Here is a 121,896-nt window from a genome sequence, read left to right on the forward strand (position 1 = left end):
AGTCATGTGATCTGGACATAGGGCAATCTTCAAGTCCCACATCCCAGTTATCCTGCCTGGAAACCTCTCCAGCGTGGAGACTGGGTGAGCAAGACAGAGGGAGACTTGCTCTGCCTGAGAGAGAGGAAAGGAAGGCTCTGGAACTGGTGCCCTCCTTTAAGTATGAGTGGGGGTTGGCGGGCCGAGAAGGGGGAGGAGTGCACCAGGCAGAGGAAACAGCATGGGGGCTGGAAAGAGCAGAGCATGTTGGGAGGAAATGACCGTCCCCTCGGGCTGAGAGCCGGTAGAGGGCTGGGCTGGGGAGGAGGTTGAGGTGGGCTGGCCAAGAGGCCCAGAAGCCTCCTCAGTGAGAGGCACTGAAAGGTCTCCCACAGCTTGCCTTCTTTAATCCTCACAATGACCCTGTGAGCGAGATGCTTCATTGTTCCCATCTGACGGATGAGTAAGTGGAGGCTCAGGGAGTTTAAGACACACAGCCAGGAATTAGAACCCCTGCTTCACCGCTCCCAACTCTCCCAGCTTCCTAGTTCAGCTCAGCCCGGGTACCTGAACTAGGCATGAAGTTGCTCAGGCCAGGGTGGAAAACCGCCAGGATCTCCAGGAAGAGGGAGAAGAGAGGAAACCGCTCGCCCAAGGGCAGGGCAGTGGCAGGGAGCCGGCTGCCAACCTCAAGCCTCTGCAGAGCCGTTTCCAGGGTGAGGAAGCCCAAGACGCATGGAGGCAGGGAAGGGGGGAATTATGGGGAAGCCGGTTCCACATGAATTGTGGGCTTCCTGGCCAGGAAGCGAGCATCCCATCCCAGGATGTACGTAGGCAGAGGATGGACAGGGAGGCAGGAAAAGGCAGTCCTGGATCAGATTCCTCCCAAATCTGCTCCTCTGAGCTCTCAGGGGCCCCCACGTCTCCTGGGAAAAGCCCTTCCTGGCTGCTGGCAACTGAGGGATGACATCAAATGAAGCTCCAGGAAGAGGCTATTCCCACCCGAGGGATCCATTTGCTTCCAGAGTGTTTCCCTCTTCAGACGTCTCCAGCGCCTTGAAAACATCCCTGAATAGAACCTGAAGGAAAGGTCCTTAGCGTGCGGAGAACTCTCTGTGGGGTCCTGTCTCCCTTGAGCAGGAGGCAACAGACGCAGTAGCGCAGAGAAGAGGAGTGACCGATGGGGCATCACACAGCATGGTCCAGGTGGGCCTCCTGGAGGAGGCATGTGGCCGGGCTCAACCCTCCGGGCGAGGCCCTCTCTTTGGGTTACAGGGTCCTTGACATCGCCCTTAATCAGGAATGAGAGTGTTTGTTTTTGGCTGAATATCTTGCCGACCGCAGACAAGACAGGGCAGAACTGCCCGTTTCAGATTTCTGGCAGCTTGGGAAACTACTGTGGGTCCTGCCCAGTCACCTCGCTTCCTCCTGGTGACCTAGTGCCCACCCCTGAGGCCTGGGGTCTGGCTGCCAGATTATATGAGAACCCTGCTTGTGGCAAAAGGTGTTGGCAATATTCACTGCCTTTCCTTTTTCCCCATCCTTCCAGACTCCGTGGTCCCTCCCCTCAGATCTCATCTCCATAGCTGTTAACCTGGGTGGTTGGTGTTTCATCAGACACAACAAGGACAAGCACCTTGGGCAAGGGAACAGCATGTGCTGTAGCCCAGAGGCATGACAACAGTGTGGCCTCCTCAGAGAAGGACACGTGTGCTCTGTGGCTGAAGCACGAGCCTCTTGCTGCATGGGTGAGGAGACAGATAGGCAGGTTTGGCCAGCTTTCCAAGGCCCATAGCACTAAGGACCTGTGTTTTATCTTAGAGTGATGGGGAGCCGCAGAAGTTGAGCAGGGGAGTTCATGGTCAGCAATGTGTCCCAGAAAGCTCCCAATGGATTGGACATGTGAGAGCATGGAAGCTGGGAGATTGGGGAGGGAACCAGACTGAGAGCCCAGCCCAAGCGTGGTACAGAGGAAGAGACCAGACAAGCACTCCCAAACAAGAAAGGCAGGGCCAGGTGATCAGCTGGTTGTGGGCCTGACATGTGGACATTAGGGCCCCCATTATACAGAAAAGGAAACTGAGGCTTAGAAGGAAGTGACTTGCCCATGGTCACTCCTCTAGGGAGTGATGGAGCCAGCACCATAGATCCAAGTACAGCGCTGTCTGTCTCTACTGCATCCCCCTTAGCAAAGTTCACCACCTTTGCCACCTGTGGCCGTGATTTGCGAGGTGATTCTCTCCCCCTAGCCAGGCCCTGGTGAACTCCTATTCATCCCTTGATGCCCACCTCCTTAAGGTTGCCCTCTCAGACTGCTGCAAACAGAATCAGTCTCTTTCTTGGGACAGACAAACTCTGGGAAGTTTGTCTGTCCCACTGCCTGGGAGGCCCTTGGGGGCAGAGGACCTATCTCATCTCTGTCTTCCCAGCACCCAGACCAAGGCCAGTATACAGTAGATACTCAATAACTGTCTATTAGAGAGAGATGAATGAACAAACAAGTGAGTGAATGAAAGAATAACACATACACTCAGGAGCACAGATGGTCAAAGACAGGTTGTTTTTTTTTTTTCTTTTAATTTTTATTGAAATATAGTTGATTTACAATGTTCTGTTAGTTTCAGGTGTACAGCAAAGTGATTCGGTTATACATATACATATATCCACTCTTTTAGATTCTTTTCCCATATAGGTCATTACAGAGTACTGAGACAAGTTCCCTGTGCTATACAGTAGGTCCTTATGTGGAATCTAAAAATATGGTACAAATGAACTTATTTACAAAACAGAAATAGAGTCACAGATGTAGAAAACAAACTTATGGTTACCGGGGGGAAAGCGGGGCGGGGGGGAGAAAATTGGGAGACTGGGATTGACACATACACACTACTGTGTATAAAATAGATAACTAATCAAAGACAGGTTTTGAAGTCAGACAGGCCTGGACAAATCGCAGCTCTGCATCTTGCAGGCCAGTGGCCCTGGGGCTTCAGCCCCCAAGCCTTGGCTTGCCACTCCATGGAGTGTTGGCAGTCGCCCTCGGCGTGCAGCCTGATGAGCAAGTTTGGGAGCACACTGATGACAGACAGCCCCGAGGAGCGCGTGAGCACGTGCTCCATGAAGCCAGCAGGCCTGGGCTCAAATCTTGCCTCTGCCACTTAACATGCGTGAGTTTGGACAACATGCTTGACTGCTCTGTGCCTCAGTTTCCCCATCTGCAAAATGGAGAATAACAATGCTCGCCTCGTAAGGTTATTCTGAGGATCAAATGAGGAAATGCATGTAACATGTTTACAACAGAATGTGGAGAGTAGTGAGTGCCAGACACAGGCTTGTTACATGTGGTTGTTCATGACACGCCTGACACGTGGTATGTGCCTGACAGGCGAGGGTCCTGCTCTCCCACCCCCTCTCCTCCATCCTGTGACCCAGGAGGGGTGCTGCAGGGACACAGCTGGGCCAGAGGGGGCTCTGATTAGCAGTCAAAGCCTCAGCCTGTCTCTGCGGAAACATCAGTGGGTCAAACACTGCAGGATCTCCTGCTCCTCCAGACAGAAACCCCACATAGACATCAAATTAACCGCCCACGTCAGCAATAATGGCATTCATTTCAGAAACTTCAAGGAGGAGGAAAATATGAAGCACGTCTTGCTGTGATGGGACTTCAACTTAATGGTTTCAGCCTCTGAGCTCTGCTCCAGAAGTGCCTTTTTAACATGCTCCTTTTAAATCCCAAACTGTTCCCTTCTACTCAGCAAGGTCGATGTTACTATGAGCATGATTATTTTACTTGCCTTTTAAAAAAAATATTTATTTACTTAGGCTGCGTCGGGGCTCAGTTGCGGCACACGGGATCTTCATTGCGGCGTGCAAACTCTTAGTTGTGGCAGGCATGCGGGATCTAGTTCCCAACCAGGAATTGAACCCGGGCCCCTTGCCTTGGGAGCGCAGAGCCTTACCCAGTGGACCACCAGAGAAGTCCCTAGCTGCTGTTTTTTTTTGAGCTCTAAGTACTAGGTGATGCGCCCAAATTATATGATTAATCCCTTCAGCCCCATAATGGAGTGTCATTCCTGATAGAAAGGGGAGACAAAGGCTCAGAGAGGTTGCCAAACAAGCCCAAGGTCACTCAGCACGGAAGCAGGGTCAGGAGTTGAGCCTACACGTATCTGACTCCAAAGGCAATGCTCTTAACACCAGTTCCTAGTGCTGGCCACACGTCAGAATCAAATGAGGAGGGACTTCCTTGGTGGCTCAGTGGTTAAGAATCCGCCTGCCAATGCAGGGGACACGGGTTCGAGCCTTGGTCTGGGAAGATCCCACATGCCGCAGAGCAAATAAGCCCGTGCGCCACAACTACTGAGCCTGTGCTCTAGAGCCCATGAGCCGCAACTACTGAAGCCCGCACGCCTAGAGCCCGAGCTCCACAACAAGAGAAGCCACCGCAATGAGAAGCCCGCGCACCACAATGAAGAGTAGCCCCCGCTCGCCGCAACTAGAGAAAGCCCGCACGCAGCAACAAAGACCCAACGCAGCCAAAAAAACCCAATTTATATGTAAAACAAAAAGTTCCCCAGGAGATCTGCCAGGCAGCCAGGTTGGCAGGACAGGTACAGGGGATGGGGGCTCATACCCAGGGGAGATGCATCTGACGGGAGAGACGCAACCCATGCAGCTCTAACCCTTGCCCCCGCAGCTCCCCTTAGCCCCACAGGAATAATGTAATCATTCGAGACCAGACCCCAGGCGGAGAACTTCCCAAAAGCTGCAACTCCACCAGGAGTCAGCAAGGAGGCAGCAGGTGCTGGGGCAGAACTTCTTCCAGGAGCCGCTCTTGGGCTGGAGGCTTGGCTGCATCCCCCTGATCTGGCCTGGGCCCCTCCCCAGCTCACAGTTCAGCACAGGCCTGGCTCTCCGACCTTTTATTCCTGTTTCAGCAGTGGGATCATTTCTTCAAACAAAATTTGGGGAATTTGGCTTGTCCAGACTTTGACTCAGGCCCATTCCTGTTGACATTACAATGAGATGTCTCTGAGCCTGCATCCTCCCACCAAAAGCTCTTCCCAAATCCACAAACGCAGGTCCTGGTTGCTCATCCACCTTCCCCGAGGCTGGCGGATTACACAGCCCCTGTAAAATGCTGGCTTCCAATCCTGGTTCTACCGTTTCCGAACTGAGAGGCCTTGGGATGGTCGCTTAACTTCTGTGAGTCTCAGTTTCCTCATCTGTAAAATGGGCACCTACCTCATATTCATAGAAAGGCCGCCAAGATTGCAAGAGAGAACAGTGTAACACCCTTTGCCAGTGCCTAACATGCAGGAGGCACTCAATAACGACACTTGTTGTCAGCCTGATTGTGATAGGGGAGGGACAGCAAGCAGCCTAGACTGCAGGCCTCTGGGATTCATACTCCACATGGTCCACTGCTCTGACCCTGAGTCATTGTCCTGCTGCCAGAGACTGACTCCAGGTGGCCATCCTATGGGTCAGAGGCCAGCACACCCACTGATGCACTCCCTTCCCCTCCCACCAGGCCACCACACCAGCTTTAGTAATTAACACAATGAGCCTGGCCCTGGCCAAGAGAGCCACTGGGTGCCACTGCCCCTCACACCCCCCTCTAAAGCTCTCTTGCTCCACGCCCACTGCCACCACCGTAGTCCAGGCCCCCAGTGGTGCTCATTTCCTCCCTCCCACCCTGTCGCCGGGCTCAGCCCCTTGAGTGGATTCTCTCCCAGCCAAAGCCAGGTAGATCGTTATAAAGCACTGTGATCATCTGTTACCATCCTCCATGTCTCCCCAGTCCCTCCATCTCAGCCAGCCTCCGGAGTCCTCTTGTGACCTGGCCACAGACTCTTCATCACCTCTGGTTTCTACCGTATGCTCCACCCACCCTGCACCTCTTGGTGCTGCCCAGGTGTGCCAAGCTCTCTCTTGCCTCTGAGTCTGATCCTTTGCACATGCTGTTCCCTTTTCCTGCTGGAATGCCCTTTCCCCATCCCCTCTGCTGGTCAACTCCAGTTCATCCTTCAGCACAAGTGGCTGGAGGCTTCGATCTTCCCTATGTGGGTCTCCACAGATGACTTGGGCTTCCTGACAGCATGGTGGCTGTCAGGAAGACGACCAGATGGATGGTGCCTTGCCTTTATGACCTAGCACTGGAAGCCATTCAGCATCACTCTGTCTTTGCCACAGGCCACCCAGACCCAAGGGAAGAGAACATGTGGACCTTACCCCCCAAAGAGAGGAGTGTCAGAGCCATATCATAAGAAGAGCCCACGCAATGGAAGATGCTGTGGCTATTCTTGGAAAACAGAAAACAAAAAGAGGGGGAAGGAAAATGTAAGAACTCAGCACACAGCTGGGGCCACCAATGCGGGGTCTGGTGTCCATGACCTCACTGACTTACAGCTAGTGCTTCGGTAGGTAGTATGGCTCTGACTCAGTCAGGAAAGTTTAGCAATGTTAGTCTCGTCTGCAAAGCGCATGAGGTGTCATGGGAAGATTTCTGTGTATATTGGAAACATTTACAATTTAAAGCTCTAAATGTTAGTGATCTTGAAAATTCCCCTGTGTGGCTGAAAAAGTAAGATGGGCCACAAGTGATTTCAAAGAGGTCTGGGGCAGGAGAGATGGGAAATTTTCCAAGTACATCTGGCCCGCTAAGGATCACGTCCTCTGAGGGTTGTTGGGAGAAAAGGATCTACCTGGCATCTATCTTTCCAACCACAGGAAAGGCCTGGAATATTCTGGGGGGATGTCCAATTGGTTCTGGCATGCACACACTCCATGCAGAGGTTACAGAAGGAAATTGTAAGATGGGGCTGAGGGTGCTGGTGTGAGCAGAACCAACCCAGATTTCCTCTCTTCTCTTTCACCCTGGGTTCTGCTTCCTCTTTCCTTTTGCCAGTTGGGCCCAGATAACTCAGATTTCCAGAATGTGAGGAATCTTCAGAGCCCATGGTTTAGCCAGTGACACCCTATTTTGGCTGTTACAGCTGTGGGACTCCCTCACCCTTAAGCGTTCGGCTGTGCCATGTGGGTCTCCCTGGACCTCCAGCATTGACACCTGCTCTGTCTCCTTGGCCAGGAAAGGTGAAGCTGTGTGACTTGAATCATGTTCCCTCACCTCTCTGAGCCACTCCCAATAGCACCCTGAGCTGCTGGTCTCACGGAGCAGTTAGGGAATCACCAGACAAAAGTGCTTCATGAAGAAACTCTGACAGGCTATACGGTTAGCGCTCATGGTTAATAATAATGGAGCTCCATCCCAAGATGAGAGCAAGGGTGCAGACAGACAAAGGAGGGATTTAGGAGCTCTTTTGATTCCAAGTGTGAGTGAAACTTTCACTGAGCATTTACTGAGCACCACCTGTATACCAGGGCCCAGGAAGCACCATGGACACAATGATGCACATGATGTATGTGGCCCCCGCCCTTGAGGGCTCACTATCTGGACTGTTCCAGAAACAGAACGTGAGGTCTAAGGGGAGACCCGAAAGATGGAGAACCATCCAGATGGGAGGCGGGAAGCGTTGCTTTCCTGATAGATGGAACAGCATATGTGAGGGCCCAGGGTCCAGGGAGAAGAAGGGCTTCTGGAAGGTAGAGTTTCAGCACAGAGGTGGAGCTAGAGGGGGATAAATAGTAAGAAAAATGGATAAATAAAATATATGGTATGTTAGGATTTGGTAAGCGCTACGGAGAAAAATAAATCAGGAAACAGACTGAGAGTGTGTAGGGGGTAGGGATGGGGGTGCCATTTTTAAAAGGGGGAAGCCTGGGCTGAACAGAGCCAAGGAAGTGAGAGTCATGTGAGTATTTGGGGAAAGGGCATTCCAGGCTGGGGGAAGCAAATGCAAAAGTCCTGAGGCAGGGGTGTCCCTGCACTTGGGAGGAATAACCAGGAGCCAGTGCAGCTGGAAGAGAGAGCCCAGGGGAGCATGGTGGAAGGTGAGGTCTTGGAGGTAACAGGGCTCAGACTGCACAGGCTTTGTGGGCCACTATGAGGACTTTGGCTGTTATCCCAGATGAGGTGGGAGCCATGCGGGGGGCGGCCGAACAGAGGAAGGATGAGGGCTGACTTTAACAATATCCCTTTGGGCTCTGTGAGAAGAGGCTAAAAGGGCGAGGAAGGAACAAGGGAGGAAGTGAGAGAGATTATGGTGGCTGGAGCAGGTGGCAGCAGTAGATGTGGCAAGAAGTGATGGGTTTCTGGATGTGTTTTGGAAGTGGAGCCAACAGAAACTGGGGAGAGAGAGAGAGAAGAGAGGCATGAAGAGGGGAGGGGAGGGGGAAAAGAGAATGGAAAATCCATGGCACACACACCTCTCTTCCCTCCTGGGTCCATGACAGACATCATTAACTGAGACCTTTTTCCCCTTGATCCCAGATCGGTCCTCAAACTCCTCCTAAACCCAAACCTACAAGCCATTATTCCCACTAATCAAGATTGAATACTGAATAAGGTTGGAAAGCAGTCTAGGTTCACACAGGGATGGAAACCATTATTTTGGGACATCTACCACATGCCTGGCACTAGCTAGTTGCTTTTCTCTTTATTTGTTATAATTTTCAAATTAGTTAAGTAATTAAGTTCCACCTTTATTGAGATCTAATTGACATATGCTGCTTGTTTTTCACATTCTCTCGTCGCAATACTCACAACACACACTGTGTGGTTGGCATCAGCATCCCCATTTCACAGATGAGGAAACTGAGGCTCTGAGAGGTATGGACACTGGTCCAGAATTTCCCAGTTAGGAAGTTTAGCACCAGGGTTCAAACACAGCGGTCACGTATTCCAGTGCCACCCCCAGCTCCCCACTGGACACCTCCCTCCCCACCCTGCCCAGGCCTCACCCACCACACCTGGGCCTCTTGGCCCTGCCAGGATCTACATTCCGACAGGCTGGTAGAGAAAGGTGTGGGCAGAGCACATCTGCAGGCTGAGAGCCCTGCCTGCCAACACCCAGGCCATCACCAGGCGGGGAGTTTGGAGGGGTGCATGCTACGACGTTGAGAGCCGGGCACTGGCTGGGGGCTGGCCCTGCCTGGCCAAGGTTGTCAGACTCTTCTCTCCTCTGACACATCTACAAGTTCAGGGCCAAGACTTATTAAGGAAAAGGTAAAACTGAGGACACGGCACCGTCAATACCTGGAGGTGATGCCAAGCTCCAGGAGGTGGGACTGGCCGTCATCACCTGAGCCACTCTCTTCTCCAATGGAGCATCTTCCACATAATTAGAGAGTAGATGCGTCTGTCTGTCCTGATGTACTGTGGGGTCTCTAAGAGGCTACTGTGGCTTAGGAGGACAAAGAGAGTCATGATTCCATGGGGGGCTCCAGAGCCAGACAGCCTGAGCTTAGATCCTGGCTCGGCCACTTACCTGCTGTGGGGCCTCGGGGCAGTTACTTTACCTCTCTGGGCCTCTTTCCAGGTGAAGAGGGAAGAGTGATAGTATCCACCTCAAAAAGTTTGTGAGTATGGTGGGTAGTATACATGTGAAACACTTAGCACGGTAGGTGCCCAGGAGGGCAATAGTAGTACTATTACTATTAGTATTATTAGTATTTCATCACGATCATCATCATTATTCATCCCTGAGTCCTCAAGATCCATGTGGACCTGAGCAGGTGCCCAGTAATTCTGTGGAGAAACACAGTGACAGCCAACCTCCTTGAGGTGGTAGTGGGGGCTGGGGCCTGAAGGGTATGAGCCCATGTCATTCACCATCTTGCTCTGTGACCTTGGGCAAGTCCAGTGCCCTCTCTGGACCTCCATCTCCCCTTTGTTCACATGCCGACATACACAAAGGTCCTCCAAGCTCTGCGGCTCTGTGACTAGACTTTTTATGGGCACCTGCTGTCGGACCAGCCCAGGGCCACGTGCTTGGTGAGGACTTGATATCAGATTTGGAGGGGGCTCGGGACCTCTGGGCTCCCAGTCCCTTGGGGGGATGCTTGTTTTCTGAGGAGGGGGGATTGGGTCTTGCTGGCTTTTTCGTTTCCCCACGCGCATCCTCCCACTCCCCCGCAGGCTGAGGTCCACGCTCTCTCCCTGGTGTGCAAAGCTCCAGCCTTTTGGTACCAAGCCCGCTCTCCCTCCTCCTTTCACACTTAAGTTGGCTCCGCCTCCTCCAAGAAGCCTTCCTTGACTCAGGCTGAGTTAGTTAACTCCCTGGGCCAACTCATGGCCTTCCCTCATGAGAAGATGGAGTTGGGGGTTCATCTCTCTGCCAGACAGCTCTTGGAGGGCAAGGGCTGTGTCTGACCTGTGCTATGTCCCTGGCACCATGGAGTGCCAGCCATGTAGGCACAGGGAGTCCTTGATGAATGAAGGAAGGGAGGGAGGGAGAAAGGAATGAAGGAAGGAAGGTAGGAATGAAGGAAGGAAGGTAGGAAGGAAGGAAAGGAGTGGAGGCCACCGAAGGCTCTAGTCTTGGAAGGAAGAGATCTTCGACACTGTCCGCCTGAAGGGATAGGATGATGCTGAGAAAAAGGCCAAGAATCAGGAGCCACACAGATCAGGATCTAAATCTGGCTCTGCTCTGTCCTAACTGGGCAAACTTCCCCTCCGCAAACCTCAGTTTCCTCATCTGTCACAAGCAGGCAGTCCTCATTGTCTCTCAGGCAGGCCCACATGGAAGCCTGGTTCCCCGAGATCCTGGAGATGGTGTGTGTGTGGTTCTGAAGGGTCCATGCTCAGTGGGTTTCTGTGTCCCCTCTTCTGGCCACGGGCTCCCCAGAGCCCTCCCTGCCTCGCTGGCTTCCCGACAGCAGGCCGGCCCTGCCTCACACACAGGGTTAGGGTTAGGGTTAGGGTTAGGGTTAGGGTTAGGGTTAGGGTTAGGCTGCACTGGCCTAGCCCCCTGCACTGAGCAAGGGACGGTCGCCCCACAGGCACCTGCGGAAAGGACAGGTCCTGACGAGGTGCCAGCCTGTGGGAGTCTGAGCAGAAATCCAGGCAGGTTGGGCAGCCCCTGCTCACCCCACCCTGGCCGGGCAACCTCAAGCAAGTGACCAACAACTCTGAGCCTCCATTTTGTCACCTGTTAAGTGGAGATGTTCAGGGCTGTCTCAAAGATTAAAAGAGCTATGGATTCAGAGCTGGGCATGGCCCTCGAGAAGAATCTCACTGTGTGAGAGCCCTTCCCTTTGCTAAGCTAATGCCTTCAGTCCTGACCAAGTTGAGGGCTCAGCGTGGGGCGGGGTGTCCTGGATGCCTGTCTGCCACTGGCCATTCTGTCCTTTAGCAAACCGAAAGCAGGTCTCTGGCTCTGAGCTCCCCCAGGTAACAGAGTCTAGAAAAAAATTATTACAAAGCCTTATTCTGTCTTGATTTTATTTGTGTTTCTGGTACCTTCTGTTCATAGCAGCCGTTTCTCAGATGTGACGTGGCTTTTCCTTTCTAAATATGCTGGCCTAAGCAATAGTGTCGGGCAGCAGAGGGGTTGAGCTCAGGGACCCTGGGGCCAGGTGGTTCTGGTTCGAATCCCAGCTCCGCTCCTCCGTTGCCCTGAGCTTTCAGGCAGCTCTCGCCTCAGTTGCCCCGCCTGTACAGCACGAGGATAACCCCAGGACCCCTGTCTGGCCTGAGGGCTGTTATGATGGTTGATGTGTATGCAGTGCCCGGGGCCGGGCCCAGGGCACGGTCAGGGTTACCTCTTGCTGTGAAGACAGTTTAAGAAGTAAGTTGACATAGAGCACGCTTGGAGCTAGTGACTGCAGCCATCATGCACGGCCTGGAATACGCCAGCCTGCCCCGCTCCGGCAGGCCTGCTGCTACCTGCCCGCCTCCCTGGTAAGCTCCCTGGCAGAATCAATTTTAATCTCCAGGCTGGTAAACAAGCGATCAGGTTTCCCAGGCTTTGTCCTGTTACTTGGAGAAGTTCTCAGGCCCTTCACTCTCCTCCCACCACCCTCCTACCAGCGCTGCCCCCACCCTGACTCCAAAACCCCGGGTTCCCTCTGACCCTCACCCATGCCTCAGTTCCTTCATCTGTGAGGCGGGCAGGATACCTAGCTCTCATCCCGGAAATGGGCACCACGCTGTGCTGAGAAATGGCTCAGACGCTTGACGGCAGGGCCCCAGAAGATTCCACTGCGCCCTGCGCGCTCCTCTGCTCACTCCCCCGACGCTCAGCCTTTTCCTCAGCCGGGACCCTCACCCGGAATACCCTCCCACTCTTTCCTGTCCACCCATCTTCCCCACCCCCCTGACATCCCACGGTATGGAACCAAGGGCATTACCTGCTACCTGGCAGGTCGACTGGGGCAAGGAAGGCTGGCAGAGGCAGGCCAGACCTGGGCTACCCACTCATTCGACTCGGCGTGCCTCGGTTTCTGCATCTACAAAGTGGGAACGGTAACCGTTGCTTCCTCACGGGGTTATCCTGGTGGTGCCCTGAGCCACAGGCCTGGTGCGCCCTCATGCCCCCATGACTGTATTACTGGCATCACGATCCGTTTGAGAATGAAACGGGAGACCATCCTGCCTTTTGCACGTCGTTTCTGGCACTGTATTCAGTCTTAGCACGTATGGAAAACTTCACCTCATCTCTCGCTCTCCACACACATCTACCTTGGCAGGGTGTCCCGGTGCCTCTCACCTGCCCACCGCCACAGTGGGCATCTCCACAGCCTGAGAACCGTGCCCCGCCATCCCACCTCCACCGAGGCCGGAGCCCTGGAGCGCGGCTTCCAGACCCCACCTCTGAGCGGCTCCTCCCCTGCCCTCGCCCCTCCCAACGCCCTCCCGCTGCGCCCCTGGTCCCCTGGTCCCCTGGCCAGGCCCTATGACATGTGGATCCCCAGATATGCCTCCTGCCTTCCTGGCTGGGCCTCCAGCCCGGAGGCCTCTTGCACTATAGCCCCAGCCCGTCACCCGCTGAGATCTTTCTCCTACTTCACAGCCTAGGGCTTTCTGGACAGACCGGACGGCGGCGGGCGGGGGGCGGCCAGGCCTGGTCTGGATCCTGGCTTCTACCCCTGATGTGCTGCCTGGTCTTGGCCAAGCTGCTGGTCCTCTCACAGCCTCGGTTTCCCTACCCGGAAAACAGGATCATGTTAGAGATCAAGGAAACATAATTTATGGTGTGGTTCCCACACTCCAGGCACCCAGCCAAGCATTTCACCCCCATGATCTCATTTTCCCTTCCCAGCTGCACTGTGACGTAGGTAGCAACTGTGTGCCAAGCACTGTTCCAAGCACGTTATGTGTATTCACTCATTTACTCCTCAGAACAATGCCATACGCAAGGGACTGGCATTATCCCCGCTTACTTATGGGGAGATCGAGGCAGGGGAAGGTGGAGTGACAGAGCCGGGCAGTCAGGCTTCAGAACTCATGCACTTGGCCACTGGGTGATATGATCTCTGAGGAGACCAGAGAGCAAGAGTGACTTGTCCAGGTCCACACAGCGGGGACAAAGCAGAACTGAGTCCAAGGATGGAACACTCCAAACCCTACACCCACAAGGCCACCACCAAATAGAGTCTCTGTAGAAGGGATTGAATGGGACTCCCACTGACTAAGGGGAGATCACTTCCTGGGGAGTCTGCAGGATTTTCTCAAGGCCCCCTTTCTGCTTGGGGTGGAGGTGAGCTGTGAGCAAGTGTAGCCCTCCTACCCACCTGGGAGCTCCTTGACTACAGGGACTTGACCTCATTCACCCATCCACCTACCTACCCACTCATCCTTCCACCCATCCACACACATACCCCATCCATCCACCCATCTATCCATCTGTCCATCCATCCACCCACCCATCCATCCATCCATCCACCCATCCATCCATCCATCCACCCATCCATCCATCCGTCCATCCATCCACAGACCTATCTACCTATCTATCCACCCATCACCCATCCTTCCTTCCATCTTTCCATCCATTCACACATCCATCCACCTTCCCACACTCCACCTTTTATCCACCCACCCACCTGTCTTTCCATCTATTCATCCATTTTTCCTTCCTTTCCTACTTTCCTTCCATGATGCATTCATCCATTCATCTTTCCATCCATCCAGCTAGCATCTCTTCTGTGCTAGACCCGGTGCTGGGCTGTGCTGAGAACCTGGGTGAATTGTCTCCAGTCCCTAATATCCAGGACTCACCCTCCAGTAAGGGAGACGGGGACTTACAATTCGGTGGGATATGGTGTGACAAATGCTATGTAACTGAGGCAGCAGGAAGGGCTACGATACACCAGCAAAGGGGAAGACTCTGCTTAGGGATCAAGGAAGAGTTCCTGGAGGAGGTGTCCTTTGAAGAGCATCTGTATTAGCCAGGGCTCTCTAGAGAAACAGAACCAATAGAAAGTATATATAGAGAGGAAGATTTATTTTAAGGAATTGGCTCATGTGATTATGGAAGCTGGCAAGTCCTAAATCTACAGAGTGGGCCAGCAGGCTGGAGTCCCAGGAAGAGCTAGTGTTACAGTTCAAGTCCGAAAACTATCTGCTGCAGAATTCCCTCTTGCTCAGGGGAGGTCAGTCTTTCTGTTCTATTCAGGCCTTCAACTGATTGGATGAGGCCCACCCACATTATGGAGGAAAATCTGCTTTACTCACGGTCCATCAATTTAAATGTGAATCTCATCCAAAACACTCTCACAGAAACATCTAGTATAATGTTTGACCATATACTTGGGCACTGTGGCCCAGCCAAATTGACACATAAAATGAACCATGACAGTATCTGACATAAGGAGGAACAGGGCTTCAAAGCATTCTAGGCGGTGAGAACCATCCTTACGTTGGTCCAGAGATGGGACGCAGCTTTTGGACAGTGGATTCCGCTAAGGGCAGAGAATGTGGGCAGCAAGGCCAGTGAGTAGGTGATCCTGTGCTGACACGCAGAACGGAGCAGTTGCTGAATTCTGACTCCCCAGGCAGATCTGGGGGAAATGGGGTGGTTCACAGCTGACACTGACCCTCTATTCCCTTTCTCCCACCCCAAGGCCTTGCCAGGCCCAAGCCGGATGTGGTGGGCAGGGAAGAGGGCCTGGCAGGCCGGGCTGCCTCCAGCTGCCCCTGGGTTAGGGGCCCTGTGTCTGCTCTCGGGGAGGGCATTCACCCATTCACCGGGCATTCACCCATTCACCGGCATTCACGGCCGGCAGGCCTGGCCGGGTTCACTTGTGCCCCCCTCTCCAAACTCTGATTTCTCTCACCCCCAACTCCACGCCTCTACCTGTGTGCCTCCTCTGTTCTACTTTTGTCCCCGGCTGTGTCTGCCCCCCTCTCTCTCTATCTCTGAGATAAATGAGGCATACATCAATGGCTCTTTCCCTCCCAGACATTCAAGCATCCCAAATACAGAGAATAGGCAGCTGGAAACATCTCAGAGACCACCTTGTCCAACAGCCGGGACAACTGAGGCCTCTGAGTCCAGCCCAAGATCACTCAGCAGGTGCGAGGGGGTAAGGAGTGCATCCCACTGCCACTGGCTCAGGGGTGGGCCACCCACGGGGCTTCTGGAGTCTGGGACCCCCTCTCCTTCTCTCCAGCTCCCAGAGCAGCTAAACCCAGAAAGAGCAGCAGAACCTTGAAACAGCAGTCAAACCCAAGGCTTGCAGGAGGGGCTGGTCACCGAGGGCCTAGGGCTCTGCTTGGTGAAGAACAGGCTCCTTGAAGTCTTAGGGCAAGAGAACACGCAGGCCTCCAGGGGAGGAGGTCAGGGGCGGTGCCACATGTGGGCCTCCATCCCTCCGCCTCCGTGACCCCGCCCATCCTTGGAGGCCAAGGCTGGGGCCTGGTTGGGACGTCCACGGCCCAGCCCCTCTCTGGCCTGCACCCTCAGAGGCACCACACATCCCGCTCTTCTGTCCGGCTCAAACCCAAGGTCTGAGTCCCAGTAGCATGGAGTTCTAGCTATGTGGCCCTGGGCGAGGCAAGCCCCCTCCTCGTAGGAATGGAGCTAATCCCCCTCCTGAGCAGGGGTCTGGGGACAACCAGGTGGCAAGTTCCTGGCATTAGTCTCCGTGTGCCTCACTTTTCTGATCTGTAAAATGGGGAGAGTGGCATCTGCTTCCTAGAGCTGCTGTGAAATCGAGTGAGTTCAAGGTAGAAGTGCCTAGAACAGCGCCGCACAGAGCAGGGGTCATGGCCCTCCTCCTCCCCCTGTTGGTGCTGTTATAATCCCTGTACCCACCCGACCAGTGGCAGGGCAAGACAGAGAAGATGCCGATTACATGTGTGTCTGCTCTGGAGAAATGGCCAATGCTGCGATCTTGCTACCAGGGCCACCCAGAGAGCAGGAGGCCTGGACACTCGCCCCAGCTCTGCCGGGTGACCACAGGCAATCCCTGACTCACCCTGTGCCTCAGTTTCCCCATCTGGGACATGATTTCACCCCAAGGCTTCTTCCAGCTCTGACATGAATCAAATCTGGGAAATTTTGGCAGAAAGCTCAGCCCACCTATTGAATGTGAATTGTTGGGCAGACCACTATGCTGGCCCGAGAGTAGCCGTGCCAAGATCAGACCCAGGCTGTCTGACCCAATTACCAAGCTCTTGCATCAGCCTGCCATATCTCCCTCGAGGGTGGGCCCCTTGAATCGCCTCACGATGGGTCACTCTGAAGCCGCTGGGGACATAGGAGGCAGAGAAAGATGGAGGTTGAAATAGATAAAGCAACAGGGTCGGGTGGAAGGGACCAACAGGGCCCTTGGCACTTGGTGACACCCCAGATAAGATTTCCAGAAGGGCCTGCTGTGGTCTGAGCCCTGAGCTGTCTCTGAGGGTGACCTGAATTGGCTCTTGTGCCCGGTTCGTGCTTGTGTCAGGCCGGTGTCTCTTGCCTGAGCGACGACGTGGGGGTGGGCAGGCTCCCCTGACAGCGGCCGCCCCTGGCAGGGTGGGCGGGGCCTGTGCCAGGCACCAAGTGCTGAAGGTTTTGGTGGGTGGGTGTGGGGTGCGGGCTGTGGAAACCCTGCGAGAAGCAGCTACCTCTCCTGGGGAGGCGGAGGGCGGAGGAGACGGGCAGGGGAGGGGTTTTCCTCAGCCCCATCCTTGGGGCGACGTGACCCCGTGTCTGGTGCGTGAGCTGACCGCCGGCTGTGTCCGCGCTGCACCCCAGGGCCCTCCCAGTGTGGGGACAGCGCCAGCAGCCAGCGGCCCTGGGCTCCAGGCTGCTCCCTGGTGCCCTTGCCGGCTGTGCTCTGCCCACACCGGGGAGGGGAGGTGCAGGTCAGGGCACCTCCCACATCTTCTCCCACAGGAGCCGAGAGAGCCGGGTGGCCCAGGGTCACACAGCCAGCGCACAGTCCGTGGCCAAAGCTCCGTCTGCTGTGGCTTGCGGCTGTGCCCTCCTTACCCGTCATTCTCATAGACACTGGGCCCTCAGGCCCGCACTGAGCACCTGGCCCAGGGCAGGGGCCTAGCACATGCTCGTTGAATGAATGAATGAATCAATCAATCAATCTGGACAAAACTGGAGTAGAAGCACCTCGGGATCATTAAATATCAGATGCTCTAAACAATGTTCAAGCCTCCCTCTGAGCAGGTACCATGAGTATCCCCAAATTACAGTTGAGGAAACTGAGGCTTCGAGTGGAGTCTGGCTCAGGACCGGCTTCTTCAGCAACCTGGGCAGGAGGTGTCGTATGGAGCCAGGCAGTCCCCCTGTGACTTGTGTGTTGTGTCCCTGGGCTACGTTCCCAGGGGGCATCATGTCAAGGCCCCCTCCTGGCTGCCCCCCCAAGGGCTGAGACAGCCTCAGTGCTAGCCCGGCTGCGTGGTCTCTTCCCCTTCTGTTTGCAGATCTTAATATAAAGGAGGCTGTGAGCCACATCATTTGGGACGCAGTAGGGGGGTTTCTGCCCCTCAGAAGCTGGCTAATCCCAGACAAACTCCTTGATCTCTCTGAGCCTGCTTTCTCATCTGTAATATGAGAACCAGAATCACACCTGCCTGAACCATTGGGAGTGAAACAGGAGCAGCAGTTTAAGTAAGAGCCTTTCCGTGGACCACTATACATCGGTGAAGAATCAGTGTCCTGCCGCTACACGTACCAACTTGCTGAACCTCAGAAATACACTGCGGAGGGAGAAAAGGCAAGTTCCAGAAGAGAGTGTTCGTGTGGTCCTCTTTATAGAAAGATTAAAGACACACACGACCTTTGGTACATGTTATTTGTAGGTACATACATAAGTATTAATAGTAAAAGAATAAAAATACATTTGAACGAGAAACACCAAGTTCAAGACTTGGTTACCTTTGCGAAGACTGAGAGGCACCCAGAGGTGTGTGTTCAGCTTGTACAATGTACCCAGATGTCTCAGCATCCTTTGTCCCACCTGTGCCTCATCCAGGCGAGTGATGCAAGAAGATGGGACCAGCATGGTGGCAAGGATGGAGAGAGCGGGTGTTTTGCAGGTATATTTTGACAGGCATTGCCTCTGGGTTGCCTGTGCCTTTGGGCAACTGACTTGACCTTACTGAGCTCCGTCCCCTTGTCTGTGAAATGCGGACACACCTGCATGGAGGGCCATGGGGGCTCAGTGCAGTAATGCCCGTATAGCATTCAGCATGAGGCCTGCCTCGCCAAGGTGCTCATTCAGCCGTGATGGCCTTAACCACTGTGGTCTGTGCGAGTGTGGGGGCGTGGAAGAGGGGAGAATCTGTGCGGGGCTCTGGAACTTGGGGCTCTGAAGCTGGGGCAGACCCCCAGGAGCCCCCCAGTAGCCCAGGGCCTCTGCAGCTCTCCCTGTGGAAGGAGGTCACGCCCAGGGACATTTTGCTCCACTGCAATCCCCCAAAATCCCTCCCCATGTGACTCTCGGGCCCCACTAATTGGTCATAAGGTTGACCTTGAGCACAGAGGCTGAGCCACACGACTCCACACACCCTCCTCCCATGTCGTGAAGCCCTGGGCCTGCAGGGATCTCCTGCTGGTGGTGACGGAGGGGCAGCACCTTCAGCCCAGTGCACCCCAGGAAGCCAGGCCAAGGGCTGCTGCACCCGCATCTGTCTGGGCCCCGGGCACGCACGTACAAGGCCTGGGAGTAGGCCTTGTTCCGTGTCCTTGGCCAGGCCTTCCAGCCCTGAGCCTAGGTTTCCTCATCTGTCAAATGGGGATATGATTGTGCCCACTGCAATCAGATGATGGGTGGACATGGCTTGACCGGAATAGAGCTACTTTTAGTACTAGTAATGATCTCAAGGGCATCTCCAGACCCTGTCCCTGACACAGGACCATACTTTGAAGCACTGTGAGGGCTGTTTCATCCACTGCTGGATCCCAGTGGCCAGCTCAGGCCATGGCACACAACACAGTGCGTGAACAACTGCTTTGTGTCAAGTAGGAGTTGGAGAGTGTGTCTCAGGAGGCATGGGCTTGAGCCCCCACATCTGCCCTGATCCCTGCGTGACACTGTCCCCCACCTGCCTAGTTCTCCTGGACGTCCACACCAGCTCAAACACCACCTCCTCCTGCGGCCTCCCCTGATTGCAGGGCCGGGAGCTTTCTCTCTCTCCTAGGTCCTTTTGCCCTTCGTCCCAGTACTCCTGACACATCAGCCGTGTATGTGAGGCCTTGGCTGGTGCGCGAGGCCCTGGCTAAGGAGGCTCTGTCCAGGTTGGGCAGCTTGTTCATCCTGCGTGGCCCACAGGGCTTGCCCACCTAATGAACTCTCTGAATGGATGGAGTTCTTTCTCTGCTTACCTCACCCCTGCACACCAAGGCCTAGCACAGGGCCTGGCACACCGGATGACTGGAGGGTGGGCAAATAGACAGAAGTTCTTCGCTGTTACTTGCCATCGACTGCCCGCGTGTCTCCAAGGTGAGTCCCAGAGATTCTCTCCTTCCGATAGTCACACCCTTGTGCAGCCCCTCCCACCAAGCAGGGCTGTGTAACCCATAGGATATTGCAGAAATGACGGTGTGTGACTTCCGTGGTTGAGTCACACAGCGTTGCAGCTTCCGTCCTACTTGGGGGGAGGCAGCTGCCATGAGGGCAGCAGCCGTTGCAGAGGGCCTGAGGCCTCCCACCAGCAGGCAGCACCGACAGCTGGCCCTGTGAGCCGGCCACTGGGAAAGCAGGGCCTCCAGGCCCAGTCAAGCCTTCTGATGACAGCGATCTCATGAGAGACACTCCCCTAGACCAGAGCACCCAGCTAAGCCACTTCCAAATTCCTGGCCCACAGAAAACACAAGCTGTAAGCAATGTTTGTTGTTGTTCGGGGTAACGTGTTACACAGTGATGGGTAACTGACACAGGCAACCTTGGGTCAGAAGGATTCATGCAGGAGCCACCCCCGGGGCACTGGGAGACGACTTGCCAGGTACAGATGACAGGCAGGGGCCTGACCCTCCCTCCCTGGACCACGGTGGGGAGGCATGAGCCTGAGGCCTGAGGAGGCCGGGAGAGCTCTCTGTCCCACGCCTCAGCTGGGAACTTTCTGTCGCCAGGAGGCAGATCTGACTGTTGTCAACACTGTTTGTCCCTCTGGGGCAATGTGAATGGAGCTCCTCAAAAGCAGAGAGGCCTCCCTGGTGTCCGGGGCGGAGGACTGAGAGTCTTATTAATCAGAACTGCTGCAAGGCCTGCTGGGTAACCAAGTCAGACTCTTGTTCTGTCTTTTGGGGTTTTTGGTTTTGGTTTTGGTTTTGGTTTTTTTGCAGCATCAAACCCCAAAAGTCGGGACTTCCCTGACAGTCCAGTGGTTAAGACTTTGCCTTCCAATGCAGGGGGTGTGGGTCGGATCCCTGGTCGGGGAGCTAAGATCCCACATACCTCACAGCCAAAAAACCAAAACATGAAACAGAAACAATATTAGACTTTAAAAATAGTCCACATTGGGCTTCCCTGGTGGCGCAGTGGTTGAGAATCTGCCTGCCAATGCAAGGGACACGGGTTCGGGCCCTGGTCTGGGAGGATCCCACATGCCGCGGAGCAACTAGGCCCGTGAGCCACAACTACTGAGAGTGCGCGTCCGGAGCCCGTGCTCCGCAACAAGAGAGGCCGCGATAGTGGGAGGCCCGCGCACTGCGATGAAGAGTGGCCCCCACTTGCTGCAACTAGAGAAAGCCCTCCCACAGAAACGAAGACCCAACAAGCCAATAAATAAATTAATTAATTAATTTTAAAAAATAGTCCACATCAAAAAAAATCTTAAGAACAAAAACAAAAGCCACAGTTTCCCCGAATTCAGTCACACCCAGGTATGACTAGGATGTCCTCTCTGCCAGGCCCCAAGCTGGGCAGTGGGTGCTGGTCATGCAGAGGTGCGTGAGTCTCTGCCCTCTGGAAGCTCAGCCCGGACCAGCCGATGTTGAAGGAGGGCCCAGCCCATGCAGGGGCTGCAGGCACAACCGTCCCCTCCACTACCACCGCTGTAGCACTGCTCACTCGCCTGGACTGTTGCAGTAGCCCCCTCACTGGTCTCCATGCTCTGTCCTTGCCCCCTGCAGTCTCTTCTCTTCCAAATGGAACTCAAAGTGGGCTTTAAAAACGTAAATCAGACCCCATCACTCTCCTGCTCAAAACCCTCCACTGACCCTGACAGAAAAATGAAAACTTACCTTAACGGAGGAAAGCTCTGGGGCCACTACCTGACCCACCTGAGATCACAGACGGAGGGACCACCTGCCATCCTGGGCATCTCTGGGTGGGATGTGATACGTGAGGCACAGCCCTACCTGCAAAATCTTGACTTGGTGAATTCGATGCGTTTTGCTTCATACGACATCAGGACACATTAGGTGACACCACGAGGAAACCAGTAGACACTACAGCTGTCCTGGACCCCATACTCAGTGTCCCCAGACACACCCCAAACGCCCCCCGACAGGACAACAGGAAAGTGTGTTCCGCCCGGAGCTGAGGCTCCTGCATCCTGGCGCTGCCTGTGGGTGTCAGGCTGAGCAGAAGCAGCCCTGCCCGAGAACGCTGTCTGGCCCCGTGTCCACAGAGCTCCAGGACACCCGAACCGGCCTGCGGCGATGGATGGATCCTTGGCTGCCTTGGGCAGGGTGGGGATCCCCTGGAAGAGTGAAGGGAACCTTCTGGGAGGGTGGGAATGTTCTCTATCTTGACCTGGGTGGTGATTGTATGGGTACAGATTCGCCAAGCTGCATCCTGAAAATCTGTTCACTGAATGTGCGACAAACCTCAATTTAATAAGGCAATCGAATGAATAAACTTTTTACAAAGTCATCGTCGGGGGAAACAGGTGGGAGACTGTTCTAGCTTAAAAGAATTTGACATAGTCGTCAAGTGCGACACGTAATCCTTCATTAGATCCTGGGTCCAGGAAAGAAAAGAAGGAAGGAGGGAAGACCCAGCCACATGAGACATTCAGGGTCAACTTGAGGATGGATTGAGAATTAGGGAATCATTTTAATTTTCTCTAGTAATAATGGTAATGTACTTATGCAGAGGAATGTCCTCGCTCTTAGGAGACATATGATCAAGTATTTAGGAGTCAGAAGACATAAAGTTCTCAAGTTTTCTTCAGATGCTAAGGGGAGGGCTTCCCTGGTGGCGCAGTGGTTGAGAGTCCCCCAGGGGACATGGGTTTGTGCCCCGGTCCGGGAAGATCCCACATGCTGCAGAGCGGCTGGGCCCGTGAGCCATGGCCGCTGAGCCTGCGCGTCCTGAGCCTGTGCTCCGCAACGGGAGAGGCCGCAACAGTGAGAGGCCCGCGTACCGCAAAAAAAAAAAAAAAATGCTAAGGGGAAAATGAAAGTGTGTGTGTGTGGCGGGCGGCAGGCGGGTGGCAGGGGAGCGAGTTCCCCGGTGGCCTAGTGGTTAGAATTCCCGGCATTCACTGCTGTGGCCCGGGTTCAGTCCCTGCTTGGACAACTAAGACCCTGCAAGCCAAAAAAAAAAAACGAAAGAAAGAAAGAAAAAAGCATACCTATGTGAAGATAAGGCAAATATGCCAAGACATTAACAGTGGTTGTGGGATTCCCCTGGTGGTCCAGTGGGTAAGGCTCTGTGCTCCCAGTGCGGGGAGCCCAGGTTTCTATCCCTGGTCGGGGAACTAGATCCCGCATGTAAGCCTCAACTAAGCGTTTGCATGCTGCGACTAAGACCCAGTGCAGCCAAAATAAATAAATATAAAAAAACCAAACAACCTAGTGGTTGAACCTAGGTGGAATATATGAGTGTTTATTCTATATTCTTTCAAATGTTTCAAATTTTAGGACATTTTTATAATAAAAGTTGGGGTACAATGAATAAAATCTAAAGGTCTGGCTGTGGCCTGTGTGGTCCTGTGTCATCCTGCCCCTGCCATCCCTGATGTCATCCCCTGTCACTCTCCCCCTCACTCTCCCTGCTCCAGCCACACACGCACGCACACACACGTGTGCACATGTACACACGCACACGCACACGTGTACGCACACAAGCACACGCACACAATGCACATATGTACACACATGCGCACACATGCACACACGCACACACACTGGTCCAGAATACACCAAGCTCCCTCCTGCCTGGGGCTTTGCACTGGCTGTTCCCTGTGCCTGCAACACCCTTCCCCTCAATTACCACATGGATGGCTCTTGTCACTCAGGTCTCAGCTCTGATCCCAGGGGGACTCAGTAGCTCAGTGCTGTCCCAGGGACCCCAGCACTTTCTGACTTCCCACCCTCGGCGATGACACCTTCCTCAGCATGTCAGAGACACCTTCCCTCATGGACACAGATGACGGCTCCAGCTCTGGTTACCAAGTGCCCTCAGCTGGGAGAGACGGGGCAACAACTTCCTCCCCTGAACAGTGAGGTGTCCTTCTCTTCTCCCCATGAGGAAAACCTTTCCCAAAAGCCCCTCAGCAGACTCTCTCTTACGTTTCATTGGCCAGAACCTGGTGGCACACGCACCCCAGACCTGTCACTGGCCATGGGAAATGGGGAGGCTTGTGCTCCCTCCTCCTAAAGCAGAGTCCTCTTGGCCACAGGGGGTGGCTACCGGGGAGACCACGCCGGGGTGGTTCTCCCACGTGTCTGGAACTTGGAGATGACAAAGCTCATTTTGCATCTGTGCCTTCTTTTCATTCTTCCAACAGGCCAAGGGAGCAGCTGGTAGTCTCAGGTCCCATTTTACAGATGGGCAAATGGAGGATCAGAGAGGCAGAATGACTTACTGAGTCTTGGCTGGTCCAACTCCAAATCCCCTGTAAGTACAGAAGCTGCAAGGGCAGGGTGGGAAAAATGTCACGGACGTCCAGGAGCTGGGGGTTCCTTGGGACTGGGAAATGCAGCAGGCTTCCTGGAGGGGGTGGCCCTCAATTGTGCCTGGAGAACGGAGGGGGTTCAGCAGGGACTGGACAAAGTGTCAGATGAAGAGAACAGAGTGACCAGGGCAAGGAGGGGCAGAGCAGAGGGCACATCTGGGCACCAAGGAGGGGGAGAGCTGGGAGGAGGGTGTGGCCAGATGTCAAGGCCTCCTGGAGCACCAAAGGAGGGGCTGCTCTCTGTTCTGCAGGTAGCGGGGAGCCACCGAAGGTTCTGGGGGCCGAGCCTTGCAGAGCGAGCTGAGAGAGGAGGACTGGAGGGGTGAGATGGAGGCTAGGAGACTGTGGAGGAGGCTGACACAGAGCTGCGCACGTGGAGAGGACAGTCGGGGGCCACTGCTTTGGGGAGAAAGTCTCGACTTCCGGAGGACTGGGCCTCATCTGTGAAGTGGCATCTGCAGCGCCCCCGCCTCGTGGGGCTCTCACGAGGACTGAGGTTCTAACAGCGCCTGCTCATGGGGCCTCCCCTGCCCTGGCCCTGTACTGAGAACTGCACTTGCTTCTCGTCGCACTGAATTCCTGCAGCCTCCTGTGAGGGTCGCGCTATTTGAAAAGCCTCGTCCACCACACACAACTAGGGAAGTGGCCTGGCTGCGGTGTCCTGGAAATCGGGGCCTTTGCCCCAGCTGTCATGTGACCGCCTGCCTGAAGCCCCACTGAGTCAGGCCGGCCCAGCTCAAGGGACCTGCAGTGGCCTCTGATGACCTCACCCACCTCCAGCCCACCTCTGGGCCGCCTCTCGGGTCCCCCATCCCTGCCTCTGTCCCAGCCTCATCTCCCAGCCCCAGCTCCCTTCTAAGAGTGCCTCTTCCCTCTGGCCAGGCAGAGGGATCTGAGCCTCCTGGAGGCCAAGAAGACAGGCTCGGTGCCAGGCGCCTCCTGCCAACTCCGGGGCACACCAATTTTGGTCTCAAGGAAACCTCCCACTTGGAAGAAGTACCTGGAATCGGCAGTGAGCTGAGGATTTCCTTCCACTGCTGACTGATGCAGTTCTATCAGTCATGGAAATTGGCACAGGGTACAGCTGTTCGCAGCAGAACCACCGTTGGCAACAACGGCCTCAGGTAAGCCTCTGGCTGGCGTCTTCTGAGATGCTTTGGGTGCAAGATGGGGGGGCTTGCCGGCTTCTCGGGTTCGCTTAGGTTTGGAGGCCCCTTAGGCCTAGATGCTAAGTCTCTGCTGCCTGACAGTCCCCTGTTAGGACACTGGGGCTCCACTGAGGCTTATCTCCTGTGGCTTCTTGGGCTGAGAGCCCACCGCTGTTTCATCCTCCCCGTGAGCCTGGGGAGGGGGTGCAGGGGGTACAAAGAGGGCCAGACTCTGCCCCCAGCCTCAAGGAGCACAGGAGTAATTGCACAAAATGCACAATGGTGAGACGAATTACCAAGCTCTGTCCCCTAATTCAGGAGAAGCCCTCTGCTTGGCCTGGGGAATAGCGGGGTGGACCCACAGAGGGGCTGCTGGAGCAAGGCATAACAGTGGGAAAAGCCTAAAGGAAGGAGAATCCTTTCATGTGGCCGGTCAGAAGAGTTTAGGGGAGGCAGCTGGCAGTCCCGGTGGAGAGGTAGGCTTATGAGAACTTGAGGGCTGGGCTGAGGGATTTGATCATTCGAAGGGCAATAGGGAGCCACTGAAGGTTCTTTAGCAAGAGAGTGACATGTGAGTTGGCTTTTCCCCGGGGGCTCAAGCGGAAGTGAGCCAGTGAGGAGGGTTCTGGCAGAGGCCGGGCAGGAGGCAGGGCCTGAGTCAGGGACAGGCCTTGGGCATTGCATCCCCATGGCCTGGGGACAGGGACTGATGGGGCATTTAAGCCCCAGTGAGGATCAGGAAGAGGCCAAGAGAGGGGACCCTCTAGGAGTTCAAGATGGCTGGGCTTAGCCCCTTTCTGGCACAGGTAGGGTAACCAAGGTCCGAAGAGGGCCAGGGTCCCGCAGCAAGTCTGTGGCAGTTCCGGGCCCCAACCCAAGGCTGCGAGCTCCTCAACCCAGGCTCTGTCTGCTCAGACAGCCACCCCCTGCCCCCACCGCTCTGGAATCAGGCCTCCAGGATTCCAGTCCTGGAATTCCAGTCCTCCCAGGTTCTGTCACACGGGGCGGATTGCTTCACTTCCCTGTTGGCAAAGTGCAGATGATCACTGGGCACCTGCCTCGCTGGGCTTCCGTGAGGATTAAATGAACTAACGCGGTCGGTCGGAGAGCTGAGAATAGGAGCTGCATTCGGGCAGGGCTCAGGGGCCTTCCCGCCACCGTCACCCTGTCCCGTGTCCCTCCTGCCCCTCACCTTCCTTCCTCCACTCCACAGACAACTCTTCCCCCATTTTCTTTTCCCCTTCTTAAAAAAAAAAAACAGAAAACAAAAAAAAAACAGGCATTCACCTGGTCAGGTGTGTTTCACGAAAACAAAAAGATCAAACTCACAGCTCCCTGGGGGATCCGCCAGCCAAGGGGAGCCTCTCCCACCCACATGCTGATCACTGAGCCCTCCCTCCTCGAGGTCCCCCTGCTCCTTCTCCCCAAAGAGCCTGAAGCTACCACAGCTCCACTGCACAGGGGAAGAGGCCATAGCCCAGAGAGGTGAGGTCATTTGCCCAAGGTCACACAGCTTGGATGTATGAGAGCTGGGGCTGTCCTACCCCAGAGCCTGTGTGCTGGGCCCCAGTGCTATGCTGGGGCGAAAGGCTAGCCCTTGGGGGCATTTACCCAAGAAGATTTCACTCATTCATTGGTTCATTTATTCATTTGTCCATGTTCTCTGTGTCTCTTCATGGATCTCATGTTTCTGGAAGATGTAGTCTGTACTGTTTACTTCTGTATCCCCCAGACCGTCGGGGCATAGGAGGTGCTCCTAATGGAACTGAAGAAATGCATACATAAGAGAATATTGGGGAACATAATACGTCCACACTGCATGCCTTCCCTTGCTCACCAGCTCACTCCCTGAGCCACTGTGCTCAGACTTCCATCCCCTGCACTCCACAGAATCCCATCTCCAGGGCCATTGATGGCTGGCCTCCAGGTGGACACATCCAGTTGTCACTGTCAATCCTCTTCCACTGACTCGGTTAACCCCTCCTCCTCCTTCATGATTCCCATGCTCTTCCCTGGGCTCCCAGGACATGCCCTCTTCCCTCAATCCCCCCCACTCGTCTTCAGGCCCCTTTATGAGCTCCTCTTCTGAGGTCCACTCCTTCAAGGCTGGGGTTCCCTTCTCTCTCAACATGCTCTCTCTTGGGTGTTCCCGTGGATTCCCTGGGATCTAAAACACTAGTCAAGGAGGGCATGAAGGGTACCTAACCCCAAGCCACCAACAGGAGACCCTCTATAACTAAGACATGGAGAAGGGAACCAACCTCATGTGAGATAAAATTGGTGGTAAAAATCACCAACCCCACGAGAGGCCTCACCTTCTTTCTTGCACCTTTGACGCAGGAGCAGGAGAGGACCAGCACTTAGTGGGCATCCTCTCTGTGGCAGGCACTGTCCAAAGTGTTCCTTACTCCTCCCCAGCCAAAGAGGATTGGAAGAGGAGGTATTAGTTAGCTCTAGCTGCGTAACAAACATCTGGAAACTAAGTGGCTTAAAATAGTAGCGACTTATTTGGCTCCCAATTCCATGGGTTAGCAATTTGGGCTTGGCTAAGCTGGGTGGTTCTCTGTTGGCCTGAGTCTATGGTAAGCTGGTGGGCTTCTCCACATGGTCTCTCATCTGCCAGTGGGCTAGCTGGGCTTTTTCATGTGGCAGGGGAAAGGTTCTGAGACAGCAAGAGCAGAAGCCGCAAGGCCTCTCATGGCCCAGACTTGAAACCGGCACATCGTCACTCCCGCTGCATTCTATTAGCCTGAGCAAGTCACAGGGCAGCCCTGAATCACGGCGGTAGCAGCAGACCCCACCTCTTAATGGGGAGGACTATGCGGCATCAAGGTCATCTGCCAGTCTGCTGCAGAGACAGTCTTCATTTTACAAAGGAGGCTGGTAGTGACAAAGCAGCCGGGTGGACTCCAGCCCACTGACCCTCCCACAGACACAGACCCGTGGGCCTTTGAGCTCGGAAAGGCAGGCCTCACCGAAGAGGCTGTTCAGAGGGGTCCCAGGCAGGCCGGTGACAAGCAGCGCTTGACCCAAGAGGAGGATTAAGGACACTAAATCCGTCCTGAGGTTTGAAGGGTGGCCAAAGCAGCAGGGCACCGCTCCAAGTGCAGGCCTCCCTCCAGGGGAGGGGAGCACAGTGGCCTCCCCACCCGACTGCCTGGCTCCAGCCTTGCTGGCCCGGCCCACTGGGAATCTGAGTAGCCAGCGTGTGCCAGGCCCAGGCATCTGATGACCGGCAGTGCTTCCTGCCCAGACTAGCAGGGCACACAGGTGCCACTGACAAGAGCCCTTGGTGTTTCCCCTGTGGGTGTCCTAAGGGCCAAGCCTGAGAAAAATGAGGCTTTGGAGTCTGCCTGTGTAGAGCCCAGCCTTCCTGCTTCCCAGTAAGGGTCAGGCCTTGGGCAAGCTACTGCTCTCTCTGGGCCTCGGTTTCCTCCTCTGTAAAATGGGATCGAAGATGATGCTTTCCTCACAGGAAGGTGCCAAAGATTCAGGAAGACAAGCACATAAAGTGCTTCACTCTGGGCTGGGCAGATGCAACGTTGTCCAGAAATGGTAGCCATCACCACCTGTAGCCTAGGGCCCTCAGTCCTCTCTCCAAGGCCCGAGTCCCAATGTGACTGGGGATTAGAAAAGCAATGTGATGCATATACCACGAAGTACACGTCACCCCTCGGGGCTAGAGCAGCCCCCATCCATCAGACTGATTTCTCTGTGGTGGAGCTTGACTATTCAAGGCACCTGGGCTCAAGTTTCCAGATAGCTTCGTAGAATTTCAAGTTTTCCCACTAAATCAGCTTTTTTTTTTTTCTCAACTTCATTTTTCAACAAATTGATGGCTATGAGAAGCACAGATAAGGGATTCTTTGGATCATCGTAATTATTACTCAGCAGTTCTCAGCCTTGGCTGCATATCAGAATGAGGTGGGGAGCAGGTTAAAATGCAGATCCTGGCACCTGACACCAGACCAAAGGAACCAAGTTGCAGGAAGTGGGTCCCGGGGAACAGCATTTAAAAAACGCTTCCAAGGTGAGTCTGATGCATAGGCAGGGATGAACCATATTCTAGAGATTATAAAACAGGGAAGGGGCTTCGCTGGTTTAGGAGGGTCAGGGAATACTCCGAGGGCGGGACCAAGCTTGAGCAAACTGACTGGGTAAGAAAGAGGAGGAAGAAGGTTCCCAGCAGAGCGGACAGTGGGCGCCAACTCCTCAAGGCAGGAAGACACTCAACAGCAAGTTAAGGGAACGGAAAGGTCCCGGGTGGGCTGGAGCAAGGGCGAGCTGCCTCCTTGGGTTCTTCTTTGGTGGGGTTCAGGGGGGAGATTTGAGACCGGGACCTTCCTGAGGGCGAAATCTGTGCAAAGAGGCTCTTTCTTCCCAGAGAAAAGGGAGCAGCAAGGCCAGGGGAGGGGAATAAATTAAAATCAGCACGTGGGGACTTCCCTGGTGGCACAGTGGTTAAGAATCCGCCTGCCAACGCAGGGGACATGGGTTCGAGTCCTGGTCCCGGAAGATCCCACAGGCCGCAGAGCAACTAAGCCCGTGCGCCACGACTACTGAGCCTGCGCCCTAGAGCCCGCGAGCCGCAACTAGTGAGCCCACGTGCCACAACTACTGAAGCCCACGTGCCTAGAGCCTGTGCTCCGCAACAAGAGAAGCCACCACAATGAGAAGCCCGCTCACTGCAACAAAGAGTAGCCCCCGCTCTCCGCAACTAGAGAAAGCCTGCGCGCAGCAACGAAGACCCAACGCAGCCAAAAATAAGTAAATAAATAAATTTATAAAAAATCGAATCAAATCAAATCAGCATGTGTCGGGCTGGGAGGCGTCCCACAATCCGATAACCCAATGGGTTTTACGTGTTTTTAAGTTATTTTGGTGGCTTTTTGTCAAACAGAATATTTTGTCACTGTCCCTGTAATGGCTGGAGGCAAGTGATGGTGATGTAGGGGATATGGGGTCCTGCCCCCTTTGACCTTCGCCACCAACCCTCCCCAGGTCCCCTTGGGACTCTGAGGAACCCAGTTTGAAAACCCCAGGGAACCGAGGCTCAGAGAGGTATGATGGGATTGCCCAAGGTGCCCCCAGTCACGAGGGCAGGGCTGGGGCAGGACCCTGGCCCCCTGGCTCCCTTTCCTGTGCTCCTATGTCCTGGGCAGAGTTCCCCAAATCTTTGTCAAGTAGGTCTCCCTGTACAAGTTTTTCTTTTGCTACAACTCACTTATGGGTTGAACTGTGTCCCCAAAAATGATATGTTGAAATCCTAACCCCCAGTACCTTATTCAGAAGTAGAGTCTGTGCGGATGTCATCAAGTTTAAGATGAGGACATTAGGGTGGCCTTTATCCAATGTGACCAGGGTCCTTATAAGAAGAGGGAAATTTGGGGACTTCCCTGGTGGTCCAGTGGGTAAGACTCCACACTCCCAATGCAGGGGGCCCGGTTCCATACCTGGTCAAGGAACTAGGTCCCACACGCATGCCGCAACTAAAGGTCCCGCACGCCACAACTAAGAAGCCTGCATGCTGCAACTAAGACCTGGTGCAGGCTAAATAAATACATTAAAAAAAAAAAGACGAAGAAGAAGAGGGATATTTGGCTGCAGAAGAGGGTGGCCATGTGAACTCAGAGACACATGGAAAGAAGGCCAGGTGACCCCCGAAGCAGAGATGGGAGAAATACAGCAGCAAACCAAGAAATGGCAAAGATTGATGGGAACAACCAGAAGCTAGGAAGTGGCAAGGAAGGTTTCTGCCCAGAGCCTCAGAGGGAGCACAGCCCTGCTGACACCTTGATCTCAGACTTCTGGCCTCCAGAAATGTGAAAGAAAACATATTAGTGGTTTTTAAGCCATCCAGTTTGTGGTACTTTGTTACGGCAACCTTAGGAAACTAATATACCTCCTAAATCATTACTCATTTTTTTCCCTTCAAACAGACTCGTTTTTAAACAACACATTTTGCTCAAAAGCACACATTTTGCTGAAAAGTAAATCTCCCATCGCTGCTAGAAATGGAAGACCATGATCCTTTCCATAAATAGTAGGTGCCTTAAAAGTAAAGACAATGAAAACTGGCTAATCTAGCTGGAGGAAGTTGCCTGACGGCTCTGATCTGGGGAGGTCTTTGTTGGAAAAGAAGACGAACAGTTGACAGAGGGCATTGAAGACACACAAGCCCCCAGCAGAGACGTCTCCATGTGTCAGAGGGAGGAAATGAGAATTGAAGAGAGAAAACTCCCTTATTACCCGAAAGTGTCTCATCCTGAGATGTGTCCAATGATTAGGATTTCAGGGGTGGCCATCCCCCACCAAGCCCATCCTCCTCTTATGTTTGAGGAAACTGAGGCCCAGAAAGCTTCAGTGATTTGTCCAAGGTCACACAGTGTTGGTGGCCAAGGTTGGATTTGAACCGAACTCCTATGTGCTTTCCAGGAAATTACATGTGAGAGACTTCTTGGTCCCATCCAGCAGCCCCGGGTCATGCTCGGGTGGCCATGGACCAAGCACAGGGACACAGAGTAGGGGCAATAAACTCTGAAGGCCAAGCAAACAGACTCAGCCTGTGTGTCCTAGTCCCATAGCAGTTGTAGCCAAGTGAAGGCCATGCAGAATTATTACTATGCTTCAAGGCAGTTGGACCTGAGCAAAACTTGGCTCACACCGAGGGTTATAATTCACGTGATGATCACAAGATTTTCTTACTTCTTGCTTCATTAGACTGTCCGTATTGAAAATCAGGGTCGCTGCAGGCAGCCGTCCTTGTCCTGTTACATATAGTCACATGCTAAACAATGGAGGTCATGGGGCCCATCCCCAAACCAGGCATCTCTTTCCGCCTCGTCTGGCCAGGTGGCCACCCTCTTCCCTCTCCCTCTGCTTCTCTCTCTTCATCTCTTAGCTTCCATTGCCTGCTATGGCCCCTGTGAAGGAGCAAGGCTTAGAACGTAGAATCTGATACACTTGAGTTCAAATCCCAGCTCCACTATGTGGCCTTGGGTGGGTGGCTCATCATCTCTGAGCCTCAGTTTCCTCATCTGTGAAATGGGTCCCTTCCTCTGAGGCCATGTCTGTGAGCGTTTGACTCATTGCCTGGCACATGGCAGAAGCTCAATAAACACTGATTTTCTCCATCTGCCAGGCTGCAAGCTCCTGGTTTCTCTGCCAAACCTCAACTGCCACGGGAGTTTTCAACATCACCAGCCATAACGCTAATTATGCCTCTTCATGAGCGAGTCCTGTTCCGGCATTAACCCATTTCATCTTCCCATCAACTGTGTGCAGGCCATACCGTTACTGCCCCAGACAGAGGGGCACACACCTCAGAGGACCACTCTGGGACCCTCCCCTGCTGCACACCTTCCCCCAGAATGAGGGTTCTGCAGGGTCAAAGGGAGGTGTACATACGGAGCCGGCACGCTACAGTACCCCAGCCCCGAGTGCTCCAGTGTCAGCCCCTCCCCCATCCATCCGCTTGAGGGTGGAGAGGTCCACGGTGTGCACCAGGCCCGAGGGTGGACAAGCGGGGCTCCACGAGGGAGTGCGGGTGTGGCTGAGGTGGAATGGGAGTCCGGGTTGTCCATATAGGTGAGTGTGCCAAGCTGCTCAAGGGTGAGGGCAGAGCCAGGGGTGGCAGGAGAGGGGCGAGGGGGCCACCAGCCTTGGCCTCAGGCGGAGGACGGGTTCTCCCCTGCCCCCACTTGAGGTATAGAACTCCAAGGAGACTGAGAAATTTTCATTCAAACCTGGCCCCTGGGTCGCCATGAAAATACACCTGCCAAGGTGAGAGAGCAGGATAGCTTCTAGTTAGGAGCGCAGTAGCTTGATGTGTAATTTGTCAATATCAAGACAGATACATGTGGGTCTCTTTGAAGCCTGGGGGCAGCCCCACCAGTGTGAGGAATGGCCTGGTGTCATCTCTGTTTTCTCAACTGCCGACCCATAGAGGACAATGCATTTGTCAAATTAAGGAATGTGCTGGGCCCAAGGCTTTCTATACACAAGTGGAGAAACCAGGCTTAAAAACAGCAAATAGCGTCTAAGCACAAGCGATGATAACACCCCTGGAGACCAGGTTCAGGGCCCACGTGGCAGCCACCTCCGCCCTCACTGCCTCAGTTTCCCCACTTGCACAAGAAGGGCATTGGCTTCTCTCCTACCCCAGGGCCTGACTAGGATCCCCCTTGGCAATCTAGACCTAGACCTGTCTCTTCCCTTCCCATCCTCTAAAACGAGCCTCTTACCCCAGGTCAGGCATCTGAGATCTGACAGATAACCTCCTATATCCCCCTTTCCCACCGTCCTCCACATGGGCTTCTCACTTGCTCATGCCAGCTGGCTTTGCCAACTTGGCAAAAAGAATCAGAATGATGAAATCATTATAAGGACTCACCTTGTACAAGCCCTGACCTTCACAGTAGCCCTGGAAGGGGCTCTAGTGCCATCCTCATTTTACAGATGGACAAACTGAGGTTCAGTTAGGGACTGGTCCCTTGCCTAAGGTCACAGCTGGTAAGGGGCAGGGCCTAGAACCGAACACACGTCTCTCTGACCCCTCGAGCCCACACATCTGCCCTACAGCCAGAAATCACAGAGAAGAGGGGCCTTCTCGGCACTGCTGTGTGTCCTGGGACAAATCACTTGTCCTTTCTGAGCCTCCATTTCCCCGGAGAAGTGGCCACGGAAGGCGCCTGGGGTCACCTAGAGCTGACGGATTCTGGGATTCCAGGAGTGGAGCTGGGGCGGCTGGCATGCCAGGGGCCCACCCTGTCTGGCTCAGATGACCAGTCCTGAGGGCCCAATCAGGCCAGTCTTGGATCAGGCCATAAGTGGGAACAAAACAGTCAGGGAGCTTGCCTCCTCAGCTTTGTTTATTGTCTGGGAGCTGGGAATATTTTGAATTGTTGTGTTTGGGGAGGGAGGGAAAAATAACCAAATATAAGAAGGCAGCCAGCGAGAGGCCTAGGCAGGAATGCAGAGGAATTAGGCCTGCCTGGGTATGTCTGGGAGACGGTGATGCTCCCAGAGGCCCAGCACCCTCTGGATCAAGGATCCTCCACTCTGACGGGACATTCAGATTGCCTGGAGAACGTCATTTAAAAAAAAAAAGCCTCATTTCCTGTTAAATTAGGATTTTGGAGGGAGGGTGGGACCCAGATAGAAAGATTTTTTAAACTTCCCGGGTGATGGGGTTGGGCACCGAGATTGAGAACCAGTTCTGCTCTCGGCAGTGCCCGGCAGAGGGCTGGGGAGACACAATTGCTGGCCCTGACCCAGAATTCCAGATTCGGGAGGGCGGGGCGGGGCCTGGGACTGGGCTTTCCTCACAGGTTCCCAGGCACTGCTGCTGGTCTGGGGGCCACACTTTGAGAGCCTCCCCTCTGTACTCTTACGACTCAAAGCGTGGTCTGGGGAGCAGGGGCATCTGAGCACATCAGAAATTCAGAATGTCAGACCCCGTGCAGGACGGTGCCGTCGAATCTGCCCGTGAACCCATGCCCAGGAGACTGTATGCACTTCACAGTAGGGTCCGACCTAGGTCGCCTTGGCTAGCCATTCATGCCACAGATGGGGAGACCAAGGCACTGAGAAGCAGAGGCCCTCAGGGCTACAGAGCCATTAAAGATCGCTGGTGCTTGGATCCAGCTCTCTCCGGGGAGGGGCTTCCATGTGGGGTTGAATGCACAGCCTTGAAGATGGGGGAGGGAGGGGCTTTAACCCCAGCTACACAAACGGTTAGTTTGTGGACCTAAGTGTGTAGGAGGGGATACCCAGCACAGGGGTGGCGAGGCATCTGTAGGCGGCTACGGTCCCATTCATTTGTTCAGCAGAGGTCTGGGGGCACCTACCAAGGGCCAGGCACTGCTCTAGGCCCTGGGACCCAGCTAACTCCGCCCTGCCGTGTGAAGCAGGCAGCCCAGATGTGGAAGCAGATATGAACAGGTGGACATAAAAGCGATCAAGGTACATTGACATGGTTCTCTGAGTCAGGGTGAAAATATAACCAGGGAGGAGACATTGGCCTAAATGATGGGAAAGGGCCAGCCCGGGAAGGGCTGGGGGGAAAGTATTCCGGGAGGGGGAGCAGCCAGCAAAGACCCTGAGCAAAGGAGTCTGGGGTTTGAGGGAAGCCTGAAGGGCTGTGTGTGTGGCTGGAGGGGAGGAAGAGGTGAGTGACAGAGCTGGGGGGCGGGTCTCAGAGGCTGTGAGGAGTGGGCATGGGGCCAGCGGGCAGGGCGTGGGCTGGTTCAAAGCGGGAAAAACTCAGGGGCTCTGGGTCTCTTCCATTTGATTCTTACTGAGGTATTCATCGCATTGAGTGATACGGTCAGATCTAACGTGTATGGGTGTTTGCAGAGGTACACACCTGAGGGGGCTTCACCAGATCAGGAGATGGCACCATTCCAACGCAGAAGGTGGTCCTTCCAGCCAGCCCCTCTGCCGCCCCAGGGGCAACCACTGCTCCTATTTCCAAGACCATAGTTTCGCACTCCTGATTTAGAGTCCATATAAATGGCCACTTAAACGGTGGTGTGTGGTGCCTGGTGTTTCGGCGATCGCCCCTGCTTTGGGGCATCTCAGGAGTCCTCCATCTGTTTGTCTATTTTGCATAGCCCTCCTATGGATGTTCCATCTTTAGGCCCTCGCGAATAGTGCTGCCATTCACATGCTTGTACAGTCCTGCGTGGGCGTCTGTTTTCATTTCTCTTCGGTCAATGCCGAGGCATAGAATTGCTGGCAGATCGTTTAAGTGGATTTTTAACCTTGTGAGAAATTGCTGAACTGTTTTCTGCAGTCTCTGTGCCATTCCTGCCTCACCAGCCATGGAGGAGAGTCCTGGATCCCTCCAGCTGCCGAGTGGAGATGGGCCGGGTGGGAGGGGACACAGGGAGGAGGCCTGCAGTCACCAGAGGGAGATGAGGGTGGCCTGGCCTGGGGAGCCGAGAACCTGGACAGCTGAGGTGCGTGGTGAGTGAATACACAGGCGCACGTGTTCCCTCCCCACAGGTTTGTCTCCTGCACTGACACTGTCCCCTTCCCTGGGGCAGATTTGCTGTTCCCACCAAGGGAGAGGGGGAAGGGCACCCTGGAGGCCTGCCACCCAGAGACCGCATCCAGGGATCCTCTGTGCTCCGGCCTTGTGCTGGGCACTGCCAGGGACCCCTGCCTACTGGGTGCTCCCAATCGGGCTGAGATCCAGGCTGCTGGAGGGCAATGGGCGAAGTGCTTTGGGGGAAGGAACAGCATGGGGGAGGGAAAGGTGTGGGTGAAGGCCGGGAGGTAGAAAAGCCCAAGACACACAGGCGGGAGGGTAGGCAAGCGCCTGGTTAACCAAAGGCTAGACTGTGTGCAGCGCTCTGTGTGAGCCTCCACTTACTCCTCACAACAACATGGCATAGGGGTTGTGACCAGTCTGGTTTTACAAATGGGGAAACTGAGGCCCAGGGTTACACGATTCCCTCTGGGTCACACAGCCCCTGAGAGATGAAGCTGGGATTTGGCAGCAGAGAGGAGGAGGGTGGGTGGGCGGGAAGCAGATTGCCGAGGCTAGATGTGCCAATAAGGCCTCTATGGTGCCACCATCTGTCCGTCCACATCCAGAGATGTGGACACAGCCGTGCCCAGGAGAAGGGGACCAGGATGGTGACCTCTCGGCCACTCCATCACCATCCCTTCCTCTCTTCAGGGAATGAGGTTCTGAGAGGCATGGAGGCCGGCCAGATGACCCTCGGCAGGGCTGGTGCCAGGGTCTTCCTGCACTGGCCAGATGGCCCAGCATGGCTGGACCCTAGCAGTATTTCAGCAACTCTTGTTGATCGCCTGATAGATGGATGAGACGGACTATCCCCTGGCAAGGGACGAAGGGTTTTGTTCAAAGCCCTGGATCGATTTTACGTTATTATTGCCAGCTGCTGAGAAAAGCATCATCGAGCAGCTTTTTCAAAATCTCATTCACTGCCTTTGAGTCCAGGGCCTTCCGTGAGCTCTCCCCGCAATCGATTTCTGTTCTTGGAATGGGAGGAGTTTAGTCCCCACGGAATTTCAGGCCAGGATGTGGCTTCTGATGTAACCTCTGCCTGGGTTTCCTTGAAGGTCCCTCCTCCTGCCAACACGTTCACTTCCTTGGTGCTCACAGCCTTGTCCTGGAGCTTCAGACACCCAACTCTGGCAGGGGGACAGGGACGTGCGCAAAGGACACCCGGGTCTCACACTCAGCCCTTCGCAGGGAACTGGCCGGGTGGGGACTGACCCCTGGGGAGCCGCATCCCCATGTGAGGGGGTGGTTGATGCCTCTCGGCTCCAAGTGACAGTGGGTAAGTGCCCTGAGGTAGCTCCATCTTGCCACCTTTTCCAGAGAAAGCAGACATTGAAGTTTGTAAAATGTCAACTCTTCCAAGCTTTCATTCACAGCAATTAACTCAAAATATTTTAAAGCGCAGTGGAGGCCAAAGAAGTACATCTGGGAGCCGGACTCAGTGCAGAAGCACCAGCCCCGGCAAGTTTGAGACCTCTTGTCACAAAGGCTCAATGATGCCGGACTAGATCTCCTATTATGGATGAGGAAACTGAGGCCCAGAGAGCGGACATGCAGGCCCAAGTCCCAGCAGAAGGGGACTGGAACCTGGGGGTCTCTGGCCTCCATGCTGGCTCTCCCCACCTCGCCCGCCCGGCCCTTCTCTGCCTCTTGCTGCTTCGCCTTGGGGTGGAGGTTGGAGCATTTCCTGGTGCCTTTCCTCCTCCTCCCCTCTCTCTCCCTCTCCTGCCCTCTGGGGTTGGGTTGCGGTCTGGCAACCACTGAAGGCCCCAGAACCCCTTCAGTTAAGAGTGTGGTCTCTGGAACTAGATGGCCTGCTGAGTGACCTTGGGCAAGTTACTTAATTTCTCTGTGGCTCAGTTTTCCTTTCTGTAAAATGGGGGAGATTAATAGTACCAACCTCACAGGGTGGTCGCAAGGATTCGGCAGGTTAAGGTATTTAAATGCATTGTACAGCGCCCGGCATGTAGCTAAGTGCCATACAAATGTTCGTTAAAATAAATGCAACGAACATTTGTTGAGTACCTGCTGTGTGCCAGGCCCAGGTCTCGATGGAGGCACAAAGGACAAGGTCCTGTCCCTCGTGGAGCTGATGGTCTAGAGGAAGAAGGCAGATGGTTGAAAGGGCCTCATCCGTGGTCCTGCACCGATAGCGTCTGCACTGCACCGGCCCACCTGGAGGTCAGCTGATCCAACGGGCCTCTCCAAATGTCAGCCGTGGACATGCCGCTCCCCGTCACAGGTCCAGTGGCCTCCACTGCCCTTGCTCCCTCCCTGCGGCCCTCAGGCCCACGTTACCTTTGCTTAGGGCCCCCCACTCCTGCCAGCAGGCCTACGCACAGCAGATTCCTCTGCCTGGAACACGCTACCTCTCCCTTCCCCTCAACCCTCTGGCTTAGTCACAGCCTCCTCGTGGTTCAAACCTCAACGCCAGGGCCACTTCACTGCACTGTGACCTGCCGCTTTGCGCTGTGTGCAGTGACACACAGGGGGTCTGGGGAGTTTTTGCTTGCCATCTGCTCCTTCAGCTCACGGGGGAGCCTCACGCACATCAGGAGAAGGGGACAGGTGTGGGGACTCAGTCGCTCGATCTCCAGCTTTGCTTTCCTCACCTATGAAAGGGGGGGCGGGTACTCTGAACTCAAAGGAGAGAGCTGAGGTGCCCAGAATAGATGCCACCCGGGGTGGCTGGGGTGCTAGAGGCACTGCTGGTCCCTCGGTGCTTCCTGGAGGAAGGGGCACCTGGGCCAGCAGAGAAGGGCAGGGAAGGCTCTGGAGAAAGGTGCAGGAGGGTGTGTGCCAGTGTCTGGCTTGGCTGGAGCTGCCATGGGGAAAGTTAAGATGGAGCCAGAGAGCAGGAGCCTCAGCGAGGAAACCAGGGAGAGATGAAGGGTCACCCCTGGAATCCTGCTCCTCGCATCCCTGTGTGCCGTTTCTGGGGCCGCTCCAAAGAGGGGGTTACACAGCGCTTTCAGGAGGTGGATACAGGCGGGGCCAGGTCTGGCAACGGGATGGCACTCTATGGGGCCTGTTTGGTATTTCTTCTTTCAACCTCAATCTAAAAGGTTCTCTGCACACAGCCTTCCAGGTGCAGAGACGGAGTGAGAGAAAGTGAGAGACCAGCACTGGGCTCAGAGAGGGGAAGGGCATGCTGGAAGTCACAAAGCGCTTCCCTCAGGTCTGGCCAGGGCGTGGATGTGAAACGTGGTCTCTGAGGACCTGCTCATGCAAATAAGGACAAGAATAATGGCACATTCCCCATTTAAAAAAATTTTTATTTATTTTTGGCTGCGTTGGGTCTTCCTTGCTGCGCGCTGGCTTTCTCTAGTTGCGACGAGCGGGGCTACACTTCATTGCGGTGCACGGGCTTTTCACTGTGGTGGCTTCTCTTGTTGCGGAGCACCGGCTCTAGGCGTGCGGGCTTTAGTAGTTGTGGCACTTGGGCTCGGTAGCTGTGGCTCGCGGGCTCCAGAGCACAGGCTCAGTAGTTGTGATGCACGGGCTCAGTTGCTCCGTGGTATGTGGGATCTTCCCAGACCAGGGCTCGAACCCCTGCATTGGCAGGCGGATTCTTAAGCACTGTGCCACCCGGGAAGTCCCACATTCCCCGTTTTCATTTAAAAATAGACACTCACTTGGCACTTCTGTGCCGGGAGCTCTTCTGAGCTCTTTGCACTGTTAACCTTGGGTCTTCATAGAAGCCAGAGAAGATAAATTCCATTATTCATATTTCCATTTTGCAGATGAGGAAACTGAGGTAAGGAAGAGAGCCTGAGTAGTCCCCCAAGGTCAGCCAGCCAGGGCAAAGCCAAGAAGCCGGGGTGGTTTCACATCACTTTCTCAGGCCACCCTCTGGCCTGGGGGAGGCGGGAGGGTGGAGTGGCTGTGCCTGGTTTTGCGGGGGGGAGGGGGGGGGTTGGGGAGTGCATACAGAGGCTCAGAGAACCTGGATGCCGCCCAGGAAGACGCAGTGGAGTGCTTCAGACCTCACCACTCAAGGAGCCCTGGCCCCACCCCATGAGCCAGGTGGGTGGCGAGTGGTGAGCTTGGTGGCTCGTGTTGGGAGGGAGCGAGTAGGCGTCGTGGGCTCTCTCGTTCCTAATCGGAAGACAGGAGGGGGCTGAGGACCCGCTGCACTCACTCCTTGGCTCCAGGGTTTGGAGTAAACGGTTTCCTCGGAAAGAGCGCTGTAAGGGGGTAGGCAGGGGACCGAGTGCTCGCCCGCCGCATGAGGGTGTGTGCACGCGCGCTCGGCGAGCCCGGGCTCTTTGTGTCCGAGCCCGAGCGCGCGTGCGTGTGCGGTGTGTGTGCGTGCGTGTGTGTGCGTATGTGTGTGTGTATGTGTGTGTCCGCGTGTGGGGCGGGGCTGGCGCCCGGCCCCGCCCCCGCCCCGCCCCCGCCCCGGCCAAGCTGGTATTTTTCCACCCAGCAGGATGGGTGATGCTGAGAGCTGCCTGCTCAGACAACAGACACGCGAGGTCAGGAAGAAGCCGCTTATAAATTACCGCTTCCTCCGCGCCGCCGCCAGCGCCGAGCTTCGGGTCCTGGCTGCAGCACCGCTCGCTGGCCGGCGCCGAGTCCCGAGGACCGCGAGCTCAGAGGCCGAGCCCAGCCTAGAGGGAGCGCCGAGCGCGGACCCCGCGGGCCAGAGATCGAGCCGGCTGGCAGCCCTCGGTGAGCGGAACCGAGCGCAGACGAGTGCAGCGACGCGGCCGCCCCAGGTACCGAGGGAGAGGGAACCGGGCGCGCGGAGCCCCTCCCCATCCCCGCGCCCCAGCTAGCCCGACCTCCTCCCCGCCCAGGGACCCCGTTCCGGCGCCCCTTTCACCACCCAGGGAGGGACGGAGGGTCGCCCGCTCAGTCCCCCTGCGGGGCTGTTATTGTTTCCCGGGCGAAGAGGCTCGGGCTTCTCGTGCAGGAACCAGGTGTGTGTGTGTGTGTGTCTGTTTTGGTGTCTGTATCTCACTGGGGGTCTACATGTATCTCCGTGTGTGTCTGTGTATTTCTGAGGGTGGCTGTTTCTCCATGTTCCCAGCAGCATGCACTTGTGTGTCCCAATGTGTGCCTGCTGTTCTGTGACCTGAGCTGTACATGTGTGTGTTCTAGTGTGTGTCTGTGATACCTGTGTGGCTGTGTCTTCAGATGTTTGCTCTTGTGTGTCCTGGAGTGTGTCTGTGTGAACCTGTGTGTGTGTGACTGTATCTCCAAGTACGTGGCTGTGCACGTGTGTGTCCCAGAGTGTGGCTCTGTCTCTGGGTCCCTGGTTTCGGACACTCATGTGCTCTCGACTGTACCCGAGGGAGTGTCCCCGGTGCCTAGAGGGCCACACAGCCAGAGCTGGTTCTCCAGGGCAGGCGCTGAGTGGGTAGAGGTGATAGGGCGGCATGGCTCCAAGGGTGCTGCCTGTGTGCAGCGTGCAGGTGGCAGTGCCAACGTCCAGCAGCCTTCAGTGGCAGGATCCAGGCCCCGAGGGACAGCTGGGAGCCAAGTGGACAGCGGGCAGGGAGAGCAGGACACATCCATCTCTAGACCTTTCCCTTCCTTCTGGGGGTTCCTCTTTTGAGCTGGAGGTTCTGGTCCCCCTCCCACTAGGAAAGCCAGAGAGAGGATCTCAGAGATTTCATCCTCCAACCGCTGAGGTTTCGTCCTGGACCGGAGGGGGACCTCTGGGCTACCCTCCCTGGCACTCAGAGGGAGGTGTGTGCTGGGCAGGGCCACTGGCCTGGCTATTTTGGTCACTGCCCAGCCTTTGCCAGATCCTGGCCTCCCCCAAGACCAGCCCCAAAAGCTTGGGAGGCAGCCTGGACCCCCATTTCCTGCCTGGAGAAATAAATCAGCTCAGTAACCCCCCGGACACTTGAACAGAGGGTCTCGGGGCTGAGGTTAAGAGGCATGTCGCTCCATTTGGACTTGGGTGAATTGGCCCATGCTTTGGCACCGCTGATGTTCAAATAAATGTCATGGGGGAGATCCTTTTTAAATTTCTTTTTCATTTTTTCTTGGCTGGAAAGGAGGGGATCTCATCCAGAGTCTCCCAGCCAGAAGGAGTTTATTTTTATGGGAAAGAGCGGGTGAGCGCTTACCAACCGCCTGCCTCTCTCTCCGCCAGGGAGTCATCCGGGGAGTGTGGGGTGGGCACGAGGGAGGTGAGGCGTGGGGGCGGAGTGGGGGGAGGAATGTCATCAGGATGGTTTTGGGGGCGTTTGGACGGGGCCCGAGGGCACTGGCTGAGAACCCATCATAGCGTAGGAGTGGGGGACTGGCTAGAGGTCTTGGGCCTGGCTCAGCCCCCTGCTGACGTTGGGCAAACTTTTTTTGTCCTCTGTTTCCTCATCTGTAAAATGGGTGGAGTAACGTGGTTATGGGGTAAGCTGAGAACGAAAGGCAGGAGCTCTTCCCCAGGGAGCTGAGTCCAAGTACCGTGCCTCTGTCTTAGTCGGCAGGCGACCTTGGGTGATTCCCTCAGCCACTTTGAACCTCAGCTTCGCTGTCTGGGCAGCAAGGACGCCAAAGCCGGCCTCACTGCGTCCTTGAGGGGATTGAGGGAGATGAGGCTGAATAAGCCTGTGGTAAGCTGTAAAGCCGGGCTCCGCTTCGGAGCTGCCGATTAGAGGGTGTCACGAGGTCCCAGGTCACTGTGGTATGTGGCAAGGGCCAAGGCTCACTCTCGAGCTCTTGTGCTTCGGGGATGTCCTTGTACCGACCTGTGGCGCAGCCACAGTCACCTCTCCTGCCCCTTCCTTCCCAGCTCATCCTGCGGACATCCGGTCCCACCCGCTTTGGCGAGTCGGGAGGCCCTAGCGAGCGGGTAGTGCCCCTTTTACAGATGGGCAAACTGAGAGCCGCCCAGAGGACTTTGCCTTGATCGCACAGCAGCAGGATTGGGCTTCACAGGCTTTCCCTGGGCCAGCCGCGAGTTTGGGCTCTGTGGGGCTTCAGTCACTGATGTCCTGGGGAGTTGAAATTGGACCAGAACCTGGGGAGAACAAGGGACAAAGGCTCCAGGTCTTCAGGGTTGGAGAGTGAGGGCGTGGGCCCCATTGGCACCTGGATTCTACCCCTGGTTACTCATTCTCCCTTCTCTGTGCCTCTCAGGGAGCCCTGCCACTCTTCCTACTCAAGTGTCAGCCCCGCACGAGGCAGCGTGGGCTCTGGGGATGGTGTTTTCTATCACCTATCAGCCTATCAGCTTGTCAAAGGATTTGGGAGCTTGTGAGACTTCATCTGGAAGTCTTTCCAAAGGTCCCGAAATGATAAGACACTTGTGAGTCGTTCAACACATTCCTGTGCATAGGAAAGAGGTGAAAGATAAATTACAAGGAACACCTGGGATGCAGCCTGGTCACAGTTGGAAGGGGTCTGGGTGGGAATTCGGGCTGGCCTTGGAACCCCAGGGCCACCCGCCAGGTGTGGGCTGACCACCGCCCCCCCCCGCCCCCAAACTTCTGCCGAAGGTCATAAGTGAGGGTCAGATTCTTCGGGGCTACATCTCCGAAGAATGCAATCCCATGTTGCAATCCTGTCTCCAATCTCCATGTTGGCTAACTTATCTTGGCCAAAGTGCTTGTTTGAATTTACGGCTTCTGGGGAGGAGCCCTGGGTGTAGAAATGCCCAGGGTGGCCTTCAAGTGTGAATGGGAGCTCTTTTATAACATGCCTTGTTTCTTGGCTGTTGTCAGTTCTGGCCAGGCACTGGATTTGGGGTAGAATATTGGCTTTCGAGGATCTCATAGCCCAGAGGGAGATGGGCAGCACGGCAGCCGCTGTGACCATGCTGCGCGTGGGTGCCGGTGCTGAGCGCGCCTAGATGACAGGGTCGCAGGCAGAAGGCATTTCAGCTTCTTAGAGGAGGTGATGCTGGAGCTGGCAGCTTCTGTGGGCAGAGGAACAGGGTGGGCTGGCATTCCGGGATGGGGGCATAACAGGTACAAAGGGACAGGGCATGAAACAGCCAAGCGTGTTTGTAGAACAAGCCTCACAGGGACCCAGCTGGAGAGAGGAATAAGCCAGGTGTGGCGGGCCTTGAGCGCTGGGTAAATGGGGTTAGGCTTTATTCTGAAGGCAGCAGAGATAGAAATAGCATCAGGCTGGGTTTGGGGACAGCAGTGTCGAAGCCAGTTAAACCCGGGAGTCCGGGAGACCCTCATGGTGAGTGAGGAATTAGGCTGAGGTCCAGGACCGAAGGTGGCCGGACCACTGCTAGTCAGGGCACAAAGCATTTTCCGTGCCAGCGAATCTTGCCCTGAGCTCTTTTTGTAAACATGGGGTGAAGGCCCGGACATGCTGTCTAACAAGTACACAGGCCATTAACTGTGCCTCTGACCTCCCCGGAGCACACAGCCCTGGGGCCTTGAGTGAATTACGTCTGTCCTGGACAAGGCTTCTTTTGGGGTTTCCCTGCCCACCTCACCTGCTCAGAGGCTCCTTTTGGAAACCTAAGCTGAGGGGCAGGGATTAGGGGTGGTGGGGAGAGGGCAGAGAGAATGGAAATTGCTCTTCTGTTTCCAAAAACCAACGTAGAAACAACAAATCATCCAACACAATCAAAGGGGGAGGGGGTGTGGGGGGAGGGGCAGGTCACCTTAACTCTAGTCAGGCATCAGAGTTACCTGAGTGACTTTGTACAGCTTCAGATTCCCAGGCCTGGACATATGGAATCTGAATCCCCAGGGGGTGGAGCCTAGGAATCTGTATGTTTAAGTTTTCAACTGTGACTGTTAGAAATATGAATATGAAAATTGAGATGTAATTTGCATTCAGTGAAATGCAAAGATTCTGTTACAGTTTGTTGAGTCTTGATACACCCGTGCAACCACCATCCAGATCAAGATATAGAAAATTTCCAGCTCCCCTGGAAAGTTGACTTGTGCCCTTCCCCTCCCAGAGGCAACCAGTTTCTGATTTCTATCACCATTAGTTTTGCCAAGCCTAGAACTGGATGGATTTGTATGGTATATACTCTTTTGTGTCTGGCTTCCTTCTGCTTGATGATTTTAAGATACATTCATGCTGTTGAGTATATCAATAGTTCAGTCCTTTTATTGCTGAGGAGTAAACCATCATATGGATGCCTCACAGTGTGTTTATCCACTCTCCTGTGGATGGACATTTGGCTTGTTTCCAGTTTGGGGTGATGATGAACGAAGCTTCTGCGAGCCTTCGTGTACAAGTCTCTTTGTGGGCGTATATTTTCACTTTTCTAGGAGTGGAAGTGCTGGGGCGTAGGGTAGATGTTTGTTAACTTTATGAGAAACTGCCGAAAGAGTCTCTTTTAATTACGAAAACAGTAGATCTCAAGCAGTACAGCACTGTACAAGCAAGGTGATTCTTAAAGACCATTTTTTTAAAAAGTGCAATCTAGTCTTCAGTCATCTGTCCATCATCTCTATCTTCCTATAATAACAATAAAAGCCTTTAAGATTATACATTTTCCTCTGCACACAGCTTTGACTGTACCCCTCAGATATCTAGATGGACATATATTCCTTTTTATTCTTTTTAGATCAGTTTTCATTTCAGTTTTGATTTCCTCTTTGACCCAGGGTTATTTAGGATCATCTGTTCAGCAAGCTAGCTGTAGTTCTGTTTTGTTGTTAACGAAAATGACATCATACTGTTCTTGGTTCTGCCACTTAACACTATTCAAACAACAGACCATTGTGGAACGGTCGCTTGTCAGAACATACAGATCTCCAGGCCATTCTGAACAGCTAGTCTGCATGTGGGAACCACTGACCGAGTCTGGCTTGTCTTAATCACCCCGAGTACTGCCACCTTAGTGAATGAAACGCTTCCACCCAATGGCTTTGAACTTAACTCTGAAGGTGGGCAGAGAAGCAGCCCAAGGCAGCTCAGTATTCTGAGATGGGAAGGAACCAATACTTTTTCAGCACCACTAGGTCCTATCTCCCTTCCTGCATTTAAGCCCTGTGCCTGACTTGGGGGTTCTTATCTCCATCTTCTGGAAGAGTTCATCCAGTCTCAGAAAAGTGACTTACCGCCCCTCACACAGCTGGGACCTGGGAAGGAGAACCAGAACCCCTGCCCATCCTCGTTCCACTGCACATGCTTTTTACTGAGCACCTACAAGGTGTCTGGCATAGGGCCAAAGCCAGAGGGACGGATAAAGAGACAGAACAGCCCCTGGGCTCAAGTAGCTCACAGTCTCACAGGAGGGGAGAAGATCTGTATCAGGAAGAGGTTAATGAACAATCCCAGCGGATTATGCCAAGGGCAGGCAACCCAGGGAAGGTGTCAGGGAGGGTGCGTGGTCCACTGGCTGGGAGTGTGGGGACTTTGGGGTCATGGAGTTAAGCCTCCCTGCCCACCCACTTAATGGATGAGGAGACTGAGGTCTGAATGAGGCCTAGATCAACAAGAGAGCCATTATTCACAGACTTAAGGTTCTCCCCCCGTCCCCCCCCCACTCCGGCCCACCTGCCATTCGGTGCTGATGAAGTTACGGACAGTGTTTTTACTTCTGTCTCACACTTACTATGACTCTCTTCACAGCTCTCCCGATCCTGATTGTGTCACAGCGGTGGGAAGGGGGATGGAAGGGCTAAGCCATACTGATCCGAACGATTCCTTGGGCTTGGCTGTGCAGGAGACACCTGCAGCATCTGGAACAGGGCTTCCTGGGCAGCGGGACCACCTGCTCGGGGAGGAGCGGGGAGCCTGGCTCTGGTGGGCAGCTCTGGCCACTGTGTGGGACGGAACGGAGGCAGTTGTGAGAGGGCTGGCGAGTGTCCCTGCTGGAGGGCGGGGCAGCTGCCTTCTGGTTCCGCTTACCTTGGGTCCTCACTGGACAGACACCGGCCCCCAGCTTTGCCCCCGCCCTCCTCCACTGAGCGGAGGCTGGGACCACATCTCTGCGGGGTCCCTATTGTGGACATTCGGAGAGTTTTTTCCTTCCCACCGCTCTGCTTTGCACACGATGAGGGAATTCTACCATCCACTTTCCTGCAGAAAGCCCTTAACACAGCCAGGTTGCTGTCACCTGGTGGCGGCCGAGGGGCGTGGTTGGCCTTGGGTTTCAGCAGAGTCATGCTTCCTGGGGGAGGGGCTTCAGAAGGGGGCGGTCCTGAAGGCTCTGCCCTTTTGCCCCATGGCCATTTGGCACCTGGAGACAGTCAGCCCCGACGGCGGACTCCGGCCATGATTTTAAGCACATTCATTCTATCACCAGATGGCACCTGGTGTCTCCTCTCTGGGTGGATGCCACCACAGCTCAAGACAGCAACCTCCTCACCAGTCTCCATGCCTCCTGGGCTCTGTAGCGTCGGGGGCCAGCTCTCAGCATGTCACGCTCCTGCTCCCAAGCCTTCTGTAGCTCCCTAGTGCTTTGTGAAATCAAGTCCAAACTCCTTAGCCTGGCATTCAGCGCCCTTCATGATCTGGCTCCTGGCCAATGTTCATTGTCATCTGCCACCACTTCTCTCTGTTCCCTGTGATCTGGCTGGCTTCTGCCCTTAGTCCGAGCCTCAGGCTCTCAGCCCTGCCCAGACCTCAGCCCGAAAGCCTCTTCCTCCCTTCCCCTCCTAATTCCCACTCTTCGAGGGCCAGCTTGAGGCTACCTGCTTCATGAAGGCTTCCTGGAACCCCTTAATGGTGCGTGACACGTCGTAAGCACCCAGCAGAGATCCTCTGAGTCAAAGTGGACTTAACCTCGCCCTGCTCTGAGCCCTGTGGACCTTTTCTCTGGCTGGAACCCAGACCTGTGTGGTCTTACCTTTTTTCCAGCCACCTGACCAGAGGCACATCAGGGGAGTGACAGTTGCCCCAGCAGCCAGCCAGCACGGGGCCTGGCGCACAGTAGGTGCCCAGCACAGAAATAGAGGCCGTCTGATTCCCTCTTTCCTGAAATGAGAGCCTATGATTTGAACATCTGAGTGGGTCCAAGCTTGGAAATTATATCCACCCATCACTATCTATCCTTCCAACAAATGTTTTTTCTAGACCCTGTCGTAGTCCCTGGGGATGTGGCGGGTGAACAGGATGGACCAACTCATGCCCTCAGGGAGCTGACCACAAGAGTTAAGTGAATTGTTACAGGAACACTGTGACACCAGGATTTGGATGTCCTTGGCCACTGACTTGCTGTGTGACCTAGGAAAGTCCTTTCCCTGCTCTGTCCTAACCTGTAAGGAAGCTTCATGTTTGAGGGAAATACCTGCTGAGTGAAGGGGGGAAAGACCCTTGTTTCTCTCTGTTGGGGAGCACATGTCACTACATGGGTGATGGTCCTGTGGGATTTGACTGTAGTCCCATTGGTTTTCAGGATGTTTTAGCCCTCGCTCTGAAAGCGGGTACCCGATTTGGGGACTGGAGATCAGAGATGCTCTGAGCAGAGCTGTAGCAACAGGATTTTAGTGGAAAACACTTCCTTGGAGAGGAAAGTGGGGTTTCTTTTTAAAATATTTATTTATTTGGTTGTGCTGGGTCTTAGTTGCGGCAGGCATGCTCCTTAGTTGTGGCACGTGGGCTCCTTAGCTGCAACAGGTGAACTCTTAGCTGTGGCATGCACGTGGGATCTAGTCCCTGGACCAGGGATGGAACCCGTGTCCCCTGCATTGGGAGCGTGGAGTCTTAAGCACTGCGCCACCAGGGAAGTCCCAGAAAGTGGGTTTTTATTCCATCATTGGTAGAAGAGTATAGATCAGAATAGACCTTTAAAAAAAAAAAAAAAAAAAAGACCCAACCTGCCAGCCTCTGTTGCCGGGACTGAGCAGAATCCGTTTCTGCTTCCACTTCTCACCAATGCAAGGTGTGGGCTGTTTGCAAAGGATTGCATCCCAGGCCTGAGACAACAGTACTAGTCGCTGCAAAATCGTCCCCCACGGGCAGCTCCAGGCCTCCTGTATGGTTTGTGTTGTCCACTCAGAGTTTTATAAAATCGAGCCAGTGTTTTTTCAATGTGGGTTTTTTTTTGTTTTTTTTTGTTTTTGCATCTGCCTCTGGCCATTTGGTTTCTCTGAACGGCCCTCCGTTGCTTGGGACCCAGCTGCCTTGAGGCAGGGACATGCTGCCTGTGGATCCTGGGCCGGTGGGAGCCTTCCTGCTGTGTTCCTTCAGCAGGATTGATGGTGCAGCGTAGGGAAGAGGGATTCCTACCCCTTTCAGGGGACCCGTAGTGCTTTCAAGGGGCATTTCAGGGCTGGAGCAGGAGAAATCCAGCCACCCCTACCTGCGCACTGCTCTGTGGGGGGCTGGGGGGGTGGCCTGGCTGCAGCACGCACCTCCCAGAGCAGCCCCCTCTGCCAACCTCTCCTGGGAGTTCCGGGTGGCGCTGCAGGCGGAGAGGGTGATTTGCCTCCTTGAATGTAAAGCGTTCGGCCTTCTGGAGAGCAGACCAGGCAGCCGGTCTCTGCCAAAACCCGCACATCTGAGATCCGTAATTTTTTCGGTGTATTTTGTTGCCGTGGCCGAGCCGTGAGTTAAGTCCGATGGTCCTCAGCTACTCGCTAAGCCCTGTGTCCCCTCCCCTCTCCTGAGCCATCCGGGGGCTTGTCGTTAGTTGGGAGGCAGGGGAAGCTGGAGAATTTTTCTTCCCTCTCTCAACATTTCATAACCTTTGACCCCTGCCTGCCATTCCCCCAGGCCTAGGGGTTGTGGGTGCATCTTGGCTCTGCCCTGGGATGTTGCAAGAATGACAGTAGTAATTTTAATGTATACCAGCACTCCTCAGACTTGGAAGATGTAGGCCTCACTCGCGATCTTGTTAAAATGCCCCTTCCCCGGCAGGAGGGCTAAGGTGGGGCTGAGATTCTGCATTTCTAACCAGCTCTCAGGTGCTGCGATGATGACGGTCTGTGCGGGTAGGGCACACATTGAGTAAAGGAGGTTAATCATAGCTTTTGCCACACTTTGTAAGCCAGGCCCTGTGCCTTATAAGCATCATCTTCCTAACCATCACAAAAGGTAACCATCGTTCCTATTTTGCATGTGAAAAGCTGAGGCCCCAGAGAGAGCAGGTAACTCGCCCGAGGTCACACAGCTGGGAGGCGGCTGAGCCAGGCCAAGCTCTCTGGGCCAGTGCCACCTTGGAAAGGCTGCTGGTGGGGAAGCCCTTTTCTGCTGAATGGTGTCCGTGGTCCAAAAGCCACAGGAGGCTTTTCAAGGCAGCCAAGTCGAATGTAAATCAAGGAGAGCCAGGGTCCAGCCAGGCCGCGCTGACAGCAGGGTGGCCCAAGGCAGTGTGTCAGGACCAGGCCCGCTGCGGGATTTGGTGCTGGCGTGCGGCCTGGTTGGGGGAGCAGCTGGGGGATGCTCACAGCTCCTGTACGACCGACCCGGTGTGGGGCCTGCCTGGAGCCCAGAGGCACCAAGTCACACTTACTGCCTCCCCATTATTTAGATAACTCCCAGGATGCAGGGCTGGCTGGAAGGGTCAGCAATGGGACAGGCGGAAGCTGGGACCTGTGCTTTAGTTGTTTAAAGGCTGGCTCATCCTTGGAATCACATGGGCACTTTCCCTTAATTGGCGGTCTGCTATGGGGACCGAGGGGCTGTGGTCTGCCTGGCTGGGCCTTCATTTTTACACTAGACACCTGCCCCAAGCAACTGGGAAGAGTAGAATAGATTTAGAGTCTGGGTCCTCAGAATGTGGTCACTGGATGAGCAGTCTCAGCATCACTGGGAGTTTGTTAGAATGCAGTATCTCGGTCCCTACCCCAGCCCTGCTGGCTCAGACCCTGGGGTAGTACCCAGTCCTCTGTGTTTTAACAAACCCTCCAGGCTTAACTTTGAGAAGGGCCGATTTCTCCATCTCCAGCCAAATGCCCAGGGGTAAGGGAAGATCAATCCTAACCTTTGCAATTGGCTAGAGTGCCAGGGCTGCAGGAGGACCGCAGGTGTCATTTCATCTGTGCCTCCCTTTTCTGATGGCCTGAGTGTCAGAGAGATAAAGAGACATGCATAAACTTACACCGCAAATTCGAGGCAGACTTGGGTCTGGGTTCTTAGGGTTGCAAGTGGCAATAATCAGTTCAAACATTTACTGACTCCTTTAACAGAAAAGCCCAGAGTCGTACTTCAGGTATGGCTGGATCCAGATGCTGAGAGATGTCACTGGGGCTCAGTTTCTTTCTCTCCCTTTCTGGCTCCATGTCCCTTTCTCCTTGGGGTGCCCCCAGCTGCACAGGGTGTTGCCCACCCGCACCCCCAGCAAAGCCATCCCAGCCTAGAAAGAGCTTTCTTTTTTCCCAATATTTTCAGCCCAAGTCCCTGTTATCACTCTCAGTGTCCAGTCTTGGTCATGTGCCTGTCCTGGTGCCAATCATGACAGCCCTCTGATTGGCTCAGCCTGGCTCATACACCCAACCCTGGAAATAGGAGGTGGGCTCAGCCCACCCAGAACCCCATGGGCTGAGAGTGGCATGTGGGGGTCTCCAGGAGGAATAGATGCAGGCTGTCCCCAGAAAAAAGGGTCCAGGTGCCAGCACAGTAGCTAGAGATACAGGGACTTGGTGCCACTTTTATTCTCCTCTGAGTTGGACTCATGCAACTGCTAATGTCTCACCTCAGATAAAATTATACTCTCGTTCCTCTGGTTCCTTTAACATTGTGCCTGTAATTGTGCATTGAACATGCTACCTTCATTTCCCCTTTGTCCCTCTTCCCTTGGTATGGTCCTGGATAACCAGGAACACATTGCCACTTCCACCACCCACACCTGCTGCAGACATTACTAATCCACCCAGACTTCACAGAGCCGTGCCTCCACCCAGAGAATGAAGCCTCGATGGCATCCGTGTCAGCCCCTGCCATGTGATTCCAGGCTCCAGGAGAGTGGCAGCCTCAGCTGTTTTGTTCACTGCCGGGTTCCAGTGCCTAGAACGGTACCTGGCATATAGTAGATGCTCAATAAATAATTGACTCAGCATTCCTACACGCAGTGCCTCAGACACAGTGGGTGCCCGTGTGAGCCTGGTGAACGTGGAAGCCCAAACACGGCAATGAGGTTGTCTAATTTGGGGGACAGGGGGCTCTGTAGACTGCTGGACCCCAGTTCTGAGTCTGGGGAAGAGGCTCCAAGGGCAGGGCTGCAGGTACAAAGAGGAAAGAAGTGAGCAGCCCTGGAGGCCTCTCTGCTCTTCTACCACAACCCCCTTCCTTCCCTGCTAATCTGTTTAACTTGTTCATTGAAGTGTAAGATCTTCCTTGATAAGGAAGCATTTCCTGGTTTTCTGCATTTTTTATCCCTGGAGAAACCAGGAGAGCCTTCCAGCACAGCTCTGCCGGTGGAATGAGGCAGAGGTGATCTGCCCCCACTTGCGTTGTTTCCCAACCAAGTCCAAAAGAACAGAGGTGGTCTATTTAAAAAAAAAAAAAAAAAAAGCTTCAGGGGTCAGTCACACTTGGGGACTGCTTGGCTCTGCACAGTTCAGCAGGCTTCCTTGGCGCAGTGATGCTCAACCTCTCACCAGGTGACGAGTATCAGGTTCTCCATCTGGCTTCTGCGCATCCCCTGTGCTCACAGGGCGCGGTCACTCACAGACCTGGGCAAGTGGCTGAGCTCGTGGGGGGCTTGGGGGAGCGCAGACTTTTGGGTTAGGGCTGGGGAGCTGCTTACCTGTTCTCAGCCAGCAAGAAGAGCCTTTCCCCTCCTGAGTGCAGGCTGGGCCACCCACCCCTCCCAGCTCTGGTTCTTGCCACTGACGATTTCAGGGATGCTGGCGAGAGGTGTGTGAGCGTGTGCCTGTGTGTGAACACGTGGTGTGTGTGTGTGTGTGTGTGCATGCATGTGCGAGCGTGTGCGGGAGCACCCGGACGCCTGGCTTTCCCCCGCCCCAGCCCCACTGGGTGTGGACGGGGCCCCTCCCAGTTGTGTGTGCTGGGTGGTCACACGGAATAGAGTCTGGGTCCTGAGTACATCACACCCTGACCAGATCTCTTCTTTCTTTCTCTGCCTTCTTTCCTTGCAATAGGTCCAGAGGGACAGCGCTTTGTGAGGAGCCTCCAAAACGTAAGTGGCATTTGACCTCCCCATGGTCTCGGTGTCTCGCCACGGGTGGCAGTGACCCACGGTGGGCGCTCAGGATCCCAGAGGAAGAGACAGAAGCCCCGAGGCCCCAGGACCTTGTCCACAGGTCACCTCTGGGTGGCGGGTCCACGGCCCGGCTTGGCCACCTGGGCACATCGGTGGCAGGGAGGTAGCCCTGCAAATGGGCTGAGCACTGATTTCGGAGTCCTGGCCTGGACCCCAGCCTGGCTCTGCACCAGGCGGTGAGGAGGCCTTCGTGGAGTTGATTCTAAGGTTCGGGGTCAGAAGCGTATGAAAGGGTGAGCTGCTTGGCTCCCAGCAGACAGGATGCTCTAGGAATCGGGCTGCTGTCCCAACTATCTCTTTATTGAACGTTTTATTTTTAAAAAATTGAAAACCTTCAAGAAAGTTGCACGAATGTTACAGTGAACTCCTCTAAGTCCTTCACTTAGATTTTCCTATTGTTAACATTTGCCTCCTTTGCTTCCTTGCTTTAATATATGCTATAAAAAGTCACATTGATATCCTGGATCACTGGGGAGTTTCAGGCACGCTGCCCCTTTACCTCTAATCCTTCAGCATGCATTTTGTAAGAGCAAGGCCATTCATTCTCTTATATAAGTACACAATGATCAGCCCTGGAACATTTAACATTGACACAATTCTGTTATCTAATCTAAGAACTTAATGACGTTTTGCTGATTGTCTAGTATTTATAGAACCTCCCGCACCTCCACCCCAGTTCAGGATCACAGTAGCGTTTTTGAAAGGGGTTTAATGGGGCAGGAACCTGACTCAGTCACTTTTCTGCAGCTGCCTTCCACACCTTGATTTAAACATCCTCACTGTAGGGGCTTTCAAAGAAGTCTTTGACTCGTGACATTCAGTAAGAAGTGTACTTTACAGCAGGATGCCGCGTGTACTTAACACACGCGTGAAACTGAAACGAAAGTTTCACGAAATAAAACTCGTAGCCTCACTGTCTGCAGGGCTCTCTGTTCTGTTCTGTTCTCTTTTATAAAAACGATAGCCCTGACCCTCTAAGTCAATAGATTGCACGACCCACTAGTACACTCTGCTCTGGAATTTGAAAAACCTGGCGTCCTGGGCAGAAACTTCTCGGGATCAAGCTCCCACAGGTCCGGGGCCGGGTTTGGTTGATTGGGGTCCCCTAGGAAGCCAGGACTGGGAGAAAAGCCTGAAGACCCTTGGCCTCTTGCTGCCGGTGGTGGACCCGATTCCACCCCAGTCATCAAGCTCCCAGCCCTGGGTCTCTGTCACCGGCAGCCGCAGGCCTCCGGCACCACCCAAGACCTGCTCTTCATTCTGTGACATCAGATGCGGAGAATCAGGCTGGCATATCCCTGGTGGTCAGGAGATGCCCCGCTCCGGGTCAGCCTCCAGAGTCACCACTGTGGTAAATAGCAAGAGGAATAATCGCGAACATTTACGGAACTCTTTAACAACGTTCACCATGCTGCCGAGCGTTTAATGATAGCAGCAGGTTTTATCCTGCACCTGTCCTGTGATGGGCGCTGTGGTTCCACCATTGATTGAGCGCTTGCTCTGCCTCAGGCAGTGCTAGCGCCTTAGTCGCCTGCAGTCCTCCCAGTAGCCCTGTCAGGTGGGCACTGTACAGTGATGGTCCCCATTGTACAGATGGGGATACTGAGGCTCAGAGGTGGTGAACTGCCCGCGCCCTCACCCCCAGGTCACACAGGATTTGAACCTGGTTGATCTGACCCTGGTGCCAACACCATCCAGCATGGCCCTCCCCTCCCCCTCCCCCAGGCTGGAGCAGACTCTGGTCCAGCCCCTTCCTGAGGCCTCTCACTGGTTAATGAGTAGCCCAGGGCAGCCAGGAAGCCAGGTGCCTGCCGCTGTGAAGCTGGAATGTGAGTTCTGCTTCCAGATAAAGAGAATCTTGTGCAAGGGGCTTGGCCTTTAGAGGCAATAAACAGAGGCCGGCCACGGTTCCTCTCCCTGAGGCTTGCTGATCCGTCCATATTTGGTGGGAGCCCATTTTCCGAGAGAGGCCGCTGAGGCTGAGAGGCCTGTCTGACGCCTCCTCCAAGCAGCCCTTTTGGTTTAGTCTTGCCAGAAGTGCTCACTGCTGCCTGACATGGCAGGCAGTGGGATTTGGAAGGAGGTGTCTTTAGAGAACAGTTGTCATCTCTGAAGTCTGAGCCCTGCTGGGTGTGCGGCCTTCAGTTCCCCCCTGCGAAAGGGGATGGTGATCGCTCTGGAGCCCCCGCAGGGTCAAAGAGATGACAGATGTGTGCATGTCCGTTGGGTGTTCAGCAGACCCTGGGGTATTAATGAACCCGCCAAAAATAGTATTCCTGAGCTGGGGGCAACCCGGGTGGTAGAAAGTCCTTGGAGCTGGAGAGTCAGACAGCCCGGGTTCAAATCCTGGCTCCATCCCTGGCCAGCTGTACAACCTTGAGAGGACAGTCAGAGCCTCTTGGAGCCTCCTCTTCCCCACCTGTGAAATGGAACAGTAACAGCCCCGGGAGGAGCAGAAAGTGAGTATGGGATCAGGGGTAACGATCAGTCATCACAGTGGGGTTTAGAAGCGCGCAAGGGGCCTAACAAAGTCAGTGCCCCGCACCCAATAGCATTTCTTTTATTTGTTTATTTTTTTATAAATTTATTTATTTTATTTATTTATTTTTGGCTGCATTGGGTCTTCATTGCTGCGCGCGGGCTTTTTCTAATTGTGGCGAGCGGGGGCTACTCTTTGTTGCAGTGTGTGGGCTTCTCATTGCAGTGGCTTCTCTTGCTGCGGAGCACGGGCTGTAGGCGCACAGGCTTCAGTAGTTGTGGCGCGCGGGCTCAGTAATTGTGGCGCGCGGGCTCAGTTGTGGCATGCGGGCTCAGTAGTTGTGGCGTGAGGGCTCAGTAGTTGTGGCGCATGGGCTTAGTTGCTCCACGGCATGTGGGATCTTCCCAGACCAGGGATCGAACCCGTATCCCCTGCACTGGCAGGCGCATTCTTAACCACTGTGCCACCAGGGAAGTCCCGCCAGTAGCATTTCTTATCTCATCTCCCACGTGGGATCCCCTGAGCAACTCCCCCCCACCTGAAAATCAGATCCACCCTCTTGGGTGCCCAGGAATTTTAGGGAGGGGGAACCTCTCTGAGCTCGTCGTGAGAATTCCAGTGGGGCCTTCTCCACCTGTGCCTCCCCCAACCTCACCGCCCTCCCTCCGCAGCTTGTAAACTCTGGCAAGGGAGGGAGTGTCGGTACGACCTCTGACCATCCACCAAAGCATTCGCTGCCTAGAAGGGCCAAGACAATGAGAAAATGGTATTTATTGTTTGTTTACCCTGATTATAAAAGTCATACAATTTTTCAAAAATTGAGATAGGGTTGGCATACAACGTTGATGTACATTTAAGGTGTACGGTGTGTTGATTTGGTCCATTGCTATTGCGGTATGAGTGTCACCGTAGCATTAGTTAACACCGCCATTCAGTCACTTAATGATTTCTTCTGGTGTTGAGAAGTAATATGTTTTTCATACAGAAAATTTGGAGAGCACAGAAAAGTCAAAACAAGAAAATAAAATTCATCTCTATTCCTACCATCCAGAGATAAGCACCTAATGGTACCTTTAGACACGTTTGGGTAATATACCTTATTTAAAATTTTCCTTTCCAAATTGAACTCGTAGCATGGCTCTTTAGGAGCCAATTTCTCCCAGCACACCCTCCAACCTACTTCTGATAGCGTTTTGGGGTCTTGGGTCTTCCAAGTCCAGGTTTGGCAAACTTCTTAAAGGGTTGGATAGTATGTATTTTGGGCTTGTGGGTCATGGGCTCTCAGCTCTGCTATTGCAGCTAGAACCCAGTCCAAGACAATAGGCAAATGATGGATGGAGCTATGGGCCAATAAAACTTTATTTACAAAAACAGTGCTGAACCTAGCCCAGGGGCCACAGTTTGCTGACCCCCTGTTCTAGTTTGTTTTGATTTGTTTGGATAAACCATCATTTATTTAAGTAATCCCCTAGTGAGGAGAGATTGGCTGTGTATAGTTTCTCTTTTTTGAAAACCACTCTGCTGTAGGTTTTTTTTTTTCTATTTTTAATTATGGTAAAATACACATAACATAAAATTTGCTGTCCTAACCATTTTTAAGTCTACAGTTTAGTGGTGTTGTGTATTCACATTGTTGGGCAGTCCATCTCCAGAACTTTCTCATCTTGCAAAACCGTGTGCAGTAAATTACACATTGGTCTGGTCAGGAAACTGGAATCGCTAGCATGAAGGGAGTGCGCATTTTTAAGATGCTCGCACTTGTTGCCAAATTATTGACCCTCCAGAAATTGCTCTGATGTCATCATTGACAGCCCTCAGTCCTTGAGAGAGAGAGGTGGCACGTTCCTGGTGAACGTGCTTTCAGGGTCTTAGGGGGCAGAAAATTTAAAACAATCCATCCTAGAGGAGCTGCTCCCAGTCTGCCAGCCTTCCTTTTTGGGGAAGAACATAAAAACTCAGGAAATATAAAATGCTATGAATCCTAGGCCTCCTCCGAGGCTGATAAATACACCCTTTAGAGAGAGGAGAGGTGTGTTTAAGACCTAATCTCACCATGAGTCTGGGTGTAAATGTCTTTTGGCCTCTACCTTGCTGTGTGACCCAGGGCATGTCACTTAACCTCTCTGGGCCCCAGGGTCTTCTGTCAAAATAAACATGATGTAGAATCTCCCTTCTGTGGTTGTGGCGAAGATCAGGGAAGAAAAACTATGAACCTTCTCAGTACAGTGACTAGCCCATAGCAATTACTGAAAGTGGTACTTGTCACTGTAATTGGTCTTCCTATTGCTGCTGTTACTGTTAGTACTTTTGATACCTCTGGCAGGGTAGGCTGAACATATGGACAATTATAGCGTGCGCAGCTCTTTGCAGTTCTCAAAAAGGTCTCCCATCTTTCATACTTGCATTATCGTATGGCGTAGTTATTACTGTCGCCACGTAACAGGTGAGAGATGTGAGGCTCAAGAAGGCAGTGGCCAGCTTGAGGTCAGCCGTGTTTCAGGTCGGGACCTGGAGTGAGCCACGTCTTTGGCTTCTTAGTCTTGAAGTCAAAGGTGCTGGGAGACGGGGCCTCTGGACCAGCAGGCCAAGCAGGAGCCGCGTCTTCTGGCCTAACCTGTGGCGGGAAAGCTTGGGCCTCAGGTGGAGAGAAGATTCCTTGGCTGTATCTTCCTGTCTTGGCTCTTACCCCAACGGGTGTCACACAGGGATTTCTTCAAGGAGAGAGATTATTATTTTAATGTGTGTGGTTCTTTCCCCACACCACCAAGCAATCCTCCAGCACCAGCTGGGCATCCTACGACTTAAGTCAGTATTGACGATACTGACGCTGTTGGTGTGGAGGTAGTCTCAGGTTCCCCAGGTGAAGGGCTCAGTCCCACAAGACTGCCCCCACCCCCGACTTTAGCCCGAATGGCTGTGAATCGGAGGGTCCCACGACCCCCTCCTCGGGTTGGATTAATTTGCTAGAGCAGCTCACACAACTCAGAGAAACATTTTACTTACTAGATCACCGGTTTATGACAGAACGATATAACTCAGGAACCAGATGGCAGAGACACACAGGGCCAGGTGTGGGGAAAGCGAGGAGCTTTCATGCCCTCTTCAGGCGCCCTTGTCCCTGAATCTCCACGTGTTCACCAACTGGAACCTCCCCAAACCCTGTCCTTTTGGGATTTTACGGAGGCTTCATTACCTAGGCGTGATCCGTTCAACCTCCAGCCCCTCTCCCCTCCGCAGGGCTGGGGGGTAGTGGGACTGAAAGTTCCAGCCCTCTAATCACTGGTGGGTTCTCCTGGCAACCAGTCTCCTTCCTTAGCTCCCTCCTAAGTCGCCTCATTAACATAACAAAAGACACCTTGATCCCTCTCGCCACTTAGGAAATTCCAAGGGTTTTAGGAAGTCTGTGCTGGAAACGCGGATGAAGACCAACTTTATCTTTTTTATCATAAATCACATTATCACAGTCCCCCCCCCCCACCCAGTTTTTGAAACTGACAGGGCCTTTCAAAAAGAAGAGCTTCCCACAGTGGTGAAGCCTGAGGGGTTTCTGAAGGATACTGCTAACTGTTAGCCTGTGCTCAGCCACCAGACAGCAAGTCCAGAAACCTGGGCTCCCAAAGCAAAGCAGGCACCTCCCAACCCCTGGGGCTGCAGTTGGCCTCTGGCCTCGGAGGGCCTGGCTCCCTGGGGCAGTTCCCTCTAGCACCTCCATTATTTACCCATTTGCTGGGGGACCTTGGACAAGTCACTTCCCTTCTCTGGGCCCTAGGGCTTCCCCACATGTAAAACAAGGGTCTGGAATCATCTCCCTGGGCTGGCTGCTGGCGTGGCAGTGCCGAGCTTTGGCTACGAATGTCAGCTCTGCCATTTCAGAGTCAGGTGCCCTAGCGTAAGGGGTCTCCCTTTCTGAGCTGGGTGTTCCCTGTAAACGGGGCGAAAGTGCATGTGCCCCCCCGGGGTCTGCAGGCTTAGGAAAGAGGCCGCCCCCACCACAGCCTGGCTGCTGCTGGCACACCCTCCGTGGGGCGTTACACGGGGACCCCTGGCATCCCCTCACTGCTCCTCCCCCAGAGGGAGTTTGGGATTGGCCTGCCCTCCTGCCCCTCATTCCCACCCTCCTCATCCCCGAGTCCCCCTCCTCACTCCTCTCCTCCCCAAGCTCCTCCTGCTCTGTGGGTCCACGAGGGCCCACGCCTCCCTCCCTCCCTCCCTCCTGCCACAGTGAGGGGGACGTGGCTCTTCTTTCTGTTTTGGGGGTCCAGTGCCGGGAGCTTCTGCTTGTCTTGCTGCCACCCTAGTCTTTTCTGGGCATCCTGCCTGCCCCTGACCATCTCCCTCATGTGAGCGCATTCTCTTGTCTGTTAAGTTCCTGAGGTCCAGAGAGACGGGGTTCTGATGAGGAATCTAAGGCTGAGTCCTGATGATCGGTGGGAAGGATGCCATGATCGATTAGCAATGTCTGTTGGGGGCGCGGGATAGGAGAAGGTGGCATGTGGGTGGTACACGACCCCCTTGGTAGCAGACACCTGCTTTGGAAAAAAGGAGGAGCTGAGAGGACTGTGAAAGTTCTGTGCAGCCACCAGGCAAGAGGCTTCTTCTGGGTGGGAAGAAAGAAAGGGACACGACTACGGGATAGGGTGACCCTCAAATCCTAAGTTACTTAATTCATATTTAGGTGGAGGTTTTCGGACTAGGCACCCAGAGTATTTGATTCCTCTTATGTTCTGGGTCTCATATTTTTGCTAGATAGGGGGTGGCGGGGTGATAACACATCAACACCTTCCGGATGAGGTTGCCAGATAAAATGCAGGTGCACCTGAGAGGTGCAGCGACCTGCCCAAGGTCACACAGCACCTTGACGTTGGGCACCTCTCCTCTGCTGCTTCCTGGCTGTGTGACCTCAGGTGAGTCCCATCCGCTGCCTGGGCCTCAGTTGCCCCATCTGTTAAATGAGGACCGAGATCAAGATGCCCAGCGGGTGAACTGGCGCACGTAGGAGAAAGCAGCTTGGTGTATTGAAAAGTTGATGAGTTGATTTCTTATATATGTGGCTTATGAATAATAGCTGTAATAAAGTGCTTTCAGGGAAGGGTTAGTCACACTAAACAGACCAGACATTGAGTGAAGTCTCTCGCCCTAAAAGAGACAAAACTAGAAAAGCTTGGAAGGTGGCAGGTGGCTGTGCTTCTGGGCAGTGATTCCTGACACCTCGGACCCCTGGGCTAGCTGATCCCCATGTGGCCAGGCCTGAGAGCGCCACGGCTGGGCACCTGGCCTGAAGTGCTTCTGGGGAAAAGGGTCCCCCCTAACTTTATTAAATTAATTTTATTTCATATTCATAAATATTATGACAGGTGCTGGTGATACAAATATAAGCAAGATATTGTCAATTTTTTAGAATTTTACAGTCTAGTAGGTGAGACTGTGTGAAAGTGTAAATTACGTTAAATTTTGGTGATTTCTTTTCCAGTTTTATTGAGAATAAACGACATACATCACTGTCTGAATTTCAGAAGTACAGCGTGATGGCTTGATTTGCATATATTGTGAAAACGATTACCACAATAGGTTCTGTTAACGTCCATCACCTTGTGTAGATACAACAGCCCCCAACTTAAGGTCATGGGGCCAGACCTTTGACTTCCCTTGGGCCTTTCCAGTCCATTGAGAAATTCGCATGTTTTCAAACCCTTTCCAGCTCTGCTGAGTGGGGGAAAGGCCCAGGCAAGAACATTTGATGTCAGGGGAAGTTTGGGGAAAACCTGTAAGCATCTGAAAACCGAGAATTGAAAGTCTGCTCATTCAGTCATCAGGGAGTTATGGACTTGTCCTGTGGCTCAGGCCCCCGCTGGGCCCTGGGGACCCAGAGATGAGCCTCGCTCTGTCCAGCCTGGGAACTGCCTGGCCTGCAAATCGGGCGTCCATTGGCGGGGTCTCTTGAAGATGCTTGGGCACCCAAAGTTCAAAGAACTTTCCCAGAGGCCTTGAATGACAAAGCATGCCAGCTGGGCACAAAAGGGGAAGGGCATTACTGGTGAGGAAGCAGTCTGTGGAAGGGCTGGCAGAGCGTGAAAGAGTGGAGCAAGGACCCCGGGGCCGAAGGAGCCTGGGGGGCTGGGAGGCTGTGTTCTGGGCTGGGAGGAGGAGCCGGATGGGTGTTGGTGTAGCCTGGTGACCCCCAGTGCCCTGCTGAGTGCTTGGTCTTGATTCACTTTGGGAAACCAGCCTGGTATCAGAGTCCTTATTTAATGCTTCCAGGTGTCCCTTAAAGGTAGTAACTGTTTAGTTGTTCTGACAACTGGCTTCTGCTCAGGAAGAAAAACAAGCCCAGCCTTTACCATCGAGACCCACTTGTAGGAGAATCACAGGCGTGGCCAGAGGTCCCAAGAGGAAACCCACTCTAATGAGATGTCTAACCTAGTTTTGCTGATTCACGTGGTTTGGGGAGCACACGAAGTGCCTTGGGAGGGGATGGCGGTGCCAGCGGACTTGGCTGCTGGTTTGACACAGAACGCCGGATGGAGAAACTGTTTATTTGGTATTTTCCCTGCTTGACAGATCAGCCCTGGGTGTTTGCTTCTGCCTCTCCCAGCACTTAGCTGGATGATGCTAACAACGGGTGGAGTCCGTGTTTGTTGATTTAACCAAATGAAATGCAAGGTGGCTGATCTCTCTGGTTCAGGGGCAAACTGTTTCTCCTGAGAGCAAAGCCAGGCTTGTATTGAGGCCCTTCCTTGTACCTTCCCTTGTGTAATGTGAGGTGGCCCATTTTACAGATGGTGCAACTGAGGCCCCAAGGGGAAGAGACACGCCTGAGGTTACTATTTGCCGCTGACAAGTGGCAGAGTTAGGTTCCAACTAAAATCTCTGATGGTGACGCAGAACAGGCAAAAGCGGAACCAGGCAAAGGGTATTTGGGGAACAGAGTCTCACTGGCGGGGTTGGGAGCGGGAGGCTCACTCTTGGGGAATTCAGAGAACAAAGCTGGAGAGGCGAGGAGGGTCTTTCCTCTCCACTGACATTATGCGGGAGAGGGAATTTTGTACAACTCAGCCATCTGGGGGTCAGCCGTAACGGACTGACCAAATAAAGAGATGAGTCAGTTAAAAAGGACAACGGATTTCTCGACTATTTATAGTTGTGGCCTAGATCTCAGGTATCCTTGCCTCCAAGGAGTAAAAGGAGACTTTTTCAGATGGCCCAGGCTCTGCACAGGGTGAATTAGCTGATTAAGTCCCAGGCTGCAGTGGATGGGACACTTTGAGGGGGGTCAGGGTGAGAAAGGTCAGAGGAGGTAGGGGTGGGGGGATGCTTCTGGTGCTGAGAGGGTGCAGACAGGCAGGTACACCATTTCTAAAAGCGGTGCAGGCTATCAGACCCCACACCCCTCCCTTCCTTTCATCAGTTCACTGAGATTAGCCGCATCCCTGGACATTAGCTCTGGGCAGGCTGAATTTAAAGGGTTAAAAGCTCTTGCTGGCCTAAGGGGCCAGTATTTAGCCATCCCAGCAGGTGTACAGAATTAAATGGGAAGGTCCTGTAGAGCACACAGCCTCAGTGAGGTGGATTCTTTTCGTTGCTGCTGTTCTGTGGTTGAGGCCGCTGGGTCCTAGTCCATGAAGATATGTGTGATGTGGCCCCACTCGGGAGATTCTAATCCTAGCTGGTGAATTTGCCAAATGACACCCCTACCTCCTGCTGGCCTCAGTTTCCTCCTGTGTCAGGTGAAGAGGGGGACCTCCTGGTATCCAAGGTCATAGCCAGGAGATGCCCCAGAGCCCTGTGGTCGAAGACCCAGGACCCTCGAGTCTTGCCTCTTCCTGGCTGTGCAACCCTGGTTAAGTCGATTGATCTCTCTGAGCCACAGATGGGTAGAATCCGTCATCTCATAGGGTGGTTGGAAAGGACTGGGTAAAATAGGGAACCCAGGTGCCAGGTGGTGCCCCAGGCACACTTGGGTGCTCAGCCTAGGGAGCTGGTATTCCTCTCTGGAACTGACTGTGCAGCTGGAGGATTTTTCCATACATTTAAGGCATTTCAAGTGTGCTTTTTCTCCTATCAGACTCTCCGAAAATGCTATAAAATCTCATTACCTTTGGACTGGTTATAGGAAAAAAGTGAACAGCCATAATCAGTGAAAAGTGATTTAAGGAAATAAAAATATTTAGCATATTTTTAAAAAGTTACTATTAGCTAGAATCATATCAAGTGGCCAACGCAGTGCCAGGTACATAATGTCAGCCACAATTATTATTGTTTCCAGGATGTAAGAACAGCTGTAATTAGAACAAAGGGTTGCTATGACAGTGGTAGACCAGGCTCCTCATTCACTGCCGCCTGGGAGGAAGCCGGGACCCTTGCACTAGAGCCCCCAGACCAGGGGAGGAAGAAGACACGAGGATTACAGCTGAGGAATGAGCACCTCGTTCCGCTGGGAGATGGGCGGAGGGGGGATGGTCAGGGAAGTCTTCCTGGAGGAGGTGGCATTTGAGGATGGAGAAGAGTGGAGATGTGCATTCCAGGGCCTGGAATGGCCTGTAAAAATGCACCAAGCTGTGACAGGCTAGGGTCTTGCAGGCAATGGTGTGTAGTGACAGTAAGCTCTGTGATCAAGGAACCCTTTCTCTGGCTTTAGTTCTGCTAAGGGATGTTCCTAATTGGTGGCATTTTTCTGGAGAACGAGGTCTCTGGGCACCTGGGCTGTGTTGGAAGGGGCATTGTGACCTCATGAGCAAATATTCTGAGACCTAGAGCCGAGGTGCTGGGCATCTTCTGTACTCTCTCTGGCCTCTGATGGCATCCCATTTCCCAGTGCCTGGGGTAAGTCACATTTGCTTGTCCACCTGTGTCTCTGTTTGCACACAGAGCCCCTGTCCCCTTAGAGATCCACCCTGGGCTGTCTTCTATGATTCAAGCTTGTGAGGTCTCCAACAGCTGCAGTCGCCTAGGAGATGGTGTTCAGGGAGACTGCCCCAAAGTGGGAGCAGGAGACAAATGTGGGAGCCCTTCAGTGCTTACAACTTCTGACCCAGTGGTCCCGCTGGGGGCCTGGTGGGAGGAAGATCTTCCTCAGAGGCATCCAGCTCGGAGCAGGCCATGGCTCCCCTGGCTGGAACTGCTCTACCAGGTCACCCACCCCAGACCACCAGTGGGACCCTCTGTTTACCCACCTCCTCAGCCCAAATCCTTGCATGATGGAGCCTCTCAGCCCCTGAGCTGACTGCAAGTAGGTCGCTGGGTGAAGAGACACGGCATTCCCTTGGGGTCAGGGGCCTCCGTGGAACTTGGGGCTCTGGATTTCCTAAGCCTGGGAAAGGGTCCTCAAATAAGTAAGGAGTCGATCTGGTCCAAGGCATCCAAACAGCAGCAGCTGGCGGGAAGGGGCACTGGCTGTGGAGAGCTCAGGGCTGAAACCTTGGAGACTGAAGCTCGTGCACCTGGGCCTCAGTTTCCCCACCTGTAAAATGGGCACATTAGGCCAGATGATGGCGCTGAATTTCATGAACTAGTACATGTTCAAAAATCATATTGGGGTTGAGGAGCGGAGTGGCCCACCCTCGGGCCGTACACCTGTCATTTTACCCCCTTCACAGCAGTTCTATAAAAGTGACCATCTGGTCTCACTCCGATGCTGTGAAAGAAGGACAATTTTAACCTCCCCTCCAAATAGGAAGCCTGCAGTTTCAGAAGGTGGGGGCACATGTGTCTAAGAAAGAGCCCTGGCAGCCTCCAGGCTTAGCCTCTCACTGCACCATGGGCTAGAGGAGGTTTCATCCCAGTTGGCCCCGCCTGGTGTTGGGCAGCTCGGAGTAGAAGCTCTGAGAACCACCCCAGCCCTCGCTGTGACTCGCCTTCCTGCTGCTCGGCCCTTCCCCAAGACCAGCCTCAGTGTGAACAGACGCTCGTCCTCACGCAGGACATGGCGATATCACCTGTCTGTGTGCCCGCCCCATGTGGAGCAGCCCGCCTGCATCAGCTCACACGGGGGTCCTTCCACCCTGGGAGGTCGAGGCTGCTTTTGGCCGTGACTTACAGCTCAGGAAGCAGGGTCACCCTGAGCCTCCTGGCAAGCCCCCTTCCCTTTCAGGCCTCAGTTTCCTCATCTGTAAACTCTGGGCATTGGGCTCCTGGGTTGATCTGTCACTCTGTGATGGCCAGGAGAGGGGTCTCACATACCCAGGGACCTCCAGCTAGGATCCTTGGGCTTTCGAGGCTGCCAGGAGTTGAGGGGTCACAGAATCTGATTTCTGCAGCTTCAGCCATCCTGGGGGACACCAGCGAGACCACCTTCCCCTCATGAAGGTTTTCTTGACTGCTGCCCAGGGTCTCTGGCTGTGACCAGGGGGATGGAGGGAGGCTGCTTGGCCACTCTTCGATTAGCTGGTCTGTAGTTCACGCCATGGGTTGTCACGGCCACTCTGTAGCCCCCTTTCCCAGCAGCAAAGCCTTTGTCTGCTCTCAAGTTCAGGTCCAGCCCCTGTAACTTCCACCTCCCCTGCTTGGCAGGTGCCACCACCCAGGGGCCCAAAGGGTACCAGCACCTTGTATGGGGAGCTGCCTGAAGTGCTCTCTAATCCCACCCCAAGACTAGGCCAGGGAGGTGAGGAAGGGTTCTATATCCAAGCTCAGATCCCCAGGGAGTACCAACCCAGGGGACCCCAGGGTCCACCAGTCCCACCCACTGTGGAAGAGGACAGGAAGTTGGAATAAGAGGGGGCAGGGGTGTTAGGGTGATGCCCCGAGTCTCATAGCTGGTTGACCCTGGTCCTGGCTCTGTGGGGTATCTGTCAGGTTCCCAGTAGGCCTGGCACACAGGAGATGCCCGGTAGGGCCTTGGCTGTGAGTCCAGGCTGCCGCTGGTCTCAGGGAGAACATGCGTGAGTTTCTTCACCATCCTGATGCTGATAGCACACACGTTGTCCAGGTGCTGTTCTAAGTGGTCTGTACATACTCACTCATTTAATCTCAGCAGCCCTAAGAGGCAGGTCCCCATTCACTATTACTGTCCCCATTCTACATTTGAGGAAACTGAGGCACACAGGGTTTATTGATGACGTACTTTTTCTTCTGCTGGGGAGACTGCCTTCGCTGAGGGAGAGAGGGCTGTGTGTACACGTGTGTGGGGAGGGACAGGACACTGCACCTCCAGGCTTGGGGTCTCCTGGTTGGAGGGTCTAAGCCATAGCCCAGAGAGGGCAGGCCTTGCCTTGGTCAAGCAGCTGTCACTGGCAGAGCTGACCCCACCAGGGCCTTGTGCTTGGGTGGCTGGCATTTAAAGGACAGAGGTTTCTTTTGGGAAGACCCCACCTGCTGCCTCCACCTTAGAAAACAGTGACTGCCAGGGTGACAACCAAGAGGTCCCTGAGTCCCAGGCGGTGTGCCGTGCACCTCGTCCCTGTCCTTGGAGAAGCTGCCTGAGGTCTGCTCAGCTGGACTCTGCCCTTTACCAGGCTTCAAAACCAGGTCCTGGCTTCCTTTGTGTGTCCCACTCCCAGGGTAGGGGGCTCTCTCTGATGCCTGTCCCTCCAGGATCACATATACCCACTCAGCTCCCTGCCCCAGAGGCCCCAGGTAATGCACCTGCCAGCCCTCACCTTCAGTTCTCAGCCCCCTTTTCACTTTAGTAAGTGGATATAAAGGAGCGCTGGCCTTGTCCTGGGTTCAGTCCTGGCTGTCACTCACTCACTGGGTAACCTTGGGCCAGGTTCTGTCTCCTCTCAGAGCCTCAGTTTCCTTATCTATAGAACGGGGCAAAAGTGCCCGTGCCCCGGGGTGCTGCAAAGAGCAGCGGCAACAGGGAAGATCAAGTGTGGGGTGGCCCTGGGCCCACCAGGGCTGGCAGAGGTGAAACCCAGCCGGCCCAGCCTCCGGCTACTCACAATCTGGCGGAGGAGACCACGCACATGCGCTCACACACACACACTCACGTGCGCGGGCGCATTGTCATCACCAACAAGAGTCCTTTTCATTGGTTGGTTTTCTTTTGCATTTTACCAAGAGTCTCCCAGTCCATTGACACCACTGTCCCTGGCCTCACCTGATGCTGAGAGTCGCTTGGGGGCTCATTTAACAGCTTTGAAGATTCAGTCAGGAGAGGTGGGTGTTGGGGGGAGCCGTCTGCATGTTCAGCCAGAGCCCCAGGTGATGCTGGTGTTGAGGCCTGTGTGAGGGTCTTGGGCATCTACTAGCTCTGCCCGAGAGTCCAGAGACTTCAACCAGGGATGGCTTTATAGATTAGGAGGCCCGTTTTACAGGAGGAAAAACTGAGGTTTCCCAAAAAGAACTTTGAACTTTGTCCAAAGTTGCACAGTTCTGAACAAGAGCCCAGCACCTGGGAGATGGGGGTGGGAGAGTGACACTGGCCAGAGGAGGTGAGGGAAAGAGTGGGGTGGGCATGAAGGGCTTCCTGGAGGAGGCGACACTTGGGCCAGGTCTTCAAGGTGGGTGGGATCCACCTAAATATAAGGGAGCCCACAAGCGAAGCACAGGGTGGAAGGGGATAATGCTGGGGAGAATGAGGAGGGCCCAGGATTCATGCAGGACAAGAGGAGAAATAAGACGGCAGGGCCTGCCGACAGGGCCAGACACGTAGAGTGAGCCTTGGATTCCAGGTGGGGAAATTGAGATGATTAGTCTCCAAGCAGCTGGGATGGTTCCACTGATAGTTCTCGAGCTAAGGGCGACATGGCAGGCAGTGAGGTCTGCCAGAAACAAGCTTGGCTAAGCCGGTGGGAGCAGAGTTCAGGGCGCGCCTCTGGGGAGTTTCCAGTGGCTGGGTCGGCCTCGTCTTGCAGCGCTGCGTGAGTGGCAGGCCGTGCCAGATCCCCCACACCGTGCTCTTGGCAGGCACCATGGAGGCATAAGTGGATCACAGTGAAAGGTTAGGGGTCATGGAGGCTATGTGGGGCTGCCTGGGAGGTGGTCTGCACGTGTAGGAAGACCACAGTTGAGGAATGTCAGCCATCCCTGGAGCCCACCCCGCACCCCTGGGATGGATTTTAATGCTGAGTTTTTCTTCTAGCCAAGCAGTAGCTGCTATTAGGCACCATCTTGTAGCCCTGGAAGTCGCCGCTGCTGCCGCACCAACATTCACCAACCTGACGGAGTTAGATATGAATCCGGTCCACTCAGGTTTGGAATAAGACCTTTACTTTCCGCCTCTGGCACCCACTGTGCTCCACTGGGTTGGGGGTGTCGGGAGCATCCCCACCCTCCATCAGCTCCTTCCAGGCTCAGTTTCCCCTCCAGCTCTGATGGTCTGTCTGTGAAAGAGGCTGATCCTCTTTGTTGATCCGCCGTGGGTCCAGGGCCTCGGTTTTTCCATCTAGAAAGTGGGCTTGCATTCACACATGCCAAGACCTCTAAGGCCCCAGCTGGAGCTTTCAACTTTTGTGCAGGATCCACTGGGATCTCCAGCACTGGGCAAACCTTTAGGGAACCAGAGAGAATTCACTTCAAACTCATTTTTTGGAAGATGCTCGGGGAACACATTGAATGAAAATTGATTTCCTAAAGATTTGGGGCTCATCTCTCAATAAAAGGCAAAGCTTTGTGGAGTTTTGACCTTTTGGGGGGAACTGTGCTCAGATGCCAGGGATACATGTAATAGAGTTACATCTATAGCTCTTTGCTCCATCACCCTCATCGAGGGGCCTCACAGCTGCAAAGTGGAAGAGACTTGCTCCTGCACTGAGTGTCCCCAGAGTCCTGAGCCCTAAATGTTCCCTCTAACAAACACTCATAGTGCCAGGCCTTGTACTGGCTGTTGGGAAGCAGGCCCAGGGAGTACGGGGCAGAGGTGGAGGTGGTGTGGCCTGCGGAGCCCAGGGGAGGCACTAGGGGGTCCTCGGGGCCACCATCCTGGGGGGTTGCCTGTGAGTTACTCGGGGAGCAGCGTGCTGGGCTAGGGCAACAGCAGGAGCCGAGGTGTGGAGGGAGGCGTGGGAAAGCACGGGCTGTGTGGGTTCAGAGGCCCCTGGGCATCTTGGGTGGGGTCTGGATGGTGGAGGATGCTTGAAACTTGACTTCCAGACAAATGGAGTAAAAGCCCAGGCAACAAGCCCCTTTGCTCTGCGGTGGGCGCAGCGGCAGCCCGTGCCAGTGGATCACCCCCTCTTCCTTGCTGAATGAATCCCAGGCTGTTTCACTCCACAGGCACCAAACTCTCCTTGAGCTAAATTTCTAAGTGAGGGAGAGGTAAGCGTGGAGCTGGGCAGGAAAAAGAAAGTCCTTCCTCTTTGAGAAGAAACATGATTAAAAGAGGAACAGTGAGAACGGGGAGCTTGTTTACAAACACTAATGAGCTATGAGTTGTCACAGTGTAGACAGGATGTGATGCCCATTTTACGGAAGGTGACACCGAGGCTGAGAGCAGTGACTTGCTCGAGGCCCTACTGCAAAAGCTGCCCTGGCTGGTTTCCCTGGAGCTGTAACTTCCAGCAGAGCCCTGGTGACAGAGTGGGGGATGGCCGGCTCTGAGCGAACACTGGGCCACGAGTGCCCTTAGCTGGCCTTGCCCCCAGGGCCTTTCTCTCTCCAGTTTCTGTAGAGGGAGGGAGGGGCCTGCCCTCTGTTTGCTTTTTACAGCCAGCTAGAGAGGAGTGAGGAGGTTAGGGTTCTTAGAGCTTGAAAGGGGAAGTTTGAGGAAACAGAAACCGAGCCTTTCTTTTTTCTCATGTCTCTGTTTTTTGTGGCCTCCAGAAATAATCCTGGGCTCTGCAGAGCCTGTCTCAGGGTCCTGGTTGACCTACTCTACCCACACTTCCGGCAGAGCCCGGCTGGGGCCTGGGCGGTGGGGAAGCAGGCGGGGAGAAGAGTGACAGGCTTGCGGCTGGTGAGTCAGTGGCAGGAGGCCGTTGCCTGCTGACTCACCGCCCTGTGCGTGAAAACAGGCCCCCTGAGTCCCCCGCAGCCACGGCGCCCTCCCGGCTCCCTGCTTCCTCTCTTTCACCTGATTGGTGGTTACAGCGCGTGCTGGCAGCCTCAGTGGCATTTGGGGTCCAAGCCCCCTCAAACGGATTCGTGCAGCCTGACTGTTCCTGGACCTCCGCCTTCCCTCAGGGACCAGGTCCAGCCTGGCCACGGGCCCAGCCCAGGGGGTGTCACGGGACCTGCTCCTTGACGCCTCGCTCCAACCAGACGCGTGACTCCTGTCCTCCTGAACTGAGAACCATTTTTGTGATATTGTGACAAAATGAGCCCCCCACCCCCGGGTATCAGCACCCTGAGGGCAGGAAGGCGGTAGATGCTCGGTCCAGGTAGGGCAGGTGGGGCTTCTCCTGGAACCAGTCCGAGGGAAGTGACGTGTCCCAGATCATATAGCGTCAAAGACTGACCCTGTTCTTTCCAAAACGCGTGGGTTTTATCCACGGAGGGGCCAGGGGTCTAGACTCACAAGGACATTTTCTTCTCTTGGTCACCCATGTTATGGTCCTTGGCCGAGGGACCGCAGTTCTGGCCGCGATCCTTGGCGGGTCCCTCTTTGCACAAGATGGCGGCCACTTCAGCCTGTCCCACAGGTGCTCAGCTCACAATGAGGAGGCCGGCGGCTCCGAGGTGTCGGGGTTCAGGACTTGGGCTCTGCAGGCCCCAGTAGAAAGTCCCTACTGGCAACAGCTTACAGAGGAAAGCCCAGCGTGGGCCCTCGAATCCCTTCAGGGTGGGAGGGAGCCAGGTGGTCAGGGACAGCCTGAGTTGAGAACTCCTTGGGGCAGCACAAAGCTCTCCAGGGTCCCTCACCACCTGCTAGATAAATCCAGGGTCTGACCTGGCCTCCAGGCCTGGCTTCCTCTCCGGGTCGCCCCATGCCCTGTCCCCCTTGCTCTGTCCCACACCGGCCTTCCCTCTGTTCCTTTGCTGTGCCCAGTGTGGCCTTCTTCACACACGCTGTCCCTGCTCTGAGAACACCGTTCCCCCAGATGTTTGCCATGCAGATCCCAGCTTCAAGGTGGTTGAAAGCACAGACCCTGAAGCCCATTGATTGCTGTGTGACTTTGGGCAAGCGACTTCACCTCTCTGGGCCTCATTCCTTCATCCAGGCTAGTGAGAGGAATAGATGAATTGGTACCTGCAAGGGCTTAGCACAGGGCCTGCCCAGAACCAGTCTTTAGTGAGCGTCTGCCACTATGAAACGTCACCTCCTCAGGGGGTCCTCTGACTCCCTGTGCCCTCGTCTTGCTTGGTTGTCTTCTGCTCACCGGTCCCAGTCGTAAATATTTATTCATGTATGTATTTAGTGTCTGTCCTCCCTTCTGGAATGTCAGCTCCAGGGCTCACCTCCGAGTCCCCAGTCCCTACAGCAGGGCCTGGCACCTAGTAGAGGATGCTCTCAGTAAATATTTATTCGGTACTCACTGCTCGCCGGAGCTGCCCTCTCTCCGTCTTATCCCCAAATATCCAAGAGGCACAGGGGAAGTGCTTGGCCTGCAGGACTGGAACTGGAACCAGACCCAGTTTTCTGACTCTTCACCTACTGCCCTGTCCCCTGACTCGGTGGCCTACTGGGCCAGTGCCTGGCGCACCTCTGTTTTGGGTGTGTTGTGTGCCCAGCTTGCGTTCCCCTCGAGGGCAGCGCCGGCCTTCCTGCGCCTGCTGCCCGCCCATCCCCGGGCCACCCGGCCACAGAGCAGCCTGCTCGCGCCTTCCTCCCCCCGCCCGCCTGCAGGTTTGGTGCCGGAGAGAGGAGAAGGCTGTACATTGGGCCCACATCCTGCGCCCCGCCCCGGCGTTGTCCTAGAGGCCAGTTCTTTGGAAAACGTGCCCACCTTCACCCTCTTTTTCCTCTGCGAACCATAGATCAAGAAGTACGATCTGCTCTATTAGGTCCCTGTACAGAGGCCACCTTACCCTGGGGTGTCACCAACCACGTGGAGTCAGGATCTAGGTGCAAATCTTGGCCTCGCCTGGTAGCTGTGTGACCTGGGCCAGACCCTCCCCTTCTTTGAGCCTCAGCTTCCTGATCTGTGAAAAGGAAGACTCCGTGAGGCTTGGGGCGAAGTCAACGCTCCTGTAGGTTGAAGGCCGAGCCTGAGCCAGGCAGGGTGCTCTCAGCAGAATGGGGGTAGACATGAGCCTTCGTGGGGTGAGCGGAGGGCCTTGCCCACGGACGCTGAGCCCAGGAGATAACAGACCCTGTCCCCAGAGCTGCCGTGCTGAAAACAATTCCCCAAACAGAACTCACTTTCACTAGGACCACAGAATTGTCGCTCATTGTTTCGACTTTGTTCCTGGCAAAACAATGCCGGGCTTCCTGGATGACCTCACTGGGGCGAGACATCGGACCTTGGAGGCTGGACTGGTCAGCATCTCCAGCCGAGCCTGTCCTGCCCTTTGCTGCGACTGCCTTGGGTGACCTGAGACAATGGTCTGACCAAAGAGGACAAACTGGGTGTTTGGCCCACACGATGTTGTAGAAATTGGAAGTTGTATGTGCACATACGTCTCAGATTTCAACACCTCTCCAGGAATTGGAGGGTCTGGCCTCAGTGGCCTCGATCCCAAAGGCAACCACAGTAGCTGGAGTTGAGGAGAGCTGCCCGTGGCATATTCTGCAGGCCCTTCCCCACTGGCCTCCGTTCTTTGCCTGCCAGGTCCCTGGAGGCCTTTGAGCTTGTCATGCTTGAGTTAGCCTGAGTTAGGAATAGATAACCAAGACAGAAGGATACAGACCTTCTGATTGAAGGTCAATCAAATGATCAAATGATTCAATCGAATGATCAAATCTTTTAAAGGTGTACCTTTTCATGAAAAAGAATAAAAAACCCTTTTTTAAAATTAATTCCTGCTTTCTTTTCAAAGTCAGCTACCCTAGGAAGTGAAATAGTGCTCTTAATACACGTTTTTTTTTTTTTTTTCCCTTTTGGTGCTTAACTGTTAAATACTCTCTAGGGCCAGGATTGTATGTAAGCAGCGTGCCTGGGGTAGACATTACTAATTGATCCCAGCCTTCCTCCTTACTGAGCCTGTCCCCGACCTGCAGTCTGTGGGGACAGTGCTCGAAGGAGCCCCTCCAGGGCTATCAGAGAAGCTTGGGAGAAACTCTTCCTGTTTGCTAGAGGAAGCCTCGGGTCCGTGGCTCCATCCGTCCTGCCCCAGTCAGTGCGTTCCGTCGGCCTGCTCAGCCCACCCCTGTGGCCCTGGGCACTGACTGCTGCACGGGTCCCCAGGCCCTGCCCTGTCTGTCTCTGTCATGTGGCCCCTCACTTCCCTGTTTGCCTTCACCTACTTCCCTAATTTTTCAGCATAGCCCAGTAGCTTGAAGCTGGCATAAAGGCGCCAGACCTGATTTCACTTTGTGACATATCTAGAGCAAGTGATCCAAAACAGCCGAGTGGCTGAGAACATGGAATTGAGAGGCCAAAATAGACCTGGGAGCCATTCGAAGCTTCAGCGGCCTTTTGCTTGCTTTGTGACCCTGGGCAAGTAACTTCACCACTCTGTGCCTTGTCAGCAAAAGGCAGATGGTAATGGCCACCCATGGACAGGGTTAATTCCGAAAATGCTTGCAAAGCGCCTCGCACAGTGCTAAATAGGTGTGCGTGCAGCCAGTGCCCAGTAAATGCAGCTTGCTTTCTTTTTCTTTTTTTTAAACGCTCAGGATACGATGCCTGCCACATAATGTAGTAAAATCCCAGTGTGATCAGATGTTTTCTTCAATAATAGCTAATGTTTATTAATCACTTGTATGCACCAGGCACTGTGCTCAATATTTTACAGGCATCATCCTATTTGATCCCTATAAGGCGAGTTTTATCTTTACCCCCATTTTTTTAACCAGTGAGGAAACTGAGGCACAGAGAGGGTTGTTGCTTGGACAGGTCACTCAGCTCAGTTGTGGCCTCTGTGAGCCCAGATCACCGGGTCTGGAGTGGAGACGGGGGACAAGGAAAGGAGAGAGGAGGAGGGACCCTGCTCTGGAAAGGGCAGACAAGGGGTCCAGCCGCTTGCTTGTTTCCATAGCAGGCCCAGCGGGCTGCAGGCTCCCTACCTGTGAAATGAATGGATCTGTCGTCCAGCTGTCCTCCTGCCCCAGTTTGGGGATTCTGGGAGTCGCTTGCCAAACCCCAGATGTCAGGCCCAGAGATTGATCCTATAGCCCAGCTGTGGGCTACGCCCTTTTGGGGTGGGGAAAGTATTCCAAAAAGGAAACAGAAGAAGTACCTGCCCTCTTATTTAAAAGCCCTGTAGGGACTCCTGAGTGACAACAGGGGACTTGAGTCATTGTTCTTGACAGGAGAGAGCCACATGGGAAACTGTTTATTTGAGAAAGTTCAAGTTCTGCAGGGGAGGGCAAGGCAGAGAGCCCCCCAGCTTCTGGGCTTGGTTCCCCCAAAGCCTTGGGCTGAGGTGGCAGGTGTGGGGGAGGGGCCTCAGTAGCATCTCAATTTCAGGACCCAGATGGCTGGTGCGTGGGCCCCCGGGGTCCCCAGCGCTGCCCTGCTGCTGGCTCTGTACCTCTGCAGTCCTTTCCCTCTGAACTCAGTGTCCCCATCTGCAAACCCTGCAGAGGCTGCTCTCTAACCTTCGCTCCAGTGCTTTCAGCGCTGGGCAGACCAGCTGGGAATTCTGCCTCTAGTCTCCTTCCCACCTGTGTATCTTCAGCCAGGCCACTCTCTTCCCTGCTTGAGCCTCGACTCCCCCCATCCGTAAAACGGTCCTAAAAATCCCGTCTGCAGTCAGTGTTGAGGGTGTTTGAAGAGTGCATAGAAAACTGTGTATAGACAGCTCAGCACAGAATTAAAGTACTCAAAAATTTGGTAGCTTTACATTGGGAGGAAGCAAAGGAACATCTTGTCAACCCACGGCATCTCGGGCACTAGGTTGACTCTGTCTGAGTACGTGTCACAAGCCAGCCCGGCGATCTGCACGTTGGTCTTCAGGCACCGGAACCAGGCCCTGGCTGTGATGTCCACCCCAGGAACAGAGTGGGAGTTTCAGCTGGACAAGAAGGGAGCCTTCGTCGTGGAACCTCTGTATTGGAGCCGATTCTAATCACTTGTAGCTGTAATAAGCAAATAGGAAGCTCTTAAAATGGGCAATAATGTATCACGGTTGCTAGAAAATAGCCCTGGGCCTGGCGCCAAGGAAAACAGCGCTCAGCGGCGTCCTGCAAGGCGGCAGGCGTCTGGGACACCTCGGAGGGGGCTCGTTCCCAAGTGCTGGCTGCACTGGGGGCGCGATGTTGGTGTGTGACGGGCGAGAGAGAGTTAGTGAGTCTCTTGGGGGTCTGCAGAGTTGGACGGGCTGGACTGGCCAAGGGACAGTGAGGCGGAGCTGGGGGTTCCAGAACATCATGGTCGCTGTCACTCCCAGCTTCGTGACCTCAGCAGTGTCACTTGGCCTCTCTGGGTCTTGCTGATCTCACCCTGAGTAGGACTAAGGCCTTCCATACCGCATGGTCAGTGTGGACCCCAGAATAATTAGAGCAATAACAGAGTAGTACTGGCAGATACCAGTTCAGGAGCACTTGCCATGGGCACCCCCTCGTTCAGTCCTCGTAACATCCCTATGAGGCGGCCACAGTTATCCCTCTTTACACAGGAGAACACTGAGGGCCAGAGGGTGGAGTAACTTGCCTGAGGTCACTCAGCCAGGAAGTGGCTCTCAGCTGCTTCTAGGCCGGGGCTCACCCTTTGATTCCTGCAGGGGCCAGGCTGCCACCAGGGGGCCTAGAGCAGCCATGCGGGAAGCCCGAGCCTGAGGGGTGGGCTGAACTAAAGCGGTAATGTGGGACCAGTGTCCCAAGGAAAAGGGGCCTGTGCTGAGACCCAGTAGCTGTGGTGAGGCGCGTGTGTTTTCTTCCGGGAGTGACGGAGGGTTGCGGTGGGAGGGCATTATGATCTGAGTCTGCTTCGTAAGTTGCCTTCAGCTGCTGTTGTGAGAACAGATCGTAGGGGTGGGGTGGGCAGAGTAGCAGCAGGGAGACCCAGGAGGAGGCTGCAGGGGATGCCCGTGGAGGGCTGTCGAGCCTGGAGCCGGTAGTTGCCATGGTGATGGAGAAGTGGGTGGATGCCAGGGATGTACAGGAGGCGGAATCCGCGGATCTTGCTGCTGGGGCTTCCTCGGACACCCCAGAGGAGCTTGGAAGGAGCCCCCCTGACAGGGAGTTGGGGTGTCTGCACCTGGGTCAGACCACATCCAGGCGTGAGTCTTGGGCGAGTCCATGGACATCCCTGGGCTATGTGTTCTCAATGGCCAGGTGAGCCTGTGATGGCAGCAGCCACAGGTGGGACAGGTGTCAGTGATGCAGGAACACATCTGCAGGTACACCTTGGCAGTGAGGAGTGAGGAGACCACTACAACACCAGGACGTGACAGGCCTCACCCCCGATCCTGGTTCAGGTACAGGCGTCGGGAAGATGGGGTCCTGAGTGCGGAAAAGGGGGCCGGAGGTCTCATCTTATATGGAACCAGAACCTGGAGCCAAGGGTCTTAGGGAGCTTGTTGCTGCTCCCTGCCTCATGTTTCTAGAGGGTTCTCTGAGGGCCAGAGTGGCAAGTGGGCCTGGGGCCCAGAGGGCAGAGCCAGGACTCAGAGTAGCTTTCGCCAGTGCCCCCAGCCTATGTGAGCAGAAGCCGGCCACCTCCCCCCTCTGTCTGGCTGACCTGGTGAAGTGCCTTCCGGCCCCGAGATCCAAGGAGGGCCCTAAAGGGCGGCACCGGCCCTTCTTGGAGGAGGCTCAGGGGTCATTCCCTGGAAAACATCCCCACTAGGAGGGAGTGGAGTCCCACATCCTCCAATTATGCTCCCATCCAGCCGGCCCACAATGGGCTGCTCAGATAACTATCGGGGGCTGCACGGATCAGCGCTGGAACAATGCTGGCCGCCCGGGCTATTTTTACAGCAGCCGTGCGCTCGGCAGAACCCCGCGTCGCCCCGAGGGAGCGGGCAAAGAAAGGCCTGCGGATGCCGTCGCCGGGAGACAGAGGAAGGCCCAGTGAGCCGCCCGGCGGCTCCAGGAAGCCTTTTCTTGGTCACCACCAGATAGCGAAACAATCGGGGTCCCCCACCCCCAGCCAGGAGAGGAAGGAGGTGTGGGGGAACGGGGGTTCTGTTGTGCTGCATGCCTCTTCTCCTCAGAGCACGGCCCTGGAGGGCCCACTGCTGGGGCCAGGCCAGCATGTCCCCTCAGCAGCCCTCGCCCTGCCCTGCCCCGGTGCCTCTGGGCCACACGCCGAGGACCTGCCAGTGTCATGGGGCTGGGAGGCGGCAGAGCTGGGGCTGGTACTTGGCCCCAGCTGCTTGCAGACACACTCTGGGAACCATCTACCCAGCAGTCCTTGCCTGACGACCTACTGTGCGCCAGCTCGGGGCACCGAGCCGTGGACAAGGCAGGTCCCGGTGCCACGGAGCCTCTGTTCTAGTTGTGGAGGAGACCGTTCACAAGGAAGCAAGGAAGGCATTTTCAGCTAGTGCCACTGTGACAGGAGGACTCAGACGCCCCGGAACAGGTCCAGTGAGCCGGGGTGATGGCCGCCTCTGGTCCAGCTGGAGGTCACTGTAGGGATCGTGAACCCAACGTGGCCCACCTTCCAATTTTGTAAGAAAACCTAGAAATCTCGCCTTTTCTCTGGAATCTGATATTTCAGTGTTGGCCACCGATTTGGATCACGAAAACAAGCAGGTTGTGTTCAGAGCTGCTTGGCTATGAGTCGGTCACCTCTGCCGTCATCCTTTTCATTCTGCAGGTGGGGAAACTAAGGCTCACCTGTCCTCATGGTCCTCTGCACGTGGGGGTAGAAGGCACCCTCTCCCACTGGGCTGGACTTGGGATGCTCTTGCCCTCAAGGTCAAGCTGCCAGGCCAGTGAGGACTCGGCGACCTGAAGAAGTACAGAGAGCAGGGGCACTGCGCTGGCCGGTGGCCGACCTCCTCCAAAATGGAGTCCCAGCAGGGGTGGGCTGAGGGTGACTGTGAACGGCTCCTGGGGGCTTAGAGATTTGATATCCTCTGGGGCCTCCCCTCGCGAAACCCACAGGGTAGTCAGAGGGCCAGGGCCCTGGATGATACAGGGGTCAGAGCCGGCCAGAGCATGGAGAGAGAGGGCTGGACACGTGGGGATTAACCCGCATTCTTCCATAATCCTGACCAGTGCAAATCCCTTATTTCTTATGCCGCAGAGATGTGACTGGTTAATAAGTTGCAAATCTATTTTATAAGCATCCATTTTCTGTATTTGATGGAAACTCTGTTGTCAAATATCGTTTCCATTCCAGCCTGAAACCCCATTCCTCACTTGTCTGTGTTTATCCATTCTTTACACAGTGAGGAACGAGCACCTCCTGTGGGCCAGGTCCTGTGCTGAGCTGTGAGTGAAATGGGAGGCATCGCTCTCTGTGCAAATCTGAAATTTGGACATCATTTCTAGAAAATGCAGGCAGGCTGTTACTCGGAAGCTGCCCTAGACCTGCCTGGAGGGTGCTGTATTCTGCAGAGATGCTGCCAGGGCTGGGTGGCTTCACGTTTATCTCCCTGCAGGTGGAGGGCGCGGTGTGACATTCGGGGATGCCGGGCGTGGGCCCCGCTACTTCTCTTGGGAATGGCACCTGTTAGTCCCTGGATCACTAGGTCCCCCAATCACCTAGGAGGTCAGAGGAGTGGACAGACGAGGCGGCAGCAGGACAGAGCCGGCCAGCCAGGTTGTGTTAAGACACACAGGGTGTCCCTTACCGACACACGTTGCACTCTGTTCTGTCCCCCACAGAAAGCGAGGAGGACATGGCCACCAAGGAGAAGCTGCAGTGTCTCAAAGACTTCCACAAGGATATCCTGAAGCCATCCCCAGGGAAGAGCCCAGGCACACGGCCTGAGGATGAGGCTGAGGGGAAGCCCCCGCAGAGGGAGAAGTGGGCCAGCAAGATTGACTTTGTGCTGTCCGTGGCTGGCGGCTTCGTCGGCTTGGGCAACGTCTGGCGCTTCCCGTACCTCTGCTACAAAAATGGTGGAGGTGAGCCTGGGCTGGGCAGAGAGTGGCATTGGAGGAGAAGGGTTGAGCCAGAGCGTGGGTGGCCTCCCCATGCCTGGCTTTCCAGGCTCCCACCTTCACCTCCCCCGGGTCAGCCTGCTTAGCCCCCAGCCCACTCCTCAGAAGCAGGAGATGAGCATGAGTAGGAATCAGGTGGTGTTCTGTCAGGGTCTCACTGTGTTACCTTGAGCAGGTCCCTCACCCTCTCTGATCCTCCAGTTTACCATCTCTGAAGAGTGCCATGAGGCCGGGCCGGAGTCTCCCAAGCCTCAGATATTCACACGCCCCCTTTGTAAATTCCCTCACAGCTCTGCACCTCCCCACTCTTCCTTACTTTATAACTTTTTTAACCTTTGCTTTTCTAGCTCAAACCAAATGTAGTTCAAAAGCAAGCTTGGTTTCCCACCTTCAGTGTAAAAAGCCAGTATCATTTGCCGTAACGGAAAGGTGGTATCCAGGGAAAAAAAATACAGTGAAGATTTTTAGAATTTTTAATTTTCACTTTTTTCCAGTTTTATTGAAATAGAATTGACATAAAACCCTGTTTTAATTTAAGGGATACAATATGATTTATGTCTATATTGAGAAATGATCACCACAGTAAGTCTAGTTAACATCCATCACCTCACATAGTTACAGATTTTTTTTTTCTTGTGATGAGAACTGTTAAGATTTTGCTCTCTTAGCAGCTTCCATTTTTTGTTTTGTTTTTTTCTGGCCGCGCCGTGCGGCATGCGGAATCTCAGTTCCCTGACCAGGGATCAAACCCGTGCCCCCTGCGTTGGGAGTATGGAGTCTCAACCACTGGACCGCCAGGGAAGTCCCTTAGCAACTTTCAAATGCACAGTCCAGTATGTTGTTGCTGGAGTCACGATGCTATACATGACACGCCCAGGACCAATTTATCTTATAACTGGAAGTTTGTCCCTTTAGACCCCTTCACTTAGGTAAAGGTGTTTTTTAAGTGTACGTTCTCTGTTCGGTCAGCTGGTTAGTTGGTTGGTCTGAGTTTTTTGGGTTTTGTTTTTTTACCTGTTGAAGGCTCTGAGCTGGAATCCTCTCCTGTTGGAGAAGTTCAAGTTGGTCAGACATGATGGAGACTTTCTTGCTGACGCAGTAAGAACTGGTAGTAAGAACTCACTCCCAGCTCCTCGTGGCGGCCCATGACCAAGGGCTGGCGCTCCGGCAGAGCCGGGCATGCGCGAGCTGCTCCCGTCAGGAGAACCACCTTTCGGGAAATTCTGCCTTCGAGCCTGATTACTTAACCTTTTGTAGGTCTCAGGTGCCTCTGGGACTATGATGAGTACCCTACACGCTCCCCAGAACAAAGTACATACACATAGACCCAAGTTGCCCACAGTTTCAGAGGGTTTATGGACCCGCTGAAGCCATTAGTGGACACCAGGTAGGAACCCTTGCCCAATTCTTTGCCCCTCCCTCGTCCCCTGGCTCCCACCCCCGGCTGGAGAGGCCCACCTCTCGCTTCCCATCACCCTTCCTAACAAGTTTTTCTCAGCTTCCTGCCCTGGGGGCCGGGGAAGGCTAGCTGAAGGCGTCAACGAGGCCCGTTTGAAACGGGTGTTAAGGGCTGAGCATTCCTTCTTCGGGTGGACAGATGTGGGGAAGGCAGGCAGGTGGGCAGGCACGCAGCTTAAACAAAGGCTCAGGGACTTCAAGCACCTGGTAGATTTGCAGAAGGCAAGAGGGCACCCAGGAAGGGTGATGCCGGCTGGACAGGTGGGCAGGGCCTGGAGAGGTTTCAGCCAGGTCCAGGAGTTTGGCCTTTACCCTCATGTCCCTCACCCATGCCCTCTGATTCCATTGGCCGGGAGGGCTTGGGAAAGAGACCTACAGCCTCGGCCCCGTGACAGCCGCCGCCTGAGCCTCACCCCATTCTTCTCTCCCTGCAGGTGCATTTCTCATACCATATTTCATTTTCCTGTTTGGGGGCGGCCTGCCTGTGTTTTTCCTGGAGGTAATCATAGGCCAGTACACCTCTGAAGGGGGCATCACCTGCTGGGAAAAGATCTGCCCCTTGTTTGCCGGTGAGTGTGGGGCAAAGGTCACCTGGGGCCTGGTGTTCATTGGTTCAGCAAATTTTTATTGAACACCTACTGTTTGCCAGGTACAATGGAGCCTCGTGCAGGCCGCGTGGCACCGTGCCTGACGCAGGTCACACCAGCACCTTGTACACGTGATGCTGCTGCTCGTTCCACACAGCTGTTCCCGCCTCTCTGGGTTGTTAAAGGATAAGGGAGCCAGTGGCTTCTAAGCAGCAGAGTGTAGAAGAGAAGCCTTTCAGGAACCGTTCTGTCTGGCTTCAAGTCCCAATTCCTCGTTTTGCTAATTCTCGTGACTTTGGGAAAGTCACTTAATCTCTTTGTGCCTCAGTTTCCACAACTATAACGTGGAAATAATATGCTTACTTCAAGGATTGCTATGAAGACAAAACGACATAGCCATGTAAAAGTGCTTTGTACACATAGTAAGCCCCAAACCAGTGGTAGCTTTATTATTATTATAACATTTAGTCCTGTGCCTAGTTCCTAGTATGCCCTCATAAGATAATACTGTCATGATTATAATTGGCAGGGGTGGGAGAATGTGTGAGTCTGTTCACTCAGTCATCCGTGTAAATCTACCCATCCATCTATCCATTAAACCTTTCTTTCATTAAACTAGTCAATAGTTAGGCAATCCATCTATCCATCCAACCATCCTCCATCTACCCATCCACTCGTTCTTCCGTCCGTTCACCTACCTAACCTTCCCTTCAACCACCATCCATACATCCATCCAACAAAGTGAATATCCATCATTCCAACATCCATCCATTCATCTATGCATCCATCTAACCATCCATCCGTCCATCCATCCATCCATCCATCAATCTATCCCTCTTTCATACACCCTTCGATTCATCCAACTATCTGATTTATCTAAGCACCCATTCCTTCACCTATCCATCCATCCAGTCATCCATTCATCCTACAGATATTTGCTGGTCACTGTTGAAGGGCCCCTTCTGGCCCCAGGCCTGCAGATTCCAGGGTTTTCTGGTTGAGGGTGTGGCTGTGGTGGATCTGGCCTCCCTCTGATGCTCGTCTCGCTTATCCACACTTGCAGGCATCGGCTATGCCTCCATTGTGATTGTGTCCCTCCTGAACATATACTACATCATCATCCTGGCCTGGGCCACGTACTACCTGTTCCAGTCCTTCCAGTCGGAGCTCCCCTGGGCAAACTGCAACCACAGCTGGAACACGCCCCAGTGCTTGGAAGACACCTTGCGCAGGAACAAGAGCCTGTGGATCTCCCTCAGCACCACCAACTTCACCTCCCCCGTCACCGAGTTCTGGGAGTAAGGCTGGCCTCGCGGAGGACGGAGGGGGCAGGGGAGGAGGCAGTGGACAACCCACTCCCTCGTCTTCTCCCCAGGGATATGGGAGCCACTCTCTTGGGGCGGGGTGGGTGGAAGGAGGGGTAAGATCTGGAGATAAATCCATGCCTTTGGTCTCAGACAGGCCTGGACTCGAACCTCAGTTCTGCCATTTTACTGGCTGTTTGACCTCCAGCAAGTCACTGCCCCTTTCTGAGCCTCAGTTTCTTTAACTGTCAAATGAGGGGAATGAATCGTTCCTACACCTATGGGATCTCTGTGAGGATTGTTTCCCAAAGGCAGGTATATGTTCTTATGTTGTCTGAAAATGATGTAGTTTTCTTAATGTATTTTAGAAAAAATATAGTTAGCACATCAAACCTGTTTTTGCACAGAGAAAAATGCATATATGAAGCTGAAGTAGTTACTCAAGTCAAGAGGTGAGTAGCTAGCGTGAAAAATACGTTCAGTTAGCATTTGCCGGGTAACACCCATCCCCAAATTCAAGCAGCCATTTATTTTATTTGGCTCACGGCTCTGCTGTTTGGCAGTTTGGGCTGAGCTTGGCTGGGCAGTTCTGGTCTTTGCTGGGCTCCCTCACTAGTAGGTCAGCCATAGGGCATCAGGGTAGCTCTTCTGGAAACTGGCTGGCTATTGGCTGGGGTGCCACAGGCAACTGGTCCCTATGGTCTCATTACCCTGCAGGCTGGCCTGGGCTTGTTCCTAGGTGGCTCAGCATTCCAAAAACAACAGATGGGGAAGTCCCGGTGCAGGAGCACTTTTCAAGCCTCTGTTTGCACCGTTTTTGTTAATGTCCCCTTGGCCAAAAACAACCACAAGACTAACTCAGACTCAAGAGGTGGGGAAATAGGCTCTGTCTCTTTATGAGAGGAATGGAGAATTATGGGCATTTTTGCAGTTTTCCGCAATAGAGTCAGTAACTGCTGAAGTATACACATAGACCAAACATCAGAAAGGCAGAACATGGAGGCCTGAAGTTTGGGTAGCTCTTAGCTGACATACCGGGAAGTCCTTCTAACACAGTGCTTGGAGATGAATCCAAAATGTATTAGTGCGTTGCTTTTCCTGCTCTCCATGAGCTATTAAATTGAGTCCTTAGTAGTTCCTTCGATCCTGGAAATAACAGATGAGGCCTTGCGTGGGGTTGAGAGCCAGGGGCAGGGGACGGCGTTAAGGAAGGGGGCAGCCCCTCATGATCGCAAGATGAGAGTCCCTCTCTTTTGTGTGTGGATTTGCTGCTTCAAGGTGTCTCTCCGCCTCTTAGAACCTGGCCCAGGAGCAGGCCCACAGAAGAGGGGGTTCACTGCTGGCTGGTCCCAGCCAAGCGTTAGGACCAGGGCTGGGGAATCTTAGGCCAGAAAGGGCCAGTCGGCCTCACTCAGGTGGTCCACGTCCGTCTCCTGACACGTGGGCCTTCAGTATGTGCTCACGAGTACCCGGGCTCCTGGAACTGGGGCTCTCTTCCATGGATATATTTCCCTCTTGCAGACAAAAACCATTACAGACACATTCCGCCCCCACCCCCCCCTCGCCTTGCTCCCCACCCTCTGGACAGCCGAGTTTATAGACAAAGAAATGCAGGCACTTCATTCTTCTCGCTTGAATGGGGCCCGAGACCACAGCCCTGTCCGTTCTCTGCCGTGCCTGGCACAGCCTGACCACCTAGGGCCCTGGCACTCACCCAGCTACTCAGGTGCCCACCGGGGCCTCGTTGCCTCAGGCATGGTTTGGCTACCTGGGTTGAAACCCTTGTTCTGCCATTTCTAACTCAGGCAGGTGCCTTTTCCTCTCTGGGCGTCAGGGTCCTCAGCTATACTTGGGGAGATCATAACCCTGCCCTCCTAGGGTTGTAGGGCCGCCGTAATGGAACAAGTTCATGTATGGCCAGCCCTGAGAGCCTGCTTGATAAATGTGGGCCATTACTCCTAATTTAGTGTCCTCATTGTGGATAAAACTGCCCCCTGGGGACATTTGAAACTCAACTTCAGAGGGACTAAGAATGGCCCATTCTCAGGTGCCCGTATGGTCCCGCTATTACAAAGGGGCTGTGCCCTGTGTCTCAGGCCCGAGGGCTCTTGGGAAGGAGCTCACGTGAGCCGGGAGGTCCTTACCTGTGCCTCCTCTCCTGCCTGTCCCGCAGCCTGGGCCCTCCTGGGGGGTTCTAGGCCTCCTGCCTTCCAGAACCCCCGTTCTGAGTGCCCGAGCTCCCTTTCCTGAGCCAGAAGACATTGACAGGATTTATCTTTGGAAACATCCTGGTCCTGCAGGCACCTTCCCAGTCCTCACATGGTCCACATTGACTCACCCAGTCCAGCGAATGTCGGCCGCCTGCCTGGCCGCCCCTCCTGCTCTAGCCTTCACACCCTCCCCTGGGCCCCGGCAGGGCTCTGTGAGCCCACCTGAACATTCACGCATAACCTTCCCTCTTTTTAGAACCCTAGGGAGGACTGGGGTCCACAGAGGAGAGGAGAGGACCTTCCTGCCACCTGTGAGAGTGGAGAGGCTGAGGCCACCTGCCTTCAAGGGCCTTCCCTTCTCTTGGGCACGAAAGAGGGGGAAGGAACGAGAACTCGTGTGGAATAACTGACTCCCGTGAGCATCGTCCCAGGGACTTGCCCCTGTCATTTCGTCCCATCTTTGCAGAGGCCCTTTAAGTAGGGAACATATCTAAGAATCATCCCAAACTCCTTTCTGCCTCAAACCCCACATCCAATTCGCCGATCCTCTTGGCTCTCCGTTTAAAGCATATCCAGGGCCTAGCCACCCTCCCCACTTGCACTGCCGCCCTTCCCGCACAGGACCCCCTCATCCCTCTCCCGGACCCAGCATGGCCTCTTATTGCTCTCTCCACCTTACCTTTGCATCTCTGCAGTCAGCTGTGAATCCAAACACGTCATTTCTCAGCTTAGAACCCTCTCGTGGCTTTTTCCCTGCCCAGCCAGGGAGGATTAAGTGAGTGTTTCAACACTGAGTAAGTGCTCACTGAGTGCTGATTCTTACTCATTCCACGTTTGCATCCACCTGGCTGTGTAGCTTGGAGCAACAAGTCACTACCCTTCTGGCCTCATTTCCCCATCTGCAAATGGAGGGGCCATGTGCACTAGGCTTTGGGGGACGAGTAGGAGGTCACTAGGCTGGAAAAGAGAGAGGGAAAGACATCCTGGACAGAAGGAACAGCCATGCTGAGGCTCAGCGTGCGTGAAACACATGAGTAGCAGTGAGTCATTGGTTTGGCCGGAGGATAGGACACATGGGGCCAGGGAGAAGGATGGAGGCCTTGGATGTTAGGCAGATAAATTTGGGCTTTGTTCTCTAAGAGGGGGAGCCACGGAAGCTAAGGAGGAGGGAAGGGGAGTCATGTGATTGAATTTGTGTTTTCTAGACTTACTCAAGGAACACACTGGTGAGAGAGAGGCTGGGACATATATTAAGTGCCTACTGTATACAGAGCCTCAGAGGGCTCAGCCATCAGTATGTGGGTTCCCTTTAAGGTGACACTTAGCTTATATGATTTCCCCTGAAAATAGCCACCAGCCCAGCAGTGACTAACTCTGGGATCTCCACTGAGAGAGAATTGCTGGGAAGTGACTGAGGTGTCGCTGGCTGGTACCCACCGGGCTGCTGAGCAGTAAGCATCCTCTCAAGGCTGGTCTCCGGGCCCCTCAAGCCAAAGCCCAGCCCCGACCATCACTTGCTTCACCTCTCTCATCTGCACCAGACACGCGGGTCCCTGAGCTGGCCCTTCTTTCGGCAAAAGAGGCCTGACAGTGCTCGGGAGCCACCTGGGGTTCCAGATAACAAGACACCACAGAGCTAAGCCTTCCTCCTGGCTCTGGACAGGAAAGGACCTGGTCGATCATCCCTACCAGCCCCTCTGCCCGCTCTGGTTTTACAAGAGGAGCTACTGGAGAACCACGGGCCATGCTCCTGTCTCCTAGAGCAGGGACGGTGACTCTGGCCCAGGGTCCCTGCTGCTTGGCCTCAGTGCAGTCACCACCTCTCCAGAGCTCAGAGGTAGCGTGGTCCTAACACCTCACAGCCTGGCTGAGTGTTAAAGAGCTAGAACGAGCGATATGCTGACGATGGAGCTTCTGGGCATGGCTTATTAAGTGGAACGCTGAGGACCAGAAGGGTTAAGTGACTTACCCAAGGTTACATAGGCAGCTACACATAGTAGAGAGCTCAGCCCTGATCTCCAGTACTGGACGCCACCTCCAGGGTCTATGTCCCCACCAGCCATAAGTCCAGGGCAAGTCCACGGTCACAGGTAACATTGTGTCGTGTGTGTGTGACCCCACTGTCAGGTTACGCATGGGGTCTTCTCTTGGCCTGGGTCCCCACGCCTACCCCGTCTGCAGCACTAAAGCGCCATCCTCAGCGGGAGCTGGTGAGATGCCCTTCTCCCTTGAAAGCCACCCGGGCCCCTGAGACAGTCATTTCACACTGGCTTTATAATTTAACTCTGAATCGCTCTGTGATGGGGAGGCAGAGCTTCTGCCCCCAGTCAGCCTCATCCTGCTCGCCCCTGCTCTGAGGTCACCTCAGTCCCGAGGGTCCTGCTTCGCCCCCAGCCCTGGAAGACGGGTGGGGCCAGATCTGGCTAAATGCCCTCCATCATCCTGGAGCCATGCCTTCCTCCCCGGTTCCTCCAGAGCCCCCTGGGAGCTCAGCACATATCATTAGACTTTATTAGAATCAAAGAAATGAGTCATATTTGCAAACAAGCCCTGCTCAGCCAATCTTCCCCTGCAGCTATCGGAAGGGAGAGACGGCGGAGAGAGCCCTGTGCGGCCCCATGCTTGGGGCGGATGGGCTCTTTTATAATTGTTGCCTCCGCCAGTCTCCAGGGAAGAGCCATCGCCAATAAATGGCTGGCCGGCAGTCAAAAGGAAACGATTTGGCCCACTCGGAGGACGTATTTACATCTCTGAGTGCCGGCTGGACGGCAGCGGGGCGGCCGACTCACAACAGACGTCCAGGCGATTCTTTTTTGGATCCCACCCTGGAATGAATCATTACTATTCTTGGACAAGAATGCAGCTCACCTCTAGGTCTCCTCCTCTCTGTGTGAGAGATTCAGGGAAGCCTGGGATGCTGGGGCCCCTCTCGAAGGGTAGCATGGTACCCGGTGCATGGGTGGCTGCTCCCCAGGGTGGGATCAGAAAAAGGAACCAGGCCTAGGGTTGACTTTTTTTTTTTTTTTTTTTAATCTGGGTAATTTCAGATGAATTACTGAACCTCTCTGAGCCTCAGTTTCCCCATCAACCAAATGGGTATAATTAATTTACTCAACTATTGTCTACTGAGCATTCACTGTGTGCCAGGCACTGTTCTGAATCCAGCAGTGGTCAAGAGAGACACAGGTCCTGCCTCCATGGAGATGACATTCTAGTAGGACAGACAGACATTAAACAGATGATACAGGTACAATTGTAATATACAAGCGATGATAAGTGATGTAAAATAAAGCCAGGGCTGGGGAAGGAGAGTGACCAGGGATGCTTTTTACAGTGGGTGGCCAGGAAAGGCTGCCCTGGTGAAGTGGCATTTGAACAGAGACCTGAAGGTGGTGGGGTGGCATGTCATGTAATGAGTGGCCAAGGGAACAGCCAGTTCAAAGGTCCTGAGGCAGGAGCGTGCTGGACCTGTTCAGGAAACATTCCAGAAGCCAGTGTGGCTAAAGGAGGAGGGGAAGGGGCCACGAGGATGAGCATTGAAATGGGACCGCTACACACGGAGCTTGTCCTGGACAGGTCCCATTTATGCCTATGGTCCCAGCCTCTTATTAATAGGCACCACCCTCGCTCTTTAAGATGTCTGGGTCTCTGAATGATAGAGTATTTGGTCACCTTATTCAGGGAGGCAAAAAGGAATGGGGCAGGTAGGTGGGAGCCATGGGGGTTGTGGAGCAGAAGTGGGGTGTCACCTGACTTGGGTATTGCCAGATTCTGTCTTAATCAGAACAGACTGGGGGTGAGAGTGGGGGCAGGAAGACCAGTGAGGAGGCTGCTGAAACAGCCCTGGGGAGCAATGGGGCCTGGACAGGGGTGGTGGCAATGTTGGGGCGATGTGGCCAGATTTGAGGTAACTTGTGCAGCCTCCAGGCGAGGTTAGGAGGCATTGGTGAGGGGCAGCGCACCATGGCAGTCCCTCTGGGGCACAGTACTCTACAGTGTACTGAGCACTCCCATGCACCAGAGGGAGAAGGGTCAACAGATCCTGGTCTGTGCCTTGTGGCTGAGACTGTGCGGGCCCGACAGGGAAGGGTCCTTCAAACTGGGTCCCTTCAAGAAAGGGTTCAGAGGGACTCACACAGTCTCCGGCCTCCTCGGCTATCCCTGAGATGACTTTGGAAAGGATGTCGGTTACTTTGGCCCCGAGCCTACGGTGGGCTCTGTTATGACAACTGCTGTTTGATGAGACAAGTTCACTCCATTCCTAGAATGTCTGCGTGGCCCCATGCAAGCATTTTTAAGAATTTAAAGTAATTTTTATAAAGGTGATATGAGCATGTTGAAAACATTCAAATAGTTTAAAAAATCATATTCACTGCCAAGTGAGTCCCCGCACCCCCCCCCCCCCCCCCCCGCAACCCCTGCATCCCCCGGGGCAGCGACTGCACCATTGTCTTGTGTGTCCTGCCGGAGTCTGCGAATCTGAGCACGTGTGCCCGCCTTCCGCACAGTAAGGCAGCCTCAGCACTGTTCTCTGTTCGCTTATCTCGCCCCTGGGACGTCGCCCCTTATCAGCACACAGGGAGAGTCCCGAGGTCTTAAGGGCTGCGCAACGTTTCGCCAGGAGCCTGCTCAGTGCCTGCTGGGCCCCGACCCATGGCCATCTGGATGGTTTCCAATCATTTGCTCCCTCCGACAGAGTGATGAATCGCTGGGGGTGGACCCTGTCGTTGGCCACACCTGCAGATGTAACTGTAGGAGAGTCTTAGGATAGAACCGCTGGGTCACAGAAAATGTGCCTTAAACTGTCGCAGGAGGGCACCGCAAAGGGGACTGCCACCAGCAGTGGAGAAGCAAGTGCATGACTCAGTTTCCCTCTTGTGGCCTCAGTGGCTGGTCAGCTGCCCAGAGCAAGGCCATGTGGCAGACTCCCATCCATAGTGGGCACCACAGGTTTGCCCAGCACGGTGGTGGGAGAACGCAGAAGGGCACCAGTGACCTGAGCGCGGGCTGGGTGTGGTCAGAATTGGGGCTCTGGGGTTTCAAGCTCTTGGCCAACTTGCCCTAAAGGAGAAAAGGAAAGGCCGTCTTGTGACTGGGCACCCCCTCGGCATTGGCTGTGTGCCTGCTGTGTGCCTGCCGTGGTGTGTCTAGAGTCTGGTAGGCAAGACAGACTCTCACCTGAGGGCGACGTCCAGTGTGAGAGGACGGCCTGGGAGACAGAAGGACGCTGGTCGTCCGGAGCATCATGGGAGGCCTCCCTGGAAGCACCGGGATGGTGTGCCTGGCGGTGGAGCGGTGCCTACCCGACGCAGCCCATTCACAAGGAGTCCTTGGCGGCTGCCCAGCAGGCCCTGGGCTTTCATTGAAGGCGCCGAGCTCTGGAGGCTGCACAGGGAAGGGCTTTTTGTTCTAAAGCTGCTGTAGCTGCCAAACCCACGTGCTTGGCAGGGCCCCAGCCGGGATATGGTTGGCCCACAGCCTGCCTTGTGAGGGTGCCCCCTTCCCTGAGGCTCCAGTGACCCCTGTTGAAGCAAGGCCTGGAGAGATTCCTTTCAAAGTTTAGGCTCTGTTTTCTCTATTAACCAGAGGGGCAAGGTAGTGGAGTCCAGAGAACACTGGCGTTGGGGATCAAGACAGCCCGGGTGTAGGGTGGCAGTTCTGCCACCTGGTGGCTGTGTGTCCGTGGATGATTGGTTCTCCAAACCTCAGTTTTCCCCATCTGTAAAATGGGGCAAGTGACTTCTAGTCCTTGGACCAGATGAGATAAATTAGAAAAGCTCGTTGATGGAGCCCCTTGATGTCGGTGTGACCAGAAGAAGGCCTCACTTGAATGCCAGTTGAGGTCGGAATCTTGGATTTATTCAAGGTCCTCGTGTTGAAGCTTCTTTGGGAAAAAAGGAAAAAGCAATGAGAAAGTGTCCTGGGCCAGTGGGCCTTCCGAGCCCTGACCGTGAGGATCGTCCCACAGACTAACTGAGAGCTGGGGATGGTCTGGGGGCAGGAGCTAGTATTCGTGTTTTACAAAAGAGGAAACTGAGGGCAAGGTCGCACGCCCCTCCTGCCTCTCGTCCCTGAGACTGTGGCCCTCGAACCGGGAGCTGACTCATTAGAGGGAACCCAGCTTCTCCCCAGGGAGCACGAGCCCCCATCTCCTGTGACTCCTGTGACTTCGGTGGCAGTGGCCCCTGTGGACCGATGTCCCTGTGCTCGGCGTGGCTGCCCTTGGTCACTGCCACAGCAGTCGGAGCTCTGGGACTGTGGGGACACTTTCTGGGCATTAGGTCTCATGGTCTCTCGGCTGCCAGCGTCCTGCGTCATCCCAACCCGGCTTCAGAAGGCTCCTGCCCCTCGGGGGTGTGTCTGAGTAGGTGTTGCGTGCGTCTGCCTCGGTCAGCAAATTTCCTGGACTCCGAAGAGCCAGGCTCTGCCATGTGATCCTGGTCGGGGTTGGTGGCTCCCTCGTGATGCTTCTCCTTCAGACCGTCCACTCACCTCCTCCTGAGCCCTTCACAAGCCTGGCAGGGAGCAGGGGAGGAAACGGCACCGCTTAGGTAGGTGTCCGGAGCTGCACTGGGGTCTCTGCGCCACGACAGTAAGAACCGCTGAGGTTTACCGACTGCTGGCTGCATCCCAGGCCAGTAGCTAATACTTCGAGTGGGCTTTCTCCTAACCCTGTAAAAAGGTGTGTGGGTGTCCTACAGCCACAGATAGAACAAACACTCGGCCCCCTTGAGGCTTACCTTTTAGTGAGAGATCCAGGTAAGAAACAGGGGCGAGTACAATAAAAGAGGGACAGGACAGAGAATGTTGGGGGAGGGTAGTTGTTCCCATTTTAGAGATGAGGAGACTGAGGTCGGGCGTTTGGATAACTAGCCCCAAGTCAGTGGTTGCGTGGTGGAGCCCAGTTGGAACCCAGTGTTTGGCCCACAGTGGGCACTGAGGAAGGGTCTGCCGAGAATCAGTCACACATGAATCAGCGCTCGATTCACAGGTGAGGAAACTGAGGCTTAGGGGTTTAACTTAACTTGCCCGAGGCCTGGCTGGGTAGAACCCGGGTTCGCCTGACTCAGGAGTCCAAAGCTATACCCTTGTTGGCCTCTCCCACGACTCTGTGACACAGGTGTTAACTATTTCCCTAGACCAATGGGATTCCACAGCTTGGAGGCAGGATTTGAGCCCCAGCCTGTTGGAATCCAGGCGTTAGCTCTCTCGGGCCCCTGACCGGCCCCGTCTGACTTGTGGCTCTGTTTGCTTGAAGGCGCAATGTGCTGGGCTTGTCTTCTGGAATCGACGAACTGGGCGCTCTGAAGTGGGACCTTGCTCTCTGCCTTCTCCTCGTCTGGCTGGTCTGTTTCTTCTGCATCTGGAAGGGCGTCAAGTCCACGGGCAAAGTGAGTTGTGCTCCTGTCCCTCCCCTGCCTCATGGAGACCGGCCCTCCGCAGAAACCGTCTCCTGCGCCCCCAGGCCTTCCTGCTCGAAACCGGTCCTGATCAACCAGTCCTCCCAGCAAATACAGAGCCCTGGTCTGTGGCGTTTGCCCACCTCATGGTGTAAATATTCCCACCAGGTCCAATTACAAGTTATTGATGGTTCAACGACCAGCTAAAAAAATTCCTGAAATTGAGCTGTCAGCTCTCCTGAGCCTGCACAAGCTCCCACACACCACTGGTTCCCCATCAGGGAGTGGGCAGCAGTGTGAATGTTAGCAGATAACAAACCTTGGAGATGCCACTGATAAGTTAGCTGGTAATTGCATTGTTAATTACCAGCTTCTCTACGACCACATGCACCCTTGTAGCCTCAACATCCCCTGGGGGCTCGTTAGAAATGCAGACCTGTGGGCTGACCCCAGACCAACAGAATCAGAAGCTGCCTTTGAACACTTTCCCCAGATAATCCAAATGCACACTGAGGTTTGAGAAGCACCAACTGGGATTTTTGCTGCTAAATCAGATTAACTGAATTATCTTACGATTTGCATTTCAGCTGGTAGCTAAGATGTTAGTTATTAAGGAAAGCTTTCACTGATGATGAAGTCATTCGCTCACAACCAAAGTGTTAGTTGTAACTAAAGTATCTGCTACTGTTTAATATATTACATGATGGCCAAGATGTTAGCTATTAGCAAAGGTGGTAGCTGAAAATTAAAATGTTACCTTATAATTCGGGTTTTAGGTGTAGCGGTATATTGTCAATATGAAAATGTTAGCCTGTAACAAAAATGTTACCTGTTAGCAGTTACCTGATAACCAAGACACTGGCTGATATGACACCATAGTTTTTCTGATGACAGAAATCCGTGCAGAGGGTTCTGTTGGGATCACAGGTGTGAACCCAGGGCACTAACTAAGCCACAGCAAAGGTGTTGGCTGATCTGCCCTACGTGCCCCCTGTCTATCATGCCCCAGACCCCCGTCATTTGCATCTCGATAGGGGGAAAATCTCTTTAAGATCAAAAGGCCCTCAAAGGTCAAAAGAGTAAGTTAAGGTGGCATTTGAGGGACATCGATGGGCAGTGGGTGAAGTCATTTGGAGAAGGGGCCTTTGCTGTACACATTCACCCCAGACAAAGAGGCCCTTAGGCAAAGTCATGGATCTGAAGAGACCCCAACAGTACTCAGGGACACGGCGGGTACGAGGTGGGTCCCCGGTGGTGGAGGCAGAATGAGTACAGAGGCCTGCGCGCCCACGCCCTCCGCCTGTTTCTCTGAATAGAGCCACCTGCGACCCTAAAACCCAATCTGGAAAGGAAGCGGGCCAGGCTTCAGAAATCTGCACGGGCACACCCCCGCTGACATCACCCACCCCGAGAGGCAGGAAGAGGGGACGTGGCGTATTCCCGCCGCTCCTTGGGACGCACGTCCTCCAGTCTTGTTCCATGTCCTCCACCGTCTTGTGTGCGAGCTGTTTCCTTACCACCTCTCTTTAAACAGTGAGGGAACAGGGCTGGGATTCCTTAATGACTTGTCCAAGGTCGCCCCTCCCTCTGAGCTTCAGTTTCCTCATCCAGAGATGGGTGAGGGTTAAAACAAGCTGTGTCAGCACCCGGCACGGTGCTCAGCACAGACTGTACAGTAAGCGCCAGTCCCTGCTCCCCACGTGGAGGTGAGCCCATCAGGAAGCTCTGTGGACCCTGGTCCCGAGCAGTGCTGCAGACACACTTACGCACGCGTGCTTAGAGCCTCTGCCATCTGCCGGGCGCTGCCGTGGGCATGGGGCCCGGGGTGCACAGAACAGACAAAAATCCCTACTGTCCAGGAACTGACAGACTTAGACTTGTTGGTTGCAGCAAGGGGAAGGTGTAAACCATACAGGAGTCAGTTGGCCACAAGAGCTATGGAGGAAAACAGGAGTGTCGGGTGCAGTTTCAAGGGGGTTAGCCAGACAAGGCTCTCCGAGAAGGGCACTTCGAGGCAAGGATCTGAAGGAAGTGAGGGTGAGCCGTGCAGAGGTCCAGAGGTGTGATTGACCAGACCCTCGGGGAGCCCCCAGTCTGATGGAGGAGCTGATGTCCCCTAGGAACGGTGAGCAGTGCTTGAGGCACTTGCTGGGGCCGGAGAGTAGAGTTAAAGCGGGTGTAGGGCTGCATCGGGGGCGGGCTGAGGGACGTGACTTGCTAGAGGTCCCCCTGCCCGCCCCCAGAGACGAGGCTCCAGGCCCCCAGGGGCGGGTGTGGTTCCCAGAACAATAGCAGGGCCTGGGCCAGCCGGGAGAAGCCAAGACAAACACAGTGAGGCTCAGTGGACTTCCTCAAGCCCCTCTGCCTGCCTACCCGCCCATCGCCAGCCGGGACTTCCAGCCCTGGCCACAGACCAGGCTCGCAGCCGCCGTGGGGGCTGGGCCCACGGGCCTCGCTCCAGGGGCTGATCCTGGTGTGGCAGGGGGTGGAAGGAGGGAGCGCCGGGTCCTGAGTTCAATCACTTCGCCTCTCTGGGTCTCAGTTCCCTTTTTCGTAATATTCAGCCTTCTGAGGGTCTGACACTTGGCCCCGAATTTGCTGCCGCTTCATTCATTCAAGAAATGGAGATAATGGCGGCAAATGCTCTGTGGCACGTGTGTCCCAGGCACTGTTCTCAGTGCTGATTATTACTTGTTAGTTCATTTAATCTCCTGATGCCTGAGGTATGTGTAGCTCTCACGACCATTTTACAGATGCGGAAACAGAGGTGCAGAGAGGTTAATGAACTTGCCCAAGGCCACACAGGTTGTCGTGGCCCCACAGGTGGGATTTGAACTCTGGCAGCCCAGCTCCTAGCCTCAGTGCCTGTCGCCAGCTCTCCGCCCTCAGCCCTGTGCTGGCCTGACGGTTGTGTCCGATGCGAGTCCCAGCACGTAAGGTCCAGGGAGGTGACACAGAGGCCCAGATCCTCACACAGGAAGTGCAGCTCTGTGGACCCAAATGGCAGTTTGGTCCCAGACATGAGCACAGGCGCTGGTCTCTCCATCACCAGCCTCCAAGGCAGCTCTTCTGTCCAGTGCTTAGAAACAGGCAGGGGCGGCCGGCAGAGCCAGACCTGGTTTGGGGTTTCAGCTCTGCCCCTATAGCCTACATGACTGGGGGCCAGTCCTTTTCCCCCTCTGAGTCTCGGTTTCCCCTTGTGTGAAATGAGTAGCGGTACCCACCCCCCAACAGGAGTGCTGAGAGGACCCTCAGGACCTGCCCAGGCGCTGGTCCCAGACCCTCGGCCTCAGGTCTCTGGGATGAGTGACCCACGCTGCCCAGGCCTTCTTCTCAAAGGAAGCTCAGGGCAGCAGGAAACAAGCCCATCTCCCCCCTGCCTGGCCAGCCACCCTCTCCCGACCGTCCCTAAGGAATGAGGAAGCGTTGTCCTTGTAAGTTTCCAGGGCAGTTGGGCCACAGGGCTTTTGGGTCGAGGGCTCAGAGGAGCCACGGAGGTTTGCCAGCAAGAGTGGAAAAATACCACATCCCGTGGCAAGGCCTACTGGGCCCCCCCCCCAGAGGCCCATTGGTGGCGGCTGGCACCAGCATCTCCCACGAGCATCCCCGGAGAGTCACGGAGAAGTTGAGAGAATGGCTCCCAGGGGCTTGTCCTCAGCGACAAATTCTGCAAAATAAGGGTGTCTTTCCAAAGAGGCGGCTCGGTGGCATAACCAGGCGGGCTGTCGTGTTCTGGCTTTGGGGAAGGCAGCGGACACACACACACAAGCCAGCTGGCCTGGACCACATCCCACCTCTGCCACCTACTGGCCCTGGGCCCCCGAGCAGCTGACGTGACCTCACTGGGCCTCCGTGTCCTCATCTAGAAAATGCAGGTGATAATAGTCCTACTTCTTCCAGTTGTGAGTTAACACGCATAAAGCTCTGGCATAGCGCCCAGCACACAGCAAGCGCTATATAAGTGCTTGTGAAACGAATTAAATACGTGGAAACAAGGGAAGCCACCCCCACCCCGGGAGGTGTACTGTGTCCCTGACACAAAGCCCTCTGGCCACAGCCCGCACACCCGCCCAGCCCAGGGGGCCCTCAGGCTTTGAAGCAGCTGCCCTCCGCCCTCCGCCCTGCCGCTGTCAGCAGCCATTGTTCTCCGGGCCCTGAGCTAGGGGCCGGCGGGCCTGTCGGCAGGAAGGGAGGAACGGCCTGCGGGCTGGTCTTCTTTCTTCTCTCACCCCTTCCGTGGCTTCCTGACCTGCCTCCACCCTCCACGTCTGCCTTCTGGTCCCTGGGAAATGGAGGGCTCTCTGCCTCGGGAGAAGACAGTAAGGTGGCTGGGGAAACTGAGGCCCGGGGGAGAGGGGCGTCCAGGGAGGGTGTGGCAGAGGCAGAAGGAGGGTGGCCCTTTTAGCCTGGGGTCCTCAGGAGGACCTGCTGCTAGGGTGAGTGGGGAAGCCACCCGCTGGGAGGGTGCAGAGGTGCATACGGACCCCAGTCTGTGCAACCCCAGCTGACCCTCTCAGCCACTCCAGCCCTCCCGCTGGCAGAGCTGGAGGAAACCTTAGAGCCCAGCCGGTTTGAGCCCCCCAACTTGGCAGGTGGGGAAATGGAGCCCAGAGAGGGGCAGTAACTTGCCCAAGGTCTCACAGCAAGCTTGTCACTGAGCCTGAATTCTGACCTGAGCCGTAGAGCCCTTGGGGAGTCCAGCTTCCCTCTGGTCTTTGGGAGGATTGAATGAACTGCCAGACGTTGAAGGGCTTTTTACTGCTGTGCTGTTGTCACTGGAGGAGGTTCTAGGCCGCCCCGCTCTGCTGCTTAAATGCTGTGTGACCTGTGGGCAGGGGAAAGACTCTCTGGGCCTCAGTTTCCTTGCTTTCAAGATGGGGTTAGGGCCGGAACAGGTGAGTGTAGAAGTCACTGCGCTTGGATTAGCACTAGGTACAACAGTAAGCACTCAATAAATGCTGGCTGGTGATATTGCCTGAAGGCAGCTGAGCCCGACAGGCCCTGAAAGCTTCCTTCTTTCCTTTTTCCAAAGCCCCCTGCTAGTTGTTTCTACTCAAAGGGATGGCAGCTGTCTGAGAACTGGGCTCCATTATGGCAGCTAGGTGAGGTTCAGGGCTCTATCACCCCCCCATCGGTGTCTGTTACCTGCCTGAGTCCAGAAGTGCCTGGCAGTGTTCTGGCACTGCCCCCTCCCCCAACGCCATGGGCCTTTCATCCTGTTCTCGGTCTCAAGTTTCCTCACCTGTAAAATGGGTGCATTGGCCATGCAGTGGTCCCTCCCTGGGCCCCTGGCCTCAAGGCCCTCAGAGGGGGTCAGGGGCTCTGTGAGCTAGTCTTAGCATTTCCACTGGTCACCACGGACTTTTGCATGTCCTGCACCGTGCAGTAAGATGCCTCATGCCTTGGCTCGGGGCTGACCTTCTGCCTGCTGGGTGCAGGCCTTGAGCACAGTGGTGGCTTGGAGAAGTCTGGGAGCCCTGCCCAGTCTCAGTTCCTTCTCCAGCAGCAGGTTAGCCAACGTACCGATTTGGGGGTGTGGTGAGCATGAAGTGGGCTGGTGCTGGGGAGGCCTGGCTCAGCCGGTGCCCTGCTGAAATAGCAGGATTTCACTGTCCATTCAGCCAGGCATCTTCGAGCTCCTCTCAGGTGTAAACCCTGCCTGGGAACTTCTTGTGTTGAAGAAGAAGTTGGGAAAATCCATCCACGAACTGAGGCTACAGGAGGTATGAAGGCTGGTGCTTTCGGGACAAGAGGAGTAGAGAGAGTAGGGCGGGGCCCTTGGAGATGGAAAGGCCTGGCCCGGGTCATCTCTGGTCCCCACCTTGATTGACCTAGGCCTGCCTGGGACGTGCTGCGTGACCCAGGGAAGGCTGTGGCCTCCTGCACCCCCAAGGAAGTGGAGGCCTTCCCCATCCTCGTTTCCCCTCTCCAGAAGTTCCTGTTTGCTTCCTGCACAATCACATGGCCAACGACAGGCCCCATTTCTTGCTCAAGCACCTACCTAAGCGGCCACCTAAGTGCCATGCGCTGTTTTGACCATGCGCTGTTTTGACCACGCTGTTTTGAGCATCATTCCATTGAATCCTTGCCTGATCCCTTAATGAGGGCCTTCTATTACTCTTAACTCCGTTTTACACGTGAGGCCATCATGCCCAAGTTCACACAGCATGTGAGGGGACAGAGCGGGGATTTGAACCTACACTTACCTGGTTCTGAACCATGAGTCATACTAATGGTTGTAATGTTAGCTGATCTGTGCTACGTCCTGTGGGCCAACCACTGGGCATACACACTTAATAGTTTACTGTCGTATTGGGCATTTTCCTTCTTCACCTGCTAGAATGTCGGTTCCATGAGGGCAGGGATTGGTTCCCTGTATTTCCCGGGCCTAGTAAATATTTATAGATTTTTTTTCATTGAATCTCAGTACATCTATGAGGTAGGTACTTGTATTATACCCAGGTTACAGGTGAGGCACGTGAGGCCCAGAGAAGGTAAGCAGCATGCCCAGAGTCACCCAGCAAGGGAAATATCAAGCTCCGCTCCAGAATGCCTGCCTCGGAGAGGATGCTCGAATTTAACAGCAGCAGGCCCCCTAATCGCTCTCGTCCCTTGCAGGTCGTCTACTTCACCGCCACTTTCCCGTTCGCTATGCTCCTCGTGCTGTTGGTCCGGGGACTGACGCTGCCCGGTGCAGGCGCAGGCATCAAGTTCTATCTGTACCCCGACATCAGCCGCCTGGAGGACCCACAGGTACTGCAGGGCAGCCTGGCCCCCCTCCTACCCAGGGCCGGTGTGGGGAAGGGAAGCTGAAGCAGTGTGCGTGGTTCTGGGCACACAGATCTAGCCGGGCCGTCAGCCCTGATACTTTTCCACTGGGCTGTGGTGGGTTGTTCACGGTGCTCGTGGGCCATCCCGGCTGCATGTATCTTTTCACGTCGAGGACTCCGGAGGCAGGCCAATTATAAAGCTTCTTTAGGTATTGCGCCAGGTAAGGGAGAGAAATCGCTATGAGCTGTTCTCCTCTGCCACAGGGGCCTTGAGGGCTGCATCGTGGGGGTGGGAGAGTTGGGCTTCCTTGTCTGAGGATGGAATTCAGAGTTGGTGACCACTTAGAAGGTCGGGCGGTGGGGGCAAATACTAAACGTCCACCTCCAGGCACTCACCCACATGACCGCAGGCAGTTGAAGAGTTTATTGGCCCATCTGGGGTTCTGGGGACCTTCTGTCCCCAGGGTCCTCAGCCTTTAGGTTGCCTCCAAGGGCCTGTGATGCTTCGGGTCTCTTCCCCACTGTCCTCTCGCCCTGGGCAGGAGGTAGGTGGGAAGGGCTTGGCCATCGTCAGAGGACAGCTGGGGAGGCAGCTCTCCTGACCGTCAGGAGCCACTTGATGAAGGTTCTGAAGAACAGCTTTGCCTGCATAATCCATTCAGGAATTCCTCCCCCTTCCAACTTGGGGGCCCCAGACAATAACAAGTGCAATAATGGTAGCAGCCTTGACTTACAGGCATACCATGTGTCTGACACCGGGCTAGATCTTAACTCTTTGAACCTGCAAAATAGCGCTGTGGGGCAGGGCAGTGGAGCCCATTTTACAGATGTGAAAACGGAGGCTCCAGGAGTCATATTTACATCATTCCACACTTGGAATCCAGGTCCCTCTGCTTCAAAAGCCAGCCTCTTAACCCTGATGCTGAGTGACTGGGGGGCTTCTTAGACTTCTGGGATTCCTTGCAGCTTGGATTCCAGCGCAAACGCTCTAATTGCATCAAGAACCTGCATACTTCGAGGCGCTGTCCTCAGGGCCCGGTGGCCAGGGACCCGCGCCACCTCCTCCAGGCAGCCGGCTCTAAAGTCTCCTTTTCTCTCTCCTTGCCACCCTCCCCCCGCACCCTTCCCAGGTATGGATCGATGCTGGGACCCAAATATTCTTCTCCTACGCCATCTGCCTGGGGGCCATGACCTCGCTGGGGAGCTACAACAAGTACAAGTACAACTCGTACAGGCAAGTGTCGCACCAGCGGGCCTGGTGGGCCTTAGAAATGATGATGATGTTTAAAGAAAAAAGAGAAGAAGTAGGGAGCGTGGCTTCCTTGTGTTGTGAATTAACTTGCTCCCTGACATATGTGTAACATAGGGACTGTATGCTGCTGGGATGCCTGAACAGTGGTACCAGTTTTGTGTCTGGCTTCGCAATTTTTTCCATCCTGGGCTTCATGGCACAAGAGCAAGGGGTGGACATTGCTGATGTGGCTGAGTCAGGTATGGTGGTATCGGTGGCAGTGGTGGTGGGCACTGCCACCTAGTGTGTAAGCCGAGTACTGCAGGCATGAAGCCAGACCCCCCCCAGGGGGCTTTGTTGGGGGGGATGAGCCTGGTTTCTGAAATGGACCCCCCCCACCAAGACGTCCCCCAAGTATCAAAGAGTATAAAAGCTAAATTTTAAACACTTCCAATTGCAATTTTGCCCAAGGGGCGGCAGAAACATTGGGGTTGGTTAAGTTGGGGAGTATTCAGCTATTCTCATGTGGTCTTTCCCCCTCCCTGTCCTCCTCCAGCAAACTCCTGGTTTCAGCAACAGAAACCACTTCCTAACTCAGGCCCAAGGCAGCCACCAGTCGGCATTCCATCACCACCTTCTCAGCTTTGGTTTCTGTATTTTGCACTTTGCTCCCAGCACGCCCCCTCTAAGCGAACCCATTCATTCATTCCACCGCTGTTTCTTGATTTGCTGAGTCTCTGCCCTGTGTCAGGCACCACCGTAGGCCCAGGTGGGGGAGGGACAGGGGGTGTGGCAGGCCACCCTCTGGGACGGTGACAGGTCCAGTTTTGGGGAAGGTTGTTGGGGACACCATCACCCCCCTGGGGTGTGGGCCCCATTGGTGGGGCACTTCCTGCAAGACACCTGCCAGTGGAGAGAGAGTCTTAGAATCAGAGTCTTCAAAGCCTGGGGTCTTAGGCTGGGATCCTGGGGTTCCAGCGAGATGGTTCTGGAACCCGAGAATTGTGAGGGCTTCAGCTGCTAGAATCCTAGAGCGTCAGAAGCACAGGTGTCCCAGTTCTAAGACGTGCCCGTGGGCGCTCCCAGTCCTGGACCCCAGCTCTGTGGCTGCGGGGGCTTCGATGTGGGAGTGAGAACCTTATTCCCAGCATCCCCAAGGTCCGCCTTTCCGGCCTCTGCGGCCTCCTCCCATCCTGCCCAGGTCACTTGGAGGGTGGTTGTTGCTGTTTCACAGCCTGACCACCTGACTTCCCACGACCTCTCAGGGGCCACTTGGAAGCAGGTGAGGGCCCTGGGCTGAGGCCCCTCCCAGGCCCAGAGGAGAGCGTGAGGTCCTAATTCCAGGGATCACAGACCAGGGTCAGGCACAGCTGGAGTCCCCATATGGGGCTACCCTTGCCCTTGTTGGAAACAAGGGCTGGTGTCCTGGTTCCCCAGCCAGGGACCCTAGTGTTGGGGGGTTGGGTGCCCCAGCATCCTGCATTCAGATGTCACCACGGCAGATGAGGTCAACGGCTTGAGACATAGGGCCTTGCTTGGGCTGGTCAGGGTCAGAGCTGGGGTCTCCTGGACAGGCCCCTCTGACACGAGGATATCCCCCTGCAGCCTCCCCATCCCACCGTGCACACATGCGACCTCTGGGCTCCTCCGGCCTCTCAGAGCCGCAGGCCCCGCTTCCCCCCTTACTCGGTGAAGATGCTCACTGCCCTGCCCCCTCCTCCCACGCCCAGTGCTGCAAGACAGGCCTGACGAGCCCACGCCTCAGCCCCACAGCTGTCTCCACTGCCCCCGCTCCCAGATCGGACCTCCAGACATAGTTTTCCTTCCCTGAGAGCCCCCAGAGGCAGGCCAGAGACTGAGGACACAAAGTATTTCCAGAAGTGAAATAGCCACACACGTGTGGGACTTCGGCAGAGTGACGAAGGGAAGACAGTTGACATCTCCTTCGCAAATGGCTTTTTTTTCCAGTTGAGGGCTTGCAAACCAATTCTGATTGATGGGGAATCGCCAGGAGCATGGAGGGAATTTGTCAGTGGGAGATCATGAAATATGTGAAATAGATCTTTCAATAGATCTGTCAGTATATGAAATAGATCCTTCTCTGTGGACAGCTAGATACTTTTATATTACGTATTCATCGTCAAGATAAGTTGTTTCTTATTCCCATCCACTTCAAAGACCTTGTCATTTATTCCCCACGGTGATGTCTGAACAGCCGACACATCAAGGGTGATTATTTCGCTAATAAGCTTTTAACAAGCACCATGTTGAGCGAAGTGCATTGGAACAAGATAATTATTTAGCCGAACGGAGTGCAAATTGCAAATGAAGCGTAGAGCGGGGCATCTCTGCTGCCCCAGGGGCTCCAGCGGCTGCCGTGTCTCCCCGACTTCTCTCTCTAGTTCCTGTGCTTTCAGAGAAGGATGCTCAGACCCTCCCCCGGAGGCTGGCTTGAAAAAGGCAAAACTGAAATACAGAAACAGCCGTTGAGAAGCTTCAGGACCCAGCGGGCGGGCGGGGGAGAGGTGGGGTGAGGGCCCCATTTTACATCTGTCTCGCAGCGGCTGGATTGATTCCTCCCGGTGCCGCCTACCAGTCGGGCCGGAGCTGACCTGGGGGGCCCAGGGGACCCCAGCCAGGTGGAAATGCGGGTACTACTCCAGCTGGGGCTTTGGGGTTGGGACGAGCACCCTTCCACCTCTTCCGGGGCTTTTCCACCATCGCCTCCGAGGACATGGTCACAGTCACCGTTGGGCTTTCCTCACGTTGGGAGGACTCTGGCTGTACAGGGTCTCGCCCTCGCCACCACGCGTGTGGTCAACGCCGTACGATGTGGTTTCTGGCTCCAATTTATATCAAAGTTTTTTTTTCATTCTCAGACCATTCATTTGGTTCCTGATACCTGTTTCAAATATCCTGCCCTCCAGCCCTTCTCGTTTCACATTTCTTGCCTTTTTTAAAATTGTTTTTGAGTTGTGGATTTTGCTCTATTTTTTTCAGCCCAGGCCCTCCCTGTCTCCTTTCTTTGGCGGCTCCCGACCGTCTGGTGGACCCACAGGTCTCGGTTACAACTCCGTCTTTCCCCCGGTGTCTTCTCTCAGGCCGACTGGAGGCGAGAGGGGACGTTTCCAGTTGGAGGCACCCCCAGAGCCGGTGGGGCTCCTGCCTCCAAATAGTCACGGCCCTCCCTAGAGACCAGAGCCCTTTTCCAGGGAAATGGCACCAGCACCCAAGAATCTGAGCAGGAGAAGCCTCGTTGGGGTTCACGTATGGGAACCTGCCCCTCACTTCTGTGGGGAGCCTGAGGCCCCGAGAGGGCGTATGGTGATGTGATGCGGAGGTGGTGGGCCGAGGACTGGACTGCAGCCTGGGGTGCTCTCCGCCTGGGGTCTTGCCCTGCACTCGCCTCCCTCCAGCTTTGGGCCTTGGCTGTGACGGTGCTCCAGTGGGTGCACAGATGCACCCGCAAGAGACATCGGCCCCGCGGGGCGTGGTTCTGTGTTCTTTTTTCTGGCCACTCATTTAGTGTTTCAGTAGAAAGCTTTTCTTTGCAAACAGGGCGTGAGTAGTCAGATAACTCTAGTAGTCAGGACGCTCCCTGTTTTTGCTTCCTTCCAGCAAACGTTGGTGTGATTCTCTGGTCTGGGGGGAGGTCCTCCTTTCCCAAGCCGGCAGACTGAGTCCCAGGCTCAGTCCTATTTCCTACCCCATAACCGGTGTCCGCTCGGAACCTGGCGTGTGACGAGGCCACCTGTGCTGCTGCATAGGAGACAGATGCTAAAACGGGGCCCCGCCTGAGCCCCGGCGCGTCCCACCCCACAGTGAGACAGGCCTGGCCTCTTCCCCCAGGCGGGACCCTGCATCTGGGGCTTGGGAGACCCGCCTCAGACCCGAGTGTCTTGTGTGGCTCCGGGGCTCAGGGCGGCTCGGGCGCTGACGTCTCCCCTCTGCCCCTCCCCATCTTCTCTTCCATTAGGTCCTGGCCTGGCCTTCATTGCCTACCCGAAAGCTGTGACAATGATGCCGCTGCCCACGTTTTGGTCCATCCTTTTTTTTATTATGCTTCTCTTGCTTGGACTGGATAGCCAGGTATGTACAGAGCGAGGGGACGGCCCCTGGGTGGGACCGCCTCCGCCCCCCTCCACCCCCCCGAACCTGGTTCTGGAAGAGCCTCCCTCTTTGTGCTGTGGGTGAGCTGCTGACACCCCTTCACACCCCGCTGCAGACCTGCAGCAGCTTCGGCCAGCGAAGGTTCCTCTGGGACCCCAGGAGTGGAAGCAGCCCCAGGGCAGCAGTAGGATGTTGTCTGCCCCAAAGCTAGAGCCTTTGACCTCGGCACGGGGAAACGGACAGCCACAGGCTGTGGTCCACAGGGAGCCATGGGTACGACTAGAAGGGCAAGACCTTAAAGTAGTGGCGTGTGCCGTGGAGCATGGGGCACCCAGGCAGGCCAAGGAGGGACATGGCACACAGGTGGTTCGGGCAAGGGGCCGACACCTCTGTCTAGGGCATGAGGTGGTCACTGGCCAGGCCATCACTGGCAGTCCTAAGTGTGGCCACAGAAGCCGGAACCACGGCTGTGTTCTCTGCTTCCTGGGGCACATGGGTCCGCGATCTTGGCCCCCACGGGGAAACTGATCCTCCGGAGCCTTGCCAACACCCATCCTGCCCTCCGGCCTTCCCAGCTTTCTGCCCCCTCCCCACAACAGGCAGGACTCCACGTACACCATGGTCATTTCCTGTGCTTCTTAACCCCCACGTCCCATCCCTCCAGGACTCAGGCCTCCCCCCGACCCCCTGGGGATGTCAATGAGAGCCAGCTGGGGTCTGCATCTGGCTTTGGAGTAACACTGTTCCCAGCCCCCGTGCTGCTCTGTGTCATGGAACACGTTTCCTCCCCCACTCTGAGCCTCAGTTTCCTCATCTGGTAAATGGGTATGATTATACCTACATTGCCTTGTGGGAAACGCCAGGCACAGTGCCTGGTAGGGAGCGGTCAGTGGTGCTCGGAGGACCATAGAGTGAGCCCCGGGACACCTTCCCTGGAGATAGGTGTGTTTTCTCTGAGGCCTTCTCGAGAGCACAGGTGTGGCTCCAGGAGTGGACAGTTAAGGTGTGCAGGGCGGGCTGGCCCTGTGCGCGTGGCCACATGGGCCTTCATCTGAGGTCAGGCACTGAAAGGTAGCCTCGTCTGCAGGCTGGGCTCCGGCTGCCTCACAGAGGTCTGGTCTCACCCTGTGAGAGGTGGGGGCCTGCTCCCGTTCAGGAGAGGGCTTTGCCACTGCCCCCTGGGCAGCAGCCTCAAGGCCCATGCCCGGATGGTCCCTGGGGATTCAGAACCGGGTAGGAAGAAAGTCTTAGAAGGTCAGGCAGCGGAGAGGTGGTCCGCCTGCAAGGTCAAGAGAAGAGTGGAGGATTTGGCGGAAAGAGGACCAGGATTATCAGAGAAGACGGAAGGAAAACATTTGGGAGACTGCAGACAAAATACTTGTGCAGTTGTTGATGGGCTTGAGCTGTGTAAACAGCAGGAGGACTCCATCCATCATTCCTAGTTAATGAGTTTGGCCTTCAGAGGCCCCAAGCAAATGGCTTTTATAACTTCTTCCAGAGCTCTCAGTGAAAGCCAAAGGCAAAAACAGAAAGAGGTTAATAAATGACAAAGCTTGACATCTCCATGGGCCCAAGATTGGCCTCTTGGGATACGGAACTGCTTCGTGAACGGGCGGAGGGGGTTATTCATTAGATTTCCCCTGGTTGAGGGTGTGCATCTCTGAGCCAGGCCCACTGCGGCTGTTTGCTTAGGGAATCTCAAAGCCAGCCTCGCAGGGAGCCGGTGTTCTTCTGCTTCAGGGCATGGAACTCATGGCACTGAACGACCTGCCTAATTGATGTGCCAGGAAAGGGCACGGTGGGATTCGAACCCTGGCATCCCTCCCCTGCATCTGTGTGCTCTGTGAAGTCAGGGACGTGGGGGAAGGTTTTGCTGATGCCAGCGACCACCTTGTACAGCACCAGCGGTGATAGGGGCCCTGCCCTGCGAGCTGTCCACTCGGACCAGGCTTCACGTGTCATGTGTGGCAAAATACACATAACACAGAGTCAACCATCGTAACCATTTTTAAGCGCCCAGCTCAGGGCGTTAAGTACGCTCACGTTGTCATGCAGCCGTCGCCACCATCGTCTCCAGAACTTTCTCATGTTCCCAAACTGAAACTCTGTTCCCACTAAACACGAACCCTCCCTCCTAACCTAGCTTTTATGCATCAGCTCCTTAATCCACACAGTGTCCCGATGCCTGGGTACAGCTGTTCCCCAGAGCCAAGAAAACTGAGGCTCAGAGGGAACCGGCCCTGGGCTGAGGCCGCACCCAGTGGGTTAAGGACTGGAGTCGTGGCTGCCTGTCCCCAGACCTGCCAGTTCGTCCCTGCTAGTTGGCCTCTCCTTTGAGTTCCCCCCAAAGAACTCCGTTCTTTGGACATGCAGGGATCCACAGCCAGTCTCAGGCAGGGGGAGCATGAGCCTTGCTCATTAGAGGAGGGGGTGTTCCTAGCATTTGGGGGGAGCACTGTGTTTGGCTGAGGGGCCATCGTACCGCTATGTGTTTCCCAGGGAGAGGGAGTCAGACTGTCACCCATGTGGAGGCAGATGCTCGCTAGCTGGCCCGCCCGAGGGGGACACAGTCTGTGAACAAACAGCACAAGGAGAAGAGAGCTGGATTCCCTCTCGCCCAGGAGCTCACCCATTCAGCCCCTGACGTGCGTTAGCAGGAATCACCCCATTTCCAGTCTACTCTGATGACTTCCCATCTTTCTCATCACCCCTGTTGAGTACGCAAGATGCTCCCATTTTACAGAGAAGGAAGCTGAGGCTCAGAGAAGTCAGGGTCACACCACTATTAAGTGAGGGAGGTCTCGAGAGGCTGGTGGAGCGGGTGAGGGCTGGGGTTGGTGTCCCCCAGAGGTGCAGTGAACTTGGAAACAAGGAGCTTGTGCTGGTGTTGGCCCTGACGCTCAGTGACACTGGATCTTCCTGTCTTTAATTTTCCAATCTCAAAAAAGGAAAGAACCTTTGTTTTTTTTTTGTTTTGTTCTGTTTTTAATTAATTCATTTATTTTTTATCTTTGGCTGCGTTGGGTCTCTGTTGCTGCACGCAGGCTTTCTCTAGTCGCGGCGAGCAGGGGCTACTCTTCGTTGTAGTGCGCGGGCTTCTTATTGCAGTGGCTTCTCTTGTTGCAGGGCATGGGCCCTAGGCGCGAGGGCTTCAGTAGTTGTGGCATGCAGGCTCAGTAGTTCTGGCCCGAGGGCTCTAGAGCTTAGTAGTTGTGGCGCACGGGCTTAGTTGCTCCGCGGCATGTGGGATCTTCCCGGCCCAGGGATCGAACCCGTGTCCCCTGCATTGGCAGGCGGATTCTTAACCACTGCACCACCAGGGAAGTCCCAGAACCTTTGTTTTTAACTGCTTTTCAAGCTTAATGTTTGAGCTGCAGGTCTGCTCTAATCCAGTGACAATTTAGACTCAGAACCCCTTCGGCTGACACATCAATCAGAGGTCAAATCATCAGCCCCCTGTTCTCTTTGGACCCATTTCAAGAGCCTCTTGATCATCTTTTCCCTGAATTTCCAGCCCCTTTGGGCACATGAAAGGGACTTGCTCCTTGTGTATGTTCCTCGATCGTCCCGTGATGCTTCCCAAAGGAGCCAGCGGTTGGCCATGTCTTGTAGGAAGGCTGGGGAAACCTCCTTCCCCAAAGCCTCTCCCAGATGAAAGAGCAGACAGGTCGAGGTTTTAGCTTGTTAACGTTTAAAGGAATCAGATGGCCTCAAAGGGTGTGTTGGTTGGCAGAGCAGTTAGGCTGTAGCCACCCCAATTATAAGTGCATCTGCATGCCTTTAACTCTGAAGTGTACTTCTAGACTGTACTACAGACACTTGTGCACACATGTCTAAAGACAGACAGACTTGGGGGAAGAGTCCTGCCCAGGTCAGCAGCCGTGGAGGCTGGACACCATCTGCAGGGCACTGGTTAGATCCATGATGGTAAGCGTCCACAGGACGGAGTTTATGCCACCATTTAAGAACCGAGGCAGCTGCATGGACTGATGTGGGATGACCTCCGGGATAAATCATTAGGTGCAAAGATGAGATGATTTAGAAAGATTGAGGGTCACCCTAGAAAATTATTCCGTGGACTGGCATTTTCGATCAGCTGTTTTACCTTTGGGAGCCCAGGGACGGGTTCCTGGGGTCACAGGCCGCATTTGGCTCACACACATGGGCCTTTGGGCGTGCACGCATGTGTGCAAAATCCCCCCATGGGCCCACGATCCCCACAGGGTTAAAAACCACCATGTGAATTGGATGGGGAGCTAAGGCCCAGACTTGCCTGGGTTACCACCCATTGGTCACATGCTGCCGCGCTGCCCTTTGCACCAGGCCCGGCCGGGCGCTCAAGGCCCAGAAATGATGGGGCACCGCCCTTGGCTTCAAAGATGACCCAGACCAAAGTGGGAGGTTGCCGCGTCGACGCACGCGTGCCAGCGGGCATGCCCGGTGGAGGGTCAGCACGGGCCTCAGAGAAGCGCTCAGGGCCTCAGAGGTGTGGAGTATTTGGACAGCTGCGTGTGGCCCGCCAGGCCTGGCTCAGCAGGCAGGACTACTCACCACACGGAGCCCAACAGTGTGGACTCTACCCCGCAGCCGACCTCACTGGGGCCTTGTCTCTGAGCTGAGGGGCTGCTGGACCTCTGCCACTCACCCCTCTCCTTTCCTCCCCAGTTTGTGGAAGTGGAAGGACAGATCACGTCCTTGGTTGACCTTCACCCGTCCTTCCTAAGGAAGGGTTTCCGCCGGGAAATCTTCATCGCCTCCATATGTTGTGTCAGCTATCTGCTGGGGCTGACCATGGTGACGGAGGTAGGTGGCTCTCTCACCTGGCATGAGGGGCCTCCCCTGGTGGGGCCCTTGTTGCTCTAAATATGTTTCAAACGTCAGTTCAAGGCCACGCCACCTCCCCGCTCCCCCCGTGGAGGCAGCTGGGTGAGAGGTCCAGGCCCGCTGAGCTCCCAGCCACCCTACTTCAGGAGTCCTGCCCCATCCAGGACTCCCTGCCCCACTTCCCTGTTACCCTGGCAGCACGGTGGCCACCCCCTGCCCTCTGTCCCTCCTCATCCGCAGAGGACTGAGGAAGGGGTAGTTTAGCCGAAATCCATTTTAACCACAGCTCTGTCCCCGCCCCCCACCCCCCCACCCCACTGTGCGCAGTGGCGCTTCTCAGGCCTGCAGGGGAGGCACGTGAGCATGTGAGCCTAAGCCCGGGCCCTGGGCTGATCCCTCCTGTGCCCCTCACCCATCTCTCCATACTCTCCAGCAGAGGGTTGCATTTGCCCCCAAATTTGGGGTTTCACATCACCGATTTTCCTTACCGGAAGTAAAAATAAATGCTTTTCTCGAAGTGTCTGTAAGAAACACCCCCTGAAAGGCAGACCACAGGTTCATACACTGAGCAACGGGGTCTCACTGAAGTCTTCTGTGTTGGCCACAGTGAGTGTTAAGCCCCTCCTTTGGAAACAGGCTTCAGAGAACCCGTCGTTTTTCGCTAAGAAGGACACGTTTTGCTTTCTTTTCTGTGTGTGTGTATCTTTTTCATTAAATTTGTCAAACGTGAAGTCAAGCATCTGTTTAGACACGTATCTGGTCCTTACACCCTCTGCACATTTTTTTCCCTTGGGTTTTCTGTTTCTTATTGACCGGCCAGATCTCTTTATATATTGAGGGAATGAGATGCCAAATAACAAACCCGCCTTCTCTGGTTTTTCCTTCACAGGGTGGCATGTATGTGTTCCAGCTCTTCGACTACTATGCAGCTAGCGGTGTATGCCTTTTGTGGGTTGCATTCTTTGAATGTTTTGCTGTTGCCTGGATATATGGTGAGTAGAGATGTCTGCGTATCTTACTCAAGTCTCTCCTTTGGGTTTGCGTATCTTACTCAAGTCTCGCCTTTGGGCCTCTCGATCTAGAAGCTTCAGAAACAGAATTCTAGTGGGAATCTCATTTTGAGTCAGACGCAGAGTCGCTCCCTGCCTGGCCTTTTCCTCTCAAGGCCGCCCCTTCCAGCACAAATAATATGACCGTAGCCACACTGAAGATTCTCCCCATGCTGAAGGTGCAGGGTGTGAGTGGATGCTTTGACAAACACAGAATTTGGCCTTGCCAGGGGTCTGTCTTTGATGAACCACTCTAGGGTCCAGGAATGGTCCATTCTGACTTCCTCGAGACCTTGGAATGGCCACACCGGGTTTTGGGGGTCTGCGTAAAGTTACCAGAAAAATACCGGGTGCCCAGAGACATGTGAATTTTAGATCATTTCAGGTAAACGTCTGCCAACACTTGGGATTTGTGATGCAGGGACCTGGATGAGGCCCTGGAGACACCCCCTCCCTGCCACCACCCCCAGGGCCCTTGAGCCCCTGCTGTGCTGTTCCCGGGGCAGATGCTGCATCGGACACCGGGTCAACATCTGTCTGCCTCTGTCTCTTGCAGGCAGTGATAACTTTTATGACGGTATCGAGGACATGATTGGCTATCGGCCTGGGCCCTGGATGAAGTACAGCTGGGCCGTGGTCACTCCGCTTCTCTGTCTTGTGAGTGTCTTTCCGCGCGGCCGCGGGCAGTAGCCGTTCCTCCCCGGGGCTTGACAGTTTCACCCGCTAACGCATCGTTCACTCAGCATCTGCTTAGTGCTGGCCTCTGACAAGCCTAGTGACAGCTGTGCTGGGGAGGGTTCCCTGTGCAGCACAAGTAGGACCTTGTCAGGAGGAGGGAGCCGGAACGGCAGTGCTGGCAGAGGGGCGCGAGTCGGGCACGCCAAGAAATTGCAGGGTTCCATCACTGAGTACATGACCTTTCCCCAAACCCTTCCAGAGTTCATGGGCACAGTCAGGGTCACTGATTAAGTTGAGGGGCCTTGGGGAATGTCGAATGGAGACATCATAGACCCTGGAAATGCGGTGTTTCCCATGGAGGGCGGGGCTCGTGCCTGGAGAGGGGAGGTCCCAGCAGAGAGGACCCCTGGCCTCTCCCAGGAACAAGGAAGCTTAGTAGCCACCAGGACCCAAGGGCAGTGATGTGCACATCCCCCTTCGCACCAGGGTTCCTGCACCTGCCATCTGGGGATGCGGCCTTGGGGCCCAGGCACCCGTTAGGCTCCGCTAGGAGGCTCTGGCCAAAGGGAGGTCCTCTGCAGCAAAAGCTGCTTCCCTGCTGGTGTTTGAAACCTATCATGAGCTTGGAGCTAATTGCAAGGAAAGACGTCTGCTATGCTGCTCTCAGCTCAGACCGTGGGGAGCACAGATGGCAGAAATGTCCCTTGTGTTTAGGAACCAGGTGCCGGGAGATAAATGGGCCCTCCCCTCAGTGACCTCTGTTTCCAGGCCTTTCCTCACAGGGCCCAAGTTCCTGCATTTGTAAAACAAGGAGACTGACTGATGCGGGGCTGAGTGGCAGCGACCGTCTTAGGTTGTCTTAGGTTGTTACTTTATTACTGAACACGGTCTCGGCCTTTTCATCTGAGATACAGATTTCCCCCACAAAATTAAGGAAGCTGTGGCAGCCAGTAACCATGATCGGGGAGTGCATTGTCGGTGGTGAATTTAGGTGGCTGCAAAGCCCGTGTTCTCATCCTCACTTAATGATTTATTTGTGGGCAACTCCCCTCACCATTCTGACCATGGGATTCCTCCTCCCTCCCTCCCTCGGGGATTGGATAGGTGAGGGGCTGCATTCTGAGGTGGCGGGAAGAGTGACACAGGCGGACACGCTGCTTCCCGGGTTGGGTTGGGAGGGCAGAGCTGCCCTCCCTTGGGACCCTCCCCCTCTAAGCTTCACCCCACACGTAGGACAGCAACAACAGGGCCAGGCATACAGTAGGTGCCTAATGAAGAGCATTCCCCCCACCCCCGCACCAATTCTGGTTTAGATAGGTTTGTCTTCCCTTCAAAACCCCCTTATTAGATAATGAAGGTTTAAGTCATTTTCACTGGGTTCTACACGGAGAGGCTGTAGTTCTGACCAGAAGCAGCCCTCCAGCCAGCCTAGCGCTCAGGCTTTGGGGCGCAGAGCTGACTCCACCCCACCCCTATTTCCTTAAGAATTAAAAACCACTTCTGTTTTTCCTTTTGACACCACCATTTTGAAGTATCACTGATCATTGGTGAGTCTGACTCTCCCAGAGGAAAAGACAGTCCTAGGGAGGATTGCAGGCCTGGGCAGGCAAGCCTGTCTGGCTGGAAATAGGTCTGTCAGTCAGTGATGTGGACATGCTTAAGGGACAGAGCCCTATGCTGTGTTCTGATAATGGACCCCTGGGTGCAAAGGTGGTGAAAAACCAACCTTCAAGATAAAGACAAGCTGATCCTAAAATATAGTTCACTTGAAGTTTTTGGACGCTTATTTTTAAGATTAAAAAATGCTTAGGATTATTATAAATCAATATTTATCAAAAAGTAAAAGTTTTTGATAAATGGCTTGGGCGTGGCTTAAGCTGGACGCCCCCCCCCCCCCCCCCCCCCCCCCCCCCCCGCAACAGGGCAGCAAGGCCCAGGTCCACACCCTGCCTTGGGGGCTGGGCCTGGGGCTCAGAGAGGGAGGTGGAGGAGTGGCAGTGGCCGAAGGGAAGCTGTGTGCCCCCGGAGCTACACCACACGTCAGGGAAACAGGGGAGTGAGACACACACACCTTCCGCTCTCATTGATTCAGGCTGGGTGGGGAACGAGTAATTGTGATCATGAAGACTCGAAGAATCCCGCTTTCTGGGAAGGGAAGTGTGGGCACCTGACTGAGCCTGGGCGGGGCCTGGGCAGGACCATTAGTGCAAATTTAGGATGAGGAGAAGGTGAGCAAGAGAGAGGTTCCCAGTGAGTGGGAACAGCCTGCCCAGAGACCCCAGGGCAAGCGGCTGAGAAGCTGAAAGGAATTCCAGGTAGCTGCAGTATAGTGGCAGAGAAAGAGGCAGTGGGTAGGTGACAGGGAATTGCCGGCCAGACAAGGAGTTTGCATCCCGAAGGTCCTGGGGAACCGCAGAAGGGTTTTGAGCAAGGAGGCGGCTTGATCAGGTTTACCCTGGGGGCGGCCTTCCTGCACCAGAGGGAGAAGGGTGTGAGCCTCTTGGGTGGAGCCTGCCCTGGTCCCAGAAGCCCCCTGACCGCCCCCGTCTCTCCACAGGGATGTTTTATCTTCTCTCTCGTCAAGTACATACCCCTGACCTACAACAAAGTCTACGTGTACCCCAACTGGGCCATCGGGCTGGGCTGGAGCCTGGCCCTGTCCTCCATTGTGTGCGTCCCCTTGGTCATGGTCATCCGCCTCTGCCAGACGGAAGGGCCGTTCCTCGTGGTAAGCACACAGGGCCCCGAGCCTGGATTTGGGGTGGGGGCAGGATGCTGAAGGCCAGCCAGCTGTCAGTTTGCTGTGTGACCTTGGGCAGGTCACTTGCCCTCTCTGAGCGCCAGACCCCTCACCTGCCCTGTGGAGTGGTTGAGATTGTGGGCAGGAGAGTGTATAGTGGGAAAATGGGCAGCAGTGACACATTCAAGGGCCAGGCCGGCGGCCGGAGAGGTGGTGGCAGCTTTGGATTCCAAGATAAGAGCCAGGGCTTCACCCGGGAGCAGTGGGGGCCAGGTTTCCCAAGTGGTGAGACGGGAGACAGGAGCTCACGAGCAAGGCTAAGCTGCAGCCAGAGGCCTTCCCTGGCCCTGGAGCCAAGTTTCAGACGAGCCCAGCCCATGCTGGTGTTCCCCTCGCCAGACATGTGGCCCCATCTGCTGCCCGACCCTCAGAAGCCACCCGTGCACCGAACAGGCCCTCCAGCTCCCAGGCCCCTGTGCCCACCAGTCTCCTCTCTGTGCCTCCCTCCCGCCACCATCCTCTCAGAAATTCCTCCAACAATCCTGGAGATTCCAGGCCCTGGCAGAAGTCGGGGCTCTTTCCAAGAAATCCTTTTCTTAGACTCTCCCTTAACCTTTGGGCTTGGGCTGGCTCCAAGACGGCACTGTTTTGTTCTGGGCTGTTTTTATTGTTATTCTCTTAAAAATCTGGAGCCAGGATGTCCTGGGGCCCTGGCTCCCTCTTGGGCTGGGCTGGTTTCCTTGTGGGCAGGGGATTGGCCTGGAGGTGTTTTTGGTGGGGAAAGATGCCAGGCCAGGCAGAAGGAGACCAGACCAGCCTGCCTTCCCGAGACAGAGGAAGTAGGCAGGGGTATGTATGCCAGGAGGAAACCATGAGGCTGGGGCCTGTCTGAGCCAGGAGGACACTTGGGGTGTTCCTGCAGCCCTGGACCCATTGTGTTTTCTCAGAGGACACAGGGAAGGACCCCAGTATTCAGCCAGAATGCTGACTGGCCCTATCGTTTGTCGAAATACTGAAATACTGGGCCTGGGACAGACCCAGCCCCTCCCCCAGGAATTTCCAGAATGTCCCTACCACCCAGAAACCAAAGGGTTAATGGAGGGCACAACAGGGGGTGTTGGATGTCTGTCCTGATTGCTCAGTGCCCACAGCTACACCCAACAGGTCACTGACTTGTGTCTCTTTGAAGCCTAATTTTAAAATATTGTTCCATCCCAAGTTTAGAGGTTTGGGCAGAGTGGGGTTCGTGCGGGGGAAGGATTCGAGTCCACCCCAAATTCACAACCGGTCCTCACCCCCAAACCTGACCGTTAACCAAAGCCCCCTCCTCTGAAGGCACCTAGCCACCATCCACCTGTCTTCACCACATGCCCCTCGACCACCTACCTGCACAGGTTGCCAAGGGGTCCTCCCAGCCGTGAACTTCTCTCTGAGCTCCAACCTGGGAGGATTCCAATTGTGTCTGCACCTCCTGCATAAACGGGACCCCAGGTAGCTGCCCGGGGGTGTTTGCCTCGTGTCCCCAGTTCGGGGCGCACACCCACTGTACAGATGTCAGGAGAGGCAAAGCGATGAAGGGGGGGGCAGGGCCCTCCCCTCCTGCTGGGTTCCACCCTCGCCCTGTACCTGGGGCCTCTGGTCTGGTTCCTCCAGGGCCCAGGCAGCCAACCCAGGTGGGGAGGGGGACTGGGGAGCGGGGGCTCGGGAAGGCAAGGACCATCGCAGGATGCAGTGATGCTCTCAGCTCTGGCTCCCGTTTTCAAGGAGATGTGGGCCTGGGGTGGCCAGACCTGTGGTTTTTAAAGAGTAGATGGAAGTCTGGATTTTCACATGAAATATCGTAGCTTTTAACCAGCAGCTTTTAAAAATTGTTCTATACCTAAATTGAACGTCAATGCCGAGATAGAGGGTTTCTTGTTAGCACCTGCTTCCTACTTAAGCCTCTGAGTGGACGCTTGGTGGGAGGTGGGCTGGGAGGCGGGAGCTCTGAGTTCAAGTCCCAGCTCTGCTGTTGCTTTTCTGGGTGCCCTGGGGAGGGCTCCTTCCCTTACTGATCCTATCATCTGACAACCTGGGGAGGACAAACTGCTGTGTGCCTGGCAGTGGTCCAGCCTCTGGCCCCTCTGTTGGGAGGGGCAGCACAGACCCAGGCAGTGGTCTCCGGGCCCTCGGTGGGGAAATGGAGAAGGCAGGACATGCAGCTTGTGGGAGACGGAGGTTCTCCTCGGGGAAAGTGGGAGCCATGGGAGGCTCAAGACAGTTACCCAACCTCGGGCATACAAATTGCAGAAACTCAGCTGCTTTGCAAGTCAGAGAAATAGGGGAACGAGAATCACAAGGAGCTGTATTTCAGCTCCATGGGACAAAGAAGGGGGAAAGAGTTTGGAGGCGTGAGTCTCCTGTCCCTGAGGTGTGTAAGCAGGGCTTGGCCAAGGAAACTACCGGCGGGCACTCTGCCCTCATTCAGAGCCTGGAGGGACCTTAGTTCAAGTCCTCTATTTGCCAGTGGATGAAATGGGTGGTCCAGAGAGGGTACTAGTTTGGCAAAGGCCACAGAGCACACTGGCAGGACCCGAGGTGAAGAGGGAAACTGGGCCCGCTGACCTGCCTCCCCGTGCCTGTCCCCTTCTTCCTCCAGAGACTCAAGTACCTGCTGACACCGAGGGAACCCAACCGTTGGGCCGTGGAGCGAGAGGGGGCGATGCCCTACAGCTCCCGCATGTCCGTTAACAGCACGCTCAGGAAACCAACCCACATCATAGTGGAGACCATGATGTGAGCTCTCTCCCAGTCGACGGGCTGCTTTCCTGCTGTTTACTAACATTAGATTCTTATAGGACCAGGTTTACAGAGCTTTATATTTGCACTAGGATTTTTTTTTAATTGTCACAGAAAATGTTTGTGTGTGTGTGTGTGTGTGCGTGTGTGTGTCTGTGTGTGTGTGTGTGTGTGTGTGGTGTCGTGTGTATGTGTATTTTGTTTTGATTTGGGGATATTTTGTACAAAAAGAATACCCGCGGGCAGCTGCCCGGGGTGAGGCAGAGCTTTCGTATGGAATTAGATGTATTTTATGGGAACTTGGTCAATTTTTCTTTGTATTTTTTTTTTAACATATAACTATGTATACACGTAGAGATTGTCCTACACTTTTACCACTTGAATTGATCTTGCCAGCAGTAGATCTTGTTTTCAAAAGCAATTCTTCGGTGCTGTGTAGCTGGCAGAAAGTTCTGCCCCCAAAACGCAGGGTGGAATTTTCCTGGGACAGCAGACCCATTTTAAAGGTGTAGTACCTTACCAACCTGGTTCAAGCGAAGCAAACGGCTATCGGGCCAGACCCCGAGGGGCTGGAGAAAGGAAGGCTGTCGGGAGACACCTCACGACACTTGTCTTAGCCAACAAGAGAGATGCCAAAATAATGAACCAACCCCTCAAATACAAAGGGACTCAAAGCCCACAGATGAGGCCCAACAGGAAAAGTGTGATGCTGAGAGCACTGGGAACCATTGCATCAAGAGCAGAGTCCCTTTTATTTCGAGACTGAGGCAGGGATAGTCAGAAGGGCTGTCAGAACCGTCCGTGTGCGAGGGAGCGGCGTCCTTCCTGGTGCGTCCCAGGGAGGGAGTGGAGGCTGCCTAGCAGAAGCGGGGGTCTCAAGGCTGCAGACCTCACGCAGATGGGGCTGTGGCCTGGATGGGGATTCCGATCAGGTTCTGGCTGTTCCCCCAGCCGACATCTCTCGCAGCTGCTTGTAGGGGAAGCGTGGTGTACGTATTTGGTGAGGGGCGAGGGGTGAGCAAGTGGACCAAAGGACGTGGCCCCAGGCGCCCGGGACCCCGGGGAGGGGGCGGTGCTCTTCTTTCCTCAGCTCTCCACCCTCAGCTCTCCACCCTCAGCTCTGTATTCATGTCAGAGGCTCTTGTTGAAGACCCCAGCGCGGGGCCGCCCTGGCGCCTAGCAGGGAGTGCCAGGAGCGAGCTTTCATTGGGGCGAGGTGATCCCCAAACTTTCCTGCAAATTCAGGCACAAGTACAACCCACGCTGGTAACCTGGGAGATAAGGAAACTCTTTATTCCCCCTTCCCCGCAAAAGCTGGGGTCGGGTACGCACTATGTGGGGATCAAGGTCAGGAGGTGAGTCAGGGTTGTTCGGGGGCAGGCACCCCAGAACCAGCATTCCTCCCTGAACCAGGACGGAAGGCACTCCACCTTTAAAATCCCAAGTACGGACACCCCTCCACCCAGCCCGCATTTGGATCTAAACTGTGCCATTTAAACAGAAACTTCCAAGTTCAGGGTGTAAAGTAAACTGAAACGTTGTCACGCGGAAACGGCAGTGACTGCCTCGGGGGTGTGGAGAGCAGGATCCGGCTCTGGCGTTCAGAGCAGGGGCTCTCTGAATCCTGGGACCCCCTCCCCAAATCTGGGCAGGGGAGGAGTCTCGGGTGTCCCCCTCCCAAGGGGCAGAGACGATTCTGAACCTCTCGTCTTTAGCAAGCATTCACAGTCCGCTGTCTCCAAAACATATACCCTGCTAAACAGCACCCAATCCTATTCCAAACCGTCAGCAAGTCTGTGTGCCTGTTTTACGATGCATTTATGGTTGCTACTCTATCTGATTTGATTGTATTGTTTTGGGGTTTTTTCCTAATTTTATCAAGTAGGAATGTGACCTGTTCTCCTTTGTCTTACGGAACATTAGTAAACTAACCACTGTCGATGACTGGGGACAGGTTACGTGCAGGGGCGAGGAGGGCCACAGTGTTTCGGGTTGGTAGGCAAATTGCAACATTCTGGAAATAGCCCGAAAAAGGCCTCTTCTTATAAGATTCTCAGACCAAATTCTAGACCAAAGACACATGCAGACCAAGTCCCCAGGCCCCGCCTGGAAGGAAGGTCAGCCACTTTCCCAAGCCTGACCCTCGCTCATCTCCCGAGCACCTGTCTTCACTTGTGACCCTCCTGTCTGATACCCTAGCTCTTGTGTATCAGCAGAACTCTGCTCTGTGAGTACAATGTGTAATGGTGTGTGACTTCTGTGTCTCCACATAAAGGAAACTTGTCATTGGAGCTCACGACTCTGGTCCGCCTGTCTCTGGGCAGTCCGCCATCCATGCTCTGCCTGGGATGGGTTGGAAATTCTGATGCTTGCAGCCAGATCTGGAAGGGATGCAAGAGAGAGGTTTAAAGGATGTTTTTAGCATGCAGAAATGGGTAATGGCCCCAGGATAATCTCACCTGGGGAGATGCTCTGTCCAGCTGGGCCTGGGCCTTGTTAGTCCCTATGGTGGAACCGTACGGTCACTGATAGAGAGGCTTCCTGGGCCCCCCGGTCAGCACCCTCGTTGTCAAAGGGGCATGTTCTTCCTGAAGACCAAAGACCAGCCTTTATGAAAAAGGACATGCTCCGTCCCCAGAGTTCAGGGACGTGGTGAGCTGCAACCCACCCTGTGACCATGCTCATGGGCCAGCTGGATCCCAAGCTATGGCTTAGTGGGACGGGAGCTGGTCCACCCGGCACCCTCCCCTCAGCAGCCGTCTGGAAGCGAGGCACTGAGACGTCTGTTGCACCACAGGAAACTGAGGGGTCCAGACAGAGCCCCTCAGACAGGATTTAGCCTGAGGTCACGTGGGAAATTCCCAGGTGGCCGGAAGTGGCCTTGGATGATTTCTGGGCCATACACAGCTCCCTCTCTGTAGCTCCAGTCCCACGTTCTCACCCCAGATCCCCAGCACACCCCAAGACAGTTGGGGGACAGAGGGGAGAGGGAGCCCCCCCTCAGCCTAGCCCAGAGTGTTCTTGTGTCCGTCCCCAGGTGCCAGCACACGGCAGTCAGGGCCCCAGCCAACATCCCCCAGCACTACCCCTCCAGCTGGGGCAACGCTTTGGCAGCCAGTGCTCCGGCAGGCGTGCCTCCCTTCCGCACCAAGCCTCAGACACAGTCTGGGAAAGGACCCAAGAGAAACCCCCTCAAGGGGGCTAGAGGTCCCATCCAGCCCTCAAACCCAAGGTCAGGTGGGCCAGGCAAGGCTGTCCACGTGGATGCTATGAATATCACTGTGCAAAAATCCAGCAAGCACAAACCCACAAAACAAAGCTCAGACATCAAAACTTGGAGAGGGGTGTAGGTACCCAGAGGCCAGGAAATAGCATTCCCCCCCTCCTCTGTGCCCCCTCTCAGTGCCAGGCTTTCAGACTGCAGCTCGGAAGCTGGGTTTCATTGTTCTCTTACGGGTGTCACTACAGACTATTCCGCCGTGTTCCCTGAGGGATTGGAGCATCTTGTTATATACTTGGCTTCAAATTGAGATGTTGGCTTAATTTTTTTTTTTAAACCCAATTAATTTTCCAATCCCTAGCAACTGTGACTGTATTTAGCACAAGAGAATGCCGAGAATGTGGGTCTTGCTTCCTTCCAGAAATATGTCTGGCTCACCAGAACTTTTTTTGAAACTTCAAAATATTTTTAAGATATTTTAAACTTTTGTAAAAAAAAAAAAAAAAATCAACCAACAAGAGACTCTTCTGAGGAGGAGCATTTGTATTTGAATAAAATCCTTGGTGTGTAACTCAGTCTTGCAGTATACAAGCTTTTATGTATAAATGTTTTCTGATATGAATCCCTGTATTTTGCAGGGGTTTTCTTTTCTTCTTTGGCTTTTTAGATAAATATGTATACCTATATTTTAAATTCATCTTTGCTTTCTTTTTTTTTTAGAGGAGTTTGTAATCACCTTATAACATGAAAATAAACATTTCCTTTTTAAAATCCAAAACGTGTGGGTTCTGTTCTGATACAGCTGTTTCTCTTTACATTTGGCAAGCACTTACAGTTTACAAAGGGCTTTCATTTCTGCCCCGGGACATTCCTCAGAGCGGGGTGTTATTCTCTGAGGTTGGAGACATTGAGGTAGAGGTTCAGGAGGGGACAGTTTGCCTCAGGGCGCATGAGTCCCTGAAAGAGTGGGGAATCTCCCCAGATTCCGGCTCTGCTCCAGCTGCTTCTACTGATGTCTTGCGACTGGGAGGTCTCATCACCTGAGCCCGCGGCGTTGTCATCTGGAGTGAAGCACCACCCCCTTCATGCTGATTGGAGGTGGTGCTCACCACGCACCAGCACCAGGTGGTATCACTCACACCCAAACCAGGGCTCTGACCTTCCGGCCAAGAGAGCGCAGGCTGCTGGGGGGCTGGTAAGTGACCAGCCCTGGAGGGATGATGCCGCGGACACTGGGACCTCAGAAGCGAGGGCAGTCAGGACCCCAGAGGTCAGTGGTTGGCACAGACGTGGTTAGCCTTGGGAGTCATGAGCCCAGCCCGCTGTTACAAATGGGGAAACGGAGGCTGGGAGAGGGGCCTGGCTTCCCTGGGGTCACAGAGCAGGTCCACGTTTGAGGCAGGCTTTGGGCCCGCTGGCCCAGCCACCTTTGTGAGTGTGCGAGGTCAGGGGGCTCGCAGGGTCTTTTCCCCAAATCCCCAGACCAAAAAACCTTTCTCGGTAACTCATTCTACATAGACAATGCTAGAGTAAAATCTCCCTCCCCACTCTGTCTCCCTCCCTCCCTCCCTCCCTCCCTTCTTCCCTGAGTGTCTTGGTCACCTGGCCTGTGTTCACATCCTGGTTCCATCCCTGACTACCTGTGTAAAGTACTTAACCTCTTGCCTCCTTCA

At 54.7% G+C, this 121,896-nt stretch overlaps 1 protein-coding gene across 1 annotated transcript; it reads left to right on the forward strand.

Moving 5' to 3' along the window:
* The first annotated feature begins 40,787 nt into the window (after positions 1-40,787).
* On the forward strand, positions 40,788-121,001 carry SLC6A6 (solute carrier family 6 member 6). The gene is made up of 15 exons (XM_032649716.1): positions 40,788-41,076; positions 53,284-53,321; positions 79,586-79,828; positions 81,757-81,891; positions 82,973-83,207; positions 92,682-92,814; positions 99,442-99,576; positions 100,724-100,827; positions 100,960-101,084; positions 104,801-104,913; positions 109,600-109,737; positions 110,648-110,750; positions 111,364-111,464; positions 114,043-114,213; positions 116,864-121,001. The coding sequence occupies exons 3-15, from the start codon at positions 79,600-79,602 to the stop codon at positions 117,002-117,004; spliced, it is 1,863 nt and encodes a 620-aa protein (XP_032505607.1). The 5' UTR covers positions 40,788-41,076; positions 53,284-53,321; positions 79,586-79,599; the 3' UTR covers positions 117,005-121,001.
* The last annotated feature ends 895 nt before the right edge of the window (positions 121,002-121,896 follow it).

This window comes from Phocoena sinus, chromosome 11 (genome assembly GCF_008692025.1).
Source record: "Phocoena sinus isolate mPhoSin1 chromosome 11, mPhoSin1.pri, whole genome shotgun sequence".
Lineage (NCBI taxonomy): Eukaryota > Metazoa > Chordata > Mammalia > Artiodactyla > Phocoenidae > Phocoena > Phocoena sinus.

What these genes read in the sequence shown, in the direction of transcription:
- SLC6A6 (XM_032649716.1), top strand. Translation starts at nt 79,600, where the DNA reads ATGGCCACCAAGGAGAAGCTGCAGTGTCTCAAAGACTTCCACAAGGAT. An exon ending in CCCGTCACCGAGTTCTGGGA is followed by an intron (nt 83,208 to 92,681) that starts GTAAGGCTGGCC and finishes GTTTGCTTGAAG; the next exon opens with GCGCAATGTGCTGGGCTTGT. An exon ending in TGCTTGGACTGGATAGCCAG is followed by an intron (nt 104,914 to 109,599) that starts GTATGTACAGAG and finishes TTTCCTCCCCAG; the next exon opens with TTTGTGGAAGTGGAAGGACA.